The sequence below is a fragment of the Monodelphis domestica genome, chromosome 2 (assembly GCF_027887165.1).
Source record: "Monodelphis domestica isolate mMonDom1 chromosome 2, mMonDom1.pri, whole genome shotgun sequence".
NCBI lineage: Eukaryota > Metazoa > Chordata > Mammalia > Didelphimorphia > Didelphidae > Monodelphis > Monodelphis domestica.
This window is the reverse complement of record NC_077228.1, coordinates 241005554-241132926: the sequence shown is the minus strand read 5'-3', so window position 1 is coordinate 241132926 and position 127373 is coordinate 241005554. Positions and strand designations below refer to the sequence as shown.

Here is a 127373-nt window from a genome sequence, read left to right as displayed (position 1 = left end):
TGGCCAAATAAGATTGGATTTCCTATTTTTGTTCTCAAATGTGATTTGCACATCTGGAGGCTAGGAGATACACAAATGATGCTAAAAGGTCAGTACTTTTTCCCCCCTTTAATGTGAAGGAATATTTTACTTAGAATAATATGTTCCAACTTTTAATTTCATGGGCTATTTTTTTCCAAAAAAAAATGTCCTCTCATTTCCCCAAGATGCTTTTTTTTTCTCTTCTAAATTAAACAGCCAAATCACATATCCTACAACATTGACAGAGGTGGGGCTGGGGGTAGGTTAGATATGAGTAGTTTGCCTAGCAAATTTAGAACTCATACTCTGTTTTTACAAAATGAAATCTTAAGCATACTTTTCATAAATGAGACAATGTGGCAAAGTGGTTTTCTTTGAAGAATTAAAACACCCTTTTTACATACAAATCATACCTACTAAAAAGGACTTAGCACAGAAAGAATTAATTGACCCTCAGGCAGATGTTACTCAAAGAATTCAGAACATAAATTATGGCACAAAAATCAGGAAAGACCTTGCCTCAGACACTCAATAGCTCTGTGACTCTAAAAAGCAAATCACTTAATTTTTCTGAGCTTCAGTTTGCTTATTTGTAAATAGTGATTGTAATAGTACCTACCTTACTGGGTTGCTGGTAGGGCTCAATGAAATAATGTATGTAAAGTACTCTGGAAACCTTAACATGCTATTTATTCATTATTTCTTTTTTCTTAGTGGAGTTGGCCTGTCACTAATGAATTGCTGAATGAAACCCAGCTCTACTAATCTAGACCATTGCCAGCTAGGGGAACTATAGAGGAGAAATGTTTTATCTCAGCTTTGAAGGGTTTGTAGCTCACTCTTTTGAGGTGACAATCTTTGTCCTAATACCCAGAACAGGGAAAAACAAGACAAAGGAAGAAATTAGAGGCAATATCACTAATGAACATCAAAAATAAAAAAAATTAAATAAAATCCTAGCAAAATACCACATCAATTGATCTCCCCCCCCCTCTCCCAAATAGTTTTTATGGTCAAGTTTCATTTATTCAGTGGGTAAAAAGATGATTCAACATTAGGAAAACAATAAACATAATAAATCATTAAAAAAACAAAAATATCCAAAACCTCATGATTATCTTCATGGATGTACTAAAAGTCTTTGATGAAGTACAACATTCATTTTTACCTTTAAAAATCACAAAAATATAGACATTGACATTTTATTTTAACATCATAAACAATATCTAAAACTGAAAGCAAGCATCATATTACATTAGCTATAGCAAAAAGATAGGGAAAGAAATTTAAGAAATAACAGGCCAAAAGGAGATAAAACTATCCCTATTTGCTGGTATGATTGTTTACTTAGAAAAGCATCAAATAAACTATTTGAGACATCTTCAGCAAAGTTTCAGACTACAAAATAAACCCACAAAAATCAATAGCATTTCAATATTAAGAAGGCAATTCAGAGAATGATAATAGAAAAACAAGTCCCATTAAACATAATCACAAATGAGGCCTTTAGGTAACACAGTGGGTAGAACACAATGGGTCTGAAGTCAAAAGGACATAGGTTCAAATTTGGTCTCATTCACTTCCTAACTGTGCTACACTGGGAAAGTCACAATTCCAATTTCCTTGTTATTGCTCTTCTGTTTTAGAATTGATACTACGGCAGAAGGTAAGAGATTGGGGGTGGGGGGTGGGGAATAACCACAAATGCATAAACTATTTGAGAATCCATCTACCAAAGAGCACTCAGTATTTTTATAGATTCAATTACAAAATGCTCCATAAAGACATAAAGAACAATTTAAATGGCTGGAAAAATATTTGGTATTTATTAAAGGACTGTGCCAATATAATAAAAATTATAATACTACCCAAGTTAATTTATGTATTTAATGCTTTGCCAATCATATTACTAAAGAGATACACATTATAGAGCTTAAATGAAATAATACTGGCAGGGATCCAAAAGCCTATTTTAATTTCTCCCTCTTTTTGACATAAATCACTTCTCTCCCTTTTGCAAGAACTCACTGACTGTTTATTGCTTTTCTTGTAGCTCAGTTCATTAATCCCCAGGCTGAGAACACCAAACCATAACTGCTGCTATGATAAAGCTTATGAAATTCCAAGTTCTTTTACAGCTACTCTCCTACATACTGTGTAGCTTTTTCAAAACTCCAAGGCATGACTCAAGTCCACCTCCACACTTCACTATCACAATAGTCCAAATCTCTCTTAGGGATAAGAGGGATCACTTTTCCCTCTGAATTACAAATCTCAGAATGTTAATTAATTCTCAAAATTCAATTACATTCCTCTTCACAGTATGGGATTTTGCCATCCTTTGTGAAATTGTCTAGTGTCTGAAATTACAAAGTACAGCATCAAATACATCAATAATATATGAAATGGGCCTCGTATAATACAAATTATCACTTGACAGGCTGTTTCAGTGACTAAAGGTCTAAATTATTCAGTGGACATATACACAGGGCCTCAACAGTAACCATATATTCAAATAACAGAAACAAATAGGCATAATAAGCAAAATCAAATAATAATATCAGTAGGCCTATAAAATAATAAAATATGCAAAAGGCAGAAAAATTATGTGCAGAAAGCTAACAGCAAAACTCTGCATATTTAGCAGACTAATATAGCTATAATTCACATTTGATTCGAATCTGGCGTTTGCCTTAGATGGCATCTTTACCTGAAGGATGCTAGGGAGCATATATCATCTTAGGGAGCTGCTTCTGAGAGAATCATGTTGATGCATAAGAGAAATGTCTTGGATTGTGGAGTATGTGTGGATATTCTCTTGCTGGTTCTGTTTGGCTAATTATGTGGTGGGTAGCTAGATGGAACAGTACATAAAATGCTAGACCTGAAATAAGGAAAATTAATCTTCCTGAGTTCAAATCTAGCCTCAGACATTTGCTAGCTTTGTGACACTGAGCAAGTCACTTAACCCCATTTGCCTCAGTTTCCTCATCTGTAGAATGAACTGAAGAAGAAAATGGCAAACTATTTCAGTATCTTTGCTAAAAAAAAACAAACTAAATGGGGTCATAAAGAGTAGAACAGGACTGAAAAACAACTGAACAACAGAACATCAACTTATCTATTGAACAAAACTGAATGAGTAAAAAATATCTACAGGTGAACAAACATTTCCTATTGTGAATCTTCCCACTAACTAACTACCCGAGTGTTGTTCATCTGGACCAAAGGATTTGAATTCATCAATGATAGCTAAGTGATACTTTCTGTCTCCTTATTTATCTTAACAAATCTCTGCCATTTTTGTTCCAACATTTACAGCACAAAAATTTGGCACAGAAAACAGGAAAGAAATGTGATTCATTGGAAAGACTCCTGGTTCTAGAGAGGAAGTAGGTCCAAATCCCACTCTGATACTTGGCCTTGGGTAAGTCACTTGGACTCCTTGGGCCTTAGTTTCTTTATCAGTTAAATGATGGGGCTGAACAAGTTGTCCAGTAAGGTCCCTTCTAGCCCTATAGCTATGATTCTAGGAAAACAATTAAGCAACTCTGCTTTCTCCCTCTTGTCAATTATCACTGTCCTCTCTGTTCTTAAGCAGTGGTCCTTGATCAAAGAGCTTTTTATTCTCTTCTTTTCCCATAATAAAGTTGGGGTAGGAAGGAACAACTTTTTTTTTTTGCTATCCTTGGTCTTCCTAACCATGCTTGACTAATAAGTCAACCATGAAACTATAAGAGGAGATAAAACACATGTATTAACATTGTCAATTTGCTCAAGTGGAGCATGCAAGGCACTTGCTTCCAGAAGACTAGAGTACTGAAATATTTGTGAACATCAGTGTTGACCTGCCACATGGTTGTGTAAAGATTAAAATTTAGGGGAGACTGAGGCAGGTAGAAATTAGTTTCTCTCTTCAAGGAGTATTATATTTTTTAGAGGTTTATTAAGGATTAAGGATTAAAGAATATACAAGTAAGAAACATGTGCCTAGTCCAGAGGCCTAGACAAAATAACCTCATATCATGGAAGAGACGCCTCTGCTCCAAAACGGAAGTCCAAAAGAGCCTCAAAAGCCTTTGTAATCAGGTTAAATCCCTTTACGATCTCAGCCCACCTGAGAATTACCATGAGATTACAAAGCATTTTGGGGAAGTGGAGCAAGGGCTTGTGGGGATTGAAGTCCAGAGTATTCGAGTCTATTTTTTACATTCCTCCGTTTGATCCTCTGGGAAGAAGTCCTTCCCCAAAGGATCATAAAAACACAATCAATTTAAAGATTACAATAATTTGAGGATAAGAGAAAAAAAAAACCAATAATTACTGGACGCATTGACAGAAAGCCAATTAGGGGGCAGTCCCCTTTGGCATGAAAGTATACATACAAATAAATGTTCAATCAACCATACCCAAAGTTCAATTTTGTGCAACTTGTGGTCTGGAGGCTTCTTCATGGTGGCTTCTCCAACAGTTCAGTTCTGGATTCAGAGAGGTAGCATCTTCTTTACCTAAAATTCTTCTCAAAAGGAATTTAAACTTTGCAATTTAAATAATAATATTTTTACATTCCCCCCGTTAAGAGGGTGATTTAAAAAACAGGATCACTTAGGGATGCATGGCTGAGGTATGAGGTATATGAATCAATTGGCAAGAGATATTAAAAAGATATCAGAAAAATCCAAAAAAAAGAAAAATTTCTGGATGAAAATATAGACTATCAAAGTCTTATGTGTAAAATTCCAAGTAAAGAAAAATAAATCTAACAGGTCCTTTAATCAGGGCCCAATCAAAATGATCTAAGCAATGATGCATTTACCCAGCCAGTAGCCAGGACTACAGAAAGGTACCACACTATGGAGAGGCAGAAAAGGAAGGGACCAGATTATAGAAGCCAAGTAGGAGCCAAGGTTTGGGGATACTCGTCTGTGATATTTTCAGAGTGAGTGTGGACACAAGGAAAGCCTATGTCTAGCAATGATAAACACAGTAACCTTGAGTCTTCACACTAGGTTCAAGACCTTTGTATTGGCCTAGAAGTGCATCAATCCATCCTGGATTGGCTTTTCTTTGGCTCTATGCAATGGCTCTTGTGTGTATATCTTGTCCTGGAATCAGACTGAATCATTAAGCAAAGTTCCATAACTTTTAAATAATTAGTGGCATCATTTTTATAGTCACAAGCCTTTTTAGGGCATGCATCAGCAAATGTATCTTACACTTGTATTACTGAAAAGTCAAAAAATTAAAGAAAATCTTAATGCTGGTGACATGTGCTTCAAATATAAAAAGGAGAGAAAAAATAAAAAAACTGAAAAAGTATATTGCACATTCAAGAAAAATATAATAAGAGAGCTTTAAAATTTCAAAAAATGTAGCTTATAATCATTGACACTCTGTGTCAGCTAAGAAAACATAAAATGCAAGGCTTTCTCACCAAAAATGAGATCCATTTCCTCTTAATATCTGGCCATGCTCACTGTGAATAGAAGGCAAATGAATTGAACAAGGTTAACAATTTTTCATTTTTAAAAATACAGTAGTACAAATATGTAGATATCAATATCCCCAAAATTCTCAATAGCCCAATTAATTACAATAGCAAACAAACACACTATCATATTTCACATAAGTTGCTGTATGATATTTAAAAGCCTATGAATTGATGGATATTTGTCACAAATTTTACAAACACAGCAATCTTTCAACCTTGGTAATAAACATATTTTTAAACAAAGTAAAACTCATTTTGGGTTAAGAACATAATCAAGAAATCTATATATCATTCTGGTGCAAGTAAAATGGTGAGCTGAAGAGTATAAATAAAGGGGTGCTCCTTTTTCTTGGAGGCTTTTTAGGGGTACAAATGCCCTGAGATTAACCGCCCAACTTCCATTCACATGTGGGAAGGTTGGGGTTTATAAAATGTATTTCACTTCAGCTACTAGAATGGGCCTTACTTTGTGGTAGGGGCAGGCAAAAATAACCAGAGATTGTTAAAAAAAAATTCCAAAAATCATATTTAAAAAACCCTTAAAATCATTTGAGATATTTAGCATATTAAATTTTCCAAAGGTTGTGTCCCAATGTGAATGAGCTTCATTAAAATGAGCCACATCTACATTCTGGAGGGCATTTTGGAACTATGCCCAAAGGGTGACAAAAGAATATCTACCCTTTGATCCAGCCATAGCACTGCTGGGTCTGTACCCCAAAGAGATAATGGACAAAAAGACTTGAACAAAAATATTCATAGCTGCGCTCTTTGTGGTGGCCAAAAACTGGAAAACGAGGGGATGCCCATCAATTGGGGAATGGCTGAACAAACTGTGGTATATGTTGGTGATGGAATACTATTGTGCTAAAAGGAATAATAAAGTGGAGGAGTTCCATGGAGACTGGAACAACCTCCAGGAAGTGATGCAGAGCGAGAGGAGCAGAACCAGGAGAACATTGTACACAGAGACTAATACACTGTGGTATAATCGAACGTAATGGACTTCTCCATTAGTGGCGGGCGGTGTAATGTCCCTGAACAACTTGCAGGGATCCAGGAGAAAAAAAACACCATTCATAAGCAAAGGATAAACTATGGGAGTGGAAACACCGAGGAAAAGCAACTGCCTGAATACAGCGGTTGAGGGGACATGACAGAGGAGAGACTCTAAATGAACATTCTAATGCAAATACTATCAACAAAGCAATGGGTTCAAATCAAGAAAACATCTAATGCCCAGTGGACTTACGTGTCGGCTATGGGGGGTGGGGGGGAGGAAAAGAAAATGATCTATGTCTTTAACGAATAATGCTTGGAAATGATCAAATAAAATATATTTTTAAAAAATTGTGGTATATGTTGGTGATGGAATACTATTGTGCTAAAAGGAATAATAAAGTGGAGGAGTTCCATTGTGACTGGAACAACCTCCAGGAAGTGATGCAGAGTGAGAGGAGCAGAACCAGGAGAACATTGTACACAGAGACTAATACACTGTGGTATAATCGAACTTAATGGACTTCTCCATTAGTGGCGGTGTAATGTCTCTGAACAATTTGCAGGGATCTAGGAGAAAAAAACACTATTCATAAGCAAAGGATAAACTATGGGAGTAGAAACACCGAGGAAAAGCAACTGCCTGAATACAGCGGTTGAGGGGACATGACAGAGGAAAGACTCTAAATGAACACTCTAATGCAAATATTATCAACATAGTAATGGGTTCAAATCAAGAAAACATGTAATGCCCAGTGGATTTACGTGTCGGCTATGGGGGGTGGGGGGGAGGAAAAGAAAATTATCTATGTCTTTAATGAATAATGCTTGGAAATGATCAAATAAAATAAAATAATAATTTTAAAAATGAGCCACATCTTTCCCCTTCTCTCCACGCAGGCAGTGAGAGCCTTGAGGAAGACACTGTCAGGCAAGTTTTTTCTACTGCTGCTAAGGCCAATTAGTCACCATACCAAAAACACTTGGCTCTGTTTGAATTTTTAGAACAGAAAATGAAAGCTGAGTGTAAATTCTTTTCTAAAAGAAAAATGCAAGCTATCCTATTCTCAAAGATGTTAGAGGTTTATTTTAGTGTTTTGTTGGAAATGCCCAGAGAAAGGCAAAAATGGCCATTTATTTGGATTTGGAAACTAAATGAGTCACCATCCTTCATTATCTATAAATGTTTACCTCTTACCAGTCGATGGAAACATCAGAGATGGTCCTTCTAACTTAATCCACAAAATAAATAAAGGATGCCTTTTCTATAAAGTTCTCTAATAAGAAAGGATACCTAGGTCTAGAGAAAGAGAACAGAGGCTGGGTCAGCCGCTGATAGACAATTAAATGAGCCACTCATCTCTCTCTGTTCTCTCAAATCCAGAGTGTACTCAGGACACTTCCTGCTCACCTGGCAGAGGTGCACTGTCCGTCCTCTGGCCCGTCCTCTCCATGAGCCTTCCCTACACCACCACCATAATTAGACAAAAAACACTGGAAGGATGGGGAGAGAAAGGATTTCAAGAGGGACAGGACAACAAGCCCAAGCCTCCGTTTGTCCACTCCGCACCTACTTCTCCTTCCTCATTGTCTACATTTAATGGATTAAGTTGAATATGAAACTGTCGGCTCTCTTCAGATCACTAAAAATGGGGAAATAGAGGACAGAGAAAGACAGCAAACCAATTTATGTCCCTTCGTGGTCGCCAACTGTAAAGATTAAAATTTAGGGGAGACTGAGGCAGGTAGAAATTAGTTTCTCTCTGCAAGGAGTATTATATTTTTTAGAGGCTTATTAAGGATTAAGGATTAAAGAATATACAAGTAATAAACATGTGCCTAGGCCAGAGGCCTAAACAAAATAACCTCACATCATGGAAGAGACACCTCTGCTCCAAAACGGAAGTCCAAAAGAGCCTCAAAAGCCTTTGTAATCAGGTTAAATCCCTTTTCGATCTCGGCCCACCTGAGAATTCCCGTGAAATTACAAAGCATTTTAGGGAAGTGGAGCAAGGGCTTGTGGGGATTGAAGTCCAGAGTATTCAAGTCTATTTTTTACAGTTGGGAACAGCTTTTTACCATTGGTCTCATAACCAGAACTATTAGAATATTTTAAATGGCCTGGCAATACCTGCCTTGATTTTTGATGTATTTAGATCTGATGAAGAAGGTGATCTTTTCACTCACAACATGAGGTAAGAGAGGAGAGCTTTCTTTGTCGCCTTAAGCCATATGGCCCTGAGAAACAGGCCTCTGGTTTGACCTTTTTGTTTTTAATTTTCTGTTCTTGGTACAGGGAATGGAGTCTCTGATATGGCCTGGAAATGTGATTCATGGAAATCCAAGAGTCTAGAAATACAGGCTAGATGTTGCAGCTATGACGTCTTAAGAAGCTAAGGTTCTAGACTCTATCCACCTTAGCAGAAGTTGGCACAGATTTGATCTTCCCCATCTTTCTCCCCAGAGACCAATGTGGTTTAGGGGGAAATATGCATTGGAGACATTAAAGAAAATATGCATGCGTATTCTTTTTTTTTTTCTTAACCCTTCCCTTATATCTTAGAATCAATTCTGTGTATTGGTTTCAAGGCAGAAAAATAGTAAGGGCTAGACAATGGGAGTCAAGTGATTTGCTCAGGATCACACAGTTAGGACACGGTATCTGAGATCATATTTGAACCCAGGACCTCTTATCACTAGGCCTCGCTCTCAATCTATTGAGCTACCCCTTTGCTTGCTTATCCTTACTGTGTTTTAAAAGTTATGTTAAGTTATTAAATGTATTGCTAATCATAGGTGGCAGCTTGAACCAATGCCAAGTAAAGAGACTTCTCAGTCCTTTAAATGTACTAGAGAACTCTGAAGGGGATAAAGCATAATAGGTTAGGACCTAAAAAAGGGGGCCAGAATCAACATGTTGTGCCACACTTGATTCATCCTTTGTCATCAGTCCTTGTTTTTAAGCAAAATGTTCATTAATCAGGACTCCTTTCTTATAAAGAACATTCACGAGCAGTTCTGCTTTCCACTGAAATTACTTAAAAGTATATAAACTTATTTTTGTCTATATGGGCTTTTGATTTTAGACAGTTGGAAGTGTTGGGGAGTTATCACCACCCAGCCTGCTGCCAGATGCCAATTATTTAAGGCAGTTAGGGTGAGAAGGGATCAGTGCTATTTTAGGAAACTTTACCCTAGTGACTTAATACCATGAGAATTTCCCTAGCATAATTTATTTTGTTTAGCCTATCAAATAGGAGAAATAGAAAGTGGTCTAAGAAATGGGAGGTCATAAGTTAATTTGAAATAGAAAAACTAAAAACTCCAAATTCAGAGGTTGCAAAGACATCTGGAAGCAATAAACAATTAGGATATCTATTTTCATGGACCAAAGGTAATTTAAATTCTTTCCTTAGATAGTATACCACAGAATAATTCAGAATTCTTATAATGACTGCTTTTGTAAACAAAGGGGTCATTAGTCACTTCTATTATCATTATGGCATATTTCATCAGTACTGAACTTTTATTCATTTGTCCACCCAACTATCTTCATCTTTTCTCCCCATAGGTAAGATTCCTCTCATTATGCAACATAAGTTCTGGTATCCCTAGGCAATAAGGAAGTTTTGCAAACATAATGATGCTCTCACTGAAATTTGGTGCTCATCAAATTATTCAATAATAATTGCTCATGTGACTATAAACTAGATATTTAAGTTAGGAAGACCTAGAATATTGATTATCCTTTCCCATTTTGGAGGGGAATGGTGTTCTCCTGGTGATACCATCAGGAATGATATCTCCTGATAATTTTAAAGTCAACAGAACTTACATCATTACATTGGTATATGTTTTACAGGGAATAGTAGTGTTAAGAGCAATGAAAAGGATGAGATTTGGAAAACATCCTGCCTCTGTCTCAAGTTATTCCTGTTTCTGGAGGCAATGAATCAAGATTCTTTCCTGTTCCCCAGCACTTGCTTATGTGTTTATATGAGCAATCTGTTGACCTCTTCTTTATGTAAGCCAGAGAAGTTAGCATTTGAACAACAACATTTAGGCGACTGAATTTCAGCTTTGGATTCATACTCCCTATCCTAATCACTTGAGAAATAAAAAGCAACTAGAGTCCCTTGTGGTCAACATAAGAATCCAGGAAATCTTTGAATCCTCCCAAATAAGTGATGATAGTAAGCAGTTAAGATACATGCCTCCTAGCATGCCCATCAGATATGTGGTCTCTGGATTAATTTTAGACTTCCCAATGATTTTGAAATATGACCTGAGAAATAAAATGTAGGGCATGCTAATAACAATTAACCTGGAACCTTTGCAGCTGGGACTATATGCAAAGAAGTGATAGCAAGAACCTATTTGTAAAAAAATGTTTATAAGAGCATTATTTTTCATAACTAAAAGCTGGGAACAAAATAAATGGGGAATGACTGAACAAATTACAGTATTTAAATGCTTAAATTTTGCTAGGCCAGAAGGAATGACAAATATTAAGAATTCTTCCTTCATTGGGGATACCTTTTGGAGGGTATAGGTTGGGTTAGATGGTCACTGAGGTCTCTTCCAACTCTAAAATTCTGTGATTCTATAACAGATGATAACAGAGAAACTGATGACATTTGACAGCTATCATATTCCAGGTGTTAATCTGGAATTAATACAAAGCCAAAATGAAAACATTTCCTGCCCTCAAGGAACTTACTAGGTACAATAACATGTGCATATATTATCAAAGATAAAATCTATCCAGTATATTCCCAATTATGGTGTGGAAATACTGGCACCTAGAATTATCATTACACCATTCTGGTGCATGCCCTCATCACCTCCTGTCTGGATTATTGCAGTAGCCTGCATCTACTGCTTCAAAGCTTTCCCAACTCTAATCCAGCTTCCATTAAGCTACTAAAGTAATATTCCTAAAGTATAGGTCAAATGATGTCACCCCACTCTACTAGGTAAACTCCAGTGGCTCTCTATGACCTCCAGGCTCAAATACAAAATCTCTGCTTGATGTTAAAAACCCTTCATAATGTAGCCTTCACCTACCTTTGAAGTCTTCTTATACCTTACTCTTTTTCAATCCACTTACTGTTCCATCCAGTGACAATGACTTCCTTGCAGTTCCCACAAAACACTCCATCTCTGCCTGTTTTCTCTATGTCCCATTTCTGGAATGCTTTCCCTCCTCATTTCCACCTTCTTCTCCATTTCTATCCCAGTTCCTATAAGTCCCAAATAAAATCCCATCTTCTACAGGCATTTTTTCTTTCCCTCTTAATTTTAATATTCTACATCTATTAGTTATTTCTTATTTACCCAGTATGTAACACATTTGTAAACATTTCACTATCACCATCTCCATTAAATTGTGAGCTCCTTAAGATCAGGGACTTGCTTCTTTTTGTACTTGCTGTACTTAATACAGTGCCCTGGTGCATAGCAAGTGCTTACTAAATGTTAATTGATAGATTTATATAAGTACTATCCTTGTTAAGTGGAAGTAGTTGAGCAGAACCTTTAAGGAGTCAAGACTGTTTAGGAGGGCCAAGGAAGAAGACAGAAAAGGTTCACAAACTCATCTGAACTCTACCAAATTACCTTCCCATAAACTATGATATAACACTTCAAAATGAATTCTAGAGCCACATAACTCATAAAAAATAAGTAATTTTTCAGCTCAAAACAACTTAGAAGGCTGACACAAAGAATCTAGTACACCAAGAGTGGAAGTGGAATGCAGCATGCCAGGGCTGATAGCAAAGGCTTCCAGAGCTCTCAGCCAGAGGCAGTAATGGGGGTAGGGGTTGGACAACTGCTTGAAGGAGATTACAGGGTCCCTGTGCTGGCTCTGGGTACAAGATTCTTGCCCCATTGTCCATATGCATAACCAGTTCACAACTGGGGGCACAATCTGAGGAGGAGCACTAGCAGACATCAGTTTGCTTACAGCTACAGAAGATAAGGGGACCCTGGTTACAATTCCAAAGAAGAAAAGAGTGCTTGGGGTTACTCATAAACCAGAGCACATTCAGAAGAGTATTAAACACAGCTCTCCTTACATCCTATCACTTTGGAAGAACTAAAAGCAGATAGAACCCTAGAGGCAGCTCTGAAGGCAACTTCATAAAGAACCTGAAGCTTGGAACAGTGTTCCCTTTACCACAGTTATAGAGCAACTTTAACAGTATTTTAAATTAAAAAGAAAAAGGAAAGGCTAGAAGTTGAGCAAACAACAAAAAAGAAACTCAACATAGAAAGTTATTTTGGTGAGAGAGAAGACCAAAATGCAAAACGAAAGGGATAACAGTCAATACTACTGCCACCAAAGCCTCCAAGAAAAATATTAATTGTTCTTAAGTTCATAAAGAGGTAATGAAGAGATCAAAAATGATTTTAAAAATAAAACAAGAGATGTAGAAAATGGGGAAAAGAAATGAAAGTGATACAGGGAAATCATGAAATAAAATTAAGGCTTGAGAAAGAGGAATGTATTGGGTAGAGAGGGAAGGGAAAAATAGAATGGGGTAAATTATCACACATAAAAGAGACAAGAAAGAGCTTTTATAGTGGAGGGAAAGATGGGGGCAATGGGGTAGAAAGCATGTGAACCTTACATTAATCAGAATTGTAAGAACATGCACAATAATTTCGGTATAGAAAACTATTTTACCCTATAGGAAAATAGGAGAGGAAGGGGATCAAAGAAGTAGGGAGGGGGCTGATAGAAAAGGGGGGAAATTAGGGGAGGTAGTGGTCAGAATCAAAGATGGATAAATAGGATGGAGAGTAATACATCGTAATAATAATTGTGCAAAAACTTTTTATAGGTTTCTTTAATAAAGGCCTCATTTCTCAAATATAGAGAGAAATGAGTTGAATATATAAGAATACAAATCATTCCCCAACTGATAAATGTTCAAAGGATATGAACAGGCCATTCTCAGACAAAGTAATTAAAACTCATAGCTGTGCAAAAAAAAATCACTATTAATTAGAGAAATATAAATTAAAACAACTCTAAAACACACCCATAAGATTGACTATTATGACAGAAAAGGAAAATGACAAAACATGGAGGAGATATGAGAAAGTTGAGATACAAATGCATTGTTGGGAGAGTTGTGAATTGATTCAGTCATTCTGAGGGCAATTTGGACCCAAATGGGCTATAAAACAGTATATACCCTGTCCCAGAAATACCATTACTAGGTTTGTATCCCAAAGAGAGAGAAAAAAGGGGGGGGGATCTATATGTACAAAAACATTTAAAGAAGCTCTTTTTTGGAAGGTGGGGCAAAATATTGGAAAGTGAATGGATACCCAATTGGGGAATGACTGAATAAATTATAGTATATGATTATAATGGAATACTATTGTGCTATAAGAAATGATAAGCAGGAAGAGCTCAGAAAAACCAGGAAAGACTGATATGAACTGAAGGAGAGTGAATAAGCAGAACCAGAAGAACACTGAACACAGTGGCAGGAATACTGTACAATGAACAACTGTGAACAATGGCTGTTCTCAGCAATACAATGATCCAAAACTCATGATTTTTAAAAAATCCTATCATTTTCCAGAGAAAAAGAACTGATTGAGTTTGAATCCAGACCAAAGCAATTTTTTTTTTCTATTTGAGTTTCTTCCACAAAAGGATTAATAGAGAAAAATGTTTTACATGATTGCACATGTAAAATCTATATGCAATTCTTACCATTTTAACAGGTTGTGGGGAGGGAAGAGGGAAAGAATTTGAGACTTAATATTCTTTGAAAAATGTTGGAAACTTTTTTACATGTAATTAGGGGGAACTGAAATAAAATAAAATTTAACAACAACAACAAAAAAGAAGAAAGCTAGGAGTCCTATGAGATAGAGGTGAGGAAAGAGTGCATGCTTGGTATGACAAAGAGCTTAGCATAAAGTAATGAAGACTGAAGAAAGCAGCACCAAGAAAACAATATCCACAGTGACTACAATGTAAAAAATAAATATTGAGAGAAAATAAAATTCAGGTCAAATATAATTACCACATTTTTAATATGAAAGTACAATTCTTTGTTTATACTTAATCTATTTGAAGGGAAAGCACTTTGCAATGAGGTAAGTGTTTGTTGGGAAGAGTCCATTATATTAAAATAAACTATATGAATGAATTAAATCAATGAGCCAATAAGTATTTATTTGTCAAGCACATTTTATACTCTGGCCCTTTGCTAGGGCTAGGAATAAAAAAAAGAATTAAACAATTTTTTTCCCTCAAGGAATTTATATCCTACTGAAGATACAATAAAGGAATGGAGGAGAAAACACATATGTACATAAGTATGAAGGGGTGTGTATGTGTGTTATGCTATACTTTTTCCCATTTAAGTTCCATGTGTCCATATGAATCTGTCTAGAAGTGGCTCACAAGGAGGCAAGGACAGATATCTCTAGAGCCTCTTTCCCACACTTTTCTCCAAGGGAGACTTTGATTCCTTCTAGCAGAGGCTAGGCCCAGAAGCTATTCATTCTATTCGTCTCATAAAAAAAAAAATACTGGGCTAGAATTATGTCTATTCCCTTAAATGTTATTAGCCTAGGGGATATAATTTTTAGGTTCAAGTTATACTCCTCATTGCTATCCCTTGAATGAGGAAGAAAGGACCCAAGCTATATATATCTAAGGCTTGACTCCCTTTCCACCAAATTTCCACCTGTTCCACAATGAATACACATAGCAAATAGCAAATAAACCCATTTTCCTAAAGAGATAGCAAAGAGAAATTGGAGAAAGCATACATATGAAACAATATAACAGACATAAGTAAGAGTGAATGAGCTTTCCCTCTAGGGGTAAGATATCTCAACTCAACAGAGAAAGAGAGACAGAGACAGAGAAAGAAAGAGACAAAGAGAGACAGAGATTTGGCAAACATAGAAGGGCCATATCATTATCAGAAATTAGGGAAATGGAAAATAGAATGAGGGATGATTTCAAAGAATTATTTCATATGGAGGAAAGGAGAAGGCAGAAGAGGAAGTTTGAGGCCAAGGGTCCCCAAACTTTTTACACAGGTGGGCCAATTCACTGTCCCTCAGACCGCTGGGGGGCCGAACTATAAAAACCTAACCCTGACCCTAACCCTAACTGGGCAGCAGTATACATAGTGCAGAATCCCCTCCCCCAGATCTCCGCTCACCATGCTGACTTCATCCATTGTGCAGCCACCAGAAGTAGTACTGTAAGTGAGCGATACCATGCTTTGCAGCAACACCACATACAGTGCTCCTCTCACAGACCACCAATGAAAGAGGTTCCCTTTCAGAAGTGTGGTGGGGGCATGGCCTCAGGGGGCCGCATGTGGCCCGTGGGCCATAGTTTGGGGACCCCTGCTTGAGGCAAATAGTTTCAATTTTCTCAGTAAAGGAAGAGATGAAGTTCTCAATTAAATTGATGGAGGGGGAGATGTTAAAGGCTTGAGAAAAGGTTTGCAACAGTGTCTGTGGGAAGTAGAATAGGAAATCAATTAGGAGTGAATAAAAAGTATTGCTTGCTACAGTGAGGGCCTAGTTGACAGTAGATAATACAAAATTGCATTATACCCAGTGGTGATTTTGTGATTTCCACCAGCTCTGTTCAGAAATACCTGAGTAGTATGGGGAGACAAATTGTAGGAATAAGCCAGTGTTGAGGTTTGGTAAAGGAAAAGTTATAATTATATAAGATAAAGGATTCACAAGTAGAAGATGCAAGTATATGATAGAATGCTCTAAATCATTGCTAATAAGAGAAAGTCAAATAAAAACAATCCTGAGCTTTTACCCTGGAACGGGTAAAGATGATTAAAAAATAGAATAGTCAGTATTGGAAGGGTTGTGGAAAGAAAGGCATCACTGATAGTGATGTGAATTGGTGTAACCATTATGTAAATAAAGTTACTAAAATGTTCATACTCTTTGACCCAGAGATTCTCCTAATAGGTTTACTTACTCAAGGGGGCCATTGACAAGAAAGTCTTCATATACATCAAAATAGTTGTAGCAATTCTTTTTTTTTTTATACCAAAGAATGAAAAAAAAATCGATGTACATAGATTGGGGAATGACTAAAAAGTTTTAAAAACTCATTTTAAAAAGAATAAGGAATGGTGTGAAGTAGAATTGGTTACTCTGGTATCACTATAATTGAGAAACTAGGAAAAGTCAAAGTCAAAGCAAGGGTAAATGACCTGAGAAAATGCTGAGGGGTAAAGGGATTTAAAGATTATAATGAGGACCAAGAATAGGTTTAGGGTGAATGAGACATTGGGAGAGATAGAATGCTAGGAAGTAATAGTCAGATACAGGCAGCTTTCAATTCAAGTGAACAAGAATTTATTAAGAACACATTATATGTCAAGGACTATACTAAGCACTAGGGATACAAAGATAAAACAAAAAACAAAACAAAACAAAACAGTCCCTGCTCTGAAGGAACTTATATTTGAATTGCACCAAGTGTTATCATTTGGTAGCCACATGCAGCTTCCTCATTTTGCTACACTGTATTTTTATTTGTTGGTAGGTTAGGTATTGTCAAAAGTTAGTTGATAGGTAGTTGAGTGGGACTTAAATGATACTTTGATTTCTTGAACTCTTAATATTACATTAATCACTACAAACTGGACAAAATTAGCAAAACAAGAATGATTCTTGATTTTCTTTTTTCTTCTCTTATATGGGTATTCCATCATATTTAGGATATGGCTTTCAGGAGAGCACAAAATAGGTATTTCATATAACTGTGTAACAGGGGTAATCAGGGGAATCCCCTTGAATTGCTGGATTGGTGCATCTCTCATATGTGCTTTGGCTTTGTGGGGAGAGTCACATATTCTTTTCCTCTGGCTAAACAAGAGTATAACCAGTGGCTCCTCATGTCTTATGTCCCAGTAACTGGGGACTATGCTTAAAAAGATGGGCACCTGGGCTAGGAAGAACCATTACTTTGTGGATCATATGGAGAACGGAGAGATAGAATCATGTGGCCTCTTTATGGGAACAGGGCCAGCAACAGCCACGATTTTCATTGAAGGGGGAAGACATTTCTCTCTCTTCCTTCTTCCTCTTTCTTTCTTCCCTCAACAATGATAGTAATTGTGGCAAAAATATGCTTTTGCCTAGACAATCCTGCACATCCAACCCCTGACTTTGTTCTATTTTATTTTTCTTTCCCTAAGTCCACACCACCAAATAGTGATCTTGAGAAATATTTCCTGCCTTGTTAGTTTGAGAGGTCAGGTGTTGGTTGCCCAGAAGATGATTTTTATAGCAACTTCTCAGGGGAGCAAACCACTATGTGGAGGATACTACAACTAAAAGGTCTAAGGAAGTCCAAAGGTGCTCCCCTACTTGCCAGGAAATATAGACTTCTGAGTTACTCAGACAGTACAAATCTAGTTTATTCAGTCATTTTTCAATCATATTTGACTCTTTATGACCCCATTTGAAGTTTTCTTGGCAAAGATAATAGTTTGTCACTTCCTCCTCCTTACAAATAAGAAAACTGGGGCAAACAAGTGACTTGCTTAGTCATACAGCTAATAAGTGTCTGAGGCCAGATTTGAACTCAGGGAGATGAGTTTTTGTGACTCCAGGCCTGGCACTTTACCTACTGTGTCACCTTACTACCCAGTATAAACCCAAGGTGAACATGAAAAATGTGCCGAGCAGTCTTACAAGAAGACTGTTTTTGGGGGGGCAGCTAGGTGGCTCAGTGAATTGAGAGTCAGACCTAGAGATGGGAGGTCCTGGGTTCAAATTTGACCTCAGATACTTCCTAGCTATATGATCCTGGGCAAGTCACTTAACCCCCATTGCCTAGCCCTTACTGTTCTACTGCCTTGGAACCAATACTTAGTATTGATTCCAAGATGGAAGGTAAAGGTTTAAAAAAATAAAAGATTGTTTTTGCCTCCAGGGAGAGAATGATAGGTAATGGGCTAATTATTTCACTTTGAGATAGGGGCCTAATGAGCCAGAGTATATTAGGAAAAGCAGACTCCCCCAGGACCGAACCTGATTAGCTTAGAATTTTTATTGAGAAAGAGTCCTCCTGGACTGCAGGTGGCAACCACATTATAGGATACAGGAAAGAAGATGCCAGGACACAATAATGAAAATGATTCTTAAAATAAACATATCAACATCAGAAGCTATACATATAAATGAGCACTGTTCCTTTTAAAGTAGTCAATTTGAGATACACTAATTTGTTTAAAAATTTTTTTGTCATTTTATTTTTAAATTCATCAAGCATTCTTTTTTTCCTCTCCCTCAAACCTGTTCTCATTTACCCACTCACTGGAAAAAACAAACAAATCTTTAACAAATATGGTTAGTAAAGCAAAATAAATCCTTATATTGGCCATTCCCAGAGTCCACTGCCCCTCTGTTACCAGTGAGGCAACACAATCAGTCTTCTGGAATGGCAGTTGGTTATTGCACTGCTCAAGGCTATTAAAGTTTTCAAAGTAGTTTATCTTTACAATATTGTTATTGTATAAATTTTTGATTCTGCTTGCTTTACTTTATATCATTCATACAAGTCTTCCCAGGTTTCTCTGAAACTATTTCTTTCAACATTTCTTACAACAAATACTATATTCCATTAAATTCACATACCATAATTTGTTCAGCAATTCCTTAATTGATAGGTACCCTCTTCGATTTCATTTCTTTGCTTCCACAAAAAAGCTGACTAGTGTAATAAGGTATATTGGTATTTGTATTTACCAAATACTCATAACTCTAGACTGTTATTTTAATGATACTATCATTGCTAAAAACATTTTGATTAATGCCTGGGGAACTGGCCTCACAATCTTTGGCATATCCTTTTGAATAGCTTCAGTCTTTGTCCTTTGAGAATATAGTTTTTATCATCAGAAGTCAGTCAACAATAATTTTGGTAAATACAATGGGAAATGAAGAGTAAAGAGATGAATATAAAGTCTTACATTGTGAGGTGCCAGCATTACTAAAGAGCAGTTTGTCCCAAAGATATCTGAAGTTTTTGGTCAGGGATCTAATGTTAAATGTTTTACAACTAGCTTTGTGAAGGAAAAATACATGCATGTCACTTTTAATCTGCATTATTAACATTTTCACCATGGTTTTTGAAGCCTAGGTAATCAACAAAATAATAAATCAAATTCTGACTTGTAGTCTTGATTTCTGAGGTCTAAATTCTCACACTGAAAATTTATGTAGTTGGCTCCAGCACCCCAAGTTTTAGTGGAGACTACATTAAGTGAACAACATTATATAGAATGAAATGATAATCCCACTGTATTCTGCCCTAGTAAGATTACTGTTGAAAAAGTATGTCCAGTTCTGGATACTACATTTTAGGAGTGTAACTGATAAGCTAGTGAATACCTAGAGGATACTAGCTAGTGAATACCAGGTTAGTGAAGGGCTGTGATTAGAATCCCAGAAGTTGAGAGTTGGAAGGGACTTCAATAACCATCTAGTTCAATCCTACATGGAAAGAATACACAAAAGGAATCCCTACTATTATACAACAAAGTGGTTGTTTACCCTTAAAGACCTCCAGGGGGTGGGAATCCACTAAACTATTCCACCTTTGGGTAGTTTTGTTAAGAAATTGTTCCTGACATTAAGCTTAAATTTGCCTCTTTTCAATTTCTCCCATTGCTCCTAGTTCTGCCCTCTAGGACAAAACAAATTAAGTCTAATCTCTCCTCTATTTCATAGCCTTTCAAATGCAGTACTGTGATACCCTGAAGGATTATGTCTTCTTTTCTCTAGGACAGTGATGGTGAATCTTTTAGAGATGGAGTACCAGGCCCTGGCCCATCTCACCTCCCAGACCAGGTGCCATGCCCTACCCCGCACCAGAGATCAAGTGCTGTGCACCCAGCCCCCAAGTGCTGGGTGCACCCTGTCCCCTCCCTCCCCCTTATTCCACATAGGGGAGGGGGAAAGTGATCTCATTGGGCTCCTGAGTAGAGGGGTGGATGATGTGAAAAAATGTCATCAGAAGTGGCAGAAAGGAAGAAGGGAGCATCTCCACCCAAGTCCTTCTCCCGTCCTAGTAATGATCTGGGGGGGGGGGGAGAGGGGGAGGGTGAGTGCCAACAGAGAATGCTCTGTATGCCATAGGTTTGTCATCTCTGCTCTAGAATAATGCTACACAATTCCTCCAGGTGATCCTAGTATGTCATAAACTAAGACCTTCTCCATCATGGTTGTTCTCCTTCGGATCCTCTCCAGTTTATAGATCTTTTTCTTAAAATACAGTGCCCAGGAAGTAGCTAGGTAGCTCAGTGGATTGTGAGCCAGGCATAGAAACAGGAGCTCCTGGGTTCAAATATGGCCTCAGACTTTCCAGCTGTGTGACCCAGGCAAGTCACTTAACCTCTATTGCTTAGCCTTCTTCTGATTTGGAATCAATATGGAATCAAGTTTGCTAAAACAAATTTTAAAAACCCTAGTGCTCAGAATTGAATGCAGTACTCTGACAAGGGCATAATACAGTAGGACTACCACCTATCATCAGGTTTCTATAAACTATGCCTCTCCTTGTATTGTATTGTATAGTAGTCTCTCCGTGATGGAGAATGACTATTGTCTTTGTGCAGTTTCATCTATGGTGTACCCTCATGTGGCTTTGGAGTCCAAAGGCTGAGGCGCAGAGTTTGTGGCACATGGGGCATGGGACTCCAGTCGTTACGGGAGGTGCGGTTGTGGCCTGGTGTCCGCGTTCACGTGCAGCAGCAAGATGTTGACGTCGCTCATCTTCAAAGGTGGTGGCGGCATGGTTAATGTGGGTTCGCCAGTTGCTTCTGTCAGAGGCAGCAAGTTCTAGTTGCTTTGGTGTAATGCCAGCCCACTTCAAGTTTGACTTTAGCTGATCCTTGAATCTTTTTTCAACGGCTGAGAGGGCGACGCAGAGAAGCACTGTGGAGTGCTCAGGGCGTGTTGGAGCACAAAGGACAACACGGCCATCCAATGCAGCTGAGGAAGTCTCCAGACGTAACAATTTTTTCATGCCACTGGACCCAGGCTTCCAATGCCAAGAGAGTGGGACTGTCTCTGTGCATCGACTTTTCCACTTAAATCTCTTTCACACACAAGTATCTTTGTGCACACTCATCTATCCTAACCCCATCCATCCTCTTCAAGACCTGCGGCGATGGGGGAGTGATGACGCAACAGGTGGAGGTGACCACTGGCAGTTGTAGTCACGATCCTGCACGTAGGCGGCCCACTGACCAGTGGTCGCTTGGCCCTGTGGGCAGCAGGGACGTTTGGCAGCATCCTGGGTGACTGAGCAGCCCTCTCTAGGACAGCACTGCTCACCCTAATCAAGGGAGGGGACTAGAAAAGGTGTCCCAAACATTGCCTGCCCTACAAACACCCGGTCAGCACACTGCGGCTGGCAGGTCATCCCCTTTAAGCGATAAAAATAAAAGAAAAAATACAAAGAAACTCCTACTAGGAGCATGGAACATCAGGACATTACTTGATAGAGAGAATACCCCAAGACCTGAGAGAAGAACAGCTCTAATTGGTAAAGAACTGGCGCGATATAACATCGACATCGCAGCCTTAAGCGAAATACGCATACCAGAAGAGGGATCACTCAGTGAACCCACCACTGGATACACCTTCTTCTGGAAAAGTAGAGCCTCAAATGAAGGCAGAATTTGAGCAAGACCAGTTTGCTCAAACAGCTGCCAGACTTGCCTGTGGGTATCAGTGAGAGGCTCATGAAGATCCGTTTGCCTCTCAGCAAAGACGGGTATGCCACAATCATCAGCGCATATGCCCCAACACTGACCAGCACAGAGGAGACCAGCCAGCAGTTCTACTCTGACCTGAGTGCCGTCCTGCACTCAGTGCCCACAAATGACAAGCTGATACTACTGGAAGACTTCAACGCCTGCGTTGTCCAGGACCATGAAAGATGGAAAGAGTGCTCGGCAAACACGGCATGGGCAAAATGAACAACAACGGCCTACTGCTACTCAGCAAATGCTCAGAGTTCAAACTCACCATCATGAACACTATGTTCAGAATGGCGAACAAATATAAAACAATGTGGATGCACCCAAGATCAAAACAGTGGCATCTCATTGACTACATCATTGTACACCGGCAAGACATCCAGGATGTAAAGATCACCAGAGCCATGAGAGGAGTTGAATGCTGGACAGACCACCGATTGGTTAGAGTGACTCTTCAAATGCGTATTGTGCCTCGCCATCCAAAACGCGCCCAGACAGTTCGTGCATTTTACAACATGCCTCTCCTAATGCACCCTAAAATGGCATTAGCTTTTTTGACTGCCATCACACTGCTGACTCATATTGAGCTTTGTGTAAGGGAATTATCTATTGTGCTTCCCAGCTGCCCCATGACTTATATGTTCATCACATAATAAGCTATACTAGCTCTTTGGAATCACTACTTTCCTTTCTAGATGTACACCAATCATTTCTTTAGTGATCCTTTCAAGACTTTTTTCAGGAAACTATCAAACTCATTTGTAGTTTGTGGATTCTGTTCTCATCAGATTGCCTTTTGTGGATCAATGAAAGGAACTGGAGACATTCAACATGGACTTGGTAAGGAGGGGAGGAGACAGGACACTTGTTTATGACTATTTGAAGGGCTGTTACATGGAAGAGGAAAATTACCTATTTACAATTTCCACTCACTGGTTCTTTCCTCTAGGGTCAAGGAGAATGGAAGATTTAGGTTAGAAGTGAGAGAATTAAGGAAAAGCTTCCTAAATTGTACTGAAGTGGAATAGGCTGCTTAGGGAAGCAGAACTCTAGAGAAGACTACATAACCACTTTTAGGGATGTTATAGAAGGAATTTTTGGTCTTTTGAGATGGAATAACTCAGAGATTATAAAACTCTGTGGTTGGAAATAGACTCTACATTGGAAAACAGACTCTACACTGTACAGTATAGACCTCAACACTGTAGAGGCTGACTTTCTTGTTTGTGACTCATAAACTGACCTTGAAGGCACATTCCAAAGGAGGAATTGAAAAAATGTTCTGAGCAATAGAATTACTGCCCAGTCTCCAAAAATGATTATATTCATTTAGATGGCTAAATCCTATTGTATCTGACAACAAAAATTATCATTATTTTGTAGTCCTACCTATTTCTTGGCAAAATAGTTATTTTGTTTGTGTTTGGAGATCCCCCCACACACACACCTCATCTCATTTCACAACTGTCTTTCAAATTTAGAGCTGGGCCTGGTTCAACCTATCTAAAACACTGGTCTCAAGCTAGACTACTCCTTAACCTTCTCCCTTCCCCATTCATCAGGCATTATCCACTGCCCATCCTCTGAAATTCAGATCCCTGAGCTTTAATTCCAGTTTTTCACTCGGGAGATAGGCACTACCCCTAATCTCAATATCCTATCCAGCTAGGTGCTAAAGTAGTAGTAGTAATGGTAGTCTCTAGTGACCGAGAATGACTATTGTCTTTGTGCATTATCATCTATTGATGTACCCTCATGTGACTTTGAAGTCCAGTAACATTTATGTAAACCAAAAAAAAAAAAAGATACAACTGGGTTTTGCTAGAGCCAATTTAGTCCACTGTATTTAGTGAGCAGTTATTACGTACTGAAGTGCTAAGTACTCAGACTGGAGATACAAAGAAATGCAGAAACAGGGTTGCTGCCCACTAGAAGCAGAGTGGCAGAGACTACATACAAATAACTGTATATACAAGACACGTTCACTGGTGCTAGCTTTTGTGAGCAGGGAGGAAGAAGGAAAAGCCTCCAAGAAACTATAAGATTGTAATCAAGTCTTCCTGGAAGCCAGGGCTGCCAGGAGGCAGAGTGAGGAACATTCCAGGCATGGTGGACAGTCTCTGAAAAAACAGTCATGGAATCTGGAGATGATATCCGTTTGAAGAATGTTAAGAATGCTAGTGTAACTAGATTGTAGAGTACATGGAGGGAAGTGAAGGGCTTTTAAGTGCTCCAAAGATAATTTTCTATTTGATCATGGAGGAAATAGGGAGCTCAAGTTTAATGAATGGGGAGTGGCAGGGGTGTCAGATCTGCACTTTAGGGAAATTGATTTGGCAGCAGAGTGGAAGATAGATTGGGAAGAGGAGAGACTAGAGTCTGGGAAAACAACCAGAAAATTATCTCAATAGTTCAGCTCTGAGGTCATCTGCCAGCCCTGGCCATCCTAGTGCACTTCCAATTGCAGAGCATGCGAATGGCTAGGGAACCCCAAGATGTAGGTGGAGTGCTGTCTCCAGATTGGGGGGGGGACCAAAACCAAAACCAAAACTTACTGAGACACCAGATTTTGAAGGTGGTTTTTAGAGTTCATCTATTCTAGTCTAATTCCTTCATTTTTAAGAAAGAAAATGAAGACCCAGGGAGGTTGGATGGTTTTCCCAAAGTTATACTGGTATTAAAGGTGGAGGGACTAAAATAAAGACTTTTGAAAATCAGATAAAAAAGTGAAGAAACAAGGAGGGAGCTCAGCAGCTGGGCCAGTGCCTGTGAATGCGTAGGGACAGTCAGGAAATAAAACGGTCATTCAAACATCTCGGCATGAATGTCACCTCCCCTTTCCGAAGCTCTTAGATCCCTTTGGTCCCGACCCCATCCGGGTCCTCCAATTCCAAAATTTCAGCTTCTTTCTCTAACCCCACCCTCTGGAACGCCGACAAATGGAGTGGGCGGAGCTGTGACGTTACTCTCTGTGCCACGCGAGCGCGCCCTTGCCGCATGCCCTTTTACTGCAGAGCTCTTCTTTGCGCCTGCGCAGCTGAGATTCAGTAAGGGACGCTCTCATTGACCCTCCCCGTCTATACCCAGTGTCCCTTCCTCCCCAAATCCCCTCCCCACTTCCTTCCACCCTAGCAACGGTCGTCCCCCGCTGTTTCCGCCCACTTCGACTCAGCTGCGCATGTGCGTCTTGTTTCTGCCGTCTGGGCTCCGCCTTCCCGTCACCCGTAACAACCACCCGTCCCTTCTTTTCTCTTCTCCCTGGTTCCTCCTCCCCCTCCCCAGCCCACTCCCCGGAACCTGCGGTTGGAGGAACTCCCTCGGCCACAGCGGTTGCGTTAGCATTAGCCTTAGAAGTCACAGTAGTAGAACAACAGCAAGAGCAGCAGCGATTCCAACACTGCCGGAGCCGCCGGGATGAGCGCCTCCCGCCGCCCTATGCTCCGAACTCGGCCTTTCTGACAGGAGGTAGGCGCGCGTCCTCGCGGACGGGCATTGTGCGCGTTCCCGGCCTTCCGGAGCCGTCGGGACGGCGGCGCTGAGCTCTGCCAGCCTCCTGCTCCTGAGGGTTTTCTTCCGCGTCCCAACTCTTTTTCGGGGGCTGGGTCCGGGCCTCTCCTGGGTTCCCCGGTCCATGATAATCATCTCTTAAATTCGGAGCCAGTGTCCTTCTCCCTCTAATAAGTTCGTCCATGTTTTAGGTCCGGCCCCAGACCATCCCCACCCCCTGCCCTCTTCCTCTGACCGATCCTTTCTTCCCCTGGGGCCCGGTCTCCGGATGCTTTCCCAACTTCCATCCCTAGGCCATTTCTCCTGGGCGGTGGTTGGGTCCATAGCCACTTCACCTCCCCCCACCCAACCTTCCTCCACTTCTGAGTCTTTTCCTTCTCAGACTCCCGCTGCTTTTTCTTCCTTCTCTCCCCTTCCCTTCAGGTTCTGTCTCTTTTTCCTTCCAAGTTTCCCCATATTCTTCCTCACCCGCCTCATCACATTCCCCTCTTTCCTCTTTTGGAGTCTTGATACCCTTTAACTTTTAAGCCTTTTTTCTCTCCCTCATTACCCCGCCCCCCCTACCCCCCCACTTTTCTAACTAAGCCTTTTCTCATTTACCCCCCTCTACCTCCTCTCATCATCTCTCACCCTTCCTTTCTGGGTTCAGCCCCTTGTTGCATCCTTAGTATTTATTCTCGGATGACCCAAGTTTCATCTGAGTCTTCAACGACCACTGAGTTTTCAGCCTCTTTACAATTTTTTCTCCAGAGATAAACTCTCCTCATTTCTGCCTTGGATCTGTGTTTTCTACGCTTTTTTAGTAGCCCTCTTAGTTTTCTTACCCCCAAATATTTTCTATTTCTGTTTCTCTTTCTCTACTTCTTTCACAATCTAATCTCACAAAACTTTCTGACATCTTTAAAGGTTGTCAGTGGTTTATTTTTAAGAGAATGTTTTGTAGTAGAGGCAGTCCACCAAAGGATGTCACTTAGCCTTTGTAATCAGGTTCTCTTTGGTTCCAAACATCCTATTATACCACTGGTAGGAGTTTCTCAGGTAGCATATTAACAGATTTTCTGGTGTTATAACTGGGTTTTTCCTGCCAGTCTAAGAAATCAGAGTAGTAAAAGTAGCTCATCACAACTATTTCGGTTCACTAACATACACATACACAGTTCTAGAGAACTGTTGCCTTTTACATATAATAATCAACACCCCCTTTATAGTGAGTGGTGAACTAAAGATGTTCACTGTAAAGGGGGTGATCCCACGATCAAATATTAGGTTGTAGTAGACCCAATAGATGTAGTAGAGTTAAGAAAAGATCCTCGAGTTTGGGTCTTGAGAGCATCTTGATGGGACAAAAAAATAAACACTTAAATGGGGACCATTTAAATAAATATATACAAAGCAAGTTATATATTGGATAAATAAGAAGTAACACTAGAATTAAGAGGGATTGGAAAAAACTTCCTGTAGAAGGTGAGAATTTTAAAATTAAAAAAAATTAAACTAAAGCATCCTTTTGAAATTAAAGTGCCGACAGTGCTATTAAACTGTAAATGATGATTATGTTTGAATTTTTATGAATGTTACCCAGAGATTTTACAGTTTTTTTCCCAACTAGGTTTTATTTCCATGTCATTAATATCTCCTATATATTGGGCACATAGTTGTTATTAGTTTCTGCTTTTAAATAAGAAAGGAAATATATGTACTGCAATAAGAACAACTAGATTCGAGTCATTTTCCTTATTATTCATCCCCTTTTCCCTTAATATCCCCAAATGCTGTTTTCCCTTGTTGGGGAAGTTACCTATTCTATGTTCCTAGACTTTGACTGCCTCATATAAAATAAAGGGGGTTTAGCAGATGTCAGGGTTCTGGCTGTCCTCCAATTCTGCAGTAGTGTGTTTGTGAGAAAGAACTGTATTTTCAGAAAAATTCATATTGGCATTCATCCAACAAACTAGAGGATGGCTAGCTACTTTATAGAAGGATTCTTTTTAGTATAAACTTCCCTGATATTTCTGTACATATTTACAGATCATTAATTATTTGGTTAGGAATGAGTCTGAGAAAATGTTATCTTTAGTTTCTAGAAAATCTCAAAAATTATAGTAAAAATTGGAAGATAAAATTTCATTCCTCAAATTCACATTGTGTACAATACTTGAATTTTGTGGTTTGAAAAATTTTTAATCTTTTTATGTCACACTTAGTATCTAGTTTAGAATATTTTTTAATGAAGTCAAAAAAATGAATAAACTATTAATGAATGATAGAATTTTTTTCCTCTAGGGAAGAGAAATTTTGTGAAACTCTTTTTAGTAGATAAGAAACTTAGGCCAAAAGAGTTTAATTGTCATGTCCCCTCATCAGACAGCCAGATTTTATAGACTTCAGGATCTTGAACTCCAGTGCTATGTTGATTTTTTTTCCCACTAATATCATGTGTTGTGGTATTAAAAATTATTATTCAATTACCTTTTCTTAAATTTGACTAAAAACTTGACTGTTTCCATTTTCTTTCCTTTATTGGTTAGAGTTCCTTCTTTTGTTTTGCTGCTGTTGGAGGGGGCTGTGTAATGTAATATGCAAAGAGAGTTACATTTCTTTATCATGATGTTTTTGTATGTGTTTTGCAGGTTTGAAGATTGCTAAAACATTACAATCATGGTGCAAAAATACCAATCCCCAGTGAGGGTGTATAAACACCCCTTTGAGTTAATAATGGCTGTAAGTATATTAATTTATTGATGAGTTTTTTGGATTTCAAAAAAATGATTTTTTTAAACAAATTTGATGATTTATAAATAATTTCTGTTTTAATATTTATCCCCATCTGTCCATTCTTTGTTCTTTTTGCTTTCATATTCTACTAGAGTATAGGTATATATACACATATATATGTATTTTTTGAAGTTCATCTCAAAGCTAAATTTTTTTTGTAAAATTGACATAATTTTGACAAACTGTGCCTATTTGAAAAAAAAATTGCAGTACTGTTTCTTAACCATTGCTTAATTTTTCCTTTAAAAACAGAAATGGAACCTAACTAAATAATTCGTAATCTGGGATCATCATATCTTTTTGTATGAAAAAAAATTCCTTTTTTTTGTTTCCCTGTTTTTATTCAGACACTTTTTAGAAGCATTAATTTAAGATAGACTTTGTATTTATCACTTCAGGGTTGAGTTAAAAAAATTTTTTTTTAATTTAAAAACCCTTACCTTCCATCTTGGAATCAATACTGTCTATTGGTTCCAAGGCAGAAGAATGGTAAGGGCTAGAGGCAATGGGGGTTAAGTGACTTGCCCAAGGTCACACAGATGGGAAGTGTCTGAGGTCACATTTGAACCCAGGACCTCCCATCTCTAGGACTGGCTCGCAATCCACTGAGCTACCTAGCTGCCCCCAGGGTTGAATTTCTGCTTTAATTATTTCAATAATGTTTTGAAAAGCACTTTTTTTCTTAAAATGAATGAACAAAAATCAATCAATATTTGTTTCTTTTGAGATTTTAGAGGAATTTCATTAAGTATATGAGAACAGATATTTTCCTAAACAAAAATAACATTTTAGTAGATCTTAGTTATTATTTTTTAAATCTTAGAACACATATTTGCAAGGGAAGAAAATAACTTGGTGAGGTTATGCATTTTAGCTATTTTTTACTTCAGATTTAAAAAATAATCTTTTCAATAGGGTTCCAGTCAAAAAAGGAATTATTAGTGATATTTTAATATAGTTTTACTTATTATAGTAATTTGAATATACCATATGTCGAATTATATTTTTTTAAACGAATATTTAAAAACTTGATTCTATTCAATTTGCTTTGAAGTGTATTTAAATCTTACCCTGGCCATTAAATTTTGTGTTATTGTTATACTGCTTTTTAAACTTTTAAGTTGTACAAAAGTATTTTGGATTCTGAAATTGAAAATGTATTACTAATGTTTATGTTAAATGGGCCTTTCCTGGGTTCTGTGGTTATATTGTAGATTTTAGCTTTGTGGTTTAAATTGTAGAGATATTTAGTTATTGAATGATCTTTATGTCATTTCATCTTAGGATTCCAAGTAATCAATCCTCATTATAGGCCCTACGTCTTTCTTTTTCTTTCTTTTCTTTCTCTTTTTTTTAAACTTTTACCTTTTGTCTTAGAATTGAGTCTAGGGCAGAAAAGCAGTAAGGGCTAGGCAATTGGGGTTACATGACTTCTCAGGGGTCAAAGCTAGGAAATGTCCTTGTTCTTCATTTAATTCAGGGGAAACAATAGAGTCTGATAATTTGCCTATTCCTAATTTGAAATGAAAAAGAAAGCCCTAGGACAAAAAAAGACAGAACTCTTGGTATTTATTTACATATCTGTGAAAACTTTAACATAAATACTTGAATTCCCTAATAACTTAAATATCATATTATTAGCATTACTAGAAGTGACTTTAGAACTTATCTAGCCCAGCTTCTTCATTGAATGGATGAAGAAACAGAGGTCTAGAGAAATATAGTAATTTGTCAAAGGTTATACACTTAATGAGCAAAGCAACAGCTAGGACCTGTTTCCTGACTTCTTTTTTTTCAATCCTTACCTGCAGTCTTAGAATCAATACTAGGTATTGGTTCCAAGGCAGAAGAGTGATAAGGGTTAGGCAATTAGGGTCAAGTGACTTGCCCAGGGTCACACAGCTGGGAAGTATCTGAGGCCAGATTTGAACCTAAGATCTCCCATCTCTAGGCCTGGCTCTCAATTCACTGAGCCACCTACCTGCCCCCTTCTGACAACTTATAGGACCTACTTCACCATTCCATCTGTATTATTCGTATAGTCAGACTTTTAATAGATTTATCTATTCTTCTTGAAAAATACTGCAAGTGTACATTTGAGTGCTCAGTTACTCTCAGTGAATACTTACTGCTTACACAGTAATACATAATACATGACATTGTTGGGTCCCCTCCCATTTCCTCTGGGAGCTTGCCCAATTAACTGTTCTCCCTCATTTCATCTCTCCTTATCCATTGATTGTTTCTCCACTACCTTCAAATATGTTCATCTCTCCAGTCCTTTAAAAAAAAACCTTTAGCTTGATCCTATTCATATCACTTGACCCTTGAGATACTATCCTTTATTACTTCTCTCATAGTTAAACTCCTAGCAAGTGTCTCCCCCTCATGACAGATCACTGAACCTAGTCAAGAAAACTTGTGTTCAAACCCACTTTCTAATACTTAGTAGCTGTGTGATTCTAATCAAATCATTTAATCTTGGTTTCCTCACCTAAAAAAAGGAGTTTTTAATTGATTAAAGGCATTAATAATACCTTTCAGGGTTTTTGTGGGGATCAAATAAGATCAAATTTCCAAGGTACACCATAATATAACAATACTAAATTATTACATTATGTGGAATATTTATAATATCTGAATGATAGCTATGTAAATGCAAGCTGTTGTTATTATTTCTTCATCTCCTACTTATAATTCCTAGCAGTTTAATTTATTCCCTTACTCCTCAACTGAAACTGTTCTCTCCAAGGTAGGCAAAGATCTTTTGACTGCTAAATCCAAAATTTAGCAGTTGAGTAGAGGATGGACTATGGAGAGGCTTTGAGATAAGGAGACCCAAGCAGATCTCTTGCTATAATCCATGAATGAGATTATGAGTGCCTGCACTATCAGAAGAGATATGTTGTGAAGGTGGAATCAATAGGACTTGGCAACATATTGGATAATAGAGGTGGATGGTGAGAGAATAAGGATTTGAGGATGACATTGAGATTGTGAACCTTGGTGTTTGAAAAAATAGCAGTAATTTCAATAATAGAAATATTAGGAAGAAAGAATTTTCGGGAAAAGATAAGTTCAGTTTTTGACATGTTGAATTTCAAATGTATAAGAGATATAGATCAAATTGGCCAATAGACAGAGATGTGAGGCTGGAGGTCAGGAGAATGGTAAGATGGTAGAGATAGTTTCATGTGCCCTGCACTGCCATTCTAGCTTTTGCCAGACTTGTCAGTTAAATCTGTCAGCTGTGCTATAAATAAAACTGTTTAGTTTTAAAATACCTTCCTTTCTACAACAATTGATAGTAAAGAGATTTCTGATTGTCCTAACAGTGTATGCAGAATCAGTCCAAGGAGTGCAGTGGATAAAGCACTAGACCTACAGTAAGGAAGATCTGAGTTCATATGAAGCCTCAGACTCTTCCTAGCTATATGATCCTGGGCAAATTACTTGATCTCTGTTTACTTCAGTTTCCTTAAGTGTAAAATGTAAAATAGCACCTACTTCTTAGTGTTGTTGTAAAGACTGCATGAGATAATATTTGTATAGTGCTTAATTAGCACAGTGCCTGGCACATAGCAGGCTCTTAATAAATATTTGTTCTCCCTCCCACCCCCAGAATATTTCCAATTAAATAATTTTACATGGTATAGTAGTAGTTCAGAAAATCACATATATGTAATATATTACACATTCAGTACTTTAAATGAAATATACCTAGAGGTCTATTTAAAAGATTCCCTTGTTAGCTTTAACATTACAATATTGTTAAAACTGTATTGGCAAATAAGGGTGGTATATTCTTTTTTTTTGTTGAAAATTTGTGTGAGAATAGTAATATTGCCTATCTGTCTCTCTACATATATCCAAAATAACTTTGGTTCAGAAATTTGTTATCTGGATTTTACAAATGTCTGTTCTCGGGTTTCTCTAGTTAATACATGAACAGCTAAATCACACCATGTGATTTGAGATCATCTCACACATTAAAAATGGTTAATTTCACATTTGCTTATACTTCCTAATCATCTGGCAACACTTTTCCTTTCCAAAATGGTCATTTTTTTGCCTCCAATCTCCTAAATATATATTGTTTATTTTTTAGGATATTTGATGTTAATATTATTTTCATACCTTCACCCCTCTTCTGTGCATCTTGTAACAAAGTTTTTGACAAACACTGGCAGGCATCCTCTCTTTTTTCGAAGAAGTATTATTGTACAATGTTTGGAGGGATTTTGGATACAAGACACATTTTGCAAGTAAAACTCAAGTCCATGTATTACTATAATTTACTGTGAAATTATTTAATAGAGCATCATTTGATCTGCATTATTATTTCCTTTGTATTTTGTTATGTACTATCTCCTGAAAATGTAGGTATGCATTCTTGGAAAAATCACATTTTTGATAGTAATAAAGTAGAAATCAGTTTTCCTAGTGAAATTAGGAAACAATCTTATAAACTTTGAGATTGGTTAAATTTATCTTTGTTTTCGGAGAGGGGAGGGAAAGTCATTGATAAAATGTTTTTTTAGCATTAAAGCTTTTCACAAAAAGTAGGGCCAGAGTAGAATTTTCTAGGAAATAACTCAGATATTCTTGGAGGAGCTTGACTTGAGAGATAATATTAGCTGAATTGCAAAGTATAGTATTGACATTTCATAATTGGTTATATATTTCGGTAGTAATTTCTTTAAATATTTTAGATTTTTAGAATTCAAGCAAAATATAGCAATTTTTAATTGTATCATTAAAAAGTTTTAAAGAATATTAGATTCTATTTGGTTACTTGGATAAGTTGTTTCTATTCATTAGTGTTTTCTTTTTGAGTCAGTAATTTATATAATGTTTATTATAGTTTTTTTATACTCCCTCCTGGGCTATAATTTAAAAAAAACAAACCATGATTAAATTCTTTAACACATATTAAGTTATTTGCCCTTAAATTGCCTGGAATTTATAAACACTATTTAAAAATACATTTGCAGACTTCATGCTAGCCAATGATTATGCACAGTGTGACATTTTTAGTGACTCCCAAGGTAATTTTAAAATATAATACTTCAGTACTTTGAAATAACTACAGTGTGGATATTCTTCCTGTCAGTGTGGATTTCAGCTTCTCTAAGCCATTTTGTAGGCTTTACAAATTACTGTGATAAAAAAGAAAAAGAAAAAAATGAAATTGATTGCTGGTCTTCTATTGATAAACCTTTATTAATTTAATTAAGCTGATCTTTGAATACAGTCCAGTGCTAGGTTTACATGCAAAACTTTCCCCATTTGGTAGGATGCAAAGCAGCTTTCTACTCCTTTATAATAGCTTTTATGAAACTGGGATCACTTGTATGCTATAAGGCCATATTGGCGAACCTATGGCATATGTGCTGGAACATGCTGGAGGGGGCTGATCCCTTCCCTTCTCCACACACACCTGAGAATATTTCTCACATCAGCCATTCCTCTGCCCAGCAGCCCAAAGGGAGCCTCCCTCTCTTGCCTGGGGTAAGGCGGGGGTGGGGGTTGGGGTGGGAGAGCTCACATGTAGTAAGAGGGTTGATGTTTGGGCACCCAATATTTAAAAGTTTGCCATTAATTGCTATAAGGCATGAGAATATAGACAGAATTTGGTTAGCTAGAGATTATGTGGTCTACATTGACTGATTTTTCTGTCTACTCTTTTTTTTTGTTTTTTTTTTGGGAAAGGAGGAACAACAATAAATTTTTTAAAAAATCATCTGTCATAATAAAATATATGCTCAACATACCCTGATATATAATGATATCTATAATAGAAACTTCTGAGTATAATTTTAGAAAATTCGCTCTCTAAAATATATGAACAAAATGTGATTGAGAAATCTACAATCACACTAATTTCTTTATTTTTTACAATTTTTTAGATTACATGTAGATTTAATTTTTAACAATCATTGAGGTTCATGTTGTCTCCCTTTCCTCTCCACAATATGTCAAGAAACATAATATATATTCTTTATGTGTCATCATAAAATCCATATTTCCATATTTGTTATGTAAAACAAGATACATTGCTTACACTAGAGGAAACTTCATGGAGGAAATAAAGAAAAGAAAGGATTGTTTCAATCTGTATTCAGACTCACTTCTTTCTATAATGGTGGATAGCCTTTTTCATCATGAGTCCATTGGCATTGTCCCAGATGCTTGCATTGCTGATAACAGTTAAGCCATTCACAGCTGATCATACAGCATTCTCCTGGCCTGTTCATTTCAATTTGCATCATTTCATATATGTCTATACAGATTTGGGGGGGATCATCTTTTTGTAATAATATTATTGATTCTTTGCACAATGTGAACTGAATGTAATTTTCCTGATATTAAAGCTTTTTTTTTTAATATATTTTATTTGATCATTTCCAAGCATTATTCGTTGAAGACATAGATCATTTTCTTTTCCTCCTCCCCACCCCCCATAGCCGACGCGTAAATCCACTGGGCATTAGATGTTTTCTTGATTTGAACCCATTGCTTTGTTGATAGTATTTGCATTAGAGTGTTCATTTAGAGTCTATCCTCTGTTCATGTCCCCTCAACCGCTGTATTCAGGCAGTTGCTTTTTCTCTGTGTTTCCACTCCCATAGTTTATCCTTTGCTTATGAATGGTGTTTTTTTCTCCTGGATCCCTGCAAGTTGTTCAGGGACATTACACCGCCACTAATGGAGAAGTCCATTACGTTCGATTATACCACAGTGTGTTAGTCTCTGTGTACAATGTTCTCCTGGTTCTGCTCCTCTCGCTCTGCATCACTTCCTGGAGGTTGTTCCAGTCTCCATGGAACTCCTCCACTTTATTATTCCTTTTAGCACAATAGTATTCCATCACCAACATATACCACAGTTTGTTCAGCCATTCCCCAATTGATGGGCATCCCCTCGTTTTCCAGTTTTGGGCCACCACAAAGAGCGCAGCTATGAATATTTTTGTACAAGTCTTTGTGTCCATTATCTCTTTGGGGTACAGACCCAGCAGTGCTATGGCTGGGTCAAAGGGTAGATATTCTTTTGTCGCCCTTTGGGCATAGTTCCAAATTGCCCTCCAGAATGGTTGGATCAGTTCACAACTCCACCAGCAATGCATGAATGTCCCTACTTTGCCACATCCCCTCCAGCATTCATTACTTTCCTTTGCTGTTATGTTAGCCAATCTGCTAGGTGTGAGGTGATACCTCAGAGTTGTTTTGATTTGCATCTCTCTGATTATAAGAGATTTAGAACACTTCTTCATGTGCTTGTTAATAGTTTTGATTTCTTTATCTGAGAACTGCCTATCCATTTCCCTTGCCCATTTATCAATTGGAGAATGGCTTGATTTTTTGTACAATTGATTTAGCTCATTATAAATATGAGTAATTAAACCTTTGTCAGAGGTTTCTATGAAGATTTTTTCCCAATTTGTTGTTTCCCTTCTGATTTTAGTTATATTGGTTTTGTTTGTACAAAAGCTTTTTAGTTTGATGTAGTCAAAATTATTTATTTTACATTTTGTGATTCTTTCTATATCTTGCTTGGTTTTAAAGCCTTTCCCCTCCCAAAGGTCTGACATGTATACTATTCTGTGTTTACCCAATTTGCTTATGGTTTCCTTCTTTATGTTTAAGTCACTCACCCATTTTGAATTTATCTTGGTGTAGGGTGTGAGGTGTTGATCTATTCCTAGTCTCTCCCACACTGTCTTCCAATTTTCCCAGCAGTTTTTATCGAATAATGGATTTTTGTCCCAAAAGCTGGGATCTTTGGGTTTATCGTATACTTTTCTGTCTACTCTTGATACTAGATTATAATATCACATTGAAGTTATTTTTCAAGGTATTCCACTGTTGACAAGAAATAGTTCTTCTTAAAGTATAATCTTTTATTTGCATCTCACAAAATAAGTACATGCAATTGTTAGTTGTAGTCACAGAAGAAAACCAGCATTTAAAGGCAGGATATAATATAATCATCATTTGTTTGCAATGATGAGATAAGCTCCATAGTTGTAATTGCTTGATGGATAGTATTCCTTACTCCAAGAGAATGTAGATGATAGAGTAGTGAACTTAATAAAACTGTGTGTCCTTTGCCTATTTGGCTCATAGCATTCTAACCAAGACTGATTTTGCATGTGTACAAATGTGTGTGAAATTCTCTAAGAGCAGTGACTGACATCTATTGTGTGGGAATATAATAAGAAAAAAAGTGAGTTCACTTAATCACTGAGATAAAATATTGATTTATTGGTCTCCTTACTACTATTTGCATACTAGTTCATTGTTTTAGATAATGTCATAGCTCATACTTTTCTCTCATGTGGTTAAATTATTGGCGCCTTTGAAACTGAGAGCTGATTTTTCCTTATTCATTAACTTATTTTTTTTTATGTTCTCAAATTTATCTTTCACACTAAAAGGTAGAAACAACACTAGCAAATCTAATATGGTTTATTTATTGAGTTATATAATGAATTATTTATTGAGGTCAGAATTTCCTGCTTTTGCTTTATTACAGATTTATCATTAAAGTAAATAAAAATCATGGATATAATCATCATTTAGGGGTTGGTACTTGAAAATCACCAGACATTTCTTCCTTCCTTACCTTTTTCCTTTTCCCCTTTCCTCCCCTTCTGATCATCCATTATTCCAGATTGTTATTGCTTATGCTCATGTGTTTCCTCTGCTTGGTACTACCTACTTGGTACTACCTACAGTGACTCCTGGTTGCTGGTGGAGTAAGATTTGAATTCCTTAACTTGGCAATTAAGGCTCTATACTCTGTAATCTTAATCTCATGATATTCCAGTCTTGACTTCTCAAGTTTCCTTTTACCTATCCTGTACTTTCTTACCTCTATGCCTTTTTTCACACTATCTTATATATACACCTAAGATTTACCTCTGTGTTTTAATTAATATTCATCTTTGAAAGCCCAAATCATATATCTGATCTCCCTAGAGATGATCATTCCCCTCTCCTTTATGTCTTCTCTGACTTGAAGGTCACACATTTTCTAATTTCTTTCATGTATTTCTTATGTATTGTTTTGTACTATAGTTATAATATGCATCATAGCCCTCTTACAAACCACCTTGAAGGTAAGGGCTATATCTTACCTAAATTTTGAATCCCATCTAACACCTAGGTGCTTAATAAATGTTTTTTTTAATTGAATAGATATCTTTGGGAAATTTATCATCCTTTTCATGAGGCATAGTTTCAAATACACAATCAAACACATCAATCAGTTAAAACACATTTTCTAGTCAAACTTTTATTTCTATCACTAACATTACAGATCCAGATATTTGTAAAGTAGTTAAGGTTTTTTTTTTTTTTTTGCTTAAGTTTTTAGCTTTTAAGAAGTCATAAATGCTAGAATGTGAATGTAAAAGTCTGACCTCTTCATTTTACATATGAGGAAACTGAAGCCCAGACAGCAAAGTGACTTGCTTTTGTGACTGTGTTACTGGCAGCTGAAACTAGGGTCCAGGTCTCTTAATTTTGTTGTTTCATTGCCAAAGAGTAAGACTCTCTTAGGAAAATTGAGTTTCTCTCTTATGAACATCTGCTTTAAAGCATATATGTCCCTAAATTAGGTCCTAAAGATGCTACAATGCCTTAGTTAAATGATTTAAAATTGATAAGACCCTTAAATTAGTATCTCTTTAAAGTGGGTAGGCAGAAGTCATAGAATGTATTTATATATATGTTGGTATAGCTTAACACTGAGCAAATGCTGCTGTGGATAGGGGCAAGATCTGTGTCCAAACATATACAGTCCTGAATTGTGTTCGTGCTAGGGAAGCCATCTTCTCATCAGTGGGATTAAGATTAAACTCTTTTTCCACACTACCTCAGTTTACCACCATCTTGGAGACAGTTTCTTTCTGGTACAAGGACCTCCTCCAAACGGGAAGTAGGAAAAGAGGTACTCAGTGTATAATATAAACCAGGTACAGTAAATTAATTTAGGCCTACCCAGAGAACAATTATAATCATAAAAAGAATCACAGTACACATCAGCAGTATTATTTACATAGTATTTAGTAGCATATCTACATATAGTTAGTAGGAAGGCATGTTAGGGCATAATACAGTTTACAGGACTATTAGGCATTTTTACATTTCACCTCTTCCTTGCTTTCTCCAAACCCTCTGCTGGTAAAAGCTTGGCAGTAAAATGGCTAAAACTAGGTCAGTCCTTTCTTTGCAAAGTCCATTTTCTCTTTCCCAGACATTTCCCTTATGGTCAGCCAGCTTAGAAGTATTGTGTATATTGTCACCACTGTAACTGTAGACTTCTATACCTTTTGATACTTACAAGATAGTTGAGGATAGGAAATGCAAAAGAGAGGGGGCCCCATCATTGGCACAGACTTGCTTTGGCACAAGACTTATAAAAACTCACAACTACAAAATGCTGGGTCAAAGATACTCTTCCCCACCGAGTTTCAAGATTTCAGAATAGCCTTCACAAACTAAGGACTACAGCCAAATTAGTAAAATTCGTGTTCAGTTCATGAGGCTTGTATCTGTTGAAGTTGAAATTGTTGGCAAACTCTCAATCATTTTGTTTTATGTAAGTGAATCTATTAACTTTATAAGTGGTTGATAGCATCATGATTTGTAGATTTCTTTGCTTATTAAATTGTAAACCAATTGGTTTCTTAAGACTAAACATACATAAATGAGATCCTGAGGAAAAAAAGCTATTTTATTTTCAGATGTAAGAGAAGCTCTCTGTAGATTTTCATTTAGGTCAGCAAAAATAATGTGTTTTTTTTTTCTATAGGACTATGCAGTAGGTGATGTTAAATAAAATGAGTAAAATAAGTATAAGAATAGGCAGTACCTTCAGGAAACTTACTATCTTGTTGTCAGGGAAATTGTTAAAAGATTTAAAATTTTTTTCTGAATTTGAATACCACCACTTCCACATGCAAAATAAAACACACACACACACACACACACACACACACACACACACACACACACGATTTTGAGACCTTGAGTTTCTATCCTATGTAGCTTTCTTTTTTTTTAAAAAGTATACAATATATCCAGAACTCTTCTGCTTGTCTGTGCGTCCTTCTCTATGCCTCTGTGTACTTTAAAAAATGTTTCAATGGCTTCCTTTTTGGAGGGGAGGGTATCACATATAGCCCATTCCTTCTTATAATAAACTAAAGGAAAAAACTGAAGGGAAAAAAATTCTTGTGATAAATAAATGTAGTTAAGCAAAATAAATTTACACAATAACCAAGACCTTTTGCACCATCACATCTGTCAGGAAGGGGTAATGTGCTTCATTAATCCTCTAGAGACATAGTTGATGAATCTTGCAGTCTTTCAAAATTGTCTTTCTCTATTTTCGTTATTGTTTAAGTTATAGTTCTGGTTATATTTATTTCACTTTGTACCAGTTCCTGCTTCCCAGGATTCTTATAAGTCATTTCTTCCATAATTTCTTATGACACAATGACATTCCATTACATTTGTTTTCCTAATTGATAAACTCTGTTAGTTTCCAGTTCTTTGGTTTGTTCCCTCCTTAAAGTTTGTTTTGCTTGTGACTGTTCCCTCCTCAACATTAATCTCCTTTTTGATAGTTTCCCTCCTCATCCATTTCCTTATTATTTGATATATTTCTATATCAGATTTTATGTATTTGGATGAATGGATATGTGTGTTCTACTCCTTTTCATCTGGTTCATATAAAATTGAGATTCATCTCATACCTGCTTATTTCTTTCCTTTCTCCATGTTTAAGTAATCTTGTGCTTCCTATGTTCCATCCCCTTCCTTTTCTTTTGTCTACATGCATATTTCTTTTCTTTCCATTAAACCCTCAGATCTGAACCAGGTCATCTTCAGGTACTCTTTAAAAAGAAAAAATATAACTCCCTCAAATACTCTTTATTTTTTTAAATCCTTGTCTTCTGTCTTGGTATCAATTCTAAGACAGAAGAGCATTAAGAACTAGGCAGTCAAAAGTTAAGTGATTTGGCCAGGGTCACAGAAAGTGTCTGAGGCCAGATCTGACTCCAGGTCCTCTGATTCTAGTCCTGGTGCTCAACCACTTTACTACCTAGTCACCCTTCCTCAAATATTCTTTTAAAGACATTGAAGTTCTTAACGGATGTGGTTTTTCTCCCCCCATAAGGATGTAAGCCTGTTTATTATATGCTCCTTACATTTGTTAAAATAAGTTTACCTTTTCCATTTTTTTCTGGATTCGTGTTTGTAATTCTATGTTCCTACTCAGCTCTTCTCTTAATCAGAAATACTTTCACATTCTTCATTTCATTAACTATAAAACATGTTTCTCCCTCTATAAATATAACCAGCTTTGCAGAGTTAAATTCTTGGTTAAAAGCCTCTATCTTTTGCTTTTATGGTATCTTCTAAGATGTCCTCACATTTTTACTAGAAACTGCCAGGTTTCTGTATGATCTTGACTGTCTTTTTGGTACTTTTGCTTTGCTTCTGATTTTTGGATGACTGCCATTTTTTTTTTAAACGTGGATGCCCTAGATTTTGGCTTTGACATTCTTGGGATTTTAATTTTGGGTGTTTTCATTCTGGGAGAAGGTTACTGATTTTTTTCCTCACCTTCACTTAGTCCTCTGGTTCTAAAAGATCTGGGCAGAATTCATTGATGTGTAATGGTTAGTTGCCAAAATTGTAATTAAGCCTAAAGTCACAAGACTGTTAATAGCTAGATTTATTAGTAAGAAAATAAAAGAAATATAGAAAGGAAGTAAAGAATTTCCTAGTTTAATAATCCAGAGCCTAACAATTCAGTGCTTATCTCTGAATCTCAGCCTCTGCAAACAAGCTTCCTGCTGGGTTTCAGCTTATAAATCTTTACCACACTCCCCAGGAACCAATCCCAGTTCCGCAATTAGCATGGCACCACTGGGTGGGTAGGGAGGCAGCAGGCCCTATGGGATCAATTTATTGTTGCTGACTGACCCAAATTCAAAACAAATGGAAGGGAAGTTCAAATCTCTGACTGATCAAATCAACACACACATTCCCTTCTCACAGCCCACCCTGTGATTCTATTGGGAGATGAGCATGTTGGAATCTCCCTAATTGAGGGTCTTGGGAAATTAACATGCCTAGTCTTCCCCAATGAATCATTTCAAATAACCAACCTATGCCTCTAAGGATTCTCCTGCTAAAGGGATATAAAACATTGTACTTTTTTTTTTTTTAAAGGGGAAATTGCAGCAACCTGGGAAGAGGGGAATAGAAGAGAAAGAAAACAAAAACAGAAAATTAATAGACACATTGACAAAAAAGCCAATTGGGGGCATTCCCCTTTGGCATAAGAATTTACATTCAAAATAAATGTATTCAGCCCCCTTCAGTTCAGTTCATTCTGAATCTCTTGATGTAGTGTGTGGTTTCTGTAGGCATCTCCATGGCACCTTCTTCAAAAGATTAATCTTCCTTATTCGAGGTGTTGGTGAGCTTCTTCTAAAATTCCTCCAAAAGATTGCAAATCCTGGATTTTAGGATATTTATACATATGATACCCTGAATTAATAGTCCAGGGTTAGTTGTTTGTTTTTTTCAAATCTGTTAATCCCTATTTAGCACTCTAACCTATTTTCTAGTTCAGCTATTTTTGATAGCATCTTATATCTTAACTTTTTCAAATTTTTTTTTTATAGCAATTCTTGCTGTCCTAGAATTATTGATTAATGTTTGGTTTAATTTTTAGGGAATCTGTTACTTGGGTATAAGTGATCATTTTCTCTTTGTTTTCCTTCCAATTCTTTTATCCAAAGCTTACATTTAATTTTTATTCTTTGCTTCATTATAGGTATTCATGGAATCCTTGCTGAAAATCTATTTTTTCTTTTGAGCCTCTGATTTATTTTCTCCTGTTAGATTAGATTTTCATGTATCTTTGGATACATATTATATGTATATATATGTATATTTATTTGTATATATTTTAATTCTTTATATTGGTTTCTGTCTTCTTGACTTGCTTGTCTCTCCAGGCTTAGTTCCTGGGGTGGAGCTTTGTGTTAGGCTCAACCCTTAGATAGAAAATTCTTGTTCTGTTACAGTTAGACACTTATCAAAATAAAGTAAATTAAGTGCAAGACTGTGATACTTTTGATTATTTTCTCTACCCACTTGGGATCTTAAGGAGTGGTGGTAAAGGAGCACCATTGAGATTCTGGGGATTACTATAATAGTTGAAGGAGATCTTAGGATTCTTGCTGCTATAACTCCTGAATTTTAACACTGACTGACATGGATGGTAGTGCTGGGTTTATCTCTATTTTTGTCTCAGCTAAAGCAGTGGCTCTTGAGAGGATATAGCAGGGATGATTTTATCATCAAACTCTTCTTCACCTGACACACTCAGTCTTCCCTTGCCTGGGCCATAAGTAAAACCTAGATTCTACCACTGCTGTTTGACCCTCCATCCATCCTTCGGACATAATTAGAGTAGCCGTAGGCTAAGGACCTCCCATTTTTATTCTATACTTTTCTTGTCTCTTCATTATGCCAGGCTAAAGTTGAACTCTACAGAGCCTTCTTTACCTAGTGATTTTGCCAGTCTTATTTCCTTGCCTGTGGTTTCCTAGATGGTAGGTAGGGATAGTGAGAATCTCATTGATCCATTCATACACTAATTTGATAACAATATTTTTCTGCCTTAAGAGAATCATTCTTTTTTTTTTAACCCACTTCATTGAATTTCTTCACTTTGAAATTTAGAACACTTAATGTCAAAGCAAAGATCTAAAACCAGGAAACCTCCCTTCAAATTTTCTAGGTTGCTGCTGCTGTTTTCCTTTTTCATGGGATTTCTTCTTCATTATTTGGTCTGTTGTGATATTTTTAAAAATGTTTTTTATTGGAGCAGTTGTGGGGGAACTGAGCTGCCTGCCTCAAGCACCTGTCTTGATCTGGGAAGTCAAAGTGGGAATTATATACCCATAATGAAATATGCAAATAGCTATGTAATATTCTATGTGATTAAGTGGTTTAAAAAAAAGCAATAAATATAATAGTAGCTTAGGGCAGTAAAAGCATTGTGGTTGGTAAAAATATAGGATTTCCTTGGCAACATAGAAAATAGTTTGAAAATCAATAATAAAACTCCAAAATATGTTGAATAGTCAGTTGTGAAGCTATAACAACATATTTTTAGTAACAGTCATGTGAAGGTTAACAAGCGAATGCTTTTGTATTTAGAGCATTAGAGGAATCTTTTAGCACTGTATGTATAAACATTTAGATTTATTCAGCCCACAATAGGAGTTGAATGATTAGTTTCCTGACATGAGCATTTTTTTTTTGTTCAATTGTAGTTTATTCAGTGTAGGGAAAATGTGAATACCACCAGCAGAACTGACCCTGATTAAGGACTACCTACAACCAGAATACTTTCCAGAATATATTTTGTGACTAATTTTTTCTCCCTTTTAATTTTAATTTTGAAAATAGTAAAAGTAATTTTGGTGGTTGTTTTTGTTACCTGATGGTTAAACATTTCAATGTCAAATTTATAACCTTTAGAAATTGATTGATGTATACTTAGCTATTTAATGAATGAATGAAAAAGCTTGTTTTTTCATGGTGTTCCAGGCACCATGCTAAATGTATTGTTGTTCAGTCATTTCCAATGACTCCATTCATGAGCCCATTTCGAATTTTCTTGGTGAAGATTTGCCATTCCCTTTTCCAGCTCATTTTACAGCTGAAGAAATTGAGGCAAACAGGGCTAAGTGATTTTCTCAGGATCACACAGCTAGTAAGGTCCCGAGGCTAGATTTGAATGCAAGAAGATGAATTTCCTGCCTCCAGGACTGGCATTTTATCCATTAGACCAACTAGCTGCTCCAAATATAGGTTATATAAATATAAAAATAAGATAATTCCTGTTCTCAGTAGCTAGAGACAGCACAAGTAGAGGAGCAGTGGCTAGGGAAAAGTATTTTGGACTTAAAAGTCAGAGAAATGGTAAATGTAACAATGAGGTAGTCAGTTGATATAACCTTTCCTGAAGCTATGGTTGTAATGATTTGATTCAAGTTCCTAAAGCGACTTTTTGTGGTGGCAAAGAATTGGAAATTGAAGAGATGTCCATCAGTTGGGGAATGGCTAACAAACAAATTGTATTACATGATGACGATGGAATACTGTTGTGCTGTGAGGAATGATAAACAGGATGATTTCAGAAAGAGCTGGCAAGACCTTCATGGACTTAGGCAGAGTAAAATAACCAGAATTGGAAAACATTGAACATAGTAACGGCAGTATTGTGGAATAATCAGCTGATAGACTTAGATCCAGGACCATTCTGAGGGACTTAGGACAAAGAATACTATCCACCTCTAGAGAAAGGACCGTTTGATCTTGCATATGATTTTTCATCTGTTTATTTGTGTTTATGTTTTGATTTTATAAGATTAACTCACAAGAATGAACAGTATGGAAATGTTTTGCACGATAATACATGTATAACCCAGATCATGAAGGCAGAAAAGAGGTAAGTTCAATCATATAACTTAGGAAAACTTGAGTGGAAATTTGTTTCATGTAATTGGTAAAAATAAATAAAATGCAAGTAAAGTTCCTAGAGCAGGTGGTGGTCCATATCAGGAAATACAATCAGTACAGCTAGTAAATAAAAGACCACTGTCTTTTGCAGAGCTAGCTGGATAAGTGAGATCTCACCAAAAAAGTAGTCTAGCCCCAAGGTAGTAGCTCTAAAGCTGCTTGGGTCCATGGACTTAGGCAGGGACTTCTGTAGGGAAAAAGTAGTAGGGAAAAAGTAGTAGCAGCTAGCCAGAAGAGAAAATAGCATAAGCTAAATTGATTCAATTCAATTTGACTTAATTAAGTCTGTAAACTATTAAAGTTGATTTTGACTAAGATATTAATTTATAACTTTTTCTTCTGCCACTGTCTTCCCTTGAAGAGAAGCAAAGGGAAACTTAAAGTTTTAATTAATATCATGGTTCTGTACTAAGGTAATTAAAATGTTTTGCTCACCAGAACCTCTCATGAGATCTGTGCCTTATTTTATTCCTTCTTCAGAAAAAGAGTAATTTCTTATTTTAGTGAATAGACATTTCAGAAGAATGTACTTTTTCAAAGTATTTAATATAGATACTGAGTGAATTTAAAAAAAATTATTTGGCCTATTTAAATATTTCTATTAGCAGTGTCTCATCATTCATGGATAGGAAAACTGGTACATGTTGACACTGCAGTGTTAATAGAGCATCTACTGAGATTGTTGGAATAGTACTAGCCGACCATCTAGTGGTCACTAATTTTTTTATACTTTGAGACAATTCCTATTTGTTACACTGTTAGCTAGCTTATTGAGCAAGTGAAATTTATGTTCTAGTCTTTTTTGAGCTGGAAGCATGAAATTTGTATTCCTTTTATCATTTCACATGAATAATTTGAATTTTATTCTTTAGAAAAACCCTTCCTTAACACCTTTTCTTGCACATTCATTTCTGGATTTTTCAACATGGTATATAGACTATACTCAGGTCCCTGAAATTTTCCATATAAAAAAAAATTTCCACAAAAATCTTACTCCAGTAACTAATTAGTCACAGTAACAATAAGAAATTATTTTATTGAACACCAAATCATCTTGTCTTGAATTGTTTGTGGCATATTTGGTTCAGATTGGTGATATCATTTATATAAGCAGTTACCAGTGAGGAACCTCCCTCTACCAATGCACATTTAAAAAAAAAAACTCTTACTTCTATCTTGGAATCAATATCATGTGATAGTTCTAAGGCAAAAGAGTGGTAAAGGCTAAGCAATTGAGGTTATATTACTTGCCCAGTCACATAGCTAGGACACTAGGATACATAGCTAGGACACATAGCTAAATACAGATTAATAACAATTCTTCGATTTGTAACTTTATAGGGTTACCAGAACAATAACAGTACTAGGTCTGTATCTCAAAGAGATTTTTTTTCTTAAAAAGAGAAGGGGAAGGACTATTTGTATGAACATATTTACAGCAGCTCTTTTTATGGTAGCAAAGAATTGGAAATTGAAGGAATGTCCATCAACGGGAGAATGGCTGAACCAGTTGTAGTATGATTGTAAGGGAATACTATTGTGCTATAAGAAATGATGGGCAGGATGATTTCAGAAAAACTCGGAAAGACCTGCATGAACTGATGTAAAATGAAGTGAGAGAACCAAAAGAACATTTTACACAGTAACAGCAGTATTATACAATGATCCACTATGAATGGCTTAGCTCTTTTTAGCAATACAACTCCAAAGGACTCAAGATAAAAAAAATGCAATTCATCTCCAGAGAAAAACCCTGAGGGATTCTCAGTGAAGATCAAAGCAAACCATTTCCCCCTTTATTTTCTTTATGGTCTTTTAAAAAATATATGTGTCTTCTATAACATGATGAATAAGTAAATATGTTCAGTGATGAGTCTTGTGACAAGGAAATCACTTTAAAAGACTGATATATATTAATTTAAGGTCGCCAAGGAATTCAGCTATGTAATTCCTAAATGAAACTCAAGTCAGCAGTCAACCTTTTATGGAGTTTTTAATTACAAACAGGAGGAAGAAAGGTATTAGAGAGGGAGGGAGAGGGAGAGAGAGAGGGAGAGGGAGAGGGAAAGGGAGAGAGACAGAGAGAGAGGGAGAGGGAGAGGGAGAGGAATAGGGCTTAAATACCCCCTCTGTTTAGGCTGGGCCAGAAGGCCCAAGCCCTTAGATAGCTGAGGCAAAGAAAAGAGATCAGTCCCTATCACTCACGTGACCAAAATGGAGAAACAGACTCAGCGGCCTCCACCTCCAGCTTCCTTCAGAGCAAGCTTCTCAGAGCACAACCTCTCAGAGCAAAACCTCTCCAACCACCTAGTCCTCAGACCCCACTATCTTTAAGGAAACCATCCAAGTTCCCTCCCCTCAGTTCTCACATCTACCAATCACTGTCCATGTCTTCCCTGTGCCAATGGTGGCTCTAGCTTAACCCAGGACCGCCCAGAGATCTGTGGCTTTGCACATGTCTGTTGAAGGTCATATTCTCAAATAATTAAATCTTGATCCTTTGCTGCAGCCTTTCCTAAATCCTGTTACCCTGAGTAGGGTGGAGATTGGAAGTTCCAAGACCTGGTTCTGTCATTCCAAGTATCTCTATTGTATCAATTCCAAAATCAATCATGAGTCAAAGAACTTCCTGTTCTATGCTTAAGCATAGGTCAAAGCCCTTTCCATTGTTCAGCAAAAGGTTTCTGTCCTAAAGTAATCTTAAGTAGGGAGGAGAAGGACCCTCCAATGCCAAGGGGGGTTCACATTCCAATAGACTATCAGTAGGAAATTTTTCAAGTATGAAATTTCCCAATGGTGAAATTTCCAACATTTATAAGTCTAAGAAATTTTAAGGTTTACAGTCTTAAGCCCAGATTTTGCTGTCTAGGACTAGTTTGCAACAAATTACATCTATTTTTGATAAGTATTTGACAAAAAAAAAGATAACTCTAAAGATAGTATTAGTTTGGGGGATTGATATCTTTTGCAGAGGATGAGTAGTTAGAGAAATTCTATGAAGAACTCAATAAGACATCAAATTATACCTAAATCCTTGATGACTTCAATGACTTGGATTTAAAGAAGATGACAATTTTGGAGGAAAAGATAATAAGTTATGGTTTAGATAACCATAACATTTATTATTTTCCAATCTGCTAGGTATGAAATGGTACCTCAGAGTTGTTTTGATTTGCATTTCTCTAATTATAAGAGATTTAGAACACTTTTTCATGTGTTTGTTAGTTTTTATTTCTTTATTTGAAAACTGCCTATTCACTTTGGTGAATCTCTAAATTTTTTGTACAATTAAGTTCCTTATATATTTGAGAAATTGGACCTTTGTCAGAGGTTTTGATTATATTTTCCCCCAATTTGTTGCTTCCCTTCTACTTTTATTTACATTGGTTTTGTTTGTACAAAACCTTTTTAATTTAATGTAATCAAAATGATTCATTTTACATTTTATAATATTCTCTATTTCTTGCTTGATCTTAAATTCTTTCCCATAGATTTGACAGGCATACTATTCTATGTTCATTTAATTTACTTATAGTTTCCTTCTGTATACTTAAGTCATTTACCCATTCTGAATTTATCTTGGTAGAGGGTGTGAGATGTTGATCTAGACCTAATCTCTCCCACACTGTTTTCCAATCTTCCCAAAAGTTTTTGTCAAACAGTGGGTTGTCCCAAAAACTTGGATCTTTGGACTTATTGTATATTATCTTGCTGAGGACATTTACCCCAAGTTTATTCCATTGATCCTCCCTTCTGTCTCTAGCCAGTCTCAAACCAAATTGTTTTGATGACCACTGCTTTATAGTACAGTTTAAGATCTGGTACTGTTAGGCTCCCATCCTTCACATTTTTTTCATCATTTCCCTTGATATTCTTGATCTTTTATTCTTTCAAATGAACTTTGTTATAATTTTTTTCTAATTCAATAAAAAAAAGTTTCTTGATAGTTTGATAGGTATGGTACTGAATAAATAAATTAATTTGGGTAGGATTTTCATTTTTATTATGTTAGCTCATCCTATCCATAAGGAATTAATGTTTTTCTAATTATTTAGATCTAGTTTTAATTGTGTGGAAAGTGTTTTGTAGTTGTATTCATATAATTCCTGTGTTTGTCCTGACAAATAGATTCCTAAATACTTTATATTGTCTAGGGTGATTTTAAATGGAATTTCTCTTTCTAACTCTTGCTGCTGAGTTGTGTTGGAAATTTATAGAAATGCTGATGATTTGTGTGAGTTTATTTTGTATCCTGCAACTTTGCTAAAGTTGTTGATTGTTTCCACTAGATTTTTAGTTGATTATCTAGAATTCTTTAAGAAGACCATCATATCATTTCATTTGCAAAGAGTGATAGTTCAGTTTCCTCATTGCCTATTATAATCCCTTCCATTTCTTTTTTTCTCTAATTGCTACTGCTAGTGTTTCTAGTACAATGTTAAATAATAGAGGTGATAATGGGCATCCTTGCTTCACTCCTGATCTTATTGGGAAGGCTTCTAACTTATCCCCATTGCAGATGATACTTGCTGATGGTTTTAGAGATATACTGATTATTATTTTTAGTATTCCTATACTTTCTGGTATTTCAATAGATTGGTTGTTATATTTTGTCAGAGGCTTTTTCTGCATGTATTGAGATATTCATGTGATTTCTGTTGGATTGCTTGTTGATATGGTCAATTGTGTGGATGGTTTTCCTAATATTAATCTTGCATTTCTGATAAAAATATCACCTGATCATAATGGATAATCCTCGTGGTCACTTGCTGGAGTCTTTTTGCTAGCATTCTATTTAAGATTTTTGCATCTGTGTTCATTAAGGAGATTGGTTTTCTTTCTCTGTTTTTGGTCTACCTGGCTTTGGAATCAGTACCATATTTGTGTCATAAAAGGAATTTGGTAAAACTCTTTCTTTGCTTATTTCATCAAGTAGTTTGTATAGTATTGGCATTGGTTGTTCTTTAAATATTTGATAGAATTCACTTGTGAATCCATCTGACCCTAGGGACTTTTTCTTAGAGAGTTCTTTGATGGTTTGTTTGATTTCTTTTTCTGATATGGGATTTTTTAAGTATTCTATTTCCTCTTCTGTTAGTCTAGGCAATTTATAATTTTGTAAATATTCATCCATTTCACCTAGATTGCCATATTTATTGCCATATAATTGGGCAAAATAGTTCTTAATAATTACCTTAATTTCCTCTTCATTAGAGGTGAGGTTGCCCTTTACATCTTTGAACTGTTAATTTGATTTTCTTTTTTTTATTAGATTAACCAGTGCTTTATTTTATTTGTTTTTTTTTAAGTACCAGCTCCTAGTCTTATTTATTAGCTCTTTGACTTTCAATTTTATTAATTTCTCCTTTGATTTTTAAGATTTCCAATTTAGTTTTTATCTGGGATTTTTAATTTTTTGTTCTTCAAATTTTTTAATTTACACGCCCAGTTCATTGACCTCTTCCCTCTCTGATTTATTGATATATGCACTCAGGGATATAAATTTCCCCTTAAATACTGCTTTGGCCACAACCCATAGATTTTGATATGGTGTCTCCTCATTGTCATTCTCTTCAGTGAAATTATTAATTGTTTATATGATTTCTTCTTTAACCAACCAATTTTGGAGAATCATATTATTTAATTTCCAATTAATTTTGATTTGCCTCTCCATGTAACTTAATGATAATTTTTATTGCATTGTAATTTGAAAAGGTTTCATTTATTATTTCTGCTCTTTTGCACTTGTTTGCCATGTTTTTATGCCCTAGTACATGGTCAGTCTTTGTGAAAGTACCATGTGCTGCTGAAATGAAGGTGTATTCCTTTTTGTCCCTATTTATTTTTCTCCATATATCTATTAACTCTAATTTTTCTAAGATTTCATTCACATCTCTTACCTATCTTATTTATTTATTTAGATCTGAGAGAGGAAGGTTCAGGTCTCCCACTAGTATTGTTTTACTATCTATTTCTTCCTTGAGCTCCAGTAGTTTCTCCTTTAGAAATTTGGATGCTATCCATTTGGTGCATACATGTTGAGTATTGATATTTCCTTATTGTCCATACTCCCTTTTATCAGGATATAATTACCTTTCCTATCTCTTTTATTTTATTTTATTTTATTTTATTTTTTAACCCTTACCTTCCGTCTTGGAGTCAATACTGTGTATTGGCTCCAAGGCAGAAGAGTGGTAAGGACTAGGCAATGGGGATCAAGTGACTTGCCCAGGGTCACACAGCTGGGAAGTGTCTGAGGCCAGATTTGAACCTAGGACCTCCCATCTCTAGGCCTGGCTCTCAATCCACTGAGCCACCCAGCTGCCCCCTCCTATCTCTTTTAATGTGATCTATTTTTACTTTGGCTTTGTCAGATATCATGATTGTGACTCCTATCTTCTTTTTCTCAGTTGATGTCTAATAAATTTTGCTCCAGCATCTTACCTTTACCCTGCCTGTATGATTTTGGTTTCTAATCCACTCTACTATCTGCTTCCATTTTTTGGGTGAGTTCATCCCATTCACATTCAGAGTCATGATTAGTACCTGTGTTTCCCCCATCATTTTGGTTTCTTCTTTTAGTCCTGCCCTTTCTTCTTTCATTATTTCCTTCTACACTAGTGTTTTGCTTTTGCTCAGTCCCCCTATTGCCCACCCTTATTTTACTTTCCTCCCCCCCCTTCTTATTCCCCTTTTTATTTTTCTGTAAGGTCTATTAAATTCCCCCTCCCCCTTCTTTTTTCCTCCCTTTTGATACTCCTGTCCCACTTCCCCCCCTTGGATTTTCCCTCTCAAGTTCCCTGTAGGATAGGAAAGAATTCTATACCCCAATAGATCTATCTGCTCTTCCCTTTCAGAACTGATTCCACTGAGAGTAAGGTTTAAGTATTACCTATTACCACACTCTTCCTCTCCTCATAATAGTAGTCTTCTCCTCCCCCCTCCCATGTGCCTCTTTATGTGATATAATTTATCCTATTTTTATTCTTCCTTCAAGTTTCTCTTGGTGCCTTCTTCTACTACCCCCCCCCCTTTTTGCATAGCATCTTAAACCACTTAGTACCCCAGGCTCTGCCTATGAATAATTCTATCCAAGTTCAAAGGTTTTTTCTGTTGCAGTAAAAAGAATTTTTTTTAAAACTTTTAACATTATTTTTATTTGGTCAATTTCAAACATTATTCATTGGATGCAAAAATCATTTTCTTTTCCTCCCTCCTCTCCTGCCACCCCTCCCATAGCCGATGCGCAATTCCACTAGGTATCACATGTGTCCTTGATCCGAACCCATTTCCATGTTGTTGGTATTTGCACTAGGATGTTCATTTAGAGTCTACTTCCCCAATCATATCCCCTCAGCCTCTGTTGTCAAGCAGTTGCCTTTCCTCGGTGTTTTTACTCCCACAGTTTTTCCTCTGCTTGTGGATAGTGTTTTTTTCTCATAGATCCCTGCAGATTGTTCAGGGACATTGCATTGACACTAATGGAGAAATCCATCACCTTCGACTGTACCACAGTGTATCAGTCCCTGTATACAATGTTCTCCTGGTTCTGCTCCTTTCGCTCCGCATCACTTCCTGGAGGTTGTTCCGGTCCCCATGGAATTCCTCCACTTTATTATCCCTTTGAGTACAATAGTATTCCATATATATATACCACGATTTGTTCAGCCATTCCCCAATTGAAGGACATCCCCTCATTTTCCAGTTTTTTGCCATCACAAAGAATGCAGCTATGAATATTCTTGTACAAGTCTTTTTCCTTATTATCTCTTTGGGGTATAAACCCAGCAATACTATGACTGGGTCAAAAGGTAGGCAGTCTTTTAGTGCCCTTTGGGCATAGTTCCAAATTGCTCTCCAGAATGGTTGGATCAATTCAGAACTCCACCAGCAATGAATTAATGTCCCGACTTTGCCACATCCCCTCCAGCATTCATTACATAGCTGTCGTGTTAGCCAATCTGCTAGGTGTGAGGTGGTACCTCAGAGTTGTTTTGATTTGCATCTCTCTAATTATAAGAGATTTAGAACATTTTTTCATGTGCTTATTAATAGTTTTGATTTCTTTATCTGAGAACTGCCTATCCATATCCCTTGCCCATTTATCAATTGGAGAATGGCTTGATTTTTTGTACAATTGATTTAGCTCTTTATAAATTTGAGTAATTAGACCTTTGTCAGAGGTTTTTGTTATGAATATTGTTTCCCAATTTGTTGCCTTCCCTTCTGATTTTAGTTACATTGGGTTTGTTTTTTTTTGTACAAAATCTTTTTAATTTGATGTAGTCAAAATTATTTATTTTATATTTTGTGACTCTTTCTACGTCTTGCTTGGTTTTAAAAGCTTTCCCTTCCCATAGGTGTGACATGTATACTATTCTGTGTTCACCGAATTTACTTATTCTTCTTTAAGTTCAAGTTGTTCACCCATTCTGAGTTTATCTTGGTGTAGGGTGTTGAGGTGTTGATCCAAACCTAATCTCTCTCACACTGTCTTCCAGCAGTGAAAAGAAATTTTGAGAGTTACAAATATCATTTTTCCATATACGAATAGGAACAATTTGACCTTCCTGAACCCCTCATAATTATTTTCCCTCTTTCTTGTTTAGCTTTTTATGTTTCTCTTGAATTTTGTATTTGGACATCAAAATTTCCATTTAGTTCTCGTCTTTTCTTTTGGAATGCTTGGAAATCTTCTATTTTGTTAAAAACCCATACTTCCCTTCGAAGTTTATAATCTGTTTTGATGAGTAGGTTTTTCTTGGTTGTAGACCTAATTCTCTTGCCTTCCTGAATGGCATATTCCTAACCTTGCGGTCCTTTAGTTTGGAGGCTGCCAAATCCTGTGTAATCCTGACTGGGGCTCCTTGATATTTGAATTGTCTCTTTCTGGCAGCTTGCAGTATATTCTCTTTGCCTTGGGAGTTCTTGAATTTGGCAATTACATTCCTCTGGGTTGTCTTTTGAGGATTTAATGTACAGGGTGATCTATGTACTTGTTCAATGTCTATTTTGCCCTCTTGTCAAGAATATCAGGGTAGTTTTCTTGGGTAATTGCTCGTAATATGATGTCAAGGCTTCCATTTTTTTTACAGCTTTTCAGATAAACCAATGGTTCTCAAATTGTCTCTCCTGTATCTGTTTTCTAGGTCAGTAGCATTTCAATGAGATATTTCATGCTTCCTTCTATTTTGTCATTCTTTTGACTTTGCTTTATTAATTCTTTTTGTCTTGTGAAATCATTAGCTTTTACTTGCCAAATTTTAGTCATTAAAGACCGGTTTTCAGCCATGATCTTTTGATTTTCTTTTCAATTTGGTCTATCCTGCATGGCTCCCAGCAGATTAACACTGGTCTCCAATTTTCTTATTGCTTCATGGGATTTCTGTGCTTCTTTTTCCAAGTGAGAGATTCTGTCTTTTAAACTGTTATTTTCTTTTTTGAATTACTTTCATTTCTATTTTCCCGCTTTTCCCATTTTTCTTCAATCTTTCTTACTTGAACTTCTTTCTGAGTTCCTTGAGAGTTTGTGACCAATTTCCATTTTTTTTGGAAAGTTTAGATGTGTTTGCTTGTTTGTCGCTCTCTGCTGTCACTTCTGAACTATGCTATTTTTCTCCATAGAAGTTATCCAAATTCAAAGATTTTTTTTGATTGCAGTTTCTTTTGGCGTTTGTGGGTAATGGCTCCTTCGTATTGGTGGCCATTGCTGTGTTCATTTTTTTGTTTGTATTATCTTGGCTTCCCAGCCATAGTCTGGGTGAGGTGGGCAGGCAGATCTTGGTGTCATGAACTTCAAAGAGTTTTTCTCTGAGGCTATTTTTCCAGTCTCTGTTGAGTCTGTTGTTGCCAACCCAGGTCTACCTTTGTCTCCATGCCTGAGCCTTGCACTCCATGCTCTTCAGCCTCAGGTCCCAAGTCTCACTGCCAAGAGCTTGCACTGCCCTTGAGGTAAGTCTGTGGTGCCCTCTGCCAGTCCCCAGAATTTAGAGATTGTATTGGCCCTTGCTCTGACTCTGGTACAGGTAGGTTGGTGGGGGAGGGGTTGTAGAAATAGGTCCTTTTCCTTTTTCTTTAATCTCTTTGGGATACAGACCTACTAATGGTATTGCTGGGTCAGAGTATGCACCCATAGGGTATAGTTCCAGATTGTTCTACCTAATAGTTGGACCATTTCACTACTATAACCAGAAGCTCAGTAATGTACCTATTTTCCCTCATCCTCTCCAGGATTTTTCATTTCTGATAAGTGTGAGGTGGTATCTCAGAAATATTTTGATGTGCATTTCTCTAATCAGTAATTGATCTGAAAACTGCCTGTTTCTCTCCTTGGACCATTTATCAATTGGAGGATGGCTCATATTTTTATGCATATGACTCAGTTCCCTATATAGTTGAGAAATGAGACTTTTATTGAGAAATTTGCTGTAAAAAATTTCATATTATTTCATTGTCTATGGTATCTTTTAGTTAAATGTGATTTCCCTGATTCTCTTAATTATTTTTGCTTTACTTGTCTGAGATCACAATTGCTACCTCTGCCTCTTTTACTTCTACCAAAGCATAATAGATTCTGCTCCATCTCTTTATTTTAACTTTGTGTGTTTTTCTGTTTCAAGTGTCTCTTTTTGTAAACAGCACATTGTTGGATTCTGGTTTCTAATCCATTCTGCTATCTGCTTCCATTTTATGGGTGAGTTCATCCCATTCATATTCACAGTTATGATTGTTAACTGTCTATTTCTCTTCATCCTGTTTTCTTCTGTTTATCCTCTCTGTGTCTCTCAGTTTCTCTCCATCACTTCTGAGAAGTCTATTTTGCTGCTGACCATCATCCTCAGTTAATGCATCTTCCCATTAATCTTCCCCTCCAGTCCATATCTTCTACAGGAAGCCTTTCCTGATTTCCATGAATGCTAGTGCCTTTCCTCTGTTGATTATTTCCAAGTTATCCTGTTCACAGCTTATTTGTACACAATCAGTCATCTTTCCCCCATTAGACTGGGAGCTTCTCAGGTTTGGAACTGCCTCCAAGTTCTTTGTTCCCCCAGCACTGCCTGGCAAATGAATATAGAAGCTTAATGACTGTTTGCTGATTGATGGACAGGGAGACCTTGCATGAGGAGTCACCCTCTGGTGAGACCACAGGGCAGCACACAGTTTGAGACCTTCATCTCTTCAGGCCAGAAGCTCTGATCTGAGGAGCCAGCAGCCCAGCTCCCAGCGCAGGACCCCTTGCATGTCCTGGTTGCATAGTGTGTAGATGGCAGGGTAGAGGAGGGACGTCAGTTAGGTATAGACTGAGACCAGATTGCCATGCTCCAGTTGTAAAAGTTAAATTTAGTCTCTACTGATAGTATTATATTTTTAGAGGTTTATTAAAGATTATTAGAAGTCAAGGATAAAGAAATACAAAATAAGAAAAGCACATGCCTAGGGCACATTAGCCCATTCACAACCTACTCACTATATCTTGCCTGCCAGGTAGAGAGAAGTGTGTGCTTAGAAGCAGAAGAAGAGAGACTCTTGGGAGGCAGAGAGCCCTTTAAATACTAAATTGTGTTCTTGCACTCAGGTGAGGACTCAGGTGAGATTATAGGGAATTCTGGGAAGTGCCAAGGACTTCTGGGGATTGAAGTCTGGGATTCAAAACTCCATTTTTACACAGTGAGTGGTCCTTAAGGGGTAGTGCAGGATGGCCACCGTGGCCAAGTGCACCTTGAGGTTGCCCAGGAAGGGATGGGGAAGGGGCACAGGATGATGGTCAGTTTTTGTTTTAAATATAGACATTTGCTAATTGTTTTGATAATGTTTAACCGTTACCCCTGTTGCTTTTCTGGTATAAATTCAACCTAATATTACTGTAGTCATTTTGCCAGGATTTTATTTTAAATTTTTGAAGCAGTATTCATTGATGATACTGATTGATATTCATTCTTTGTTTTAGTTTTCCCTGGTTCTTTCCATTGTATAGTTAGGCAAAACAGTAACGTTGGTTACTGTGTTGATCAGAGTTCTTATATTTCATATTTGTTCATTTTATATTGCATTGGTTCATGTAAGTTCTCCCAGATTTTTCTGACTTTTTATGAGTTCTTACAATACAATAATATTCCATTGCATTCAGAGACTATAATTAGTTCAGCCATTCTTTAATTGATTGCCTTGAGGCATCAGATTAAACTTTATTTCTGGTTCTGTACTATATCAAAAAGTGTTGCTATAAATATTTTTGTATATATGGACTTTTACCCTTTATCTTTAACCTCTTTGGACCATCACTGATTAAGTCTGACAGATAGAACAAAGTGAAACCTTGGACCTGGAACTTCACCCCATCCCTTAACTTCACATATGCAAGTACCCTCTGCCCCTGCCCTCAGTAGCACATCTCAGAATCTACATTTTTAAGAATGACCCTCAGGTCAGCCATGTTTTCATTCCTCTCAGGGTTGTTCTCTCTGTTCTTTGGGACTTTATAGTGCTCTGGGATTGAACCTCCACACACCTAACCTCTACTTCCCATTTGTGTTATCTTCTAGTTTTGTGTGTTGTCTTCTGTTAAAATATAAACTTTTTGAAGGATGGAGTTATCTATATTTCTGATTGTATTTGTATCTCCATCATTTAGTTGTTTTTCATCCTTTGTTTTGGAAATGGACCAAGCATCATGATGTTGTGATGAGGGTACAGAATGTTTAACTGTGACTTACTAGTCCAGTATGAGTTTAGAAAGCTCTGCCACAGGTCAGGCACAAATAATCTGTTTCAACAGTTGGGATGAAGATGTCTCTATATTTGTGTGTTTTGCCTTTCCTTTGTGCTACTAGGATTCTTCTTTGCTTGTGGAGTACAGTGCCTTCTTTGATGGGGGCATGCCATACTGGGTGGTCCTGTGCCAGTATCTCCTGTGTCTCCAGTGGATACTAAAGTTCTTCAGAGAAACCTTTAGTGTTCTTATGCCACTTCTTCTGACCTCCATGTAAGTGCTTGCTTGCCTTGTATTGTGAGTTCCCATAAAATAGTCCTAAATTTTAGATAAACATTCTTTTGGCATTTGGGCTACTAGATGATTATCATCAGAGTTGATCTTTCCAGAACTCACTTAGTATGTAGTACCTAGCTTATAGTACTTAACAAATGCTTGTTGGCTTGACTTGAGCAATTTGCCCAAGGACATATAACTAAAATAAGAGGCAGAAGGCAGACCAAAACTAACATAATCCCTAGGCTTCTTATCCACTTTCTGCCATGTTATTTTGTTCAACGATTTTTAAATGATAGCTGTGTATATTCATCTTTACTCTGTCTGGGAAGGGAGTGGTCTTGACTTTCTTAGTTGAGCCCATGATAAATAAATGTATGTCTCAGAAATGTTGTCATTTTGGTTCCAGACCATTGCAATGAAGTAAGGCACACAAATTTTTTAGTTCTTAATGCATATTAAAGTTATGTTTGTATTATACTGTAGTCTATTAAGTGTGCAACAGTATTATGCCTAGAAATTAATGTACATGCCTTAGTTAAAAATACTTTATTGCTAAAACATGCTATTATCTGAGCCATCAGAATTTCATAATTTTTTTTTCTAGTGAAGTCTTGCCTTGATGTTGATGGCTGCTAACTGATCAAGAGCTATAGCTTCATATCTAAAACTTATCTTGGTATAGGTTGCGAGATACCTATCCCTACTTCTAAACCCCACAGACTCCTAGTCAGGGTTCTGATGGCTTCTGATAATCCCTGAAATGTTCAGAAGGAAGCAGCCCTCCAATATCTCCTAGTAGGGACCCTATTCAAATCTCTTTGGGTTTCATGAGTACCTAACTATCCCTAGTCAAAGTGCTGCTAGACTTCCATCCTGTTTACTAGAGCTCCTTTTGGCTTCTCTGACAGATCCTTTCTCCCAATTCCTGTGGACATTTAGCTATCTTTTTTTATTGTACTTAAGTTAGATGAAGGAAATTTATTTCTTTTTTACTTCTTTGTTTATTTATATCTTTTTTATTTCTGGTGTTTTTTTAGATCTTTGAGTGTATGTAGAAGAAAACCCTATATTACTTTTTCAATTAATCTCTTAATCAGAAGTCCAATATACCAAATTTAGACAATTTTAAGCAAAAGAATGTTTTTTAAGTGCTGTGAATTTTCTTCTCTACATTTGAATCTAAATCATGATGTTCATATGTTTTTCAGTTAACTGCTATGTTCAAATTTCAGTTTGAATTGAAGTGCAGGTACTTAGAGGATCTGTAATATATTTGTTTTCTTAGTATTGCTTGCTCCTTTTCTCTTGTGTAGATTTTTTTTAAACCCATACCTTCCATCTTAGAATCAGTACTTTGTATTGGTTCCAAGGCAGAAGAGTGGTAAGGGTTAGGCCATGTGAGTTATGTGACTTGCTCTTGGTTACCCAGCTAGGAAGTGTCTGTAGCCATTTTTGAACCCAAGATCTCCTGTTTCTAGACCTGGCTTCATCCACTGTACCACCTAGCTGCCCCTGCAAGTTAGTCTTGAAAGTTCCCTAGAATACTGAAAGATTAAAGTGACTCACCCAGGGTTACACATCCAAAGGTAGATGTTGAGATTATATTTCTGATTCAGAGATGAGCACTCCCTACTCTTCTAGTGTTGGTTAATACATTATACCTTATGATTTTTTATCAAAGTAGCCACAGACTGTGATGATAGTAGTTATAATAAAATCTGTAATTTATAAAACAAGTGATGTTATTTTCTGGTAAATGATGAATCTTGATTTTTGTGTGGCTAAAAAGAATGTCTTAAAGCTTTTCTGATAATGGAAATGTGAAATATTATGATTATTACTGGCATTTCAATGCATTTTATATGAACTGCACATACAATCTATTTTTTGCAATGATGCCTTCCAAAATATCTTCGTTAGTCACATTTTAGAGAAGCTCTGGAATAGAAACTTTTAAAGTTCTCTGATTAGCTTACTTTTTTGTTTAAGATAATGCTGTTAGATATCCTTTACCTCTTAGTTATAGAATCTTTCTTTAAGTAGATCAAACCATTTTGTTTAATTACTTTTTTAGAAGATTTGAAAAAGTTATTTGGAAAGTGTTAAATTAATTTTTAGTTTGAAGTATTCATAATTTAATTTTGTATTTGAGAAAGATCTAAAGAACCTAATTATTCATGATTTTCTTAATCTTTGGGGAAAATGGCTGTTAGGATATCTTGACACTTCTTGAATTTATGATGAGATTTTAGAATCTCTTATTGGTTCTGGCAAATAAAAAAATGTACTAGTTAAACAGAAGATGACTGACTGAGTAAAGTAATTGTTTTAAGTATAGCATTTAACTCATATGTTTGATAATTACTTTTTGTGACTATATTGGAAAATGAATTAAAACACTTGTCATAATGTTAGAATATTCACTATCTGTTTTACATTAGTTTGGAGTTATTCTGAAGGGGACTTTAGTACTAAAATGTTTCATTTTCATGATCTTACTTAAATTTACTATTAAAAAGAAACCACTTGTGTAAGTATACCACAGTTGTATGCTGAATATTTTGCATTTTTTAAATTAAACTTAAATAGCTTAGATTTTTTTCAGTAAACTCAAGTCTTATGGTATAAATTATAGTAAAGCTCTGACCAATTCAAAATAGTACTTAGTTTGAGGTATCTAAGTTGTTTCTCAGTTGACTGAATGTAATATTGTTGCTTTATGAATGAGAATAATAATACTAGCTAGCATTTATATAGTAGTATAGGGTTTGTAAAGCACTTTATAAGCATTATTTCATTTCCTCACAACAGCCCAGGGAAGTAGACATTTATTATTTTACAGATTAGGAAACAATGACTTGCCCAGGGGTCACATAGCTAGTGTTTAAGCAAAGATTTGAACTCGGGTCTTCTTGACTCCAGATCTAGCCACTATACTACTTAACTGTTAAATGATCTGAAACATTATTTAAAATTTTTCATTTTAAATTTATTAATATTATAGATTTTTATTTATTGTTATTTATTTTTACATTATGTAATACTTATATGAAAAAAAATTAAACCTATTCCCTTCTCTCTTTCTCTCTCCTTCCTCCCAGTGTATTCCCTGTTTCTGTCAGATATTTCAAATAAACAACTTAGGATAGGGGGATCTGAATGTGTTTTTACATTTAACCTCCAGAGAATATGAGTATTTTTACATCTAACCTCTAAGGAAGAGCAAATTCCTCTTACCACTTTAGGTCAGTTCTAAGATTTGTAATGTTATTGCCTATTTCCTTTTTCCTGGAAAAAATAATTTTACTTGATGGCATCAGGTATCTCTTATGAGTAGGAAATAGGGTGAGAAGGTAAAGTGTCCGATTATTTTGCTGTCACTTCATATCTAGCATCACTTTTAAAATCTTCATCTGAAAAAATTGAGGCCTTTTTCTGAGAGCTCCTTTTTGCTTCCTTATTTCACTTAACTAAAAAACAAAAAAAAGGTGTCTTCTATTCTCCTCTTTCATACCTCTCACTTGAAGAGGAGGCCCTTTGCCTTGCAAAAGGCTCTACCTCTACATGTGTTCTTGAGCCGGTTTTATCCCATCTTCTCCATCAGATTGCTGCCCTGTCATCCCTATTCTTTCTCTGTTTGTTGGAATTCTACCCTGCTACCTAAGAACACATCTTTCCTTATCCTTAAAAAACACCCTATTATCTGACCCTCTGTTTTTCTCCCTCTTTGTGGCTAAACTTGAGAAAGCTGTCTCTATACTTGATGCTTCCACCTTCTCTCATTAGAATCTAAACCCACTGATGTTAGGAGTCCAACCTCATCACTCAGATGAACCTGTACTCTCCAGAGTTATCAGTGACCTCTTAATTGCCAAATCTAATGACTTTTTCTCAATCTTGATCCTTATCATCATCTCTACAACCTTTGACATATAATTATCCTTCCTTTTTCTGGCTATTCTCTCCTCTCTAGATTTTAATGATAGTGCTCTCCTGGATCTTCTCTCTGACTTCTCTTTTAAAATCTCCTTTTATGGATCTTCTTTTAGGTTATACCTACTAACTTTGGATGTTTCAAAGGCTGTCTGACCTGGTCTCTCTTCACTTTTCCCTCTACATTGTCTTGATTGGTAATTTGTATGCTTCTAAGGCTTCAAACATCTCCATGTAGATGGTTCCAAGATCTCTATATTCAGTATCAATCACTCTCTTGTGTCCATATTTCACATCACCAATTGCCTCTTGGAAATCTTGAATCAGATGTCTCATAGACATTGCAAACACAACATATTCCATACCTAACTCCTGATCTTTTTCCTTAAACATACCTGTCTTCTTAACTTCGTTGTCTGTGATGGGGTGAGGGGGGAGGAGATGACACAATTTTCTTAGTCATTTAAGCTCACTTATTATCTCAGTATTATTGACTACACTCACATTCACCCCACATATTCAGTCTGTTGCCAAGTCTTGTAATTTCTGTCATCACAATATCTCTTATATACTTTTCTTTCTGTCTACTAACATTGCTATCATCCTGGTGCAGGCTGTCATCACTTCATGCTTGGTTTGTGGTGATAAACTTGGATCAAGTTTCTCCCTACTCCAATCTATCCTTCACTCAGCTGACAAAGTGATCTTCCATTGTTAAAATGTGTGTTTTAACAAGACTGACAGTGTCTCTCTGTCACTCATATACCGTGTTCCTCCAACTCTGCAACTTTCATTGCCTCCTTTTTTTACTTCTATGATCAAACATAAATTGTTTGGCTTTTAAAGCCCCTCACCACCTGGCCTCTTCCTTACCCATCTTATACTTTACCTCTCTACATATCAAATGAGGTAATATTTGTAAAGTGCTTAATTTAACACTGTGCCAGACATATGGTATAGTAGGTGCTTAATTCTTGCTTTCTTTCTCTTTTCCTCTATATGTTCTGTAATCCAATGATACTGGCCTTCTTGTTTATTCCTTGCACATGACGCCTCACAGCTTTTCACTCTTCCTGTATCCCTGGAATGTTTGAATCCTTGTCTCTTCTACTCCTGGCTTTCTTCAAGACTTGGCTCAAATGCTACCCTCTGAAGGAGGCTTTTCCTAATTCCTCTAGTCACCCAGGTTTGTATTCTCAGAGTTAACTTTCTTTGCTTATGTTTACTTTATATCCAGTTAGTTTCCAAATATTCTCTGTCTTACCTCCATAACCCTTTATCCCTTTTCTTCTCACTATACAAATGCTAAGAATCTAGTTTAGACCATTATTGCTTCCTTATTCATCTTACTCCTCATTTCTCCAATATATCTTTACCATAACTACTAAAGTAATTTTCAAGAATTGATTCTTTTTTTAATATCAGTTTTCTCTCATTATCCTCTTCTCTCTCCCTGCCCCTAACCCTTGGAACATATTGGACACTCAATCCTCAATCTTTTATTAGGTCCATGAAACAAAGGATAATAGGTAAGTAAAACTGACTGATTTCCTTGTGGTACCAAGTGATACCTTGATACACAAGCACTTTAAGTCACAAGCAATTTGAGATATGAGTAATCCCGATTGATTGGGATTTTTTTGCTTTAAGTCAAGAGTGGATATTTGAATCACAAACTTCTGCCTGTGGGAGAAGCCCAAGTTCATTCATTCAGCACAAGTGAGATGAAGGAAATGTTGAGGATTTGACACACGAGCAAATTTAGGTATGAGCATGGCCATGGAATGAATTAAACTCATGTGTCAAGACACCACTATATAGTCACAAGTACAGACCTTACCTTTTTTGCCTTGATCAAAAACCTTCAATGACTTCCTATTGCTTTTAGGCTCAAATGCAAATTCCCCTAGATTGGCATTTTAGATCTTCCAAACTCTAGCTTCTGTGAACTTTTCTGATCTCATTACTTAGTATTCCCCATTTTGCACTCTGCATTTTAGCTAAACTAGATTAATCCAACCTGGCCATTCTTTCTCACATGTTTGAATCTTTGCACACTTTTACTTTTTCATCCCCTTTAGAAAGCTTGTCTTCCTTTATGGTTCAGTCCAGATTCTCCTCTTGAAGTTAGTCAATAAACATTTATTAAAGGCCTACTGTAATTAAATGCCAAGAATTGTGCTAAATGTTGGAAATGTGTAATGAGAGAGACAACAAGCAAACAAATATGTACTTATCTGGAAGTCATTAATAGGAAGTCATTAAAAGAGGGAAGGCTCTAGAATTAAGAATGATTGGTAAAGACTTCCTATAGAAGATGAGATTTTATTTGGGACTTAAAGGTACCCAATGAAGCTAGTAGTTGGAGATGAGAGGAGAGCATTCCAGACTTGGGGGACTACCAGAGAAAATGCCTGGAGTCAAGAGAAGTCTCCTTTGAATTTTCCAGTTATTGGTGCTGTTTCCTATCTCAAATTATCATGTACTTATCTGAGTATATGCTATCTCTGCAGTAGAATTTAAGTTCCTCAAGGGCAAGGATTCTTTCACTTTTGTCTTTATGTTCCCAGCAACTTGTATACACAATGCCTTATCATTATTAAGTTTTTTTTTATGAATTTTTGTTTGCATTTGATTGAATTCTGGTCATTTACCTGGAATTCCCTATATCACCCCAAATATCCATCTTCTCTAAATTTCAACTTAATGTGACAGGTATCTATGATTTCATATGATCTTTTTCATTTCATAGGATGATAGATTTAGAACTAGAAGGGATTTCCAGGTTCCTTTGTTTTCTAAATGAGAAAACTGAGACTCATAATTTGTCACACAGGTGGATTTGAAACCAACTCCTCAAACTCTAAATCTTTCTACTCTACCACATTTTCAAAATTAATAATATTCTAGCCCAGTGATGACAAACCTTTTAGAGACAGTGCCGGGCCCTGCCTTCACCCCACCCCCCAGACTGAGTTCCGTACTGCTCCCTACCACCACCACCAAGTGTCAGGTGAGCCCTACCCCTCCCACTTTACCCCACACAGGGGAGGGAGAAAGCGCTCCCATTGGGCTGCTGGACAGAGGGGTGGGTAAAGTGAGGAATGTCCTCACTGAGTGAGGGGGAGGGGAGTGGCCCAAGCACTCTGCTCCCCTCCAGCTCTGCTGCCTGTGGACTGCCTACCTTACCCTCTGTGAACTTCCATTGGGCTGCTGGGCAGAGGGGCAGGGGATGTGAAAAAAATGTCCTTGGGCATGGTGGAGACTGGAAGGGGAACAGATCCACCTGAGTCCCTCTGCCTTTGTAGTAACAAACTGGGTGGGGAGAGGGGGCAGCTGCATGTAATCTTTGGCACCCGTACCATAGGTTTGTCATCACTGTTCTAGTCTCTGAGAAAACTTATCTTCTGTTGTCTTGAACTGTTTACATCTTTTATTCATATGTAGATTTCAAAAAATGTTTTGTCTTCCCAAGTAGACTATAAGCTCTTTAATAATATCCTATACTACATTGTATTCTCTTCTTCCAATTCCTCTCTAGCCCTCAGCAGTGTACTTGTCACCCCATATTTTTTGGTTTGATAACACCATTAAACAAGATTGTTATATTACAATAGAAATAGACTAGACTGAAAATAATCTTAGTTCAGTGTTGAACATTACTCATTTTATTTTAAAATTGCCATTTAGAGTATACATAGCTATTTACAAGCATTAGGAACTCACTTATATTAAGGTTTAGGGCAGTGTTGTTCTTCACTGCTATCTTTTAGCAACTGACTGATAATCTGATCAGTAAAGAACTGAATGTATTTAGTTGCCTAATTTTGGATGTGAGCACATTCAGTTCCATTTTAAACTATGTTCCTTTAAGTGGTGCAACTTCTAATAAGATCTGCCTAGCTGAATGAAGCATTATAAACCATTAAATTTCAAGCTTGACAGCTTCAGTAAAATATAGTTTTCTTCACAGCAAAGAATTAGCTTTCAATATGTCAGAATTACATATACTTCAAAGTCTGGTTAAAAATCATTATCAAGGTCCCAAATGACAGGCTAAAAAAACTCCATCTCTTTTGAAAGAAGAGTGGGAGTAGATCTGTAGGTGGAAATTCATATAATTACCTACATAATGATCTAAAACAGTGAGTTTACTTTTAGCAGCAAATCTTAATAGTTATAATACTCAAAAGTTTTAGTTTTGCCCTTGAGACATCTGATATGTTAAATGAAATGAGAATAGAAATTAGAAGGAAAGATTACAACACATTTTCTAAAATTGATTTTATATCTAACAGTGATCTTATATAATGTATTATCTTATACTAGGTATACTTTAAGTTCTGGATGTGGAGATCTGGAGTGGGAGGTGAGGGAGACAGAGCTGGATAGGAATGACAGAACAAGTCTGGAATGGAGAGAATATAGGAGAGCAAGAGGAATGAGTCTAGGCAGAGTATTAACTAATTCACTGTCAGAGGCAGGTGATTTTAAATAGTTCGTTTTCATTTCTCAAACCCCAACTTCATTGTAGGTGTTATCTTGATATACCCTTCAAGGCTTCAGATAGTCTGCCTCATAGCAGAAAAAAAGCAAAACTCAGGAAGTCTGGGAACCAGGTCACGTGGCAGTAAATATGAGGTGCTGTTGTCTGCTCTATGGGAAAATTCTTCTTTTTAAAAATGATTTCCTATTAATGTCTTCCATTTTTTTTTTTGCATCAGAGTTATCACCAGTGTCCCTTCCTACTCCTTCCCAGATTCATCTCCTGTAACAATGAATATTTTTTAAAGACCAAATTTAAAAAGGAGGAAAAAAAATTGCAACTGAGCAATACATTGAAGAATTCTAAAAACATAAACACGTTCAATATGTAACACCTCTGTACTTCCCACCTCTGTAAAAGAGATGAGTTTTGGTTGTCTTCTCATTTCTTCTCATTTCTATGTAAAAAAATAATTTTGTTACATTCACTTTTGATTTTTTTTGTGTGAGGTTCTTTCCAATTACAGTGTTGTAGTCATCATGTATATCATTTTCTTGTCTCTGCTTGCTTACTTCATTCAGCATCAGTTCATGTGGATCTTTCTGGGGTATATTCATTACATACATAATTTTTACAGTAATATTCCTTTATATTCATGTACTATAGTTTGTTCAACCATGCCTGTCATTAGAGAATTCATAACTAAGGGATAGAGGTGATATTAAAAGATAATTGATAATTTTGATTGTATAAAATTACATGCTTTTGCATAACTGAAATAAATATAAACAATTTAGAAGAGAAACTATGGAGTGTGGAATAATATACCAACTATCTGTTATAAAATTGAGGTCTGGTGGGGTAATGAAATAGCATACTGGACAAAGTGTTGGGCTTGGAGTCAGGAAGATCTGAGTTCAGATATGGCCTCAGATATTTATCTAGGTTTGTGATTGTGGCAAGATATTTTACCCTGCTTGCCTCTTTAAAAAAATAATAATAATTAAAGTCTAATCTGAATTAGTCAGGGCAGTGAACATGTGTCATCAAGAGCCATTTCCCAAAAATTTGCAAACTATTAAATTATTACATAAAAACGTATTCCAAATAACTAATAGTAAGAGAAAGGTAAAAGAAAAGAATTCAGCGATTTCACCTCATTCCAATGAAAGCTAACAAAGGTGAAAAAAGAGGGAATAGTTAGAGCAAGAGGAGCGATGGAAAGATGGACACACTGATGCCTTGAGGGTGGAATTATGAAATGGTTCAACCATTCTGAATTTGACTATGCAGCTAGGTAGCTCACTGGATAGAGCACTAAGCCTAGTGCTTAAATCCAACCTCAGACCCTAGCTGTGTGACCCTGATAAATCACTTTTTTGCCTTAAGCCAACAGTTGTGTGATCTGGTTCATGGAGTTTAAAAAAATCAGACATAACTGAACACCAATAATAATGCAAGAAAAGTGATTAAACTTTGTACTCTTTGACTCAGTGGCCTCCTGACTACTGGGATTATATCCTTAAGGAAGCTGAAGTCAGAAACAAAGATAAAATACACACCAAAATATTCATAGCCACTCTGTGGTAGCAAACAAAGTAGGTGCACATTGATTGGAGAATGGCTTTTTAAAAAAACCCACTGCACACTATGAATAATACAATAATAAATGATGAATAAGCAGAATTAAAAGAAACATTAAGATTTATATAAACTGATACATAATGAAGCAACAGATAAAAAAATGCACAATGATTCCAACAATGTAAATGAGTAGAACTATAAAAAGAAGTTTTAAAAAGCAGTGAAATTCCTGGAGAAGGGGTAATGAAACCTGTCCTCCTTCATAGCAGAAAGGTATCAAACACTCTGACTGTACCTGATATGGCTGCTTACGTGTTTTCTTTTTTCAGAAGATCTATGCATTCCATGAGGCGAGTATTTATAAGGACAAAATGTATCCATAAAACTTAGTTTTTTTAATTAAAAGATACTTCATTTTCCCAGTTACATGTAATAACAATTTTCAATATATATTTCTGAAATTATAAGATCCAAATTGTCTCTCTGTCTTCCCTCCCCCCTCTCAGAGATGGTAAGCAATTTGATCTGGATTATATATGCATTTTCATGCAAAAGCATACTTCCATATTGGTCATTTTTGTAAGAGAATACTCGTATAAAATAAAAACCTTGTGGAAGGGGTTTAATAGTGAAGAATGTTCCAGAATAGAAATTCTTAACTTGTGCTCCATGAATTTGTTTTTAGAACTCTTTCAATAACTATTTCAATATAATTTGTTTCCTTTATAATCCTTTTAATTTTATTTTATGCATTCAAAAACATTATTTTTGGCTTCACCAGACTGCCAAATGAATCCATAAATAATTAGGTTTTTTCTTTATTGAAAATTTTGATTTTAAAGGCTGAAATGAATATATATGTATGATGCAATTGACAGATTTCCAGAGTTAAATTTGACGTTGATTGAGTTTCTGTTTTATCTACCAAACTGCATTTTTTATTAGTTCCTTTTATCTTTTCTCTTTGTAGGCCTATGAAAGGAGATTTCCTACATGTCCTCTGATTCCAATGTTTGTACACAGTGACACTGTGAATGAATTTAAGAGTGATGATGGGGCTATTCATGTTATTGAACGACGCTGTAAACTGGATATAGATGCACCCAGACTATTGAAAAAGGTAGCTTCTAAAGAAGATACATATTTATCAGCACCATATAGCACTTTTACAAAAACTGACCATGTATTCAGCCTCTGAGAAATTAGAAATAAATGTAAAAAAGCAGAAATACATTTTCTTTACAGATCAAAACACAGTAAAATAGTAATCAATTTAGGGACCAGAGGCAAAAGGCATGACCTAAGCTGAAACTTAATCAAATACCCCCTAAATGGAGCAGATTAAAAAATAAATAAATAATACTTATGTGAAAGACAATGATAATAATGAGACAGCTTATGCCAAATGAGACTGTTTCTGAGATTTCTGAGCTGAAATAATCTTACGGGGGAAAAAACACCTCTAAAAGCATGCTTTGAAAAAGAGAAGATAAAGTAACTAAATATGTATTTTTTAAAGTAATGGAATCTTAGCAAATAAACTTAGAATAAGCCCAGAAGAAGAGCTCTCGAATCTAGAAGAGACATAAATTGGAAACCACAAAGACTATATAACTGAGGAGCAAAACTAAAAGCCAATCTTTTCAGAAAACTAACAAAGTTGATAAATGCTTAACCAATCTGATTAAAAGGAGTGTAGAAAATCATATCAACAACATGAAAAATAAGACAAAATCACAACAGAACCAGAAAAAATAATTTCCAAACCTATTATGAAAAAACTGAGAATACAAAAATTTGAGGATGACATACATAAACTCATAGAAGGCCAAAAAGGAGTCCTAAATAATCCTATCTCCAAAAAAGGAAATAGAACTACCAAGTAGGGGAGCAGAGGAAATCTCTAGTTCCTGATAGATTTGTAGGAGAGTTATATCATACTTTTAAAGGAAAATTACTATCTGTACTGCCAAATCATTCTCAAAATCTAAATAAGAAAATACCCTACCAAATCCATTGAATAACATAAATATAGTCATAATACCTAAAGCAGGGAAAGATAAAGCAAAAAAGGAGCAGGACAGATTAATTTCATTAATGAATATTGATTTAAAGCCTGAAATGAAATCCTATAAAATAGACTATAATAATTTATCCAAGAAATCATTCATTATAATCTAAGTTGAATTTATACATTATGACCAAGTTGAATTATGTCAACAAAGATGTTGACATAATCATATTAAATACAAACATCTAACACCATAATTATGAGAATTCAGATGCAGAAAAAGTCTGACAAAGTACAACACTGATTTATGCTAAAAACTCTCCAAAGTATAGGCATAGAGGGCTCTAAAAAAAAAAAAGTCAAATAGTATCTACCAGAAAGCAAAGATTAAATGCAATGGGGATACACCAGAAACCTGCCCTTATTGAGAGTAAAAACAGATACATTCTCTGTCTGCTGCTAATTTTTATAGTTCTAAAGATGCTAGCTGTAGCAATAAGATAAAAAAAATTCAGATTTAAATAAGCAAAGAGGTGATGTTTAAAACTATATTTGTTAATAACGTGATTTATTTAGAAAATCCTGAGGAATCAGAAAATTAGCAAATTGAGATAATAAGCTTCAGCACAATTATAGTCTATAAAATAAACCCACACAAATCAACAGCATTTTTTATAATGACAGATCAAAGAGATAAAGTAATTTTAAATTCCATAAAATATTTGGGAATCCTTCTACTAAAAGGCGTGTAATAAATGAATTGTTTCAGTTACAAAATGCTTCTTAAAGAAATAACAATTTAAATAGCTAAATGAATATTCAGTGCTCATGGCTAAGTTGTTTATATATAGTAAAAACTATAATACTGCTAAAATTAACATATTTTTAATGCTATATCAAACTACCAAAGGGATACTTTGCCTGGTTGTAAAATAGTAATGGAATTTATTTGGAAGAACAAAAGTTCTAGAATATCAAAAGGAAATAATGAAAAAAATAGAAATGAAAGGGCAATGGTACTTCCAGAACGCAAATTATATTATAAAGCAACAATCATTAAAAACATTTAGAACTAGTTAGAAAACTAGAAAAGTCCATGGAACAAACTAGGCAAGGGAGAATCAGAAATAATTGAACTAGATCTCCTAGTGTTTTGTAAACCTGAAAATATATTCCCTAGGGAAAGAAAATCCAATTTAGTAAGAAATGCTTAGAAACCTATATGGCAGCCTGGTAGAAATTAGGGTTGGGTCAGTATTTTCATTTTATGATGTGATCCAAAATAAATTAAAAATAGACATATGATCTGAAAACTGAGTATACCATTAAAAAATTCGTAGAAAGGTAGATTATAAACCTTTCAGAGCTATGGGTAGAGTATGTATTCTTAACCAAACAATGGATAGAGGCAGTTATCACAAAATAAAATTGATAATCTTGATTACATGATATTGAAAACCTTCTGCACAAACATTACATCTAAAATCAGAGGGAAGAAAGTTGTTTAAGATCTTTGGATCAAGTCTCTGAAAAGGATTTGTTATCTAAGATACATAAGCAACTAACAGAAATATACTAAGACCAAAAACCATTCTTCATAGAGAAGTGGTCATAGGATGTGAACAATCCCAAATGAAGAGTTGTAAACAATTAACAATCCTATGAAAAATGCTCTAGATTACCAATAATAAATGAAATGCACATCAAAACAATCCCTAGATTTCTTTCATATCCAGCAAATTGGCAGATTTCATAAAAGTTGGGAATAGTCAATATTGGGTTGTAGAAAGATAGGCCTACTTCTTAATTGTAAGTAGAGTTGTGAATAAAAAATCATTGACAAAATGGAAGGTTCTGTATACACTAAAATATTTATAGAAGCACTTTTTTAAAAATTTAAGAACAAAATAGCTGCCAATTGGGGAATGGTTAAAACAAATTGTGAGGGGGCAGCTGGGTGGTGACAGCCAGGCCCAGAGATGGGAGATCTAGGTTCAAATCTGGCCTCAGGCACTTCTAGCTGTGTGATCCTTCCTGGGCAATTCACTTGACCTCTGTTGCCTAGCCCTTTACCACTCTTCTGCCTTGGAACCAATACCTAGTATTAATTCTAAGACAGAAGGTAAGGTTTAAAAAAAACACACACACAAGCAAATTGTGATACATGAATGTAATGTAATATTAATATGCTATAAAGAATAATAACCATAGAGAAGCATGATGGAAAGACTTACATGAATTGATGCAAAGTGAAATAGAGTCAGGAAGATATACACAGTGATTGCAGTAATGTAAAATGAAGCAACTAATGATAAAAGAATAAAAAAATGAACTTTATAAAACTATGAAGTTTGCTATCAAAGAAAAGATGAGGAGATAGTTGACCCTTCTCCTTTGTAAAGGGGTGACTTATGGGTGCTTTGCAGTAATGTCCATTTTGCAGGGGGTTATATGGGTAGGTTTTTCTAATTTTTAAAAAATCCTTTGTTATAATGTAAAATTTTCAGATGAGAAAGTGAGAGAAATATATAGAGTAAAATCTAGGTGATGTAAAAACAAATGCTATTAAAAATAATTAAAAAAAATAAGATATCCCACACTCTATCCATACACAGTTATAGCTACTACATTTTAACTACCACTAATACAAATCTTATTTCTTTTAGATTGCAGGAGTTGATTATGTTTACTTTGTTCAGAAAAATTCATTAAATTGCCGGGAACGGACCTTACACATAGAGGCTCATAATGAAACATTTTCCAACCGGGTCATCATTAATGAGTACTGCTGTTACACAGTGAGTAATCTGGAATGACAGAGAAGGATCCTGTTGGGCATTTGTTATTCTGTGACCCCAGTAACAACTGTGTTGACAAATTGGCTGCTCCCAGTATGTTTTGTTTATCACCAGAATTAAATGAGAATATTTCACTAAATTTCTATTTAAGGATGTTGTAGCACATCTTTGTTTTTTAAATAGCCCTAGTATTCTCTTGAGCAATTCACCTATCAAAAACTTAATTGCTGTCATTGTTGAGTTCCATTTATTGTAGGGAATTGAGCCTAGTGTGAAGACAGGTAGGTGGTGCAATGCATAGTGTCAGACCTGGAATCAGAAAGGCTCATCTTCATGAGTTCAAATCTGACCTCAGATGCCTATTAGCTATGTGACTCTGGGAAAGTCATTTAGTCCTATTTGTTTCAGTTTCTTTATCTGTAAAAATGGCAAACCACTCCAGTATCTTTCCCAAGAAAACACCAAATGGGGTCACACACAGAGAGTTTGGACACGACTAAAACAATTTAACAAGTGAGCCCTAGTGTAGCAATAATAATGCAATTATTAATGGATGATTCTTGTGACAATTGTACTTTCCTAATAGTACACTCCTATAAAGTACCACTTTGATCCTCATTCCATTCTTGATCTCCAAGAATATCTGTAGGAGTGTTCTTGATAATTTGGATAATTTTGGATAATCTGGATAATTTGGATATTCTGGGCAGTATTTTTAAACATGTGAGTTTGAACCATGAGAGATAATATCAAGAACTTTACACATAGCATTCCCTTAATATGTTTTGTTTAATTGAATGGAATTTGTATTTATAGACTATATTATATCATTTGCCAAAATAGGTTATTTGAATGTTTTTTCCCTTGCTTGCAGGTTCACCCTGACAATGAAGACTGGACCTGTTTTGAACAGTCTGCAAGTCTGGATATTAAATCTTTCTTTGGTTTTGAAAGCACTGTGGAAAAGATTGCAATGAAGCAATATACCAGCAACATTAAAAAAGTGAGTTTTGTCATGGCACTTTACAACAAAAAAAGGCCATCTCTTTGAGGTGGTCTCAGTTGGCATTCTCTCTTGAAGGTAGGGGAATAGTTAGATTAGGAACCTCAAAACTTCTAGGATCACAGATATAGAACTAGAAGGGACTTTAGAGGTCTTCTAACTCCTTTTTTTTAAAATTCATTTATTTATTTATTCATTCATTCATTCATTTATTTATCTGTTTATTTATCAATTTAATTATTTGTTTGTTTGTTTGTTTATTTAAAAAACCCTTACCTTCCCTACGCAGAAGAATGGTAAGGGCTAGGCAATGGGGGTCAAGTGACTTGCCCAGGGTCACACAGCTAGGAAGTGGCTGAGGCCAGATTTGAACCTAGGACCTCCCGTCTCTAGATCTGGTTCTCAATCCACTGAGCTACCCAGCTGCCCCCTAACTCCTTCTTTTTACAAATGAAGAAACTGAGGCTCAGAGAGGTTAAGTGACTTCTCCAATATTACACAGGTATTAAAGGAGCTGACCTGAGGATCTACCTAGGTACTTTGACTCTAAATTCAGTTGTTCTTTCCATTGTATTTGAATTATGCTTCTTAATGTTTATTAGCTGAAGAACCATGGACAAACTACTTAACCTTTTTGTGCCCCATTTTCCTAATGCATAAAATAAGGGTTTTGGACTTGATAATGTACAAGTTCCCTTCCACCTCTAAATATACGCTTCTTTGATCTTTTTACTATATCATACTATCTCTAGATACCATATCTAACATAAGTGGATAGCATTTTCCTGCCTAATAGCATACCTACCTCACAGGCCTTCCTAATCAAATGAAATAATAGTATATGTAAATGACATGATCAACTTAAAATGCTAATAATATAAATGTTATCATTGTTGCCTGTAATATATAACGCTTTTCCAGAAAATAAAGGAATAAAAAATAAAGAGAAATAGATGGTTTAAGATTCTCTTCCTCCATTTTGATTTGTGGCATTCATTTGTTATTTTTTTAATTTAAGTATCTTTCCATGGTTACATGATTCATGTTCTTTCCCTCCCCTTTTTCCTCTCCCCTCTCAGATCCAACAAGCAATTCCACTGGGTTACACATGTATTATCACTCAATACCTATTTCCATATTATTCATTTTTGTGATAGAGTAATCTTTTAAAAACCCAAACCTTACATGCTATACCCATATAAACAAGTGATAAATCAAATGTTTTCCTTCTGTATTTCTACTCCCACAGTTCTTTCTATCAATGTGGATAGCATTCTTTCTCATAAGCCCCTCTGAACTGTCCTGGATCATTGTATTGCTTTTAGTAGCAAAGTTGATTACATATGATCATCTCATAGTGTTTCAGTTTCTGTGTACAATGTTCTCCTCATTCTGCTCATTTCACTCCGCATCAGTTCATGGAGGTCTTTCCAGCTCATATGGAAATCAAGCAGTTTCACAATTTGTTCAGTCATTCCCCAATTGAGGAACACCCCCTCATTTTCCAATTTTTTGCTACCACAAAGAGCATGGCTATGAATATTTTTGAATATACATTTTTCATTTTTATCTCTTTAGGGTACAAACCTACTAGAGGTATTGCTGGATCAAAGGGTGGCATTCCTTTTTTATAAAATGTTTTTTAAAAATCTTTGAGAAATGGATAATTTAATACATTATATGTTACCTAATCATAAAATGAGACTTTGTTTTTAAAGGGAAAAGAAATCATTGAATATTATCTACATCAGTTAGCAGAAGAGGGTATCACATTTGTGCCCCGCTGGACTCCTCCAGTCTCATGCTCCTTAAAGAAAGCTTCATCTTCCAGTAAACATCCAGTGTCAGCTGCTCTTAGTATACCAGATTCACCACCAAAGGAAGGATTGAATAACGAAATTCTTACTTCTAACAGTTCCTCGGAGCTTGTGGTTGGGACACCTGACGGTAAGATGTTTTATTCCCTAATATGGTTCCTTTTTTATTCTAAGAGTTGAAGAATTTGAATTTACTTAGAGGGCAATGGAGAGAGGGGTATTATGAGAGTGAGAAGGAGTGCAACTCATTACTAAACAATAATTATAAAGGAACATCATTGTAAAGAATGCCACATTAGTGATATATGACCTGAAAAGGAGGCAGAGTAGTCATTTATGAGTGAGGGCAGCTAACCAATGTATAGATGCTATGCTCCCATTGGTATTTATACATTATCAAGAGGAAAGCCACCCTCTATGGAGGACTTAAGAGAGGTTGTGAATAATTGTTACAGACAGTGAGGTTTTTACAATTAGAAGGAATATCTACATCAAAGTGTAGTTCTATGGTATACATTTGTTAAAAGGAAAAAAACCTAGTATAAAACCAGGAATTTTAGGATTATCCCATTAAAAGTGATAAAGGGCCTAATTGCTTTTATCTATTGCAGTTTCTGTGGGAAATTTAACTGTTATTTAATTACTGACTGATTTTGGAATAGTCCATATTTACTCTAATCCTAAATGATTTTTTTTTTCTCCTAGGACAGATAGTATGTAGTAATGGGGAAAAGGCTTGATTTAAAATCATAGAACCTGAGTTCAAATCCTGATTCAGTCTCTTACTATCTGTGTGATCTTGGAAAGTCCCTTATCCTCTCAGTTTCCTCATCTCTAAAACAAAGGGATGGGATTAGATGGCCTCCAACATCCCTTTTCGGTCATATGTTCCTGTATCACTTCCATAGCCCAATATGTCCTTCTATACAATGACCTATCGCTTTTCACAAATATTATCAAAGAGAGGGAAAAACTGTTGAACAATATTAGCCACAATATCAGCTGACACTGTGCAGTCCTTCATACACACATTCTTTTCCCCTCATTCCTATAAAAAAGGGGGATCTAGTCTTATGATTCTTCTTTAAGGCCAAGGTTAGTCTTTAAGATTACAGTGTATTTATAGACTTAGTGTTTTTATTGTTGTTGTTCTTTGTATTTACTTGTTGTAGCCATTATGGATGCTCTTGTGACTATTTATTTCATGTTACATTAATTTGTGTGTGTTCCACGTTTCTCTGCATTCCTGTTCAGTGTTTCTAATAGCATAATAATATTGTATAACATTCATAGATATTTTATCTACAGTTTTTTAAGGCTATAAATATTGTGGTATAGATAGGACCTTTCTTCTATGACCTCCTTGTGGCATATGCTTCATAGTGGGTACTTTGAGGTCAAAGAATATTAACACCTAGACCCTTAGCACAATATTAGTTTATTTTATAGAGTAATTTTTACCATTTCACAGTTCCACCAATGGTGTTTTCCTTTCACAACACTTCTATCTTTGACTTTTCTATGTTTTGTTAGGTAAGACAATACTAGAGCTCTTCAAGATTGGAAAGTGCTTTACTTATATTATCTTATTTGAGCCTTAAAACAGCCCTGTGAAGCACTTACTATAAGTGTTACTACATTTTAATAAATAAGAATTATGGGATTTAGAAGAGATTAAGTGACTTGCCCATGATATCACAGCTAGAGCACACATCAGTGATAGAATTTTGATACTAGGTCTTGTTGAATCCAAATGTGTCCCATGTGATTCTAACATGAATACCATCTGGCTAAAAATGCTCTTTCCCTCATTTTCTCTAGAATGTTGTATATTGCTTTTGTCTTCATCATACCCTTGTAGTATGTGTGTGTGTATATATATACATATACATACATATATATGTGCATACATATGCATGTGTGTGTGTGTGTGTGTATAAATCTTCTTCCCTTGTCCTTATTCCCCAAGTAGAATATAAGTTCCAGGAGGGTAAAGACTGTCAGGTTTTTATCTTAGTATTCTCCAGGACCTGCTTCCTAATAGGTACTTAAATGTTTGTGGAATTGTATAAGCAGTATTGATTAGCAGAGGAGGTATGCAAGGAAAAGTTTTGAATCTACTACTCTGTAGAAAGACCAAAATTTAAACATTTCTTGTGCAAAACTACTTGAGATCTTTCACTTAAATTATACTCAAATATGAGTATTAAGTTATATGAATTATTTGTTTCAGACAAATTGGATGCTGACTACATCAAAAGGTATCTGGGTGATTTGACTCCACTACAAGAAAGCTGTCTTATCAGGCTTCGACAGTGGCTCCAAGAAACCCATAAGGGCAAAGTAAGTCTTGAGGAACAGAGTTGAATTCCCAGGGTCTTAACAAACATCAGAAGAAAAATATAACTTAATGCAAGGAACCAAAAATTAATCCTACTCTTAGCTTTTTATCCATAAAAGGAACACATTCCCAACTCTCACTTGGTGTTTTTCCTTTTAAATCTAAAAGTGATTAGATTAGTATATCAGATGTAGTGCTAAGATGCTTTAGGACAAAGCATGCTATGACGTTTTCCTTTATATAATTTACCATTACTCATATAAGACCTATTACAGAGCATTTCAGTAATATAAAAAGATACAGCCACTAAGTTACAATAATAGTCCTATTCAACAGTTCATAGCTTATTTAATAATGAATCATTTTTTAACCCTAACTTCGGTCTTTTTGAAAATTTTCATCAAAGGTCTTCTTTAGTATCAAAAAATAAAGCATCTTTAATGTTTTAGAATCATGCAGTTAAAATTGAGGAGTATCTTGGACTCTGCTACTTCTACTGCCACTCCTCCTCCTCCTACCACCACTAAATCATCTAAAATTAGCACTTGATGGAATTATTATGTGGTCAGTTTGAAATGGCTGTGAATTACCCTTCGGATTTTCTTCTGTTCCATTCCTCCTTTTATAAAGATAGAACTCTATAGCTATAAAGATTTAGAACTGCTCTATAGTGGTTCATATATTTGTGGAAAATGGGAGGAACTCAGATTTGTTTATATATTTATTTATATAAAAATAAAATAGATATTCCATGAAATTGACCTACTGTTCAAACATGTCATATGCCAGAGATCAAATTTGATAGGCCTAATGGATGTATTCTCTTATAAATTTGGCACTATCATTCAATCTATCATTGATATGTTGAATTTTTTTGGAGGATTTTAAGTAATATGGAATTAACATGTTCATCATATGAGCAGTGACATTCATTTCAATAAGATGATTCACTAGGAGTAAGTATAGTAAGGGGCCAAGAGAGCAGAGCAAACTAATTTATGTGAAAACTCAACCTACAGATTTCAATACATTTTCCAGCTGTAAAAACTAGCAGCAAGATATCTGTTACCAAGAAATACCAGTGAAGGTTTTATGGGATCAGTATCATTTATCTGGTCACAAAACACTTGGTATTTTAGAGGCTATTTATAGTTATGTCTTATCCTCTGCTGAAACTAAAATGAAGTAAAAAAAAGGAATCATTCATTGATAATAATTTGTATTTTCTTAATTTATATAAGGGAATTTAATTTTCTTAATGATAATTCTAAATTAATCTAGGTCAGGAAATTGGACGTAAGAGAGGGAGGAGTGGTTTTAAAATATGATTCCCTTTGTTTATATATTTTTAACATTCACTAGAATCTTTTTTTTCCTTCAGATCCCTAAAGATGAGCACATACTACGTTTCCTTCGTGCTCGTGACTTCAATATTGACAAAGCTAGAGAAATCATGTGTCAGTCATTAACCTGGCGAAAGCAGCACCAAGTGGACTACATTCTTGATACATGGAACCCTCCCCAAGTACTTCAAGATTACTATGCAGGAGGCTGGCATCACCATGATAAAGGTATAGGTTATGTGATATTCTTACTACAAAGTTTAAATTTGCCCATTGTTATATATCCCTTCATGAATTCAGTGAAGGACTGGCCGTCTGTAGAAGAAGTGACCTTTTGATATGTATGGAATAGTCAAGAATTTGATCTAGTTTGCAAAACATCTCTCCTGATTCCTCAAAACTTAGACATAGTAACCTATGTTACTCTCAACCATATAGTTTAAAGTAATGAAATTAATAGTTAGGCTATAAACCCATGTCCACACTGATCTAGTTCAATTGCTGATTTAGCTTGTTTTCAGTCAAATTGTTTTATTCCTACTATCAATTTCCTATCATATACAGCTTTCAACCCATCTATTAGCTTTTCAGCCTATCTAATTCTTGTTCAGTTCTTTACATAATTTTTCCTTAAAAAATCCTTAGAGTATCCTGGAGACCTTCAAATTCTAGTTCTTTAAGTATGTGTTTCTTTCTTTTTTTAACTCAATATCTCTGGTGAAATCAGTAGAACAGTAAAGGAAGCAGAAGACTCAGCTTCCCCCCGGCCCCCATACTTGGCTTTTCACCATTCTTGCTCATCCCCTATTCTAAAAGAAAAACTACAAAGCAAAGAGTTAATGCTTCAGTTTGGCATGTTATAACCTAATATCATAATCCTTTAAGACCTCACAGTCTTCAAGATAAATTCTCAAAAAGAAGTCACACGAAACTTAGCAGTATTGCCTCTTGAAGTTAGGACTTTGCCCTGGCACAAAAATTATAAAGCTGACTTTCATTAGAGATAGTTTAGTCTTTTTCTCATTTTTAACAGATTAGTAAATGTAAAAAGTAAAAAACTAGACTGAGTTCCAAGTAAGTCAGAACTAAAAGGCAATTCATTCCTAGTCTAAGGTTCTTGTCAATCATTCAAGTAGTACTAAAGTGCTTTGGGGAATGCACGCTATGATGATTTCCTGTATATAATTTGCCATTTTTCTCATGTGAAACATTGCAGAAAGTTTCCATAGCATAAAAAAGATCTAGCCTTTAAGTTACAATAATAGCCCTATTCAACAGTTCTTAGATTATTTATTACTTACTAGTTTTTAAACCCTAATTTAGTTCTCTGTGAGAATTTTCATTAATGGTCTTTTTTAGTGTTAAAAATAAAACATCTTTAATGTTTTAGAATTCATATTAAAATTTAGTAGTATCCAAATCCTCTAGTTAGTACTTCATAAAATTATTATGTGGCCAATTTGAAAATACCTTGTTACCACATGTACTCTTATAGATTATAATTGTGTTCTTAGTTTGTTAGGATGTGGAAGACAACTCATTTTCCAATCTTTTTTTTATTCAGATGGGCGTCCACTCTATGTGCTTAGGCTGGGACAGATGGATACCAAAGGTTTAGTTAGAGCACTAGGAGAAGAGGCTTTGCTGAGATATGTAAGTGTGGTTGTGGTTGTGTGTGAAGAAAAATTTTAATTTATTACCATGTTAATGTTAAGAATATCATGAATATTATCCTTTCACTAAAAGAGCCTATTTTCACAATTCAAATGTGCTTATGGACTGACCTTTTTAAAAAGCATTGGTAAATCAATCAACAAACACTTATTAAGTGTCTACTGTGTGCTAGTCACAGTGCTGGGTACTAAGGCAAAAGTAAAAGAATCCCTGCCTTCATAGAGCTGACATTCTGTCAGGGGTGACAATATACATATATAGGTAGATAAAATAGATATAAGGTAATATGGGGGAGGAGAAAAAGAGGACTAGCAGTTGGAAGAGCAAGAAAGACTTCAGAAAGTGGTGCTTGAGTACTTGGGTTCTAATAGATAGAAGTGAGGAGAAGGGAGTACATTCCTGGAATGGAAGTCAGCCAGTGCAAAAGTATAGAAATGGAAGCTGAAAAGCTATATATGAAAAATAGAAAGACTGCCAGTTTAAATGACAGGGAATATAAAGAGGAGTAATGTTTAAGAAGTATAGAAAGATAAGTTGAGGACCTAGGCTGTAAATGTCAAAGAGTATATATTTTATCCTAGAGGTAATAATGGAATGATAATGATCAGGCCCCATGATTTAGGAATATTACACTGGCAGCTATGTGGAAAAAAAAGATTGAAATGAGGGTAAGTTAGGATGTTAAGTAAATAGGGTTTTAAGTAAATAGGCTATTGCATTAATTCAGGGGACAGGTACTTAAAACTTGAGCCAAAGTGATGGCTGTATGGATAGAGAGAAGAGGACAGATAGGAGAGATTTTTGGAAGTAGAAATGACAAAATTTGGCCTCTAATTAGATATTAAAAATAAGGAGTTGAAAATTCTGTCAGGCTTGGCTGATTAGGAAAAGAATTGAGTCCAAAAGGTAGTTGGCAATGTGGAGCTAAGGAGAGATATTAAATCTAGATAAATAGATATGGGAGCTATCTGAATAGAGATTAATTAAACCTACAGGAGCTGAGATAATGTAGACAGAAGAGAGGTGGGTCCAGGACAGAACATTGGTAAATGCACAGTTAGGGGTTGTGATATGGATAGTATTCTGGTCAAAGAAGAAAAGGGTCATCTCTTTCATCAAGAGGAAGCAGTGTTACTATTCTAATTATGGATTATCAGGGATGATAGTAATATACAAATTAAAGTACTGAAATTCTTGGCATAATGCCCTCACATTTAGGAGTCTAAAATATTTAGACTTACGGAGTCTAAAAAGAGTACTATAAACTTGTTCATTCTGAAGATATATGAGGAGTTGCAAGCTCCCTCCCTTGGATATTTGTTGATTAGTGTAAATACTATTTCATTTAAATGGCTAATAATTTGTAAAATATAGCATGTGTCTAAATTTCCATGGAAACAAAGTATCTTGTTTTTTATACCCAAAGGTTCTGGTTTTGACATTCTTATGCTCTGTGCTTATGAATGGCAAAAAGTACTAAATTTGAAGGCAAAGGACCTGAGTTGAAATCCTATCTCTCCCACTTTCTGCGTTTGTGATCTTGGGTGAATTTCTCATTCCCTTTTGAACTCCCTTATCTGTGAAAAGAGAGGTTGGATTAGAAGACCTCTAAAGGATTCTTTTAGCTCTAAACATATTCTATCACTCATGAAAATCTCTAAATCTATGTCTTTAAGTGTAAAATAAATATTTATAAATAGCATTATTTTTAGAGGTTAATTTTTTGTCTTTTAAAAATATTTTTCCATGTTTACGTGATATATTTTGTTTCCCTCCTCTCTTCCATTCCCCCTCTCAGAGCTGACAAACAATTCCATTGGGTTATACAAATGTTATATCTTGATTTCTATTTCCACATTATTCCTTTTTGCAATAAAGCAATCTTTTGAAACCAAAGCCCCAAATCGGGTACCTATGTAAACAAGTGATGTCATATATTTTTCTTCTGCGTTTCTACTCCCACGGTTCTTTCTCTTGATGTGGATGGCATCTTTCTCTTGATTCTCCTAGATCATTGCATTGATACTAGTAGCAAAGTCCATTACATTTGATCATTCCACAGTGTTTCATTTTCTGCATATTCATTTTCATATTTTCTGCTCATTTCACTCTGCATCAGTTCATGGAGGTTCTTCTAGTTCATATAAAAATCCTCCGGTTCATCATTCCTTATAACATAATAGCATTCCACCATCATATACCACCATCTGTTCAGCCATTCCCCATTGAGGGACATCCTCTCATTTTCTAATCTTTTGCCACCACAAAGTGCAGCTATGAATATTTTTGTATAACCTTTTTTTATTATCTCTTTGGAGTACACACCTAGTAATGGTATTGCTGGACCAAAGAGCATGCATTCTTTTAAAGTCCTTTGTGCATAATTCCAAATTGCAAGAAGATTAATTTCTACTCCCTTTTCAACTCATGCCTAATTAAGGAAATATTTTTATGGATGTTCTAAATTCATATATAGGTTCTCTCAATAAATGAAGAAGGATTAAGAAGATGTGAAGAAAATACAAAAGTGTTTGGCCGACCTATCAGGTAAAAATGGGATTTTACAATTATATTCAATAGCCTGATAAGTTGTTAAATAGTTGAAAGTAGTGCCTGAAGACTCTAGAAAAGAATACTTTTGATTCTTAAAGATAAAAAGTAGATAAAAATGAGTTTTCCAGACTTGTGAGCATTATCATAGAGTGGGAATAGAAGACTGTAAATCTCTATTTAAAAGGAGGGAGTACAAAGCAGAGGTGGAAATTATTGCATATATTGTATTATAATTCATGCATAAATATATCCATTTTTGTTTAAATTCCTAAAATGAAGCAAGCCTGACATTTCTTCCAACTCAAATTAACATGGTTCAGTAGTATATACAAAGTAAAATTTAAATCAGTGTATATTGAATTTTAATTTTAGCCACATGTACCAGCATTGCTGTTGAGTAATGTATATTCATAATACAGATGACTTAGGTCATTATGCTGCTTGATATACACCCTTTGAATGTGAGGTATATAAAGTCACTTAAGCAATCTTTGTATGGAAGTTTAAAGTACCATATATCTTTAATATTTTTCAATGGCATTAGTTTTGGTTAGTACAATTTAGCAAACTTTCTCTAAAGACTTTTTTAAAATTATAGTTTTTGTTCCAAATTACATAAACAGTTCCTAACATTTATTTTCTGACATCCAAATTTTGAGATCCAAATTTCTTCCCTCCTGTTACTCTTTGAGATGACAAGTAATCTGATATAGTGCAAAGTAGAATGCTTTCATCTGTATTAAAATTCCATCAGTTCCTCCCTCCTGTGGCAATGGATAGCATTTTCATCCTGGGTCCCTTTTCCAAAGACTTTTAAAAAATATTGAAATAACTTAAAAGTGAATGGTTATAAATAATTACTTGAAATTTTCAACAATTCAACAAAGTTATCTCAAAATTTTGATTGTCTAATTTTTTAAGATGAAAGAATATCTCTTCTTGATGGACAAATACATAAGTGGTAAATTAAGTAGCAGAAATACAGAACCACAAAGTAAAAAAACCCCAAATAATGATCTACTACCCTAGCTATAGTTGAAAATCACAATTACTATTGTTGATGAAGAAGAAAGATCTGTCTTTGCTAATAAAAGATGTAGCTGAAGGTAACATGAAACTTAATTTAAATAACATCTTGAAATTATACATGCAGAATACGTTGGCAATGCAAGAAGATTTTTTCAGAGAAAGTAGTTGCTTTTAATGAGCATAAGCGAAAACAAACATTTCGCAAAAGATTGCTTGTACTATTTTAGGCTGTTTTTAGAATTGCTAGTACAGTACTTGCTGTAATTGTTGATATGGTTTAAATGATGTTTGGTGAATCACATACTTTTGTATGCTTTGAATGCTTCTACTTGCAGATAATTTGGTAGAAAGGAATGAATAAATGAAAAAGACACTATTAAGATTTTACTGTGTGGATAATACATTGGGAATGCACATAAGAAAGCAAGTTATTCCTTCTCTCACATTATACACAGTCTGAAATGGGGAAGCAACATAACATAGAGAAGGATTCAGCTGCAAATCAGATGGAAAAGGCTAGTGGTTCTTAGGGTGCAATGGCAAAGTAGGTGGTAGTACCTTTTCTTTCATATACTTTCTTTTTTTTATTTGAAAATTTTTATTTAATTAATTAATTTAGAATATTTTCCCATAGTTACATGATTCATGTTCTTTCTCTCCTCTCCTCCCTCTCCCCTCCATAGCCAACGAGCAACTCCACTAGGTTTTACATGTGATCAAGACTTATTTCCATATTATTTAATATACTTTCCATTAATTATATTTGTGTTCCCCTTCTGATGTTCAGCTTTTTTACAATGCGAAAGATTTTGGTGTACAGATGTTCTGTTCTGGGTCTTTAGCAGCTCTGGCTGCCCAGAAGGCTCGGGACTGTGTCAACTGTAGAGGCATTTGTTACATCACATCTCTACAGTAGTTGCTTCCATGTTCAGAACCTTTGGGGCCAGGCCAAAATCATGGTAGAAATACTTTCTTTCCCTTGATGCTCAGAGTATTAGATTATCTTCCCCAGGGTCTGAGGGAAAGAGGTGGTAGAGATATTGTCAGTATTTGATCTGTCTAGCACTTGTCCACTTCCTAGACATCCTTTAGAAAGGAAAGTTGACTATATATCTGAAGAACTTTTTATTCATTCATTGAAGAAGCTAAAATCTTTTTTGCATTACAAATAGATAAAATAATAAATAGATGCTCGAAATACATGTACTATATGATGTTGAAACATATTACAGATTTGTTACATTGGCTTGTCCTGATTAGCTTACGGAGCAGTCATTAAAATATCATTCAGTATATGTGAAAGTGTTGTAAAACTTAATTCTCTTCATCATCAGAAACCATTTCCTTGGGGACAGCTGGGTAGCTCAGTGGATTGAGAACCAAGCCTAGAGTTGGGAAGTCCTAGGTTCGAATGTGGCCTCAGACACTTCCTAGCTATGTGAACCTGGGCAAGTCACTTAACCCCCATTGTCTAACCCTTACCACTCTTCTGCCTTGGAACCAATACACAGTATTGATTCCAAGACAGAAGATAAGGGTTTAAAAAAACAAACAAATAAAAAAAAATTTCCTTACCCCTAGATCAAAACTCCAATTTAGATAAGGAATATCCTATGACTCTGTAGTAAGCTAGTAGCAAATATTGTGGAATTTCTTTCACTGTGTGTTTTCCTTTCCTATATATCCCCAATATGATTTTTTAAGAAATGGTTTTACCCAATCTTTCTTGGAGATAAATGAGTATAGAACTAGACTTCTCAAAGTTTTGTACAATTCTATTATTAAAAGGTTAATAAGAAAACAATAGTATATTCTACTTTAAAAATTTTTTTTTACTTAAATCTGTTGAGGGCAATACATATCAATAGAAATTTCCATTTAATTGATAATAGACTTTGTTCATGAAAATGATATGTTTGGAAACTTCATGGAATTTAAAAATGTTTCATGTTTCACAGACACTTGTATGAAAGAATATGAGTGTGGTGCTTTATATTCTTTTTTTCAAGCTGTTACAACTTTGTAAAAAATTTCATCTTTATTTTTAAAATAGCCCATTAAAATGGAGGCTGTTTGCAAAATTATGTGGTAGTGTATCAGAGAACTTATGTTAATACAAAACATGTTGGCTTTCTTTTGCCAAAGTATTTTGAAGGATGTTTTAATATTAAAATGTAAATATATGGATAAAGCAAATTCATATAATAACAAACATGTTCTCAATATCAATAATCCAAATTATTGATTCTCAAATGTTTTGGTGTCAGGATAGTTTTAGTTTTTTTTAAACATAGTAAAGACTAGAGTTTTTTATTTATATGTATTGATATTTTTCATATTAGGAATCAAAATTCTAAAATTTATTGCTTTAAAAACAACAAATTTGTTACATGTTAATATGAATAAAATTTTAAATAGAAAAATAACTACTGCTCATCTGTCCTCATTATAGAAATTTGCTATGAAAGGAAAAGGAGGGACATAGTTATAATAGTATCAAGACTCATCCCTTCCTGGTACAGACTGACCTGACATATAAGAGGGGAAAATCCCCTTAGCTCTGTTTAATATAAGACATGAAATATGTAACAATCAATCTTGTATTAGGGTGTCAAAAGGTAGACTCAAGTTGAATCACGTGAGGAAGTTTGCTGTTCAGAAAGGAACAATAGATAAACTTCATCAAGAGGATCCTACCTTAGACCATGCAATGGTTGTTCCCTCAACTTTTGGCTGTCCTGACTAACTTACAGAGGAGTCATTAAGATAAAATGAGCCACTCTAACTTCTTCCCCAGGGACAGACATTCACCTATTCTCAGACTACAGCACATGCCATTTTCTATTACTGGTTTCGTAATTCAGATACTATCCCTGTAATTTCCTAGATTTTTTACCTCATATAGCATTATTACTAATTTCCTCATGTTTTCCTTATAGCTCCATTTAATTTATTCTTTACTTATAAATTAAAACTAACCACATTTTTGGTTTTAAACATACAGTGAATATCTAATAGTTGACTTATAGTAATGTATTGAAGTTACATCTTTAAATTACTCCTACATATTTTCATAATTTTTATAAATGATAGCCAAAATTTTTCAAATAAAAACTCACTCAAAGTAAACTTATTATCATCTGTTTTAAAACAAAATATAGGGGCAGCTAAGTGGATAGAATACTAGGCCTAGAGTCAGGTGAACCAAGGTTCTAATCTGGCTCAGACACTTCTAATTGTGTGACCCTTGCCAAGTCATTTAACCCCAGTTACTTAGTCCTTATTGCTCTTCTGTCTTAGAATCAATATCTAAGATACAAGTTAAGAATTTACATGTATATATATATATATATATATGTATATAACTCATTAAATATTTAACAGATTTCAAATATATTTTATCATAATTCTTTTAAAAGCTCAATTCATATTCTTAATAATTTCCAGGTTTTAAAAAGGCTTTTTAAATGGCATTTCTGATACAATGATGTCTAAAATTTCACGACATAAGAAAAATTTAGAAATACAATTATATCCATTTAAAGAAATAATAATAGTAGCAATAGTCAAAATTTTTATAGTGCTTACCATATGCCAGTCACAGTGTTAAGTACTTCACAATTATTCTATCATTTGATCCTAATAATACGCCTGAGAGGTGAGTACCATTATTATTTTCCTCTTTATAGATCAAGAAACTGAAGCGAACAGATAAGATAACTAAGATCACATAGCTATGAAATTTTTTGAGACTGGAACATAACTCAAGTTTCCATTCATTTTTCCAGCATTTCTTCTTTATTTGGGAACCTGAACTGAGATGAGAGAGGTTAACAGGGTCAGAATGGGAGAATCTATGAGCCAAAGGAATCACAGGAGTCTCTGAACTGAGTGGGAGTCGAAGGGGGGGATCTCTGAGCTGCGATTGGGGGGTGGTGTGGCTCAGGGGTTCCTTGATTTGGGATAGGAGTCAGAAGGGGGATCTCTGAGCTGGCAGAGGGGATCAAAGGAGGCCCCTCCCTTTGTTTAAATCACACTATTCATTTCTTAATTATATTTTACTCGTTTTTAAGTTGCATCCTAATTTAAACAAGTTTTTCTCTTTTCATGGTCAAAGAAGAGTTGTGGCAGGTAAATTTAAAATGCAAACCACATACCTTTTTCCCCCCTTTACTCTGGGATTGCTTTCAAACAAAGCTGTCTTCTTTCATTACACTAAAACAATAATTCTATCAGTCTTCTGGGGAAATTGATCTAAGTGCCATCCTTAAAACTTTTACAATGTTTAATTCTTATTTTTCCTTAAGATAAATTCTACAAAGCGGTACCTTAGAACTCACCAAGATATTTTAAAAGGAGGTGAGTTTCTGAAATGACCAAAATTCCAAGAATTCTCCCCTGCAATCTTAAAGTGATTAATCACCAAATTCCTTATTGATTAATCTTTAAACCTCCAAAATCTACTAAGAGACTTAACTGTTTTGCATATCTGACTTTATCTTTGTAATTTCAATGCAAATTACAGCCTATTAATTTCTGCCTAATCTATGCAACTCTTGTCCATGTTTTCCTATTATTTTGCCATTCCCAACATGCTAGTTTTCTTTTTTGTTTTTTCTGATGTTTAAAGGATGCCAGTGGACCTATCTGGCTGTCTAACTCTGAGTAGGTAGTGTAGTGACTTGATTACCATGAGAAGGGAATTTGTATTTTTATTTGATCAGTCAGAGATTTAGACTTCCCTTCCATTTGTTTTGAATTTGGGTCAATCAGCAACCAAGGAATTAATCCCATAGGCACTGCCCCCCTGGGTGGTGCCATGCTAATTGAGGAATTGTGATTGGTTCCTGAGGAGTGATGTAAGAGAGTTAGTGTGTTGGGTTAGTGGGTGTAGTAAGGATTAGAATCAATACTGTGTTCCAAGGCAGAAGAGTGGTAAGGGGTAGGCAATGGGGGTTAAGTGATTTGCCCAGGGTCACAAAGCAAGGAAGTGTCTGAGGCCAGATTTTAACAGTCTCAAAGCCTGGCTCTCAATTCACCAAGCCACCCAACTGCCCCCTGTAGTAAGGATTTATAAGATGAGACCCAGCAGGAAGCTGGGAGAGTTATTTTCTGAGGCTGGGATTAGGAGACAGACACTGAGAAATTAGAAGAGACACACTAAATTGTTAGGCTCTGAATTATTAGGCTAGGAAATTCTTTGCCTTCTTTTTGTAGTTCTCTCTTATTTTTTTATTATTAATAAATCTATAACTATTAACGGTCTTGTGACTTACGGGTTAATTGCAATTTTAGGTGACCACCCATTCTAACCATATGAGAAATATGTTGAAAAACATAAGTTAATAAGAAGGAATAAAAGAAGTCACAGTCTATGGAAGTTTCATCTTTTTTATCACAAATATATCAAATTGATAATTAACAGAGGAAAAAGCATTATTGATGCAGCAGTCATTCATGAATCAACTTTCCTGTGTAGTCAGACCACTAATTTGTTGACTAAGGTCCAGAATTAAGAAAAAAACTGGGAGAGAAATGCAGCCTATCAATTTGGACAACTATTTAGAACTAAGTAATTAATAAAATAGGTAAAGGACAAAAGGACATTAACACTAATTAAAACAATTTCATACAGAATCTTAACTGATGTAAATGAATTATGATGAGACCAAAAGAATCTAAAAAGTGGCTTATACCTATCATATTAACAATAATAAACATCATGGTTGTTATTTTTTTATCAGTTAAGGATATTAAGCTTGTGAAGGATTTCCCAATAAATCTATAGATTATGGTTTAGTTTTTGTATTTTAAAGATTTTTGTGTTTTAAAACTTGTAATAAATTCTTAATTTTATTTGAGTAAAATAAGAGTTCAGGAAATTATTTGCATGGGTTATTAATGAAAAGTGTGAGGCAAGACAATTTAAAAATAAAAAGAAGAGGATGTCCCTTTAGCAGCAAAAATTAGGAAAAAAAGTTGGAAACTACTGTGTTTTGGGATTCTATAAATATGTATATGTATGCCCACATATGTGTTTGTCTATAAGAGATTACTGCATGCCAGTCTGATTGAGTTCATTTAGCTAATTCATATTATGTAAGGTACTATAATTGTAGGTTTAAATCATGACCATTTAATTCTTCAAGCATAAAAATTACAGTCATATTCTACTCTTATTAAGGCAGTTGTCTTGAAGATGCACGTTATGTTCACAAGGGATCATATAAAGGTTATAGATAACTCTTGACAACCAATCCTCAGCAGTGACTCAACACATGCCCTATTGACAGGAGATTGATAGAATTTTAGAAAAGAAGGTGCTTTCTTGTTTTATTTTTTGAGTTTTATTTATTGAGTTCCCAAATACTCCATTTAATAAAAACAAAAACAAAACAAAAATTGCATTACAGTCTAATTACTTGCTTGAGAAAATATGTGTATGCACATTAAAAGTTTTTGGTTTAGAGAGCTTTCCTGTAATTTGCATACTTAGTGTTTAAAGTGCTGAGTTTGAGTGAATTAACATATATTATAAAGTTGGTATGTGTCAAAAGCTGGACAGAACCCCTTACTCTGCAGCTCTGATAAGATTGATTATGATGCCAAGTATAAGTTTTCTTATTAAAGTTATAGATCTTAAAACTCTTAATTGGTTGGTTAGTTGTTATTCTTCATACCCATGAAGACCAACATGACATCATAGGTGATGTCTTTTGACTCATGAATAATTTGGATTTAAATGAAGCAGAGTTGTACAAAGTTGTCAGCCTCACTGTCTCTTCCAAAATCCATTGGTTTAAAAAAAAAAAAAGATGGCTTGGGATGAAACTTTTAAGTGCTCCAGAACACTTGCTTCAACTACCTTGAAAGCTGTTGAAACAAATTATTCTCATCCACTCCTTCTTTGGAGGATGTTATCACATGTCAGAATTAGGCATCCCGCCAAATCATTGATGGGTTTGAGATTTACTAGTTACCTTCATTCTGGTTTAGCCCACCTGCTGAGGATGTTGCAGTTGTGTAGGCTATGGCTTCTTTGGAGCCACAGATGAGATCCATGTGCCAGATGGATTCCAAAGGAGGAAAGCAACTCTAAAAAGGTCTTGACCTGCCTTCATGCCAGAGATACTAGTCTTCCTTGAATACTCCAAGAGTCTAGTATTCATGAAGAAATGAATATTAAGAACTTTGCAGGGAAAAAATAATACCATGCCCTCTAAATTACAAAGTGAATGTTAGAATCTAGATTCATAAGCCAAAGAGATCTTAGAAATGAATTACTATGACACTGGTAGATTAAAATTTTTCTTCTTATAATTGATAGTTCATGGACTTGCCTGGTAGATTTGGAAGGACTGAATATGAGGCATTTATGGAGACCTGGAGTAAAAGCACTGCTCAGGATAATTGAAGTTGTTGAAGCCAATTACCCTGAAACATTGGGTCGCCTTCTTATACTCCGAGCTCCAAGGGTATTCCCTGTCCTGTGGACACTGGTGAGTTTGAACACTAAGCTGATTGTTTTATCATTTGAAAAACATACATATATTATATGATTATGCCTATGTGGTGGTGAAGTTTAGCAAAAGAAGCAAAGAATTTTGAAAGTTATTTTAAAAAGTCATAGAAATCTTTTATCAACAATAATAATACAATATTTATTGATGACAAGAGTTTTAGCACTAGATTAGAGAGATTGTGGTGGAGTTCTCTGTAACTTGATACCATGCTAAAGTACTTTCCAGAAAAAAAGTATGCAAAACTATTCTTAACCTTTAAATGTAATTTTTAAAGTCTGGAAAACTACTAGAATGTAATCTTTTCTGTTATTTATAGGTTAGCCCATTCATTGATGACAATACAAGAAAGAAGTTCCTTATTTATGCAGGCAATGATTACCAGGGTCCAGGGGGCTTGCTGGATTATATCGATAAGGAAATTATTCCGGATTTCCTGAGTGGAGAGTGCATGGTAAATATTTAGTCATGTAGAATATTTTTCCCCAAAAAATAAGGCAGCTGTTAATTTTTTGCACAAGCAGTTATAATTTGCTGGGTTTTGTTACTCTACTATTTAGTTTTATTTTTCCTAAATATTGCCAGTTTGCCAAATGCTAATTTCTATATTAGCAAATATAAAAGTGAAATAGAATTTTTATCCTTACAGAACTCATACTTAAAGCCAGATTGGATGTCAAATTACATTTTAAACATATCAGAAGAGTTTCATATTTAAAAGAATCTTAATGAAAATTTATTTGCCTTATAAGAGTCTTTGGAAAATCAAATAATGAAATGCCAAATAGATCTTATATATATATATATAAATCTACTTTTTCATTTAAGTTCCTTGAGAGCACAATTACTTTTTTGGATCCCCAGTACCTAAGTGGCACATAAATAAGGTGCTTCATAAATGCTTATTTATTGACTGATTCATATGTTGGATTTTGCTGCTCTCTCACTAAAAATTGTTGTTCAGTTGTGTCTGACTCTCTTTGTGACTCCTTTTGGGATTTTCTTGACAAAGATAATGGAATGGTTTGCCATTTCCTTCTCAAGCTCATTTTATAGATGAGGAAATGGAGGCAATCAGGGTAAAGTGACTTTACCAAATTCACACAGTTAGTAAATGTGAGGCCAGATTTGAAAATGCCTTCCTGACTCCAGGTCCAGCATTCTACCCATTGCAACCACCTAGCTGTCCCATTGAAAATTGAGCAAGCAATAAAAAGATGATATGGCATATCTATGGCATAATGAATATTGTGTATACATGTGTTGATTTGGCTTAATTGGTTTTGGGTTTGTGGGAAGGTTGGTTATAAAGAAAGGTTCTTTGAAATGGATATTATTGGTAAGTGACTTGTTTCTAGGTATCATTAATACTTTTTTATCTTACAAAATAATGAACATTAGGGGGCAGCTGGGTAGCTCAGTGGATTGAGAGCTAGCCCTAGAGATGGGAGGTCCTAGGTTCAAATCTGGCCTCAGACACTTCCCAGCTGTGTGACCCTGGGCAAGTCACTTAACCCCTATTGCCTAGCCCTTACCACTCTTCTGCCTTGGAGCCAATACACAGTATTGACTCCAAGACAGAAGGTAAGGGTTTAAAAAAAAAATGAACATTATTCCAAAATCCTCAGATTTTTACAAATAATTTTCTATGTAGAGATTAATAACACTTGTTAATGTGGTAGCATTTACTCTTTTATTTTAAGGGATTTTAAAATTTTGTTTTGTTTTGCTTTATGACAAAAATTCTTACTTCAAAATTCAATTTCCCTTTTAAATACCAAGAGTTTCACATTTATGCCCTTTTCTCTCCATAACCACTTAATTTTATATTCTTTTGAGTCTTTTTTTCCCTGTAATCCTTAGTTCTTGCTCATATCCTATTTGATCTCAAATACATACGGCCTGAAAGCCACATGCTCTTCTAGTTTGGCCATGCTACTATAGTCCTTAAATGTTTTTGTGTTTGTTTTGGAAGTAGAGAATTCACTTAAGCCATATTTTGACTAGTCTGAGTAATTCAAGGAAAACATTCTATCTTTTTGGCTGTTTAGATATATGTTGTATAATATTAAGATAGAGTCTTAGAATGTTGAGCTATAAGAAACTTTTATGATACAGATCCCATTGTTTTATAAATATTAAATTATTACTTATTCTAGTATTTCAGAGTAGATAACTGAGTAGATAACTAGTGTATATAAATAGCTAGTTGATACAATAGAGTAACTAGAATTGTTAAGACCTGAGTTTAATTCGAGCGCCTTAGACATTTAATAACTATGTGAGCCTGGATAAGTCACTTAACTACTATCTGCCTCAGTTTCCTCATCTATAAAGTAGAGATAAAAATAGCACCTTTCTTGCAAGGTTATTGTAAGGATATATTTCAATAATATTTGTAAGGAGCTCTGCAAACTTTAAAGTGCTATATAAATGCTAGTTGCCATTTGTTATACTTTAAAGATGCTAAGTTGTCCCCCCACACTTGTGCTCTTATAATTCATATAATTTTGTCAGTCAGTTAAGGCTTCATTACAGCCTCTAGTATGAATTACCACATGCTTAGGTTGTGGTCTTTATTTCCATAATTGTTCAAAATACAAGTTACAGTGATTTTTGTTAATGCAGGGAGTCCCTGAATCCTACGAACTTTGAAATCAATAAATCACTGGAGAGGGGGAAGCTGGGTAGCTCAGTGGATTGAGAGCCAGGCCTACAGATGGGAGATCCTAGTTTCAAATCTGGTCTCAGGCACGTCCTAGCTGTGTGACCCTGGGCAAGTCACTTAACCCTCATTCCTAGCCTTTACCACTCTTCTGCCTTGGAACCAATACATAGTATTGATTCTAAAGTAGAAAATAAGGGTCTTAAAACAAATAAATGAATAACTGGAGAAATGTATAAAATGTGAAGTTTCTGAATTCAGCTTCCTTTACTAAGCAAAATCAAAGGAACAAATATCTTTTCCTTTTCATAGTTGTTACAGTGTAGCCTTTTGACTTAATGGTCAGGCCTGAAGTTATGGTTTTTGAATTTTTTTCCCCAATTTATTAGTACAATGCAAAGAGTTCTAATATCATTTTTATTGTGCCTATAATTCATTGAGAATAAAAATTTCTCCTTTCCATAATTATTATACTACTTTTACAGTTGAACAAAAGTACCAAAGTAATTGAGTGAGGTACTTTGTAAATTCAAGTTTGGCAAATTACTTGTTTGGTTTTAACTTGTTCTCATTTAGATTAAAGGTAATTTGTAGAATATTTTACTTGATTTCAAAAAATATTTTGCTTCAAGGTTAATGTTTTCCTTTTTCTAATCATCATGAGTAAAGCATATCAGGGTATAATATTTACCAGTATGATTGTTTTTCAAAAGATTAATATATGTTTATCCAGCTTTATTTGGTTTATTTATATTTCTAGTGTGAAGTGCCAGAGGGTGGGCTAGTTCCCAAATCTCTGTACAGGACTGCAGAGGAGCTAGAAAATGAAGACCTAAAACTCTGGACTGAAACCATTTACCAATCTGCAAGTGTTTTCAAAGGAGCGCCACATGAGGTATTGACCACCTCAGCATAAGTCTTAATTAACTGCTGTTTGGGCTTTAGGAGGAAGAAAGAGAAAAAAATTTCATTAGTATATTGACCTAATAAGGGCAGTTAGGATGGAAGACTCAGCTGAACAGCTTTATGATAACAAAAGTGCAATTATTCCTTGAAATGAAGAATAGATATATTCTGCAATGTTGACTGAAAAGCCATTTTAGACAATAATTAACTCCATTTTCTTACTGAGATATTATTAATCCAGCAAAGGAATATATTCAAGGGAATAAAGTATGGGGGGAAAAGAAAAACATATCTTTCCTTGCTGTTAAAATAGAAAGCTTGCCCTTTCCCTAGTATAGTTCATAAAATTCATAAAACTAGAAGCTGAAGATGCCTATCCCCTGCCACTTTCTCAAGGTTGAGGCCTAGCTATAGCTTTATTGAATTTGGCGATGATATCTTCCACATTGTATGTATGCACAAACATATGTAAAACAAACTCTTTGTCCATATGTTAGCTTTTATAAAAATTAAAATTAGTATACAATAACTTCAAATATTATATTTTGTAAGATTTATTAATAATCACTAGAAGTAACAATAAAAAGGTAACAAAATAAAATCATATGCCCATGGCTAATCTACCTGTTCAAACAGCTTGCTCCACCAATGTCCCAACCCAGGAAGTAAAGAGACCTAGCCATGGAAGACCACTCTATCCTCTGTCTATGTCATCACATAATGACAGGAAGTCAGTGGGCTTCTAGAAAATGTAATTCAAAGGCACAAGATTTCCCTTTACACACTTTTCCCCTGATACAGTTTGTATTATACTTTTTATAGCATGTCACTAGCATAATTGTACTGTTATGGGATTGAATAATAGGTAGAAAATAGATGTATGTGGTGGAAATAATTTTCCCAGCCCTGTGCATATTAGACTATTTTTTCCTTAAAAGTATTGAAACCATCTGTGAGACTTGGGCACAAGGGGAATTGGAGGCTCATGTTGTGAATGTAACTTTCTTGTCTCCCAAGTACAAATTGACTAAGGAGCTTCCAGATATCTGGCACTTAGCTGGCAGAGAAGGACGTTTTGCTTACCTACATCAACTTGCAGGGTTCTCAGTGCACATTTTATCTTTGTTGAATATCATTCTCTTGCTATAACTGTGTAAATCTCCTTTTTGTTTACTATTGGATAATCTATACACTTGTCTCATGTTGTTTCAAGATCATACTTAAACTGTCAATACTAGCTTGAGTCAGATCCAGTCCATATCAGGGACTTAATTTGGGGGGGGGGGTGTCTTTTATAAGGTAATTGATGCCATTGCTATGTGATCTAAGTGACTTCCATTTTTTTTTGTGTGAATCAGATTTATAGGATGACTGTGGCATGTTAAATACTAAATAAATTAGTCATTTAAAAGGTGACAGTCATTCTTAAATATAATTATTTATACACATTATCACATGATTACTATCTAGCCCTTTCAGATAAAAAGGAAAGATTCTTGTCTTCATAGTGGGTCTTAAAGGTCCCAGTATAGACCCTTATAATCTGTTATAGGAAGCACATTTTCCTAAAGATTGTTCTGTATCACTTAGTAACATCACTAGAAGGGTATATCTACTGTGGTTCATTGAAAAGGAAAATTAAAGAAATTAATTTAAAGGAAAATAAGCAAATCCCAAAGTGGTAACTAACCAAAGACAAAAATCAGTAATACCATTGACCCAAGTAACCTTTTCATCTGCCCAAAAGATAACCTTTTTAATTTGTCATGTCAATAAACATTTATTAAGTACTTACTGTATGTCAAGCACTATCGTGTTTCTTTTTTTTTAAGTAGTATTTTATTTTTTTCTCACTTATATGCAAATATTTTTGGTATTCTTTTCCTAACATTTTGAATGCAACATTTACTCCCTCTTCCTTCCCTTCCTCCTCCCTGAGACAGTAGCAATTTGATATTGATTATACATGTGATAGTCCTTTTTAAAAACAAAGCAACACAATAGCAGACCTAATTCCATAAAAAAGGACTTATTTAACTTGCATGTGTGAAAGAACATTATTTCTTGTTAAAATGTAAATTTTTTTAGTGAGAAAGTCATTCATTGTAGAGATTCTTTTAATTGTCACACCACTGCCTTTTTTTTAGTCATATCTCTCTTTTCCTCAAAAACCTTCAGTGACTCCTCATTGCCCACAGGATGAAATCTGAATTACTTAGCCTCATACTTGGGGCTCACCAGTGTGTGGCCTAATTTATTTCCACTATCTATTTATAAAATGGAATGATTTCCATGCAGATATCAAAACCATAAAAGATTTCTTGAAATATATAACAGCAGAAAGAATGTGTATGATTCTCTTATAGTAAGACAAAAAGTAGTGAGAGGTATGCTTGCCAAAGGTCTCTTTCATGGATAACTGAGATGGAAAACTAACATGGATATAACAGATTCCTTATAGATGATATGATCTTCTATTTGTGAATGACATTGGGCTAATTGAATCAAACCCTAGAACACTGAAAAGTGTTATAAAAGAAATAAAAAAAAAAACCCAAGAGTTCAAGATGTCATCATAGGAATACCAAATGTAGAAAATTCCTCTTATATGTAATTGAATGGAAAATTCAAAATTGGTCCAGTATCTTGAACTGTAAGGATCAACTGGTAACAAAGGGCAAAATTTGCCAAATGACTTTTAGAAAATTACAGTGTTTTTAATAACTAGAAAATCTTTCTAAAATGAAGACCCAATAAAGGAAACAAAAATATTCTTCTAGTGTAGGGGTTCTTTAAAAACATTTTTATAACTATTTCAATAAGTTAATGTCCTTTGTAATCCTATGTAATTTGTTTTATGCATTTAAAAACATTCTGAAAAGCAGTCCATTACCTGCATGATTGTCAAAAGGCTCTATCACATTCCTTCTCTCAATTCCCCATCAAAGACAAAATCAGAAACTTGAGATGTAGTGATACCCAATGGTTTCATGCCAGAATACTACAGTCTCCAAAGAATTATTTGAAGGCCCCTCTCAATGTTGAATATGAGTAGATTTGTCATACATTGTTAACCAAGAGATGTGTTACAATGGCTATTGTTAGAGATATACCAGAAAAAAAAAAGGTGAGCCAGTGTCTCAGGTGACCTTTTGCATTAGTCAGTGCCATATTTTGACTGCTGTACCCTTTTTTATAGTTTGACATGCTACTGCTACATGAGTTTTTATCTGTAGAAGTGTGGCTAAATGATGGATCTAGGCATCAACCATCATCATAATTATTATGAATATTTATTATATATTGAAATTACAACTGTGTCCTTCAGTGTGACATCATATTCCAAAGTTGAAGCAAATGTGTATTAATTATAGTTTATTATACTTTTTTGCTTACCTTTTGAAGTAGACACATGTAAGTTCATAAGTCCCCCCCCCACTTTGTAATTTTTGCAGATTTTCTGGCTACTATGTCTACCCCTCCTTCTAAGGTTACAATAGCTTCTTCCAAGATGATTTTTAGAATTATTATTAGTATATGAACTCAGCAGGTACCACCCAAACTGAGATAGCTGTCATTTCCCAGGATCACTAACCATACATCATTTTGGGGCAAATTATACAATTTATCCAGTAAAACAAAGCAAAAAATAAATTGTATAGTTTACCCTCAAGACTCCTAAAAGAATTTTGAAGTTGTCTTATAACAGTTTTGAGTAAGGTATAACAAATCATAAGTTTCTTTTCACTTCCCCACTCTTATAATAAAAACAAACAAAAAACTTAGTATCTACATTGAGGGTGTTGAGGGACTTGAATATGTACCAATGCCAAATTGCTACAAAAGACCAATCATGAATTCAGGAGAGCCTATTCCAGAATGTCACCTAGGGTGTTGTTGCTAATTAGCACGCTTAAATCTCCATATAGTCTTGAAAAGTGGAATTGCTGATGAGAAGTGATATTATAAGCAAATACTATTCTCTGTATGAGTTATTATAGTTGTAGCTCTCCCACCAGCACATTTTTAATTTAGGTTCAATTTTGGGATGAAATGAAGCACTTGGGAGTCATTGAACATATAATAATGGAGGTTTACTTTGCCCTGACACAGCAAGTTTATTCAGCAAGGTTACAGTGGCACTTAGTTTCCCTGCATGTGGCCTCCCTCTTCTCCACCTAGAAACATGAAGGGTCAGTAACTCGGAGTTTGGTGACTTATGTGCCAACCACCCACCAAGTCTGAAAGGCTTAGATTGAATATAGCTGAGACTTTTTAATACCTTGTCTTAGAAGATGCCTCAGGGTGAAGGAGACAATCAAGGAAGTTGAGACTGAAAGAAGTTACATCAGGAAAATACTTGTCTATCACATGAGCAAAAACAAAACAAAAAAAACAAAATTCTGCTTATTGCTGTTGATATGTTATCTTGTAGCTCTTGCTGTTGCTTGTGTTGGTATGGATAAAGACTGGAAGAGGACCATTACTTTATAGGCCTTTGGAAGCAGCATTCTCATTCCTTCCATTTGTTTGCTATTTGTCCAAGATCTGATCAACTCTAACTTAGGCCTTCTGCTGAAAACCACTGAATATGCAGTGAAAATTAAAATTTTCTTTTCTCTCTTTGTGGCCTGTTGATAATATTTATCAATTTAGAGAGCATTTGGTCCTAAATGTTGAAGAATAAATAGGACTTCTCCAACTATTAGAATTAATCCCACAAACTTAGAACAGCCAGTTACATGCTAAGACTGAACATTTTTCATTTTGTTTTTATCACAGAATTAACCCAATTCTCTGAATTAGCTTAGCAATGGCATTTTTTAAATTCGTGTCTACAAAAGAAGAAACAGACCATGGACACAGAAGTAAATCTCATGATCATTTTCATTAAACAAATGAAATATGACTGGACAATTTATAGTTTTACCACTAGATTAAGAAGACAAAGAATAAGTTGGGTGGAGAGGCAAGTACCTCATTAAAAGACATCAGGGATTGGTGGGTCAGGAAAAAGTACAAGTTTGGGAGAGAGAAATGTACATAGTTGATTGATGTGTGACTGAATTGATAGTAAGATTCTAGAAACAAATACTACAAGTTGAGTAGGTGCTTTACACCAAAATCCTGCCTAAGGGGGAAGCATTCTTTCTCATGATGACACATTTTCTCCATAGTTCATGTTAGCAATCCCTCCCTAATTTAATCACCAGTCATGGACAGTGCTGCCAAGCTCTCTAGAAGCATTACAAAATAAGTTAGATATAGGGTCTTAATTCCACACTTTGTCTCTAGCACCTAGCAGAGTGCATTTAACAAATGCTTATTGGTTTTTGTTGAATTGAGGAACTTTCTTTCCCCATTGATACTCACATAATGCCAGTGGTGGAAGGCCTCCCCCTCCAATAATGAGTAGCACCCCATGTGGTAGACTTATTAAGAGAATAAGGACAAGGTCACAGAGGATGAGAGGACATGGATAAGATATCGCCTTCATTATTGGAAGGAATTATTGAACTATCACTGAAACCAACCCTACTGAACTATTCACTATTCCTAGAATATTCTTTTACTTATGCTGTTCCCCTGGTTGGAATGTTTTCCTCATTTCTTCTTGTTCGCATTTATATTACAAAGTCTTTCTTAAATCCTATTTCTTCCAAGAGCTTTTCTCTAATCATCCCATCCTAAAGTTGTCTTTCCCTTCTTTCAAGTTCCATAAAAGTAAAATCTCATATGATTCAAATGTCTTAAATTTTTTATCTACACAGAAAGCCCTTGAGGAAATTCATCATTGTGGTCTGGAAAAAAAATGAAATTCTTCATTAAAATAAAAGGAAGGGGTTGGGGACATATCTTTCTTTTGCCTTTTCCCCCAATACTACTTCTCTTGTTCCCATCTAGGGAAAAGTTGTAATTGGATAATAAGGTAACAGGATGTAAATAGCTAAATTTGGGGAAATGGAGATGTAGCCTTCCAAACTAGTAATATTATCTTACCCTTAAACTGACAGCAACCCTACCTAGAATCATAAAGATTGCAAAGTCAGTTTTGGCCACCCTATTTTCCTCCATAGGCTTTGTCTTTTGGAAATCCCTCCTCTTAGTTTTCAAAAATACCTTCTTCCCTGCCTCAGTAAAAACTTCTATTCTCCAAATGATTTAAATATTCAAACATGACCAGATTTAGGGCTCTCAAAAATAATTTTCTTCAACTAGTAAAAATGCCTGGAGTGATATTAGATATATTATTATGGGTTTATATTTTGTGCTGTATTGAAGAGTTTTTGGATGGGAGGGGTTTTCTTCCTGTTTGGTCTCCTATGCCTTAAATTACACTAAATACATGTTATGCAAGAAGAGAAATTCAGTAAATAGCCATCTCAGAAAGTGTTTAAGTTGATGTAGGTAACACTAATATTTAAATTACAACCAAAAGATCAAAAGACTTCATTTTATCATCTTACCATCAATATTATAAGCTTCTTAATGGCATGAAAGGTTCTTTGTAACTCCCAAATACAGTAGTACATTGTACAAATGACATGCCTAATATCTGTTGATTTGATGTTTGTTCTTCACAGATTCTTATTCAAATTGTGGATGCCTCTTCTGTGATCACTTGGGATTTTGATGTGTGCAAAGGTGACATTGTTTTTAACATCTATCACTCCAAGAGATCACCACAACCTCCTAAAAAGGATTCTGTGGGAGCTCACAGCATTACTTCTGCAGTAGGAAATAATGTGCAATTAATAGACAAAGTGTGGCAGCTGGGACGAGACTATAGCATGGTGGAGTCCCCACTCATTTGCAAAGAAGGAGAAAGTGTTCAGGTAAAAACCATCTGGGTTGCCTTTCTCAGAGAAGGCATGTGATGAAAACAAGTCTCAACTATTTTGTATAGGTTTCTATTTAGAACTTTAGAAGCTGCCTTTCCCTATGCCAGTAGAAACTGGCAATTTCCAGTGTTATTCTTTGATGGAATAAATTATTAATTATTTAAAATTAAACTATAACCCATGGTCAAACTGATGGTCAGTGTTTTTCATGTTTATATAAAGGACTTTATAAAGGTTTGCCATATGCATTTGGATCTCTAAGAATAGGAGTGGTTTTTAGAAAACAAAACCACAACATCAATAATATTTACCCATTTCCAAAAAAATACTTTTTACAATATGTATCAGTCATTAGCTTTAGTATCACATACCTCCATTCACAAGAAAATAACTCATATTATTTAGGAATACCACATATACATTGATAACTAGGCATCAAAAGACTTTAAAATATTTTTGACCAAAGTTTTTTCCATTGTTTCTTAGGAAATCATTCCAGAGCAGAATTGAACAATTATTAAGTATTATTAAGCATAGCAATACATTTTAAAATGCATTACTGATTCAATTTTTTGTTTTAGTTAATTTTACTGACTGGGATCATAGTCCTTCTAGTACTTTCATAAGTTGATCTTAACTTTGCTACTTTCAAGTTTTTCCCACTAAGGGTAAACATATCTTCCTTTCTCTAGATACAAAACCTAAGCTTTTTTTTTTTTTTTTGTCACAACTTTACCAGTAGGTAGTTGGTAGAATTCCTTCAGTTCTATGCCATAGACCAGTGATGGCAAACCTTTTAGAGACCAAGTACCCAAACTATAACACTCACTCCACATGTGAGCCCCCCCCTCACCTTACCCCAGACAGGGAAGGGAGGAAGTGCTTCCATTAGGCTGCTGGGCAGAGGAGTAGATGATGTCAGGAATGTCCTCACGTGCACATAGAGAGGAGGAAGGGAAAAGCCCCCTCCATAAGTTCACCAACTCAGCTATAGTCATTCTGCTTCCCATTTCAGTTTTACAGCAAAAAAGGATTTTCCTATAAAGCGTTAGTGCAAGCAACAGTTGTATTATTCACATATTTCTTAACTCTGATGCTCTAGTGACATAACTGGGCAAGTACGTCAAAGGGGGAAAGCTACCTTAAATCTGTGAGTGAAACCAAAATGATATGTCTTAAGCAAAAGGTTAGTGGAATGAATCAAAGGCAAAGAAAGAAAATAAAGAAGTTAAGATTCTCTATAGAAACTACTCTCATGTTCATTGGCTTCTAGGGCTCACATGTGACCAGATGGCCAGGTTTCTATATCTTACAGTGGAAATTTCACAGCATGCCAGCTTGTGCCACAACCAGCTTGCCAAGAGTGGATGATGTACTGGCATCTCTGCAAGTTTCTTCTCATAAATGTAAAGTGATGTATTATACAGAAGTGATTGGTTCTGAGGATTTCAGGTATATACTCTTCTTGTGTCAACAAATGTTGTGTGTTGTATTGCACTGAAAAAGTTCATATTTAGGGATTCCTCGAATTTTAGTTAATTCTTCATGATCTTAAACTTTCTTAAGGACTCTGTAAGTGTTAGCTATGTATATATTTACTGTGCAAAGTTTTCTTAGCATCTACACAGACATCTATAGTAAGCCGTGTGTGTGTGTGTGTTTTGTACTTGTGAGAACAGGTGTGCAATGACAATTGGGTAGAGGGGAGGCTAGAGATAAAATTTAAACAAAAAATAGAGATTGTGACCTCATGTAGTTTATAAGTTTAATAGTTGAGAATGTAATAAACAATACAAAAATGACTTTAGAAAAAGTATTTTAATATTATGTGAGATTGCTCAGTGAAGGCTTTGTTAGAGATAAGTTTTTAATTAGATTTTTGAAAGAAATGATTGTAGGAAAAGGGAGAATTTGGGTTTACTGTACAGATCTTCGTTGCTGAACCATAAAAAGCTCTTTAAAATTTCTTCCTTTCCATTTGTTCAATTTCAGAGGTTCTATGACCAGCCTGGAATCAAGTCACAGTGGTTTCTCCCAGCTAAGTGCTGCTACAACCTCTTCCAACCAGTCTCATTCCAGTTCCCTGATTTCCAGGTAGTGCAGCAGCACAAATGAAAAATGCACAGATGAAATGAGATGGCAGGACCTCCTCAGTGACAGCCAGCTGCACTACAGCAAACTCTGCAGTGACATTTGTGCAAATTCCTCTCAGATCCTCTTAGATAGAAAAATAGCGGTTCAGATTTTAAGCGTAGTGGTTTTGAGCCTGAAACTATCTCGAATAGTAGTTTTAATTCTAAGCCTAGCTTTAAACTCAGTAGCCATAAATTTTATATACAGTGTGCCCAAAATCAAACTAAAGCACAAGGGCTCTTCTTGAAAAGAATAGTTTGTATACACTGATTAAGAAGTAGACCATTTAAAGTGTTGATGCAAAAAAAAAATTTTTTTTCCAACAAACTACCATGGTGCATTAGTGAATGAATTCCTATGAGATCCTTCATAAATTAAACAGTTCCTTCTTCCTATATAGAACAGAAACCTTCCAACTTGTCTCCCATAAATTCCATCTTTGTCTTCTCATGTTCTTCCTGCTATTCTTTTGAAATACTCTGCATATAAAATGGCAACTCACTGGGCACTTCTCCCTCCATGAAACCTCTTATTAAATCTGGAATAATTAACAAAACAACTCCATTAGAAACTTCTAGCCCTGCTCTACATGACTTGAAGTCAATGAAAGGGAATTTAATTTTAAAAAAGCTCTAGTATTTGTAAAACTACATTTTCCATACCCTTCTCTACATATTTGTTTGATACTTTCCTAGTTCTTCAAGTTAGGGATCAGATTTACATTTATTTTCAGTTTGAGCTTTTCCCCTCTTGAGAATTATTCTTCATACCTGAGATACATCTAAGTCAGTAAATGCCCAAACTATCTCCTGAACTTTTTGTAGCTTCTCTCCGTGTATCCCTGATACCACAATACATTCTTGAAACTTAATGTACTAAACCATGATTGTTGGAACCTAAATATTTATTAACTTAAAGGAGATTTCATTTGGAAAATAGCATGTCACCAGCAGCCATTCCTTCTTCTAGTACTTTGTGACTTTCTCAACTAACAGCCTACTTTTGTGTTGCTACCATAAGCATTTACTTTTCAGCAGAGTGGCTTTTGTAGAAGCCCTACTTTGTACACAAGAACTGAATCTTCCTTTTCTTTATAACAGAAGCTTAGTTCACATTATATCAGGATCCTCTGTAGAAGAAATAAAAACATGCAATTAACTTGCCTTTTAAATTTTTCTCTTAAATTTCCAGGGACAAAAAAAACCTGCCTTATCTTTAATCCTGTTTTGGGGAAAAGCAGGTAACTTAAAAATGTGTCCTAAAGAGAAACTGGAGAAGCCTCATTAATGAAATTTGAAAGCATGCTTTTTGTGTTGTTTATAGAAATTGTGCCAAAACCAAAAAGGCCATTATGTGTGAATTGTTTAAAAAAAAAAAGAAATTTCTTAAGGCATCAATTGGGCTATCCTTGTGGCCACAGAGCTTTGCCATGTGTGTGTGTGTGTGTGTGTGTGTGGGTGTGGGTGGGTGTGTGGGTGTGGGTGTGTGTGGGTGGGTGGGTGGGTGTGGGTGTGGGTGGGTGTGGGTGTGTGGTGTTGTGTTTGAGCCAAGAGTTGAGGGAGGCAGGAACCAGGTGGTTGAAAAATTCCAGCCTCCTGACACCAGTTAATTAAGTTCTTCCCAACCTAGCTTATTTCCGAAAAGAGTTCTTTGACTTTTATTTCAATTGCCTGCCTTTCTAGACATTATCTATGTTGTTTTTCATAGGATGAGCTTAACAATGGTACCACAATCTTGTTTTCAGAAAACACGATAAGGGTTGTTCAAATCAGTGGCATTTGTGCTGCTTCCAGATAGTGCTTCCTATTTTCCAAGTTATAAGGACTTGAAGGTGGTCCTCTCTTCTCTTCTTTCTCTCCTTATGTTTGTCTCAGATGGCGATTTTGCTGACAGCTGCAATGAAAGTGCTTCACTCAACAATCTGCATCTGCCCAGAGATGTTTGTAGAGCTTTTTGAATTGTAGCCATTTTAAGTTGGCTCAAAGTGACATGTCTATTTTCTATGAGAATTTAATATGTCTTTAAGAGCTCAGAGCCCATTACTACACAAATGCTTACAGAGTTTATTCATGAGGAAAGTAAGATCTCATTCTCCCTTTAAGAGGATCGATGTGACAAACATAACCAGATTTAGTTTGCAATATGTCTATATATATAATTTTGCTATTTTGCCTCTTTTTTTCCACTCAAAGTGTGATACTATTATTGCTCTCATCTTTTGGCACCGATGATTCTTTTGGCTTCTCCCCTATATTACTAGTATCTTAAGCCTACCCTTCTTTCTGAATTCATTATTCACATATCAAATTCTGTAAATGATTATAAACATATTACCTCACTCTTGGTAATAAGATACTGATAGTCTTTAAAAGATTTTTTTATTGTTATCAATAATAAATGTGAACTGTTTAAAGAAAAAAAGTATTTATTTCTTGTTTGGATTCAATCTGCCTAATTCAGAGTTTGGAAATCCTACTTAGTGGGAATGAGTAAAGAAGCTTTGGAGTTTTTAAATTTGATTTTCCCTTCTAGATGTTACCTTCTCATCCCAAAAAATATTTTGGTTCCTCTTCATTTTAGTAGTTTTGAGGAAGACTAAGGGTGTGCCATAGATTAATAGCCCTGGACTTGTTGATATTTAACAAAACTGGTCATGCTTCTTTTCTTCCACTTATCAGAATATGTGATTTTCTTTAGTAGCTAAAAGAACCACAGTCTTGGGAGGTAACTCCTTAGCTATGCTCATAAGGGGCAGGGAGCATTTTCTAAGACTAAGATGCAAAAAGGATGTCAAGAAAGTTCATTTTTAATCTGGTTGAGAATCCAGTGTAACTGTATGATGGAGTTAGGGGTAGAATATGATGATTAGCTGAGCCAGGTACCCCCACTTCACCTTATACAAAGCACTGGTGGTAGGGTTTGTGTAACTGTGCCCCACTTCTCCCAAAGTGTGTCTCAGAACAGTAGGAGAGGTTGGTGGAGTGAGAGGAAAGGAAAGATAGATGATTTTTTTTTCCTTACAATACGGTTGTATTTGCATTGGAAGCTTGGTTTGTTGCAGATGAACAAGCCACTATATCCTAACATTAGGAAGGCAATATTTCACTCCCTTCTTGAGTGATGAGTTCTCTTTTTTTTTCAAAAACAGGGGCACCCATCAAAATTTTTAACCTAGAACAGGATAGGCAACTTAATCTAAATAATAGGGAGAAAGAAGGCAATGCATTAAAGTTTGTTATAAATGACTTTTAAAGGTTGTCCATGATAACATCCTGGGTTTTCTCTATCCTGAACCTAATCTGGCTTACTTAAATTACTTATAGGTTTCTTTAGATAATAAAGAAATAAAGGGCTTTTCCATTCATTTTTTAAAGTTTGTGTGTTTAATGTTAAAATTTTCTTTACCAAACTTCCTATTTAATGAAATGAGGTACAGTCTGTTTTCCTAAGTCTAGAATGAAATAAAAAGACTACTATATAGAACTTCCAGAATAGGCTACATTTTGCTTTTCTTCATTTGAATATCACATCTTAAAAGGGCTTTGGAGATCATCTAGTCCAACTCCTTCCCCCCACTCCGATTTCATTTTATAAAGGAGGAAAAAGCTCAGAGAGAAATGGACTTATATTAGGAGTGCCTGGCCTTATTTAACCACATCATTCGCTGTGACTGCTTTTGTAGCTTCCCTCCCTAAAGGTGTAGCCTACAAATGGAATGAAAACCCCCCCAAAATGTGTTTTTCTGTGGAGCCACAGGAGACTGTGGGTCTGCTTAATGGGTCTACTTAAATTCAGCTTGTTTCTCTTAATGTTAGATTCCTAAAGCCTTTCACAAAGCCTAAAACCAATGTCAGATTAATAAAATTTTTCAGAAAACCCAAAACACAAAAGTTCCCAAACCTTTCAAGTTACTTGTAACTAGATCTCACTGAATCTGCAGGAAATATTGACACAAAACAAGTTTTCCAAATTAAGAAGTAGTACATGTTAGTTGGAAGGAAAATTAAGAAATTAGTGCTTTTACAAGGTAGGTTTCATCCATCTCCAGTGATCTAGGAAATTTTGGTGCTTGTAATTGGCAATTTTAGTTTGAAAAGTGTGTGACAACATTTAGCCACTGTAATGATGGATGGAGAGAGTCAGTGTTACTTTGTGGATAGAAAGCAAGTTTTGGAGTCAAGAAAACCTCAGTTCATAGCCTTTCTTTGATGCAAACCAGCTGTGTTACAACATTTAGCCTTTCAGTGACTCGAGCAGTTTTCTAGAAATTACTATCAGAGCCACTAGTTGCAGACCTGTACTGGGGAAGGAATTTCCATATTGGGAATTGTACCCACCTATTAAATGAAGTGGCCACACCCCTCCCCACCTAAAAAAAAAAAATATCCAAGAGAAGCAAAGAGGATTAAAACTGCTTTCTGCAGGCCACAAAATAATCATCATGCTTTAAACATAGAACAAAGTTTATCAGATTCCCAAGCAAATAAAGGTGTTACTCTTGTTAAATATTTTGTGAGCAGCTCTTAGAGATGACAACTAATTTGGTGGAGAGAATGTCTGGGAAAGCTTTGGAGAAAAGAGATAATTCACTTCTATTTTATTCAGGGACAGAACAGTGGTGGGAAAGAAGAGATTTTGGAAGATAGTAGACATGTACAGGAAAGCTGGCTCCATATTTGACTTTTATTTATTTTTTTAAACCATTACCTTTTGTCTTGGAGTCCATACTATATATTGGTTCCAAGGTAAAAAGAGCAGTAAGGGCTGGGCTAGGGGACTTGCCCCAGGATCACACAGCTAGGAGACAAGATTTGAATCCCATCTCTAGGCCTTGCTCTAAATCCATCCAGCTACCTAGCTACCCCAAGTCCCTAGAGATTTAAGGGGAGTGAAGAACCTCATAGTTTTGCTGTTTCCCAGTGAGAAAGTTCATTTACTTATTTTCGTGTATGTTCTTAACCTCCAATTTTTCTGCCTTATTTGCTTTGATAAATGGGTTTACACACGATTATTTGAGATGGCCTTTTTTTGTGTGTAACTTGCATTTGTTAAATAAACATTCAGGCCTGTGGGGTGGCAACTGGTGATAGAAACTTTGTTGCTTTTGAACTTTTAAAAAATATACTCTTAAGGGGGCAGGTGGGTAGCTCAGTGGATTGAGAGCCAGGCCTAGAGATGGGAGGTCCTAGGTTCAAATCTGGCCTCAGCCACTTCCTAGCTGTGTGACCCTGGGCAAGTCACTTGACCCCCATTGCCTAGCCCTTACCACTCTTCTGCCTTGGAGCCAGTACAGAGTATTGACTCCAAGACAGAAGGTAAGGGTTTAAAAAAAAAAATTATACTCTTAGATCAGCAGTATGTGGGAAGTGGCTGGGGAAGATTTACAGATGGGTGCCATTATAATCTATTACCTCTTCTCAGAAGAAAATAATCCAGTCTCATGGACCCTTTTTCTGCTCATCTCTAGTCAGGAATCAGACTCCTCATAGAGGGGAGGGCATGGCTTCTCATCTCCCATTTAGACAACTGATGTGCACATAAATAACATATATAGGCAACATATGCCCTTTACAAAAAAATTGTTTCTTACAGAATACTTTTGCATACTGAAATGTTAGATACTTCTTAAGTTCATAATTTTTTTTTAAAATGCATTATATAAATGTCAGTTAACTTTTTCCCTAATATATTCTGCCCTCGTTAGACCACATACTGTGTTCAGTTCTGGGCAGTACATTTTAGGAAAGAGATTAATAGGCTGAAGAGTTTCAAGAGGTCAATGAATTTGTAGTCTAAGAAGATTGGCTGAAGGAAATGAAAATATCCCAGAAAAGAGTCAAACAAGTAAAAATAGACAGTTTTGACTACATAAAATTTAAGAGATTTTTAGCATGAACAAAATATATATGATGCTAGGCTAAAAAGTGAAAAAATATCGTTTCATCAAATAGTAACACAAAGACCCATAGATCAGCTGTACAAGGATATAAACAACACTGCATCTGGCATGGAGAATAGTCTACTGGTCCAAAAGGGTGGTTTCTAGATACCCATAAAAAATGAGAGCATAAAAAGCACCAAGACTTTACATCTGATTTGGAGATTTTTTTACCTCTAGAAGAGGATAAAAATGTTATAGAATGAAGACCACTCTCAGCAGATCAGATTCCTCAAAGTTTTTACTAAATGATTGACCAGTTGGGAGGCAATCTGGAAATTGTTTTAAAAAGTCTAAAATCAGCAATTTAATATCTCATTTAAAAGGAGAAAATTTGTGACTAAGGTTAGCCAACTTAATCCTGGGTTTGCCAGCAACCAATTGTCTTCCACTTGATAGAAACTTAGCATGTGTGAGAGCTTGGTTCATGTGGCTTCTTGTGATAGAGACTTGAAGAGAGAGAGGTTTTGCAGGACAAGCCAAGATGCAAGAAACAAGACTGGGGACCTGTCTGTCAATCAAGAAGAAGGTTCCAAATGGAATGTTCCCAGGAGTTTGCAGTAGAGCTGGCCAGGAGAAATGGAGAAACCTCTGTCTCTCCCTGGGGTTGACTGACCAAGAAAGGAGGCAAGCCTAGCTATTGAGAGAAGATGAACTGATCTTGTAGCTTCTGTCCCAGGCTGAAGGATCCTTGAGAGGGGCTTCTGAAATTAGGCTGAGAGACCTTGGTGGCTTTGTGAAGAAGAAAGAAAATCTTAAATAGTTGTCCTCCATCTCTCTAACTGTCCCTCTGTCACAGTTGTGTCTGAACTACTTTCCCAAACCCTCAAATTCTTATTATAGATTAGGGAAACCCTCATCCCTCTTACCTCAGTTTCCCATCCTGTTGTTTCCCAATAATCCCCTTTCCTGAGAAAGAATTCAAGAGTATTTTATAGTCCACTCAGTGGGGAGGGAGGAAGCCAAAAGGCTTCAAGAAGCGGGTGGTTAAGGGAGGGATTGAGGGAGGAAGAGTGGTAGGAAGAATATTGATCCATCAGCCATCAATAGAGATTATAGGCAAACCCCAGTGCATTCCCCTGTGGCAGCATCTCTCTAACAGTATCTCTCAGTCTCATCTCTGTAGTACCTCTCCCTCCACCATTGTAACTAGGAAACCCTCAGGTGTGTCCCCATACTTAGTAGCAGTTCTCTCTAGTCTCAAGCCAGAGTACATCAGTCATTACAAAAAGAAATAGTCACAAAAAAGAAAGTGTCACACAGATTAACATTTCTATTTCATTTGGCACCCCTAGTCTGACTTGAACCCCATAATCCTTCAGGCAGGGGAGTAAAGGAAGAAAAACAAAAATGTTCAGACAAATTGTTTTTGGACTGGTGGTTATCACAGCCATTACCTGCTTTTGGGAATATCATATATATATAACAAACTAACCCACATGGTAGTGGAAACTCTGGATTATGTTAGCAACATTACAATGTTTTACAATTGCTATTTCAATATGAACTGGTACTCTGGCAAGTCCTGGCACAAGTATATGTACTCTTTATGGATGTTTTGCAGACTGACCCAAGTGAAGAAAGTATTTAGATTCATGGTTCTGAGAAGATTATGGCCATTGATACTAACCTAGAAGGCATGATTAAGGTTGTATTTGAACAACTGATTAAGGAAAAAGGGCTAGATCTAGTTATGGGCAAGGACAGTGGGGAACAGAGAATGTACCTCGGGAAACTGAAGGTGACAATAAAAATGAAAACCAGACTGCTAGTGACCCTGAGAAAATCTGTCCATTGAAGGAGGTCACTAAAATAACTACTAATGCTGGTGTGAGACACTCAAAATCCCATAAACAATTCACACAGGAACTGGAGTCCATAAAGCACCATTTCCCAAAATTTGTGGACAATCCTTTTAAATCCCACAAGGAGCTTAAATGGGCTTTCAGGATCTTTGATCCAGACTTCAAAGATGTTGAGTTCCTATTGTCTGAACTGTTCAGCCCCCATGAACAGAGGCAATTTCTGGAGAAAACTTGATCTGACAGCAATTTGACTAGCTGGCTAACTGGAACAAAGAGGGGATATGGACTTTGCAAATCCCACCTGCATGTCTTACCTGAAAAGGTGCAGGGAGTACTTGCAGGCCATTAAGCAATGCTGCTCTAAACCAAATGCATGGGCCAAGTTTGACAAGATCAGGCAGGATAAAGGGGAACATCCTGATACATATATAGACCGTCTATCAGAGATGGCAGTCAATTTTAGGTCTAGAAGCTGATACTGAAGAAACAGCTGGCCATGTACATAGGCAATTTCTAAGGGGATGCACACCTAATTTAAAAACCTTTTTCAAAAACTATTTCCCCAAGTATGACTCAGTTTCCCTGATTGAGTTGAGAGACACGAGTTACCTATTTGAAAACAATTCAGATCAAAGTGTGCAAGTTCAAGACCTGAAAGATGTTAGGACTGAGAATCATTTGAAACATAAGGAAATTGAAGAAATTAAAAATCTGAACATGATTAGGACATACACAAAACCTAGTTCCCAAAAGATACTGAGTTACAAGGCAAAACCAGTGCAGAAAGAGACTAGGGAATGTTTCTTTTGTCACAGGAAAGGTCACTTGATTAGAAACTATTTTTTGAAGAAGAAACATGAGAGTAATAACAATGACAAACATGCACAAACTAGATACAAGAAGTCCACTTGTTCACACTGCAAGTTAAAGTCCTCACAGCAAGCTCTGGATTTGAATGAAATGCAACTGGCTATAAAAACTGGAGCAAAGTAAAAATATTCTGATGTGGTCAGAAGAGAGTTATGAAGCCAGGCCCATAAGTTGTATAGTGTGACACTTGGAGATAGAAGAAATAGTGAGAAATAGACTGCAGTTGAAAATAATAGAAAAAAAGTTGAGAAATAGTGTAAAATTGGTGCAAGAAAGTGATTCTGTGAATGATAGCCATTGCAATAAGGCAAGAGAAAGGCGAAAACAGATTAAAGAAAATGAGGCAGAAATTAAGGAATTGACATCTGAAATAGTAAATGAGATGAAAGACTTTGAAATGAGTTGTACAGTAACTAAACAGGAAAAGTCTGTAAAGGAAATCAGATCATTCCTAGAGAACTTTTTCCAGTGTAGAGTGGATGATGGGATTGAATTATGCAAAATAAAAAGAAAGAGTCACAAGAACTCAAGAAAAACTTAGTGACTGATACAGAGACACATAATTTCAATTCCCTAAAGGTTACTGTTGCTAAAGAGGACAATGCTTTAAAAACATTCACAGATGAAGTCCCACCTAATTTAGTTAATTCTTCCAAGAGCTTTATGGTAGAGGTACCCTTAGAAACTACATCTAGTTTGAATCCAGAAGCTGGTACCTTCCATCCAGCAATTAGTGATGTAGATGAGGAAAAATTAACTGAAAATGAAGCTGACATTTTTACTTTTGAACACAATAATTATCCTATTCAAAGTATTGGAGATGACATTACAATTAAATTTGAATCTGGGGATGGAATGGCAGGCTTAGTAACAACCAAGGATTCAGTTGAATCCAACATTCTAAGGGGCAAAGGGGTGTCTGGTTAAAGCAAAGGTTCATGTTCAACTGTAGACTTCATTGGGAATGGATCATATCAAAAAGAATTAACTGGGCTACATATGCAGAGGTATATACATATGCCCCTGTCAGAGGGTAGCAATGGCAATAAACTCTTTAGCTACATACAGGGCAGAACCATATGTATGGATTAAGGTGGAGAAGAAAAACTACAAGGCTCTCTTAGATACGGGTGCTTCAAAATCTGTCCTAAAGACATGTCCAGGAGATGGTTTCTGTAGCTGGAGCAATGGGACAAATTCAACGGGTCCCTGAGCTCAAGAGCACTATGGTTAAATTGGGTCCTCTCACCATAGATCATACCTTCTTATTGATTCCATCATGCCTAGACAACCTTTTAGGATGAGATTTTTTTGGGCAAGATACAGGCAACACTACACTGTGAAAAATCTGGGGAAATTTATTTGCATCTACCCAAGAATTCACTGAAGCACTATCCGTTGTTATACTTAGAACAACTTGAAGAAGAACCTGAAAAGATTCAAGTTGTAACTTCTATGTATGACATACCCACAGATATTCCACAGGGGGTGTTTGCAAAACATCAGAATGATGTGGGTCGGATTAAATAGATTATTCCTGTTAGGATTGAGGTCAGGGAAGAAATACCACCTAAGATACCACAATACAAACTGAGTAAAGAAGCAAGAGAAGGGATAACACCTATCATAAATAGTTTGCTCGAGCAAGGTATATTGAGACCTCCGGAATCTGAATACAATAGCTCAATTTTAGCAATTAAAAAAGAATAAACTAAATGAAGATGGCACTCCTTCATGGAGATTTGTGATGGATTTGAGGGCTGTGAATAATTTCATTAGGAAAAGACTCACTGTAACTATCTCCAAATGATATTATAACTCAGATATCTGCAGAGGCTAGGTGGTACACAGTGTTAGACCTGAGCAATGCTTACTTTACTATACCGTTGCACCGTGATTCTCAAAATATTATTGCTTTCCGATGGGGACAAACCCAGCTGTGCTATACTAGATTAATGCAAGGATGTTGTGAGTCTGCTTCATTATTTTGTCAACTGTTGCAAAGAGATCTAGCTACCATAACTTTCAAATGTAGTGAAGTGGGACACTTCACAAATGAGTTCAAACACCCAGAATTTCAATTATTGGAACCATAATTTATTAATAAAAGAGAGAAATAAAGAATCTACCAGCTGGGGCAGAATTCCCTAATGGAAAACTGCGTTGGTTTGACATTAAAGATCAGATTATATACATTACAGAGTTCTTATCTAACAAACAAACCTTAACACAGGAATGGGGAGGGGGGAGGATTCTTAGATTTATGATGGGGCTGTTATCCAAAGAGTGTTTATCTTCACTTAATCAAATGTTAGTTCACTGGCCCTTTGATATTCCTGAAATTCCTCTTTTGTCTCTTGCCACCCAAACTAAGCAGAAACTATTTTGTTATCTGCCCAAACAGCTTGTCCTCCTGGAGTGAAGGAAAAACCAGGTCTGTCCCCTAAAAATGCGGACAGGGGTAATTTTTTCATCTTTGGTCTTTTGGGGGCTACTTCATTCCCTCCTTTTTCTGTTGGGGGGGAGTCAAATCCTTGACTCATCAGATAGAGGAGAATAATGTGATCTTAAAGCCAAAAGCTTAAAAACAACAGGATTCTCCCAATACCATGCAGAATCCCCCCTGCTAAAAGAAAAGGAGGTTGAGTCCCCATCTATTTTGGAGAACCATTTCTGCCAGAGAGGACAGTGATTTTTCCAGGAAATTAAGATATTTCTAATTCACTAAGGTCTAAAAAGACAGTTGTGAGCATAGTGAGGAGGGATTCCTCTTTGTGAGGGTGCTTTATGGCAGTCTCAAATGGTTGTCCAGGTGCAGAGACAGTGGGGGTGGGTTCCTGACCCCAATCCCACAAGGACCTCTCAGTTCTAGCTGACTGGTGAGGGTTGCATTTTGTCAGCATTTGTTGCTCTGTAAATTCTCTCCCTGGGTCCTGGCCTCTCACCTCCAGCCTAAGTCCCCATGTCCGGCCTAGTAGCCATCCTTTATCCTCTGAATCTTTAATACACATGAAAGGGTATGCGAGGGATCTATGTACTTACTCCCAAGTAAATCACACAATCAAAAAGGATTTGGGGGGTTTTCTCCTTCCGGGTTGGTCTGTTATTAATTAATTCCTTCCCATCCCTTGTTCCACCGGGCCCTCAGGAGGACAAAGGGGAGGAGGCTTACCCAGTCCTCTCCAGAATCTAGGACCAATTTTGTCAGGATCTCCTTCCAATTGCTGAGTCACCCTACCTACCAAAGCAGGCCCATTATCTGACCCTATCCCACTGGGAGTCCAAACCTAGGAATGATCTCTGATATTAATTTCTTAACTACCACTGAGGCAGTTTCATGTTTTGTTGGATATGCTTCTACCCAACCTGAAAAAGTGTCTACCAGGACTAAAAGACACCTGTACCCATATTTCCCTGGCTTGATTTCTGTAAAATCTACCTCCCACTGTTATGCTGGCTCCAGTCCTCTTAACCTGGTGCCCCCTAGTTCCTTCGGTCCCTGCTTATGATTAACCCACACACAAATTTCACATCTTTAAGTGATGTCTTTGCAGATTCGGTGCATATTATGAAAGAAAAAGTCTCTGTCCAGCATATCACTCAGTTTTGTTCCTCCCATATGTGTGGTGTCATGTATTCCTTTTGCTAGCTGTCTTTCCACTGCTTCTGGTAAGTGAGTACTGCCATCTGGCAGGCCTAGCCATGCATAGGGGAACCACACAGCCTCCAGGAGGGCCAGAATCTCAGGCCCGCTCTGGATATCTTTGCACCAGCAGTGAGGTACCCCTCCTGGTTCAGTGCCCCCTGCCATCCCATCCCCTCCCCTCTCCAAATATCTAAAGGGAAAAGGGGCAATGGTCTCAGTATTCTGTAGCTTCTTCAGAGCTGAGAATGGGTGTAGAGCTGTCCCTGCCTATGGTCAGGAGAGAGGTATTGACAATGCCCAGGGCTTTCAGGCTAGAGTGGTTGCCGAGATTACAAATGCATACAAATACATATCCCACCAGGGAGCAGCCAAACCTCGAATAGGGAGGGGAAGGCTGCAGACACCAAGTCGTTAGGGGCGTGTCCTCAGTGAATGCCCCAGTCCCAGGTCAGTGGAGACCTGCTTGCAGATGTGAAGGTTGGCCAGCCACTGCTTCCACCAATTGGCCACAAGGTCACAAGGGGGAGAGTCAGCCCCTAAGATAGAAGTGTAGAAACCAGGACTAGGGAAAACACTAGAACACTAGATAGAAACAGAAAATTAGAACAACAGTAATTGGCATTACACATTTGCATTTGGGTATCTTAGCCAACAGACTTCTTCAGAAATCATCTTCTGACAGAAATAGATCCCTTTAGGAAATAGGATTCCTGAGTTGTTTGCAGAGCTGGTGTGTGATGTCTCCTTTAAAGAATATCCTTTTGCAAGGTACACATTATCTATAACATCTATAAACACTTGAGTAACAATATTTTACAGATGTATTCTTTTACAGATTCTGGGGGAAATTCAAGAAAGCTTTGAGTTATATTTCCAAGCTCAAGATCCAAACTTCAACTGTGGTAAATTAAGACCTCAAATACAATTCTTCTATGAATAAACTTCACCTACTGCTCAAAGTATAAAGTATGTTCCTAACAATTTGAGAATTCCCAATTATTAGGGTTGTTTGAGGAAATGGAAACTTTAATTTCACAATTTGCATTATGTGCTGATCATGGGATATTGTTACCAAGGAAAATATTTCCTCAGGTCCCAAAGGACACAGTGAGTGGCTTCACATGCAGGTAATTAACAGCCTAGATGGTCAAATAAGGTCCATTCCTAGGTGAGCCCAGAACATGCCTCTGTAATCATTCCAGGACATTCTCTGTCCTTGGTGTACTTTGTCACCATTAAATCCCAGAAGCCTTCATTTGCTTTAAAAGACAGGTCTCACCCATTTCAGCTGAGAGAAATTCTGCTCATCAGCAGTCAAGAAACAAATCTCCATACCCTCAAATAAGACTTTTATATCCCTACAAGGCTGATCACTCAATTATGCTCATGCATTTTGGCAGTAATTTACACATCACACTTTAGTCACAAAACCTGAAATAAAGAACATGAGTGCTGAATTGAGTAGCTTCATAGTAATATAAATTAGAGCTGTATCATCTCTTGGACCTAGGCCCTCTGAAAGACTAAGACAAGGCCATACAGGAATCACTCCAGGGCAACTGTCCAGAGAAATTAAAGAATCATGTGTGATTTTCCCACAACACATACATTAATTTTAGAGATTATCCCTAGGTCAGGGATCCAGTTATAAGAGTAGAATATCTATCTGTTTTCTTTCACCTTCTCTCTCCCTCTCTGTCTCTGTCTCTCTCTTTCCTCCTTCAAAACCCCTCTGCTTAAAAAGCAGAACAGAACTTCCATTCTTCCTTTACAAACCCACATACTAAAGCTTTATGGACTTGAGATCAAAGTCCCTTCCTTCCAAATTCAAATCCAACACACCATCCCACCTTCTCTGACTAACTTAAGTCAAACAAACATACTGGTGGTATCACTTCAATTGCTAATCGGTAACCCAAACGAATTCTGATTTAAAGGATTACATCATTGAAACACTATCTTTAGCATAGTGCTCATCCATTATAAATTTCAGTTCATAGTACAAATTGGTAAACTGAGGTAACCACTGAGTAGTGAACAAAATCTATGGCACAGGTTTACAATGAACTTTTGTTCACATCCAAACAATACTTAAACACACATTTTAGCAGCAACTCACATAAATAATCGTAAAATTCTGAGCAAGCATTTTTCACACATATGTGATTTTTAACATCCTACCCACTCTTTGGCTACTGTTTACCACAAATCCTTATACAGATAAAAATGTTATCAAAATATCAACCAACAAATCCCCAAAACTCGTGTGAGGTAACTTATCAATTACATATCACTCAACTCATTTTATCACTCTGGACATGGAATGTTTGCATTAAAATTCCACAGCTTCAAACAAGCTTTTTGGTCAGACAGGGCTGGCAATGTTTGCTTGCTGGAGCACCTTAAAAACCTCCAAAATAAACAATTAGAATATACTCATCTTTTAAGTTCTATCACACAGTGATTGTCAACCTTTTTAGATCCCTATTTCAGTCCCTCAGTATCAGTGTGGAACAATTATAATCACTTCTTTCTCCTTCCTGTGTACAAGGAAGGGATCAATAACTTCTGAGCAATTTGTCCTAAGGCTGCTTGGCTTGATTTAGATTTTATTACTTAACAACCTTGTCCCATCCTTCTTTAACCAGTGAGCTTACTATAATGTAAAAGTTTGAATGTATCAAACCCCTTTCATAATAATTTACTCTCAGTGGATTTCAGTTTGAACTCCATACTTCCAAATAACTCTGATTAAGTCCTTTAGCAATGTTTCAATGTAACCAAACTGAAGTGCAAAGCATTTACCTGTACTTCTCTCAAACTGGTCTAAAGTAGAACAGAACCTCCAGTTTAGTTTTCATTTAGCTCAAAACATTGCCAAATTCCTAATTAAAGTCCATCAACATTATTCCAATTATATCTATTTCAAACTAGAATTCATAGTATCAGTTAGTATCTCTATTGATTACTATTATTGAAGTGGAGCACTTCATAAAATGAATCCAGACACCTCAAAATTCAATTATTAACTTATATAGATAGGTTATAAGGTATAATGTTATTTCCTTTCACATATGGCTTCTTATTTGACAAACAAACAAACCTTATCACAAACATATAATTATGTGAGGTCAGTGATGAGTGGACAATCCTTAGGTTTGTCCTCCAGGGTTGGTTACTTTCACAGGTATTTAATCACTCCTCCATAGTTAGCTACATGTTACCTGGCATTCCAGCCTGACCTCTTTGATATATCTGACCTTTTGTTTCCCGACCTTCCTAATTCTCATCCTTTGGCTAATTAGAGTCTATTCTGTGGCCTGCAAAAGCTGCTTGACCTCCTGAGGGGGGAGGGGTCTGGGTCTGTTTCCTAAAAAAAATGTAGGAAGAAATAGATCTGCTTTATCTACTTCAATTTAATTGTCTTCTCTTATTGGGAGACTACTTCATTATTTCTTCTGGCTTCTCCTCTTTACCATTATTGTAAGTAGAGGAAAGGTACTGTATTGAATTGTATTTAATCCTCATGACAAGCCCTTCTTGATTTCAGGGCTGGTCAAGTTTGTCTTGTTAAGGACATACAATTTGCATATCATATACCCCTAACCTATTTAGGTGTAAAACTTAATTCTCTCTATAGTACAAATGCACACATAATTTATATTCACTTCATTACTTTCCAGGAATTTGTATCTGAATACATGTTCATCTCTAGATCACAAATTCCTTTCTAATCATTGTGCACATTTAAAAAAAAACAATTCATATAACCTTAGTCAAAGACAACACAGTTTAGAAATTCTCTCTTTTGCAAAATACCAAAATTCTTAACACTTACATTATTAAATCCCATGCATTGATTAACCACTTTAAAAACTTTTTGTGTCATATGATTTCTTGCTGCTAGTTCTGACAGCACATACATTAAAATAAATCTGATTTGAAAGATTCCCAATTTTAAATTCTAGAATAAGTTCTTCTCAACAACATAACAACTTTTTCTAAATGACTTTTACATCTATAAAATAGCCAGTACAATTTCTGTCCATATAGAATAAACATTCCTCTCTGTGTCAGGCTGGCTCTTAATCATATTTAGACAATTCTCAAATTCACTAAAACCATTATGCATTGCAAGGTTTAACAAAACAACCCTCTAACCATGAGGTTTTTTGCTCAATAAAATCTGTCACATTTAACTGACAAACAGTAACCACAATACATTACATTAGTACCATATCAAAATCATTAGCAATCCTCCCAAGTTGAGAATTAATTTTAAATGAAAATTGCTAACTGTGAAGTAAGAATCTCCCTTTTCTGCTCTGAATTTCTCTCTTTTGCTCCTTTGGGGGCCCATCCAAAGGAAGAAAGAGGGAAAAATCATTGAACAGGTCTTTGCTTTTGTCCTCTGCTGAGGATTTCCTTTTTTTCTCACTGTGGGAAGTTTAAGCTTGCAATTCCCCCCTTTTTACACAGAGATGAGACTGTGACAAGGACAAAGATAAACAGTAACATACAATATTGTGACAAGCATGCTTTGAGAGGAAAAAAATAGGTGTTTTTAGGATCCATTCTTAAGGAAAAAATATTTGCAGGAATAAAAATTCATTAAAACAGTTTCAGCATCCTTGAGGAAACTGTGATGAGCTAAGCCTTCTTATTGGCTGAGCTGACTTTCTTGTTCCCTAGCTCTCTCTGAACTGATCTATCAAAAATTGACTCTCTTTTTGACTGTGATTTCTAACAAAATACTCTTGAAGTATCTGGACAAAACTCTCTGCTCCCAATTGTGTTGGAGGTGAGCTATTCCCTGAGGCTGGCTGATTTTCTCAAGCAAGGGACTTGTAAATCCCCTCCTATTCAGACTATCTCTCTCCTGCTTAGGAGCTTGCCATGGGACACAGCCCAGCCCTTCCCCCATAGTCTGCCCTGTTGGGATGCAGTTGGAGGGATCGGGGAACAGCCACTACAAAAGAAATTCCCCTCTGTATCTTAAACTCTTTTTGCCTCTTTCTTTGTTTAATTTAGCCACACAAATACAACAGACTCAACAGAAGCCTATAGGACACACTCTCTCACACGTTCATACACCTTTGAACCCGAAGGTTCCCCAGAAGTCACTGAAAGATGTCTCTTTAGTGACCTGACTGTGGGACTAAGCTGCGTCCAGTAACCCAACAGCATCTACTGAATCTGGATTTACAGAACAGAACTCCATGGCCCAAACAGAACTTCAGGACCGAACCTTCAAGCAGGCAGACTCCTAGAGTAGCTAGGGGTCCATACAGAACTTGAAGACCAAACCTTCAAGCAGACAGACTCCTACAGTAAAACAGGCCACAGGGCAAAACAAAACAGAATTCTAGAGGAACAGAGAGCTAACTTACGAGAGCAAAACAGAACAGAACAGAACAGGATAGATGGTTCCAAAAACCAGCCTAAATTTTGGTCAAAATCTCAAATACCAGAACTAGGGGCGGGCTCCAGAGAGGACACCATTCACTTCCTTGGGTTTTTGACCCAGTCCCTCACGGGAGTTGGGAACTGCATACTCTCCAAGTCCGCACTCAGAAACACCCCCAAAGGGGATAAGGGTTCAAGTCTCCTTCACAGGCTCCGGCTTAGCAAAAGCTGAACCCCAGCCACAGACCTAGAGAACTCTTCCCCAAGCAAGCACACACACACACACTCTTACAGAAGCCCTCTCCAAAGTCCTTACCTCCTGATCCAGGGCTCAATCTCACTGGGGCCTCCAACTGAAGTGGGACACTTCACAAATGAGTTCAAACACCTAAAATTTTAATTATTGGAGCCATAATTTATTAATAAGAGAGAGAAATAAAGAATCTTCCAGCTGGGGCAGAATTCCCTAATGGAAAACTGTGTTGGTTTGACATTAAAGACTAGATTATATACATTGGTAGTAGTCTCTTGGTAACCGAGGGTGACGATTGTCTTTGTGCGTTTTTGTGCACAAAGACACTTGTGCATAAAGATTTAAGTGGAAAAGTTGATGCACAGAGACAGTCCCACTCTCTTGGCGTTGGAAGCCTGCGTCCATTGACACGAAAAGTCATTACACCTGGAGACTTCCTCAGCTGCATTGGATGGCCATGTTGTCTTTTGTGCTCCAACATGCCCTAAGCACTCCACGGGGCCTTGCTGTATCTCAGCTGTTGAACCTTCTTTTTGGTTTCTTCCGCCTGTTCCGCCAAAAACAGTCTTCACATGCTGGGTGAGCAAAGCCCTAGTTCACCAGGGGTCCACGACGACCCGATGGCTACCCTTACAAGGTTTAGCCAGCTGTTGCCCGGGGTGTGGCCTCTGCCGCATGCTAGCAGCTACTAGGAGCCACAAGTAAGAGCTGGGTGTCAGGTGATGCTGGAAAGCTGCCCTAGGAGAGCATGACAAGCATTACATACATTACATTATTATTATTATTATATTATACATTACAGAGTTCTTATCTAACAAACAAAACTTAATACAGGAATGGGGGGGTGGGGATTCTTAGATTTACGATGGGGCCGTTATCCAAGGAGTGTTTATCTTCACTTAGCCAAATGTTAGTTCACTGGCCCTTTGATATTCCTGAAATTCCTCTTTTCTCTCTTGCCACCCAAACTAAGCAGAAACCATTTTGTTATCTGCCAAAACATCTTGTCCTCCTGGAGTGAAGGAAAAACCAGGTCTGTCCCCTAAAAAATGCTGACAGGGGTAATTTTTTCATTGTTGGTCTTTTTGGGGCTACTTCAGTAGCAGATTGATACACTATGTGGATGATTTGTTGCTAGCATCTCCTGACCCTAAAACCTGTTTGGAAGATTCAAAGAAATTATTGATAGAACTTTATAAGAGGGAACATAAAGCTTCTAAAAAGAAGATTCACTGGGTCCTAACAACAGTTGAACATTTAGGATTTGTCCTGGAGGGGGGCACCAGGAAGATCTCTAATAAAAGGATAGCAGACATACAGAAGCTAGGCATCAGGCATCCCTAGAACTAAGAAGGAACTTAGAGCTTTTCTAGGGGCTGCTGGTTTCTTTTTTTTTTTTTAATATATTTTATTTGATCATTTCCAAACATTATTCATTAAAGACATAGATCATTTTCTTTTCCTCCCCCCACCCCCCATAGCCGATGCGTAAATCCACTGGGCATTACATGTTTTCTTGATTTGAATCCATTGCTTTGTTGATAATATTTGCATTAGACTGTTCATTTAGAGTCTCTCCTCTGTCATGTCCCCTCAACCGCTGTATTCAGGCAGTTGCTTTTCCTCGGTGTTTCCACTCCCATAGTTTATCCTTTGCTTATAAATAGTGTTTTTTTTCCCCTAGATCCCTGCAGATTGTTCAGGGACATTACATCGCCACTAATGGAGAAGTCCATTACGTTCGATTATACCACAGTGTATTAGTCTCTGTGTACAATGTTCTCCTGGTTCTGCTCCTCTCGCTCTGCATCACTTCCTGGAGGTTGTTCCAGTCTCCATGGAACTCCTCCACTTTATTATTCCTTTGAGCACAATAGTATTCCATCACCAACATATACCACAATTTGCTCAGCCATTCTCTAATTGATGGGCATCCCCTCGTTTTCCAGTTTGTGGCCATCACAAAGAGCGCAGCTATGAATATTTTTGTACAAGTCTTTTTGTCCATTATCTCTTTGGGGTATAGACCCAGCAGTGCTATGGCTGGATCAAAGGGTAGATATTCTTTTATCGCCCTTTGGGCATAGTTCCAAATTGCCCTCCAGAATGGTTGGATCAGTTCACAACTCCACCAGCAATGAATTAATGTCCCTACTTTGCCACATCCCCTCCAGCATTCATTACTTTCCTTTGCTGTCATGTTAGCCAATCTGCTAGGTGTGAGGTGATACCTCAGAGATGTTTTTATTTGCATCTCTCTGATTATAAGAGATTTAGAACACTTCTTCATGTGCTTGTTAATAGTTTTTATTTCTTTATCTGAGAACTGCCTATCCATGTCCCTTGACCATTTATCAATTGGAGAATGGCTTGATTTTTTCTACAATTGATTTAGCTCTTTATAAATATGAGTAATTAAACCTTTGTCAGAGGTTTTTATGAAGATTTTTTCCCAATTTGTTGTTTCCCTTCTGATTTTAGTTACATTGGTTTTGTTTGTACAAAAGCTTTTTAGTTTGATGTAGTAAAAATTATTTATTTTACATTTTCTGATTCTTTCTATGTCTTGCTTGGTTTTAAAGCCTTTCCCCTCCCAAAGGTCTGACATGTATACTATTCTGTGTTTACCCAATTTACTTATGGTTTTCTTCTTTATGTTTAAGTCATTCACCCATTTTGAATTTATCTTGGTGTAGGGTGTGAGGTGTTGATCTATTCCTAGTCTCTCCCACACTGTCTTCCAATTTTCCCAGCAGTTTTTATCGAATACTGGATTTTTGTCCCAAAAGCTGGGATCTTTGGGTTTATCGTATACTGTCTTGCTGAGGTCGCTTTCCCCCAGTCTATTCCACTGATCTTCCTTTCTGTTTCTTAGCCAGTACCAAATTGTTTTGATGACTGCTACTTTGTAATATAGTTTAAGGTCAGGGACTGCAAGGCCCCCATCATATGTGTTTTTTTTTTTCATTATTTCCCTGGATATCCTTGATCTTTTGTTCTTCCAAATGAACTTTGTTATGGTTTTTTCTAAATCAGTGAAGAAGTATTTTGGTAGTTCAATGGGTATGGCACTAAATAGATAAATAAGTTTGGGTAGGATGGTCATTTTTATTATATTGGCTCGTCCTATCCATGAGCAGTGAATGTTTTTCCATTTGCTCAAGTCTAGTTTTAGTTGTGTGGCGAGTGTTTTGTAGTTGTGTTCATATAGTTCCTGTGTTTGTCTTGGGAGGTAGATTCCTAGGTATTTTATTTTGTCTAAGGTGATTTTGAATGGGATTTCTCTTTCTAGTTCTTCCTGCTGAGCTGTGTTGGAGATATATAGAAAAGCTGATGATTTATGTGGGTTTATTTTGTATCCTGCAACTTTGCTAAAGTTGTTGATTATTTCAATTAGCTTTTTGGTTGAATCTCTAGGATTCTTTAAGTAGACCATCATGTCATCTGCAAAGAGTGATAACTTGGTCTCCTCCTTGCCTATTTTGATGCCTTCAATTTCTTTTTCTTCTCTAATTGCTACTGCTAGTGTTTCTAGTACAATGTCAAATAGTAGAGGTGATAATGGGCATCCTTGTTTCACTCCTGATCTTATTGGGAATGCATCTAGATTATCCCCATTGCAGATGATATTAGCTGATGGTTTTAGATATATACTGTTTATTATTTTTAGGAATGACCCTTCTATTCCTATGCTTTCTAGTGTTTTTAATAGGAATGGGTGTTGTATTTTATCAAAGGCTTTTTCTGCATCTATTGAGATAATCATGTGGCTCTTGCTGGTTTGCTTGTTGATGTGGTCAATTATGTGGATGATTTTCCTAATGTTGAACCAGCCCTGCATCCCTGGTATAAATCCTACTTGATCATGGTGAATGATCCTTCTGATCACTTGCTGGAATCTTTTTGCTAGTATCCTATATAAGATTTTTGCATCTATATTTATTAGGGAGATTGGTCTATAGTTTTCTTTCTCTGTTTTTGACCTGCCTGGTTTTGGAATCAGTACCATGTTTGTGTCGTAAAAGGAGTTTGGTAGAACTCCCTCTTTGCTTATTATGTCAAATAGTTTGTATAGTATTGGGATTTGCTGTTCTCTGAATGTTTGATAGAATTCACTGGTGAATCCATCAGGCCCTGGGGATTTTTTCTTAGGAAGTTCTTTGATGGCTTGTTGGATTTCATTTTCTGATATGGGATTATTTAAGAATTCTATTTCCTCTTCTGTTAGTCTAAGCAGTTTGTATTTTTGTATATATTCATCCATTTCTCCTAAATTGGTGTATTTATTGCCATATAATTGGGCAAAGTAATTTCTAATGATTTCCTTAATTTCCTCTTCATCGGAGGTGCTGTCCCCCTTTTCATCTTTAATGCTGTTAATTTGCTTTTCTTCCTTCCTTTTTTAAATTAGATTGACCAGTACTTTGTCTATTTTGTTTGTTTTTTCAAAGTACCAGCTTCTTGTCTTATTTATTAAATCAATAGTTCTATCACTTTCGATTTTATTAATTTCTCCCTTAATTTTTAGGATTTCTAGTTTGGTTTTCTGCTGAGGGGTTTTAATTTGATTGCTTTTGAGTTTTTTCATTTGCATTTCCAATTGACTGATCT

General features: G+C 36.0%; 1 protein-coding gene across 8 annotated transcripts; it reads left to right on the top strand.

Moving 5' to 3' along the window:
• The first annotated feature begins 25382 nt into the window (after window positions 1-25382).
• On the top strand, window positions 25383-107265 carry SEC14L1 (SEC14 like lipid binding 1). 8 transcript variants are annotated; one of them, XM_007482964.3, is made up of 18 exons: window positions 25383-25776; window positions 28449-28539; window positions 69180-69329; window positions 72887-73018; window positions 73893-74021; window positions 75740-75968; window positions 78072-78181; window positions 79561-79750; window positions 81087-81175; window positions 83673-83743; window positions 92106-92277; window positions 92618-92752; window positions 95724-95858; window positions 102454-102705; window positions 103985-104163; window positions 104704-104805; window positions 106036-106084; window positions 106719-107265. In XM_007482964.3, the coding sequence occupies exons 2-17, from the start codon at window positions 28477-28479 to the stop codon at window positions 106061-106063; spliced, it is 2166 nt and encodes a 721-aa protein (XP_007483026.1). In that variant the 5' UTR covers window positions 25383-25776; window positions 28449-28476; the 3' UTR covers window positions 106064-106084; window positions 106719-107265. The 8 variants fall into 8 exon arrangements, 7 of the variants coding, with proteins under 7 accessions (XP_007483026.1, XP_016286234.1, XP_007483027.1 ...); XM_016430748.2 differs by having other exon boundaries at window positions 106036-107265; XM_007482965.3 differs by lacking the exon at window positions 106036-106084 and having other exon boundaries at window positions 25384-25776.
• Window positions 107266-127373: the final 20108 nt, after the last annotated feature.

Excerpts from the sequence above, each read along its gene's own strand:
- SEC14L1 (XM_007482964.3), top strand. The coding sequence starts at position 28,477 with ATGGTGCAAAAATACCAATCCCCAGTGAGGGTGTATAAACACCCCTTT. Across the intron at positions 73,019-73,892 it reads ATGAGTACTGCTGTTACACA|GTTCACCCTGACAATGAAGA; the intron begins GTGAGTAATCTG and ends CCTTGCTTGCAG. Across the intron at positions 92,278-92,617 it reads TCCCTGTCCTGTGGACACTG|GTTAGCCCATTCATTGATGA; the intron begins GTGAGTTTGAAC and ends TGTTATTTATAG.